The sequence below is a fragment of the Sorex araneus genome, chromosome 1, assembly GCF_027595985.1.
Source record: "Sorex araneus isolate mSorAra2 chromosome 1, mSorAra2.pri, whole genome shotgun sequence".
Classification (NCBI taxonomy): Eukaryota; Metazoa; Chordata; class Mammalia; order Eulipotyphla; family Soricidae; genus Sorex; species Sorex araneus.
The window spans coordinates 81,296,679-81,440,857 of NC_073302.1; the positions used below are offsets into that span (position 1 = coordinate 81,296,679).

Here is a 144,179-nt window from a genome sequence, read left to right on the forward strand (position 1 = left end):
GCTAAAGCGGTCTCCCTGCCTGAGGCCAAGCAGGGTTCAACACCTGGCCCGCAGGCCCCAGTTCCCTGAGCTGGGGTCAGGAGTGACCCCAGAGTGCAGAGCAGGAGTAAGCCCGAAGTAGCTCTGGGTTTGGTTTCAAAACAAAAAAAAAAATAAAACAGACTCTCAAAAATTAATGAGATATTCAGAGGTACAAAAGATTAGTGAATGAGACAGCAAGTATTCATAGAGCTATCAAAGTGTTCCCAGAAAAGGTAAAGCAGAAACACACTCCTGTCATGTGGCCTTCACCAACCTCATTCTCTTTTGACTAGGCATATTTTTATACTTAATATAATATGGTTTGGGATGTTTTAAAACTTGATAGAAATGATATGCTGCAACAATATGTAACTTGCTTTTTTGTTCATGCTTTTGATATTTTATTAAATCTAACTCTGTGATTTATTCATTTTACCTACTGTAGTATGAATGCTGATTTCTGGCTATTAGAGTTTTGTTGTTATTTATTAAAATTTATTCATGTACATGTCCTTTAATATAAAAGATTTTTCTAAGGTCTAGTCTAGTGGAACTGTAGTATTGTAAGATCAACTTTACTGCTGCTGATTATTTTTCTAATGTGACTGTACCAATATATACTCCTACTGATAAATATGAAAGTGCCCTTTATATCCTCAACAATACTTGTTATCATGATCAATTTTTGCTAATATGGGTATAAATGAATATTTTGTTTAAAGTTACATTTTACAATAAAAAGCACCCTAGAGAAAATTGTCAATTATTTTTAAATATACAATGGCATACCTTTGTTATATTACTAAATAATACATATGTATATATTCATGCTTTGGTTTTGCTATCAGTTCCTTAGCATTGCTATGATTGATTTGAATAAAGTTTGAACTACCTTCAAAATAAATAAATAAATAAAGTTACATTTTATGGGACCAGGGATGTGGTTCAGTGGTAAAATGCATACCTTGCACACATAAGACCTGGGCATGATCCCCAGGACTGCAAATAAATAAGTATCTGTATTTGTAATTTCCATGTAAACCAATGATGCTGAATATTCTTAATGGTTTCCATTTTAGTTAAATGTTTATTTTTATTGCAGATATTTTCCTGTCTCTTTAAAAATTTCCCCTTACAACTTATATAAATACTTTGGTTTGCAAAATTGTTCATGATGATTTATTACAGACATTCAATAATCTGACACCAAACCCAACACCATTACACATTCCCTCACGATTGCTCCAATTTTCCCAACCACACCTTAAGTTTGCCCCCATAGCAGCCCCTCAATAATTTGTTTTATATTGTTGTCATAAATAAGTTTGCTAACAGAATGGTCCAAAAATGTTTCCTTGGAAGAAAATTAGTGAAGGTTGTTATATCTCACCATTAAGTCCATGTATAAGAGATAGAGCCATTAAGTCCATGTATAAGGGTTAAGCCTTCTGTATTTATATTTTGTTAATTGATATTCGTTGTCTTCTACATTACATCCCATCCAATCTGGGATGCTACTCCTGATTTTTAGATATTTTTCTTATATACATTCTCAATGTATTATGGACTGGCTGGAGCGATAGTACAGTGGGTAGGGTGTTTGCCTTGCACGCGGCTGACCCGGGTTCGATTTCTCCATCCCTCTCAGAGAGTCTGGCAAGCTACCAAGAGTATCTTGCTCTCACGGCAGAGCCTGGCAAGCTACCCATGGTATATTCGATATGCCAAAAACAGTAAAAACAAGTCTCACTTGGAGACGTTACTGGTGCTTGCTCGAGCAAATCAATGAGCAACGGGATGAGTGATGTATTATGGACACTATCTGGTCATTATTTTTCCCACATTAACTTTCCTCAAATATCTTTTCACTTTCTATGGTATTTAATGAACTAAAATCAAAATGTTTTTTCAATCGTCTGAAATTTCTTGTTCTGGATAGAGCAGGCTTCAAAGTAAGGTTTCAAATCACTTCATAATGTTCCCACTAGCACTATGGGAATGCACAGGGTCACTTCAAAAATTTTAAAATGTTTAATGTAATTAACCAAATATTTTCTTTGTAAGTTGTATTGTTTATACTTTTGTGTGTGTTTTAGGGAATTCCTTCCTAGCTTCTAAAGACTGTTGCTTTGTTTTCCATATTTAGTTATCAGTTCCACACATAACCTCTATCCTTATCTTACTGAGGCCATAATAGCAATTGCTGATAAGTGCCATAAAGTAATAAACTTATGGGATTATATCCTGGTTATCTGTCACTGAAGTTGGGTTTCAATATTCCAAGAAAACTAGAATTTTATTGTGTAAACATTTTAGCATTTCCCCCTAAACTTACTTTAAGAATATTAAGAATGTCTTACATATTAAATAATGTTATAGCAAAACAATTGTACTGGGGTTGAAAACATAGTATAGCATGTAGGGCACTTGTCTTCTATGCAGCTGACCCAGGTTTGATCAACTGCACCCCATGTGGTCCCCCAAGCACAGGCCAGGAGTAATTCCTGAATGTAGAGACAGGAGTAGGCCCTGAGTACTGCAAGGTGTGGCCAAAAACAAAAACAAAATATCAATGTAGAATCAACTCTGTTCTCCAAAGAAGCATAGCTACTATAGTATAAAAATAATATTAGTGACAATGATAATTACTTATGATAAATTAATTTATAATTATGGAGTCTGAGAAGTCCCAAATTATGCCATCTGCCAGACTGAAACTCAGGAGAAAGCCTGTGACAGAGTCTGAGAACTAGAAAGACAATGGTAAAAATTCTGCTTAAGAACAGAATTTTTAATTAAATACAGCAGGGACCGTGCTTGCCTTGCTCACTGCCAACCCCGGTTGGATGCCCAGCATCCCATCTGGTCTCCCAAGCCCTATCAGGAGTGATTTCTGAACAAAGATCCAGGAGTAAATCTTGAGCACTGCTGGGTATGCCCCCCAAAAAAAACAAAAAAAATTATCTTTATGTTCTTTGCAGACCCTCAACCATCCACAACATTGGTAAGGTCACTCACTTTACCGAGTGCACAGATTCCATGTAAATCTCATTGAGTCATCTTCACAGACAAGCCCAGGAGTAATATTGAATTTGGACACTGCATGTCTCAGTCAAGCTGACAGAAAAATTTAACCATCATACCCTACAATTTGCATTTTTGTAAGCTTAGCGCTGAAATGATTGGACTTTTCTGTAACTGTAGATTTTCTCAACTAGAGGCACAGGTACTTCCCAACAAAACAAATTTTTCATCTATTAATCAAATTTATGCTAATCAACAATAATCTTTAGAGGTGTATAGGTTAGACTTAATCTGCTATTTATTTTCTATTTTTCTACAGCACACAAGTTATTCATATTTAAGTTCTGTATTACTGTCATCCCGTTGCTCATCGATTTGCTCGAGCAGGCACCAGTAACGTCTCCATTGTGAGACTTGTTACTGTTTTTGGCATATCGAATACACAACAGGTAGCTTGCCAGGCTCTGCCCTACAGCATATTTAAATTATTTAAAATAATATTTTAAAAGATTAATAGAAGTCAAACTCAGTCGTTCTGAGGTTTGAATTAGTTCCCTACACACAGGCCTGATGATTCAGTGTTGGGGACTGGCAATGCTTGGTAGCCAGCCAGGGCCACACCCTACAAAGCTTAAAGGCCCACAAGGTAGTACCCTGTAGTGCTCAGAGGGCCATTTGGAGTTGGGCATAAACTTTAGGGTCTGGGTCATGTCAGACAAGTATTCCATCCCTTTGAGCCATATCTATTGCCCCTCAAATTTGCATTTACAGTAGTTAAAAAAATGGGAAGAGATACAATACGTCATAGCACAAAATGATAAATTCAAATTTTAATGTGCAAATTTTATTGCAAAACCTAATCAATTATTTTCACAAGGTTCAGTGTTGATGTCTGTTTAGTGCTATAGTAGCCAAGTGGTTACACCAAAAATTGCAAAGCATATTAAACCTTAAATTTTTTCCTGCAGGAATTGAAGATTTTACTAGGCCTTTTATAGAAAAGGTATTGTGTTGTTTAACCTCTTTCTTGATATCTTCTCATATAGTCTTTAAGAGTAAGCATGGCTCAAATAGATATACTTCCATAAATTTTCCAAACTAGAAATTTCAGACAAATATAAATCATTGCTGCTTTCTTTTAAAATACCTTTTCATTAGTCTTTTACATTTCAGCATATTTTGTGAGTGAGGTGCCGACTACTTTTGTTGAAGTCTGTCTCTTCAACACAGATACTCGTGTAATGAACAACCTTATAAGATAAAGAAAATTCTGGAATAAAGCACAGGTGTGCCAACAGTCATGAAAAAACTATTCCTTTATAAAGGACAGACAGGTTTATTGTTTAATATAAAATGTCTGTTGTCTTTGTTCAGTGTTCCTTTCTTATAACAACCGCTATCTAAACAGATGGCACGTGGTGCTCTGCGTTTTCTTTTGAAAACTAGGTCTTGGGAAATAGGGCATGACAGTGCTGATTCTCCGCCTAGAGCTGCTGTTATAATAATGTCCTTTGTCTCGGAGGAGTCTTGTATCTTCTGTCCACATGCTTGAAATATGGAGGGCTAACTTGTTCCATCGTAAATAGGGTAAAGGTTCAGATCCTTCATTGTTCTTGTCAGTTTTGGCTACAAGTATGGGAGGCTAACAGAGGCAATTTGTTTCTGGAACAAGATAGAACAGGGTCTTGCAGACTAGCTATAGTTTATAAAAGTTCCTGGAGCCTGTTTCATATATTTATTATACATATAGTGCAGGGGGAGGGAGAGGTGCCTGTAATGAAAACCAAGGTCTCACAAATGCCAGGCATGTACTTTACCATCGAATTACACCCCCAGCCTCTTAAGGACTATATCAAACTATTAGTCACGTGATAACTGAGTCTCCCTTTCATAGCCGAGATTGTAGACCAAGTGCTGGGAAATAGGTTTGAAGACAGGTACCCAAGGAATCCTGGTGCTTGCTAATTCTTCTGTGGGTGGAGGAACTTTGTCTCTCTGGTGATGAGCCTCACATTCACCCTGTTGTAACAACTAACAGTAAGTTTTCTCCTCTTTCTGATGGTTGTGACAGATGCATTTCACGTGAAAGGAATATTAGCAACTCTTGGTAGACACCAGGTAAAATTTTAGAACCTACCGCTTGACTTGTGAGATGAGGGGGTAGGTGTATGTTTGGTGAGAAGAGCAACAGTGGTCTAGCACTTGCCTTGCATGTGTGTGACTTTGGATTTCCACCTCTGGCACCTCGAAAAACAAAACCAAACCAAGAACAATGGGGATCTCCATCCGGAATCCAAGGTTCAGTTCGTGCACAAGCCTCATAGAGAAGGCGCTGATCAGCCCTGCTGCAGTGACTTACTCCAAGCCTTGATTGGACACATTTTTACAATGTGCTATGCTTGAGCTGGTCCCTTCAACCCTGCTGAGATCCCAACAGCTGTTCTGAGCTTGAAAAATCTAGCCAATAGTGGTAAAATGGAGTTGCAGACATCTTACAGTTAAGGAAGCTTGGCTGCATGGTTTGCAGCCTCGGAGGTGTGGGTGTGGTTTTTATATCAATGAGATCATAGGAAAGCGTGACCTCATTATAACAACATTGGTTATAATGTTGAAGACCAAGCTTGAACAGCTGGTTTACTTGAGTATTCTTGGATCAAGTGTGGTCAAACTGGAATTTAAATAAAATAAAATGATGTGTCAAAAAATAAAAACCAATAACACCACCACCAACAAAAATAGTACTCTTTCAGTCTTAGGTCCATTCAGAGATAACAGTAAAAGGTCTTAGAGTTTGCTTTTTAACAGAGCATAGAAACTGTTATAGGAAATTTTTTCATCCTTTTGCATTTTCCTGAGGCAGGTTCATCCCTGTGGGAACCCATAAATGAGACAGTTAGCATATACATACCATATTGATTCACAATGCTGACTGATGAGGTAACTTACTGAAAAATGAGAAAGAGATTCAAATAAAGGGTCTGGAGATAAATGTCCAGTGGGTAGGGCCTTTGCCCTGGTACCCCAGCACTGCCAGGAATGATCCCCGAATTCAGAGCCAGGAGTAAGCCCTGAGCACCACTTGGTGTTCCCCCCCCCCACACACCCCCAACCAAAAAGAAATCAAAAAGCCTAGAAAATGTCTTATAATAATTGTCATCATGAAATCATTTTTTGGATATTACTTTGCTCATGGGGTAGTGGAAGATCAAAATAAAAGTGAATTCAATCAGCAAAAAAGGCACAGATGTCAGCCACTGCTGGAAAACAGAGGAGCAGCTGCACATTCTCTACAACTAAAACAGTACGAGCTGAACGGTGACGTTGATATGTTTAATATAGACTTTTTAAGTTTAATTAATTGATTTTTTTACAGACTTACAAACTTTCATGATTACATTTCAGTCATACAGTGTTCGAGTACCCGTCCCTTCACCAGCGCCCATGCTCCTCCACCACCAATGTCCCCAGTATCCCTCCCACCACCCCCTGCCTCTGTGGCAGGCACATTCCATCTCTCTCTCTCTCTCTCTCTCTCTCTCTCTCTCTCTCTCTCTCTCTCTCTCTCTCTCGGGTGTTATGGTTTGCAGTGCAGATACTAAGAGGCCACATGTTTGGTCCTTGGTCTACTTTCAGCACGCATCTCCCATCCTGGGTGAGCCCTGACCTCCAACCATCATTTACTTAGTGGTCCCTTATCTATCCCAACTGCCTTTTCCCCCAGCATGTGAGACTGGCGACCAGCTTCCAAGCTGTGGAGCAATTCTCTTGGCCTTTATCTCTACTATCCTTAGGTGTTAGTCTCCTATTATGTTATTTTTGTATTCCACAAACGAGTGCAGTCATTTAATGTCTGTCCTCCTCTTTCTAACTCATTTCACTTAGCCTACATTAAAAAAAAACTACATAAAGCCCTATTTAAACCCCCCAACACACACAAAAAGGCTTTTGCCTTACTCAGTGATGGTTTGGCACATTGAAACCTAATAGATGTTCTCATTGCTACCACGGCTATTCACTCTCAGTGCCCCAGGTGTGAACAGGTCTCTACACCCAGTGGGCAGAGGTCTGACTAATCTGACCTATAGACTTCTAGAAGAATCTGGTTTTACTATAGACTCTTAAATTTTTTTTTATTGAGTCACTGTGAGATAGACCTTTACAAAGCTACTCATAATTAGATTTCAGTCATACAATGTTCCAACAACCATCTCTCCACCAGTATACATTTTTCAGCACCAGTGTCCCCAGTTTCCCTCCCATCATCCCCCCCTCCTTTATGGCAGGCAATTTTCTTCTCTGTCTCTGTCCCTCTCAACTTCTCTCTTTTCTCATTTTGGGCATTGTGGTTTGCAATACAGATACTGAAAAGTTATTATGTTGTGTATCCCTTTACATACTTTATGACACTCAGTTCTTGTCCAGCATGATCATTCCCAGCTATTATTGTCATACCGGTCCCCTCTCTATCTTACCTACCCTCTGCCTCACACACCCTGGTGGTTGGTTCCAAACATTGACCAGTACTCCTAGCCCCTGTTTTCCCTGGCTATGGATATTAATCTTCTACTATTACTATAGACTCTTGGTCTGATGTTTTCAGTTTGCTCTTGGAAAACTACAGATTGTCAGAGTAAAAAAATTCCTTCTCCTTGGGGACCTAGACCATGGAAGCAAACCACAGCTGCTGAGACAACCACTTGGTTCTCTCATGCAGATGTCCATGTCAGGGACACACCAGTGGGGTCAACAGAGGTCAGATTGCTGACGAAGACTGCACTGCCCCGTGACACCATTGCTGCCATTATTTGTCACTGTACTGAATGAGCTCCACACCTGTCACAGACTTGCCACACAGTAATTCTTTTCTGATGCAAAGACTGCCACTTCATGCCATACTTGTTCTCCTGACCAAAGGTGACACATCTGTCTCAGTGAATGAGGCCAAATATCAGAGTGTGACTCCTTACATCACACTGGACTTTGGTCCCCTCTTGGTTACTTAGTGATTGCCTCACTGGTGCTGACACCCTTTCCGCTTTAGTGTTACTGGTGTAGTCCAATCAGTGGGCTCAACTGTGACCCTTGGAATGAATATGCATCATACTCTTAGCTTTCTGTGCTCTGATAATGGTGTACCTTCTATTGCAAAAGTTTTTCAACACTGAGCTAATAATGGCCAAGGTAGTTTAATGGATTTTCCACAGTATTTACAATACACAGGCATTTAGTATTGATAGTATAGGAACTGTCAGCTCAAGAATTAGTTAAAAAATATCTCTGACCTATATGTCTCATTTCCTCCTAACGCAAACACTAGTTTGAGGTATTGTAGTCGCTGAATATGGCTGTCCCCAAAAGGGCTTCAGCTATTCTGGGTCTCTTTCTAGGTAATGATAAGGACAAAAGAGAAATTCTGGCATGCACTTTGGGCTTGGTTAAGAGAGTTTTATGTATTTATAGAAAGAATAGATCATATAATGACATCAATAAACCAGGAGCACCATACAAAAGCAAGTTAGCAGATGACAGCAGAGCTCATCCTGGCTGCCCTGGATTACTTAGAGGGTGAGGAGTAGCTGGTAAATGCTAAAAGCCGAAATTGTATCTGGGTATGTGATTTCAATCCCTGCTCCCTGGCCTCCCATTACACCACAGGGTGGACTGCTTAGTACATCCCCATGGTGGCAGTCTAGCTAAATGTGGGTCTAGAGATTTGAACATTTTGGTCAGTTACTAAGATTGTCTTGTTGGACTGACATGGTTTTGGTTAATAAGGATAATAACTACACACTGTTCCCTGGGTCTCCCGACAAAGGGTTTCCATTTAGTAGAGCCAAAATGGGTGGCATAATAGGCCTCCATAAGATTTATAAAAACATCCTTAGACCTTTTTACCTTAGCCATCTGGAGTACAGGTGTGGTGTGAGTGGGTGATAACTGAGAATGGGCCAAAATGAGGCTCCCCTTGACAACTTGGAGGAGTTTCCCAGAGAGCTTGTAATTTCTATGCTGAAGGCAGTTAGTCCTCTAACAACAGCCATCTGATTTGAACTGAATATACCAGTAATTATGATAATGTAACTGGGGCTGGGGACATAGCCCACTGGTGGAGCACGTGCTTGACATCTAAGAGGTTCTGGGTTTGATCTCTGGAACTGAACAACCGCCACCACAATGGTGCTGAAATGTATTCAAGATACCTGTAACTCACCAATATCAGGGTTGTTATGATTGATGCAATTGTCCTAGATTTCTTCACTGATGGCTGTGATAAAATGTGTAATTGCTAAGACATCCTGTTGTATGTGTCTTGAGTCAAGTGGAAAAGTTAATACCTAGGAAGCAGCCAAATCTAGGCCTTGATAGTTTATAGGAGCCATCCAGTCAATTGGCCCTAGACTCCTAGGGAACATGATAATTAATGGAGAAAGTCGATCTCATCCAAATACTTGGAATCTTGTTGATAGTATTCTTATTAATGTCACTGAAGCTGATTGAATTAATTTGTTCCCAGCTTCTGCTGATCTGATTAACCAGAATGACAAGAGTTGTGTGTATACTCACAGGAAAATACCTGATGCCAAGAATGTGTGGAAACAAGGGAGTCAATTTTATTGGGAAACCATTCCTCAAGGCTGTCTTATAATTTTGCATTTCATTTGAGTAATGCACCAACTGGATGTGGTGGGCAGAAAAATGATATCCCAAAGCTGTCCATAATATATACTCAGAAACTGTGAATCTCTGACCATGCATGCAAAAGGAACTCCCCACAGATGTCTTAAAGGATCTTGAGGTGAATTTTTCTGGTTTATCTAGGTGCTTAATGCCACTATAAGGGTACTTAGAGGGAAGGATGGGAACAGGAGTGTCAAAGACTGTGAGAAAGCAGAATGTGGAGTCACTTGGTCTTATGTAGGCAATCTCTACAGCAGGAAAAGGCAAAGATTCTCCTCTAGAGCCTTCATAAAAGATATAGCCTTTTTTTTTTTGCTTTTTGGGTCACACCTGGCGATGCACAGGGGTCACTCCTGGCTCTGCACTCAGGAATTACCTCTGGCAGTGCTCAGGGGACCATATGGAATGCTGGGAATCGAACCCAGGTTGGCCGCATGCAAGGCAAACGCCCTACCTGCTGTGCTATCGCTCCAGCCCCAATAGACTTTCATTTTAACTCCTATTAATTGTGGACTTCTGATCTCAAGAATTCTAAGATAATCTGTGTTGTTTCAAGTCTAGTTTTTGGTTATATGTCAGCAGCAATAGGAAAATCTCTTAGTTCTGGACTATATTTTCAAGACTAATGGCATAGTGAACAGAGAGGATGATACATCTCTCTCCCAAGGACAGAGGGGAACTGTCCATTTCAACTCAAAGGATTCCTCTTGAACTCTATGAGAACCAAGATTACCAAGTTGAGGCTGGGTCTTTGGCACTTTTGTGGTGTTGAAAGTGTGGTAACTTTGTACACAAAAGCATAAACATTAATACTGTTATAACTATTTTCCTCAATAATACTGCTATGCATACTCAGAGGTAGAACATTTGCCTTTTATGTATTGAGTTCACCCAATACATAATTTTAAATAATTAAAATATTAAAAATATTTCTTTATAAATAAAATATGGGGTCCCCATGAATGGGGGTTCTCTCTAATAAACATGTGTTATCTGGTCCTCTTCATTCTGCAGAAGTAGTAAGAGAACTGGTGAGAAAATACATGGACTAGTGCTATTACTGTAACAAAGTCCCTTGTGTCTGATATAGTAGACTTATGTCTTCTGCTATATTCATGAAATTGTTAGCTTGAAAGCAGAGAAAAATTGCTCCTCTTGACAATTAAAAAAATTATAGAGTCACTCAGCTAAGCTTCAAAGTTTTTCTCCCTTTATCTTTGGGCTTATATAGGAACATACTATAAGAATTATTTGGATAAAATGGAAAGAGGATAAAACTATTTTAAAAAATATCTCTGAGAGAGACAGACAGAGAGGCAGAGAGAGAGAGAGCTGGGGACACTGGTGCTGGGAAATGTACACTGGTGGAGGGATACCTATGAATATCTTTAGAAGAGTCTATCTCATAATGATTCAATAAAAAAGTAAAAAAAAACACCTATTTCCTATGGAAAAAAAAAGCTAATAAGTTGCCTTCTTGAGATCTATGAAACACCCTAACATCCAGGAGGAGCCATTTTATTATCAGGAATTCCTAGATGTGCTTCATATAGTAGAGTTTGCATACTTTAACCTACTTCTCTCTATCTTCAGAAAGTATCTCAAATTTCCCCAGGTCTCATTTGCTTACATGATAGCAGACTCTTCACGTGAAGCAACCTCCTGAGGTTAAGAAACACATTTCAAATATATATGTTTTAAATAAATTTGTCCTCTGGAAAGAGATCACATTTGGCTTGGAGTTTTACATAAAATCAAGCTTGAATCAAGCTTGAATCTAGCTCTATAAATACCTATCCAGGAATTTATGTTTCTAGGAGAACCAGTCTTACCACTTTTGTAAGACATTCAATGCTAGGGACTATGTCTCAAGTCATTGCTAGAATCATACTTACAAGAGGTAAGAAAGAATAGTCTTAGATAATTTTTTTTGCATTTTCCTAAAATATGAGTAAATTGCAGACTTTGGATAATATGTGAGTAGGGGAATGAAACAACTCAGGGTAAATGCAAAGTTTATAACAGAATACTTACGAACAATGGGGAAAATCCATGTTAGCATTTCTCAGGAACGTTTCCACAGGTAACATTTATAGTGAAATATGATGTTTGATACCATTTAATAATTCTTATTTGTGAGAGAAGATGTAGGTAGTAGGGATTATTCTAGCAGTAATTAGCAATATTTGTGAAGTCAGAAATACTGAATTCCCTACAGAAAACTCCCTAAAAGGAATTATCCAGTCCAAAACGACAATAGTGGGGGCTGAGGACATAGTACAACAGGGGTTAGTTGGTTGCTCTGCAGGCAGCTGACTTAGGTTCAGTCCCTGGCATCTCCATGTGGTTTAAGCACAGCCAAGAGTGACTGTGAGCGCAGACCCAGGAGTAAGCCCTGAGAACAGTGGGGTGTGGCCCTCAAGCAAAAATCACAATAGTTAAAGGTTGAGAAACCTTGCTGCACAGGAAGGATAAAAAATGCTGATGATAGTTTTTTATCTTAACTGCAAAGTACGTGAATCTATACATGGGGTAAAATGTCACAGAATCCTATACGTATGTGCATATGCACAAATGGATGTAAGAATTTCTTAAAGAATAAGAAAACGATACAAATAACCTTTTATGGTCAAGGTTAACATGTCAATTCCCTAGTTTGATATTACACAACTATGTAATACAACTATGTACATGGGTGAACACAAGTACATTTAGTTTACCATGGGGTAAACTAAAGGGCAGAAAGGATTCTACTACTCTCATAACTTCCAGAGCCATGGAAGTATATTCCTTAGACTTGCAGTATTTCCAACTTTATTACACTGCTGACCCACTAACTACTTCTGACTTTGATGCAGTCTGTGGCCTACAGAGTCTTTTTGGCAACTCCTACTCAAAAGTTGGTGATTGCAGTAGATACATCTACCTGGTGTTCAAAAGTTTTAATTGGAAACTAATACAATCACCTCCTCAACACCTCTTTTTCAGCCCCCAAACTCAGCAACTTACTGTACATTTAACCCGGTTTCTTTGATTTTTGCAGTATTCCTATGAGCCATTCCTGAACTCTGGACCAAATAGGCTGTGCACTATTTCCCACCACAATCTCTTTTTGCATAATATTGCCTCTTTCGACATATTAAATGAGATCGTGTTTGTTTCATAGTCCTGGTTCAAATTGTTGCATTCACATAGATTCCCTGGGACTGGAGCAATGGCTCAGTTGGTTGGGGTGTATGGTTTGCATTTAGATCAATTTCTGGCACATGCAGCAACACAACTGGGAGTAGCCCCTGCGCATTGCACTGGTGGCCCTCAAAGGAAATCAACGGACAGAAAGCTTCTATGAATCTTCACTTTCTTGGCCCCAAGAAGGGAATATGTTTCCTTTCTCTGGAAATGTATTGCAAAGAAAGTAAGGTTTAAGGCATGCATGAATGTATGCATGAAATATACATACACTGCTACTATATTATAACCTTTAAGAGAGAGAAAGGAGCATAAGACACATTCCATTACTCTAAAAGAATTCTTTGTGAAAAACATGACATTCAATTCTGTCAATGACAAATGCTTCTCAGGTTATGAGATTACCTTAGGTGATCAACAGATAGAACACTACTCTGCCATTTAGAAAGATGAAATCGGGCTGGGGAAAAGCAAATGTATGACTTATTAGCCAATGTTTGACTTTATACTATACCTGGGGTAGGGGGGAGGGGCACCTCTTTATACATTTCTCAAGTGAAGAGGGCTCCCAAGTGGAAATGTTTAACTTGCCACGGTGTTACATAAAAGGAGTCTTTCTTTTCTTTTCTTTCTTTCTTTTTTTTTTTTTTTGAGGGTACCCATCAATACAGCTCACCTCGTTAATTGAACATGGAATCAAGGAGTAGTTAGGGAAGGAAGCCCGTGAGAGTCAGAACCCATACTAGACACTGGGGAGAGGCAAATTAAATTAAATCAATGAAGGGGACAGTGGGGGAGAGTCAGGGAGCCTTGCCCACCTTTCAACATCAGCGGAAGAAATGTGGGGGAAGACAAGGGATCAGAAAGGGGGAGATACAGCCGTTCTGGCCCATCCTCTCCCACAGCGGCGAGTGTGCTGCTACTGAGAAAGCAGTTCCGAGCGGAAGGGCCTCCCATCCAAGGTTCAGCTGTCACACGTTCCTGGAGAGTGGCCTTAGCCAGTAGGACTCAGGAGGGTCCGGGGGAGAAGGGTGGGTCGGCAAGGACCCCCAATACTGATTTTTCTCTGGCTGGAGGTGGGTCGGAAGCAGACACGGCTCAAAATCTTAGCAGCCAGAAAAAGAAGAAGACTGCGAGGAACAGGGAGTCCTGCCAGCTGGAGGCCGGGTGACCCTGTCGTAGATCCACACTTGTACCCCGACGGAATAGCTCATGGGTGTTGAAGACAGTGGTGAAAAAAGCAAAGGGAAAAGCACCAATACCAAATGAGAAGTGAAAGCCGCCGATATCACCAAAGGCTGGAATCCCCCTCTGCTCTCTGGAGCTGGGCGCTGGCCCTGGGGGCAGGGTGGAGTTTTCCATCTGGGATCCCGGGGCTTCTGACTCCCACGCCCATCCCAGCTTTACACACTGGGCACGCTTGCCTGTCAGGCCGTGTCTCCAACCACTGATGAAGACAGGGCCAACAGTACAAGTGGCCACACACACTGACCACCGCTTCCCGAGCAATCTCCAGACATATATTACATTCGAAGGTCGCGCCCGCCCCGCCCTGCTCGCGATTTAGCCCCTCGGGGCCTCCGTCCTCTGCCTCGGCGCTGTCATGGTAGCTCCGGTTTTGGCCCCCCTTCCCCCCTCCCCCCGTGAACCCCTCAGTCCCCCCACACATACACACAAAAGGATTATTTCTAAAACATTGCTGCAATGGGGAACTACACTGCCTATCCTTACCAACAAATTATATGACATCAAAAATTGTGGCATATACATTGTTTTCAAGAAATTAGTATAGACGGAGAGACACACAAACAAATCTCGGAACTGAGCGACTCTTGGCAGAAACATCTCTGGACTTGGCATTAGGCCACCTTCACTGGGCTACCCCAGATGGGAGCGGGTGCTGTACCTCCGCCTATTCCCTAGGGATCCCGGTGGCTGCGATCTTCCAGAATTCATTGGAAAATCCAGGTACGGCTAGCAGTGATGGCACATGCCAGGCCTCACAGGATAGGGGAAGAGCTGGTCCTTCTCCTCCCCCACCCCCAGGGGACCCTGTGTTTCTACCCACGATTGCCTCCCCTCTACTCCCCACTATTAAGCTCCTTAAGGACCATGATCCCAGAGACACACAAATGAGTCTCAGAACCCAGAGGTTCCGAGACAGAAATCTCTCCAGACCTAATTATTAAAATTTTAGAATTTCAAAGGCCACGTAACATCATATGCTATTCATAACCAGCAACAGAAAACAATTTGTCTAATGTTGCCTTTTTGGCAGGTCTGATTACTGGAAAATTCCAAATAATAATGGTGGGACTGGTGTCTAAATATTGAATATGATCAAAGTAGAGAGAGAGTAATGTGCAAAGTATCTGCCACAGAGGCAGGGGTAAGGGTGGGATGGGGGATATACTGGGGTTTTTGGTGGTGGAAAATATGCACTGGTGAAGGGATGAGTGTTTGATCCTTGCATGACTGAGACTCAAAACACAAAAGCTTTGTAACTGCTCTCACGGTGATTCAATAAACAAATTAAAAGGCCAGCTTGGGAGAAAAAAGTGGATATTAAAAGAACTAGCATCATTTAGCATCTTACAATTAATTTGGCAAAAATGGAAGCGTGGGCAAATTCAGAATGGGTGAGAAAATGATGGCAGTACTAATATTTATGCCTTTCGATAGATTAAATTAAAACAATCAACTTTGGGGGGTTGTTTTACCTTTAAAACAGTTCATAATAAAAGTAATAAAGATCTGAACCTAAAAAAATTAGTATAGACAAGTATTAAGTGTAGGATTAGAAATACATGCTTGGTTGCCCCACGGTGGAACTTCCTCCAAGTAGTGATTGCATCACTACTAGACACAACTAACTAGTCCCCCTTGAAAATAGCCCCTTGCAGCTGCAGAACACCACACGCCTGGAGCCCCGCACCCCGGGGCGGCAACGGTGCATTTGTCACTGCCAGGAACTATTCCATTCCAGAGGCTCTGCAGAAAAGTAGTCCGCACAGTAAGGCACAGAGCAGCGCGGCCTGCATTTCCCCATGTCCTACAGCTGTCAGGCTTTACAGCAGCAAAAAAGGCGAGTTACAGCGGCAGGCTGTGTGTAGTCCTGAGAGATCGATCATCTTTGACGGCAAACAATGACGCGTCAGACTGGGAGGGCGCCAGGACAACCGCGCAGCTCTGGGCTGTGGGCCTACAGCGCCAGCGGCGCGCGGGGACGGGAACCCGGCCGCCGGCCTCGCCCCTGCACCCTGGGGCGGCGTGCCCCGCAACTGCGCGGGCCTCGGGCGGCCTGGCGGCGACCGCACCCGCGGACCCGAGACTCCGGTGGCACTGCGCGGTGGCCCGGGCCACTTCCCTGTCGTTATCCAAACAGTCTTTCCTGCCGGACCCAGGGCAGGAAAATCAGGCGGTCTAGTGTCCCCGGCGGGCCCGCACTAAGTCACGGCGAGAACCAGAGTCCCCGCCGCTACGCCGCGTCAGGCCAACAATTTGCACCGCGCGTACTGAACGACGACAGCGACGAAGCAGCGGCGCACCGGGTCCGAGGAGGGCCCCAGAGGGCGGGGCCAGGCGCCCGGAACCGCGGCGCGCAGGCGCACACGCGGCCGCGGCGGCCACTGGCGAGCACCCTTTCTAGTAACTTCGCTGGCCGTGACGTCATCCCGGCGCGCCTGGACAATGCCGCCTGGAACCCGCTGTTGGCTTTCCTTTGTTTGGTTTTAGCGACCAGAAATGAACTGAAAGACCCGTTCTGGCTTTGCGCTGGGCCCTTCGGACGGGACGCGCCTGGCCCTGAAGCGATGGCGCAGGCGAGGGACGGCAGCACGGCCGGGGCTGGCTCCCGCGCCGGCCGGGCATGACTCGGCGCGGCTGCGGCGGCGTTTCCCGGCGTGCCCTGCGCGGCGCCGGCGGACGGCGCGGGGGGAGGGGCGGGAAGGAGGAAGCGGCTGCGGCTGTCGCGGCGACCCGGCGGCGTCTCGGCTCGGCGCGGTCCCGAGCGCTCGCGAGCCCCGCGGACCTCGGACGCCGCGGCGGCGCCTCGCCGGTGGCCCTTGAGGCGGCGCTGCGCCCTCCTCCCCGGCCCGGGCCGGTCGGCTCCGGCGCGACCCCTCGCCCCGTTCCCTCCTGCGCGACTGAGTCAGCGCCGCCATGGCCGAGAGCGGCGAGAGCGGCGGCCCTCCGAGCTCGCAGGACGGCGCCGCCGCGGCCGACGGGCCGCCCGCCCCCGCGGCCGCCGCCCCGGCGGAGCCCAAGATCATGAAAGTCACCGTGAAGACCCCCAAGGAGAAGGAGGAGTTCGCCGTGCCCGAGAACAGCTCGGTCCAGCAGGTGAGGCGGCCGGGGCGCGGCGCGGCGCGGCCGTGGGGGGGGGGGGGGTGGCGCCGGCCCGGGGACGGTTCGGGAGGCCTCGGCGGCGTCCTCGCTGCGGCCGCGGCCCCGCTCCGTCTCCTCGGACCCACCGACGAGCCCGCCCCCCGCCCCCAGCGGCCCCGCTCGCACAAAGGAGCCGAGCGGGCCTGGCGGCGCGGGCCGGGCCGCCCGGGGCTCTGGGCCCAGCCCGGCGGGGTCCGTCTCGGGAGCCGGGAACAAAGCGGGGCCCGGGGGCGCATTGTTTCTCCGCCCGCGGCCTCGGGCCGGTCTGGGGCCGAGGGGCAGGTGCGCGGCCGCGGAGCCTGGCGCCTGGCCGCTCCTGACGCGGGGCGTGCAGCCTGCAGTCGAGGTGGTTTGCGGCCCCAACTTGGTAGTACGGGCAGAGGGCCGGGACGCAGTGGCGACTCGCCGCCGCCCCTCCCCCGCGCAGTGCTCCTCGGCGTCCCAAGACGACAGTGCCGTCCGATTGGAGATACGTGATTCCGACGTTAGTCACTGCCATCGGATAAAAGAGAGCAGAATTTTAGTTCATGGGAAATGCCGAATAGTTGCAATCTCGTCCGGAGTTTGAATTTTGCAGTTAATTGGGAGACTCAATGAATTCAGGCTTTTTTTTTTTATATATTGTGGAGATTCGGTGAATTCAGTTTTTTTTTTTTTTATTGAGGGGAGGGCAGTATTTTTCATCGATCTCGGGAAGTGTCAGGTATTGAGAACGGGTTTTGAGGAATCAGTTCTTGAAATCTGCGTACCTCCCCCCCCAAAAATGATGGCTCAGTAATATTCAGGTATATGGTTACAGAAGAAATGTTCTGTAAAATGTTCTGCAGCATTAACTGAAACTCACCACCACCTGCTTCCTGAGTGGTTTTGTGCGCGTGTGTTAATTCTCCTTTAAAAAATCTCTAAATTTCATGTTTACCCGAAACCATATGTCCATCACATAATTTTCAGCATTTTGCTGCATTTACTGTCATAACTAAGTCATTTAACCATTTTGTGTTTTGGATCTAAATACGTGGCTTTTTTTTTTTTTTTTGGTCCAGTTGTCACGCTTGGCTTGCTCAGGGCCGCTGCAGGCCCCGCCTGAGCTTCCCCCGGCCCACAAGGCCCACACCCGTCGGCGTAGCTCCTAGGCCCAGTCCTGTTACCCACGGGGCACAGGCCGAAGCTGTGCGCGTCGTTTCCCGAGTTCGGATTTTTAAAGGCAAGATTGAAATGTGAAGCCTTATCTAACGGGCAGAACTGTGAACTTGACTGGTTCTCTGCCCTTTTTCCAGTTGGCTCAGTCATCCTCGACTCCCACAACTTCTCTGGGCATTAATAATTTTACCTGTTCTGGAACTTCACAAAGTGGGGTTTCATAGTATGTGGGTGATGTACTTCCGCCCATAAAATTTTTTTCTGAGACTTAATATATCAGTAGTTCCTTAATTATAGCAATTTTACAGAGTATAAATGTGCTATGATTTATTTTCCTGTTAGGGTGATCTCTGGGCTGTTGCTGTTTAGTGACTAATGCATATTCTTATACAGCTATTAAATTTTTGTTGAACTTTAATCTTTTTGTTGAACTTTAATCTTTCATGGTAAATACTTAAAAGTGGAATGGCTAGGTTTCATAGTGTTAGTAAATTTAGTTTCATAAGAAACGTTTTAAAAAGTGATTTCATCATTTTATAGTGACATTAATGGCCAGTGTATGAGAGCTCCTGTTTCTCTACTTTGCTACTAACATTTATTTCATAGTGTCAGTCTTTCGTTTTAGCTATTCTTTGGTCCTGTAGCCATTGTGGCTTTTGAAGATCTTGTGTCTTCCCTCCGGAATTCCGAATTCAGGTCTCCTCCATTCTGCTTTCAGCATTTTATTGTACAATGTTAGAATACATCCAGTATTTTAAATATTTGGGGGCCGAGGAATATGTCACACCTCCTGGTGCTCAGGGTTCACTCCTGGCAGTCTCACGGGGACCATATGAGGTGCTGGTATTGGCTGCCTGCAAGCACTTGTATCTTAACCCCTTGCTGTGTATCTTCTGCCAAAGCCAGTATATTATACTTAGAAATTTCACTTTGGAGATTATGGTGATATGTGTTTTTGATGCTGAATTAATATCAGCTAGTTTATTGTTTGTGCTAGTTTTAAATCTGTGAAGACTTCCTAGACTTGTGTAATCAAAGTAAAATTAGAGTAGTTACTGGCCTGACATGTGGCTCAGTGATAGCGCATCAGCACACCACACACAAGCGCACTAAATTATGGAAAAATATAAGAATCAGAAAAACAGTTTTCAGGTGATCTACCTATAAGATTTTGTTTGAAACACAAAAGATATGTCATTTTGTAACTTGAATTTGTTGCAGATTAAAATTATCAGATATTTGGTGACTTTGGTAGTCATCAAAAAAGTTAAGAAATTGAGGCCTGTACAGTGGGTAGGGTGCTTAACTTGCTCGAAACCTACGTGCATTCAATCTCTGGCATCCCATGTGGTCCCCGGAGCTTGCTAGGAGTTATTTCCGAGTACAGAGGCAGGAGTAACCCCTGAGCATTCCTTGGTGTGGCCCAAAAACAAAAATTGAGGTTAGGTTGTATAAGACCTACAGAATAATATTAAAGTTCAACTTTTATCTACAATTTAAAATTCCAAGTATTTTTGTGCAATAAATTATATGGAAATATCTATTTGAATAATAATTGGATGAAACCCACTGGGTTAGTTGGGTAAGTTCCTGGGCCAGTTGTAAAAGTTATATGGTGATCAGTTTCCTGTTTTCCCTTTGGTTACTGTTTAACTGTAAATAACCAATAAGCAATAAACAAGATACTTCAGAATGATTGGTATTATTCCAGGCCCTCAGGTTATTTTCCTCCTTGAGGCAGTCTAGATTGAAAGCTGAGCGCCCCCAGATGAGATGAGGACAAGGGAGGCTGGGGCATGGGGTGTCTTCAGGGAGCATGCCTGAATGATAAAAAACCATCTCCATTTATGCTTTCTTAACTATGGGGGGGTGGGTGAACACTGTATTGAGTAAGAGGAAGGAGGTGGAAAAGAGTAGGATGTTCAAGATTATTTTCTGAATGTCCTGAGCCTATTTTCATGCCATTCCATACAGGCAGTTTCTTTAAGGTCATTTTTTCCTAATCCCACTCTATTTCCTTTCTGACCTTAAATCGCTGTATTGCTATTTCACATATATTACCTTTTTCAGATTGACAGTAAAGGTTTCTCTTTTTAAGTTAGTGAAATTTATTTTTCGTGGAGAGCTTAGGATCAGTTGAATAATCTTAAATTCTGAGTAATCTTTAAATTTTTTATTAGAACAGAAACTTCACTGTGTTGTTTCAAGGTTTTTTTTCTTACCTCGTTAAAATAAATTTGATTTTCAGTAAATGTTTGATGTATCTATTTTATATACAATACTTGAGTGTGTAAACATTTTTTAGGTGAAGGGGGTTGCAAGTGGATAAAGAAGCCTTCTCCAGATCAGTGATTCAACACCTGCAGCAATAAATAACTTTTCCTGTAGATTGGCACCAGTACTTCGACTGCCAGATTACAGTTTAAAATTTTGAAATACAATTATTCAGGCAGTGTATGATCTAGTTTTATCACTTGAAGTGTTTGGGAAATATTTCATTGTTAAACATAATACAAGTTAACTGAATACAATGAGCCTTTCTTTGACAAGTGAAGTTGCAGTTCTTCAATGTCGTTTTCACAGACATTTAACATTATACATGATAGTATGGATCTGGAGCTGCACTGTCTGCTTCTGGCTGTTAAAACCACATCAGGCTGTTGAACACTTAATATGTGGTTGGATTGATTTGAACTGTGCTGTAAGTGCACACCAGATTTTAAAAGCTTATTACTGACTTCTTTGGTTTAGCATGTTACCTAGGTTCTTTGATGTTACAGGTTTTATTAGTATGTCTTTTGCTGAATATTATGACGTGTGCATAAGTAATACATTTTCTATACTACTTGATTGGTATTTGGGTTTCTATTTTTTAAAAATGATTCTGAGTAGAGGCTGTAAATACTGATGAGTGTGTGGACACATGTTTTTATTTTTCTTTGGTGAACTTAACTGCATCATGTAGTAGCTCTGTGTTCTAACTTCTTGAGGAATTGCAAAACTATATTCCAAAGTGGTTGTACCATTTCATATTCCTATTACCAATGCGTGAGGATTCCAGTTACTCATGTTCTCTCTGGCACTTGGATTGTCTTCAGATATAGCTATCTTCCTAGCTGTGAAGTGGTACCTCATTGTGAGTACTAGACTCTGAGTCCAGTAGTACTTACTATGATCAGAGGATCCACAGGACCTTTTTAGATGAACCATGAGATCAAAACTTTTACATCGTAATTCTAAGATGCTGTTTGTGGTTTTCACTTGTAAGTCTAAAACAATGTATGTCTTTACAAAAAGTACCTTTTCAGAACGTATCATTGTGGGATATCAAAACATGAATACCTAGTCTCCTCACTGTCTTATTCATTTCTTAAAACAGCTTCTGAAAATAATAATCAGACATTTACCTGCTGCACTAAACTGATGGTTCCCATTGTCACTGTATAACATGGCCTTATGATCATGTGTAATGTGATTTTTGCCTACTTCTCCATCTACCTTTTCTCTCCAGTCACTTGCCCCTTTTGTGTTGACTTCTCAAACTGTTTGAGCTGCCTTAGGACTGTAGTATGTTTGGTTCTTGCTTTCTGGAATGCTTCCTTCTTTTTGCTTATTTCTACTCAGCCCCTAAATTTTCTTTTTATTTTCACTCAGCCCCTAAATTTTCATGCATGGGTCAGTTTCTTAATGAAGTGTTGCTGACTGTCTAGTTCAGATTGGAATATTATTTTCTCACAATATCGTGTTATGGTCCATATTTACCACAAAATTACATTTATGTGATGATTTGATTATGGGCTCAGTAAATTCAAGACTTATAGTTGCATATTTAATAATAACTAATACAATTTTGTCTATGTCTAGTACAGTATATATATAATTTCATGGCTTCTTGCCCTCCTGAAAGCCAAACTGGTTCTTTTTTTTTTTTTTTGGTGGTTTGTTTTTGGGCCACACCTGGAGGATGCTCAGGGGTTATTCCTAGCTCTGCACTGAATCACGCCTGGAGGTGCTCAGGGGACCATATGGTATCCCAGGGATCAAGCACTCTAGCTGCTGTACTCTTTATTGCTCTTGCCCTCAAGCACATTTCTTACTACTTGAGGATTCTGTTACCTGGAGTGAAATTCTTCTAAAACAGCTTTCTGTGTGTCACTTTATTTTTTTTGTTTCTCAGCCACATCTGGCAGTCCTGTATCTGCTTTTAGTGCTCTGCTCAGTCGTCCTCTGGGCTGTATTCCAAGAACTGTGGTGCTGGGAAAGACCCAAGCGTGCTGCAAACATGTGCTCTGCCCCTTGAGCTGGTTCTCTGGACCACTGGAGACTTCCATGTGAATCAGTGCGGAAAATGATTGGGATGCATAGCCATGTTCTCAAATAAGGCTTGCTACTGATGGCTTTGAAATGTTTTGCTGGAAAGTTAATTTTTTTACTTAAGAGTCTGTGGCTGGTAAAACGTTTATCAATTAGCACTTTAGGAAAACAAGCACTTAGGTTTTCTGATTTCCATGGTAAAAGTACTATAACTGTATCATGTCTCAAGTTCCCATATTAAACTGGTTTTCAAATATTTTTGAAAATGTAAGAACAGGTATGATTTATGATGTCTTGTAGGGATCAGCAAACTGCAGTGGGTCAGATCTATTGTGTCCATTCATTGAGTATTCAGAATATCCCATATGGTCTGCAGAATTGAAAATAGTAACTGTGGGGGGGGGAGAGGAAAAAAATATGAATATGGCAGGTAAGACACTTTCACCTGACCTAGGTTTGATCCCCTACACCATATATGGTCCCCTGAAAACTGCCAGGAGTGATCCCTGAGCACAGAGACAAGAGTAACCCTTCCCTGAGCATTGCTGGGTATGGCCGAAAACCAAAAAAATTTCCAAGTGGAAAAATTATAAGAAGTTCTGCTGTAGATAGCGTTTCTCAACTTTCCACCAGGATTTTACAAGGGGGCCACAGGTGGAAACATCATGTAAATAGGGAGTCATGGCATAAGTATATGGGACAAACTGTTAGGGCAGGGAGGCCTTTGGAGGAAATCTTAGGTTAGGAGGCAAGGATTGGAAATAGGTTGAGAAATTACATTTTTTATAAAGGAAATACTTACAGCCAGTAGAAAATTTGCTGCAAGTTAGGGCACTAAGGTTTATTGTTCTAAATTTTATAATGCATTCATCAGAATCCATCTCACTAGAATTTTCTACCATGATTTAACTGAAAGTGCTGTCCAGTTGAAATATAATGGAGAGCACATGCATAAAATTTAAGTTTAGTCACTTATAAATAGTGGCTAGACTTTATTGTGGTAAAATACACATAATGTGAAATTTTATCATTTTAACCGCGTGTGTGTGTATTTTACAGGGATTTGATTTAGGGTCTCATGTGCAAGGCATATTCTTGACTATTGAGTCATGTCCATAGTCCCCATCTTAATTGTTATAAAAATTGAGCCTTTAACCTTCTTTGTTTTGGTGTTATATCCAGTGCCCCCCCCCCCCCCCCCGCTACTCTGAACCTCTGCTTCAGATGGTGCCCACTCAGGTGCAGTCCCTCAGCCTTGCCAGGAGTGATCCCTGAGCATAAAGCTGGTGTAAGTCTCTACTAACTTAATTACGATTGCAAAACCAAAGGGGAAATTTGACATTAGATTGGAATTGGGATTTTAGAGATTAGAATTAATACCTGTTGTTTGATGCAGAAAATATTAAGTTAGCATTTAACATAGGTATGACTTAAGTAAAGGTATTGTGCCTGTACTTGCTAAATATTGTCATCACCAGGTGAAATTTCGCTTATAGGTAAGTTCTGTTTTTATTTCTCTGCATGTGGGTAGGTAATGTGCAGTGTGTGTGCTAATTTAATGTTCTGTAGTTCCTAGCTTCTAATATTTTTTGGTTGTTTTTAGGCCACCCCATACCCACAGTGCTTAGGGTTTACTCCTGACTTTGTGCTCAGGAATCACTCCTGGTGGGCTCAGGGGAACAAGTGGGATGTCGGGGATGGAACCCAGGTTAGCTGAGTGCAAGGCAAGTGCCCTACTGTTGTACTATCTCTTCGGCCCCAATCTCAGTTTCTTAAACTGTGCGTTGTGACTCCATATGGCGTCATCCTGAAAGTGGATTGCATAGAAATTGGCAACAGTAAAAGGTTTCTGAATGCTCACAGACCAAACAGTAGGTGGAAATCAAATACATAATGAATCCAAGACATTTCTGTGTTGTATTTTTTCAGGTATGTAGAGTTTCCAAGCGGAAAAATCATAAATTCTGCTGTAGATAGCGCTTCTCAACTTTCCACCAGGATTTTACAAGGGGGCCACAGGTGGAAACATCATGTAAATAGGGAGCCATGGCATGAGTATATGGGCAAGGAGGCCTTCAGAGGAAATCTTAGGTTAGGAGGCAAGGATTGGAAATAGGTTGAGAAATTGTAGCTGATACAACATGCTACCCATTTTGCCAGTAGGTGCTATGCACATTTCTAGACTCAGTGCAATGGTTTTCATTCAGTTTTTTAGCCTTTAAAGCTCTTTCTTTTCATAAGTAATTTTTTATTTTTTAGTGATTGTCCCTAAATAAGAAAAGTGTTTATTTTATACTACCTACCTGTAATTTTCTTTTCCCATTTAAAAAGGTTGATTGTTACCTGTACTTTGTCTTTTTCACTTATGTCTTTTTTATTCTTTCATATTGGCACATGTAGAACTGTTACTGAAAAGTTTTTGTCTTGACTGTTTTTTTTTTTTTAATAATTTAAGAAAAGGAGAAAGTGTGTTGATGTAGTAGGTCCTAAGTATGTTAAAATGTGGCCGGTGTTTTGGAAAGAACTTTGGAATTTGAAATTTGGTTAAGCTGCTCCTTGAATGTCACTGGCAGCTTTTAAAATATGTTGATGTGGGGAGAGTCAGTTAAGGTGCTTGCCTTGTACACGGCTGACTCAGATTCGATCCCGGGCACCCTATGTGATCCCCTGAGCCCCAAGAGGAGTGATCCCATGGGCAGGTGGGTGTAGCCACCCTCCAAAAAATTGCTAAGGTTCTTTGTTCACTTGTTGTAGACTTCCATTAGAAGATATGCTTTGAAATACTTAATTTGGAACATATGCTTGTCATGTTTCCCTTCTCCTCCCCCCACCTTTTATTAGCCAGCATAAGAGATTTAAAATTTTGTAGTGGGAAGAAATTTGAGTATCCTTGCTTGTGAGTAGTGAGTCACTCAGTTTGCTTTTTGTTAGAATTTGGTTGTGGAAATCTTAAACATGTACATTTTATTGATAAAGGGTAATAATTATGACTGTCCAATTACACATTTATAGGGAAGTGCCCTTTAACCACTTAGTTGAGTAGGTACTGTAAAATTTTTATACTAAACATTTCTGTGTAAGATAAATGCAGTATATTTCATTGTTGCTATTGGATGAAACTACATCTTGTGCCAGTCAGTGAACCCAGGTCTCACATGTGCAAAATTTAACAAGAAAATTAACTTTGAGGTTATTCAAAAGTAAATTTGGAGACTGATAATTTGCATAGAATAATTTACTAAACTTGGATTTTTTATTTCTTCCCAAAGCTATTAGAAGTATTGGGTTAGAAACTGAGCTCTTGGGCTGAAATGAGTAGGATGCTCTTTCTAAGGAGAAGTAAGATAGAGGAGCATAGATTGACTGTTTTTTGATTTTTGGCTTTTGGGTCATGTAATAGTGGTCCTCTTGGTTTACTCCTGGCTCTGCTCAGGGATTACTTTTGGCAGTATTTGGGGACCATATGTAGGGCTGCATCTGGGTTGGTTGCTTGCAAGGTAAGAGCTATTCCTGCTTTACTGTCTCTGACCCTGAGATTGGCTCTTTGAAAGAAAGTTAGGATGACAGTGTTTCTTTTACCCAATTTAAAATTAGATTTAAAGAGCTTACTCTCACATAATTAGGTTAGCAATATTTAAATTTTGCATGTGTGAGTGTTGTGCCCCAGACATTTTCCTAGCTTCTCTTAAATCTTCCATTAGTCCTGTAGAGTAGAATTTATTAATGTATCTGCTTACTGGTGAGGAAACTGAGACTGAGACAGGTGATCACATCTAACATCTAGTAAGGAACAAAACTCAAAATTTGTTTTCAGGTTTGCATGTCTCAGAAACATTCTTTTTTTTCTATTTGAGCATTGATGCTCAGAGCTTACACTTGTCTCTGCTCTCAGGAGTTACTCATGGAGGTGCTTGGGGGACCAATATAGGATGCTAGGAATTTAGCATGGGCTGGAGTGATAGCACAACAGTAGGGCGTTTGCCTTGCATGTGGCTGACCCGGGTTCGATTCCTCTGCCCCTCTCGGAGAGCCTGGCATTCTGCCCACACAGCAGAGCCTGGCAAGCTACCCGTGGCATATTTGATATGCCAAAGACAGTAACAACCAGTCTCACAATGGAGACGTTGCTGGTGCCCGCTCGAGCAAATCGATGAGCAACGGGATGACAGTGACAGGAATCTAGTGTAGGTCAACTGCATGCAAGTCAAACGCCCTACCCCCTGCCAGACCCAGAAGTTTCTCCAGCCCCAGAAATACCCTTAATATAAAGGGTAGCACTCCGTTTCTCCCTTTACCTCAATTTTGTTGGTATTTTCCCCCAAAATAGTCACCAGAAGGGGATGTATTTGGAATGTGGCTCTGGATTTGATCCCTGGCTCAGCAGAAAGGTCCCTGAGCAGCTGAAGTGGATGTAATAGAAAGTGTTTAAACTTTTTCTTTCAGATTCTTGTCAGTATTCTGTTGCATCGGATTTTCTAATTCTTGATTATTTGCCTCTTTCTCCCAGATTAAAAATAAAATTAATTTAGAGAAAAGGAAGGAGACATGTCAAGGCACGAATTGACAGACTGGTAAACAGTCAGGTGCCGAACAACTTCTGTTTAAAAGGGATTCCAGTTATTAATTATTAAGCATTTAACAGAATTATGTAGTATCATTTACCAAGTTTTGAGAATGATTGTTATCGATATCAATTCTTACGTGTTTATCCACAGATAGTGCCACACTGATGACTGTTATTCTTGGGTGACCATCTTTGTATTCTTATTTGCTGTGTTGCAGCCTTCTGGTCTTTTTGGGGGATGAGGTGGGGGCACAGCTTGGTTGGGGCCACAGATAGTGGTGCTCAGGGCTTACTCCTGCTTCTGCTCAGGGATCACTGATGACTTGGGGGACCCTATGGGTTCTGGGGATCAAACCCAAGTCTGCTGCATGTAAGACAAGCGCCCTACCTGCTGTATTATCACTCTTGCCCCTGGTATACTTAACATTGAGAACATCTTCATTGCAATCTTTTTCAGATGACAATGTGTATCTTAGTTTTCTAGCTAGCTAAGTCTCTTAAAATGGAATGTGCTGGGAGAATTAACATTGTCAAAATGACAGTACTCCCCAGATTCAATGCGATCCCTATAAGGATGCCCATGACGTTCTCCAAAGAAGTTGATCAAACACTTCTGAAATTCGTATGGAACAATAAGCCCCACAAATAGCTAAAGCAATTCTTGGGGGGTGAGGAAGATGGGAAGCATCACCTTCCTCAACCTCAAATCGTATTACTAAGTGGTAATAAAACAGCATGGTATTGGAATAAAGGCAGATCCTCAGACCAGTGAAGTAGGGATCCTTGCACCCTCAAATATATGAACATCTAATCTTTGATAAGAGAGCAAGAAATATAAAGTGGAGCAAGGAAAGCCTCTTTAACAAATGGTGCTGGCAAAACTGGACAGCTACATGCAAAAAATGGGGTCAGACCTCTACCCAATACCATGCACAAAAGTCAGATCAAAATGGATTAAAGACCTCAACATTATACCGAATCCATAAGGTACATTGAAGAAAAGGTCAGCAAAACCCTTCGTGACACTGAGCTAAAGGCATCTTCAAAGATGACACTGACCAAGCAAGTGTAAACAGAGATAAACAAATGGGACTATCTTAGAAGCTAAGAAGCTTCTGCACCTCAAAGGAAATAGTGACCAGGATACAAAGATAGCCTTACAGAATGGGAAAGGATATTTACCCAGTACACTTCTCATACGGAGTTACTATCAAAGATATACAAGGCACTGGTTGAACGCGACAAGAAACAAACATCCAATCCTATCAGAAAATGGGGCAATGAAATGAACAGAAACTTTCTCAAAGAAGAAATCCGAATGGCCAAAAGGCACATGAAAAACTGCTCTTCATCACTAGTCATCAGGGAGATGCAATTCAAAACAACAGTGAGATATCATCTCACACCACAGAGACTGGCCCACATCCAAAAGAACAAAAGCAACCCGTGTTGGCATGGATGTGGGGAGAGAGGGATTCTCCTTCACTTCTGGTAAGGATGTTGACTGGTCCAGCCTATTTGGAAAACAATATAGACATTTCTCAAAAAACTAGAAATTGAGTTCCCATTTGACCCAGCAATACCAGTTCTGGGAATATACCCTGTGGCCCCAAACACAGCACAAACACCATCTGCACTCCTGTGTTCATTGCAGCACTATTTACCGTAGCCAGAATCTGGAAATAACCTGAGTGCCGAAGAATAAACAAATACATAAAGAAACTATGGCACATCTACACAATGGAATACTGTGCAGCTGTCAGGAAAATGAAGTCATGAAATTTGCCTAGAACTTGATGGAATGGATAAGTCAGAGGAAAGGGACAGATATAGAATGACTGCATTCATTTGTGGTATATAAATGTGTATGTGTGTGTGTGTGTGTGTGTATATATATATATATATATATATATATATATATATAGTAAAAGAATAATATCCTTGGCGAGGGAAAACAGGGATTAGGAGGACTGGTCAATGGTTGGAACTAATCACAAGATTGGGTGTGGGTGTGGGTGTGGGTGAGGGTAGGGAGGATAGAGAAGAGACCAGTATGACAATAATAGTTGGGAATAATCACACTGGACAAGATTGGAGGGTTAAAAGTAGGTAAGTGATTTTCTTGATAACCTTTCCGTATCAATACTGTAAGCCACAATGTCCAAAGGGAGGGGAGGAGAGACAGGCAGGCAGGCAGACAGACACTTGCCATAGTGGCAGGCAGAGGAGGGTAGGGGTTGATGGAAGGGAACCTGGGGACACTGGTGCTGGGAAATACACACTGGTGCAGGGATGGGTTTCGGAATACTATATGACTGAAATCCAGTCATGAACAGCTTTTTTTTTTTTTAAAAAAAAAATGTGCAGCGAAGTTGACCACCTCTGCTTTGATTTCTTGCTGTGTCTTATAGGACATTCACAATCAAATTTAAGTGATTGTCTTATGTATATATACATCTTTCCAGTTAGTGAAAAGGCCTCAGAACAATTTAAACTCCACATTTATCTTTCTTTGAATTTCAGTAACCTAGCTGTCACTGTCGTCCTGTTCATTGATTTGCTCGAGCAGGCACCAATAACGTCTCCATTGTGAGACTTGTTGTTACTGTTTTTGGCATATCGAATACGCCATGGGTAGCTTGCCAGGCTCTGTCGTGGGGGTAGAATACTCTCGGTAGCTTGCTGGGCTCTCCAAGAGGGATAGAGGAATCGAACCTGCCGTGTGCAAGGCAGACGCCCTACACACTGTGCCATCCCACCGACTCCAGTAACATAGCTTGTTGCTTGCAAACTTATGTATTTTAATTTGACAGTTAATTAGTTGTGCCCTTTAAGAGGTGGGGGAATGTTGAATCTGTTTCTGTATCTGTATATGAAATAGAATTAAAAACCATATATAAAGTTTATTTGCATTAAGAGAGCTGTGAGAGTGAAAAAGGAGCACATATTTACTGTGGTACATAATTTTTCGTGAACTTCTATTCGCCCCACCACCCCCTTTAAGTTGCTTGTATTGAGTGTTGTGACTTTTTGAGATGGGGTTACACACCCAGCAGTGCTCAGGGGTTACTCCTGATTCTGTGCATAAGGGACTGTATGTGGGATTAGGGATAAATAAGAGGCACATTTCTAAGGCAATGCCTTATCTAACCCTGTACACTCTCTCCTGCCCTAGTATTATAACTTGATTATGAAAATTTGATTCATACACAAAGGTAGAATTAGGAAGTTTGATGCACCTTTTTCAACATTGATATCTGACATAGTTTATTTATATTTCCCTACACCTTCCCTTCTCTGTCTCTGCAAGATTTTTAAACATCTCCAGTTATTTAACATCACTTGTGTCAACTGCAAATAGCTCTCTAGACCTTCATCTGTTGAGATATATTTCTTTAAGGCTTTGGGCCACTTTAAACATGATTCTTTTTGTTGTTTGTTTTGTTTCAATAAAAAATTATTTTAAAAAATTGTTTCAAAAGAGAGAAAATATATGGTTTTTGAGTGATACCTGGCTATACTCAGTGATTATTCCTTATTATATACTCAGGAATTACTCATGGCAGTTTGCAGGAGCTCACATGGTGTGCTGGGGATGGAACCCACTACTTGCTGTACTATCCTCTAGCCCCATAAGACATGATTCTTTCCTGATTTTGGAGTCATGATTCCCTGAGTTTATTAATATAGATAGACCAGTCTTTCCTGGGAAGTGGGTAGGGCCCTGGATAAATAGGGTTTGTAGCCTCTAATGCAACTGGTGAAGCTTTCTATTTGTTCTCATGAAGAAGGCAGGTTTCCAGGAAGGTATGGAGTGATTTTCATTTTTTTCTTACTAAAAAGGGATTAGTACACCACATAGGTTGGGAAACTTCTGATTTTGATGCAACTTTTAGTAATTTTGAAAAGTGCTTATCTGGTATAGACTAAGCTTTTCTTTATAGTAAACACTTTTAAAAAATCATTCTTTTTCTTTTAACCTTAATTTTCTAAAGATACAAATTCAGCTCACCTAGTTTAAAAAGTATGGGAGTGAAGGCTGGGGGGAGAGAAAGAGAGCCTGCCATAGAGGCAGGCTGGGGTTTGGGAAATTGGGGGTGGTAGAAGGGAACCTCGAGACTTTGGTGCTGGGAAACTAACACTGGTGGAGGGATGGCTGTTGGAATACTGTATGACTGAAATCCAGTCATGAACAGTTTTGTAACGATCTGTCTCACGGTGATTCAATACAAAATTGTTTTAAAAAGTTTGTGGGCGTACAGGGAAAGAGAAAATATATGGTGAGAGGGTCAAAAATAGAAAACCTCAGTAAGGGAGGTTTAGTGATAACCTCCCTACATATTGTACAAAGGCAGATTAGGGCACTGGATTATTCTGAACATGTCTAATCTGATGGCGGTCTTTTTCTTGTCAGCTTTTCCTTTTTAGTCTTGTTCCTGTAAATCCTTTTTCCTCCTAAATTTTAGTTTTCACTGGAAAGGCTTATTCAACAGTCACAAGTTTTGTGTGGGGGGGAGGGGAGGTGCGAGGTGGGGTTTGGTTGACTTTTTCATTGACTTTAAAGAAAAGATACTTGCTTTGTATCTTTACATCTGCCTAACATGTTGATGTTGAATGGAAGTTTTGGAGTTTTAGTATATGAAAAAAATGAAGTTACACTGCTCATTTAAAAGGGAAGATAAAAATCTAATAAATTACTATAGATGTTTAAGAGCCCTGTGTAGCATGAACTATTTATGTAAATAAATTATAAAGGAATTGTTATACCTTAGAAGATACCAGAAGATGTGCACCTATAATAAAATCTATGCATTTGAAATAAGTGACGTGGTAATACTAATTTCCTTCTAAGAACCAGAAAATGACACAGAGAAGATGCATCTTTATAATCGAATTGCTGCAAGTTTTCTGATTAGGGGGCCTCTTTGAGGCTAGATTAAGCGATGTTGTGCAAATATCCTTGGTACATAATTTATTTTTATTTTATTTAGTTCAAGGAAGAAATCTCTAAACGATTTAAGTCACACACTGACCAACTTGTGTTGATATTTGCTGGAAAAATTTTAAAAGATCAAGATACTTTAAGTCAGCATGGAATTCATGATGGACTTACTGTTCACCTTGTCATCAAAACGCAAAACAGGTATGTTTTTATTTTATAAGTTTTAGTTTCAGGGATTGAACCAGGGTTTCATATATGAAACTAGTACTCTTCTCAGTCAATAACTGTGGCTCCCAAACAAGTATATTTTTAGAAGATGTGTCAAAAGTTGTGACTAAATGCTTACATCTCTTTTTGTTTTGGGGTCACTGAGAAAGGTGTGGGGTGCCCTGGTCAGCAGTGTGCAAGTAGCCTATCAATCTGGCCCCAAAGGTATTCTCTCCTTCTTCCTCTCTCCTTCCTCTTTTCCCTCCTCACGCTTGTTTTTTTCCTTTTGGTCTTGGTCTACGCTCAGCTGTGCTCAGGAGGCTATTTCTGCTATTTTTGACTGGGTGCTTAGGGGATGGTATAGTGAGGGTTGGGATACAAACCCAGATGCATAGTATGTTCTCCATCCCTTTGAACGGTCTCCCCAGCTCTATATTTTATTTTAAAATAACTAATGTTTCGTGACTTTCTGTGTCATTAAAATGTAAAGGAATTAAATTATTTTGTTACTGCTGAGAAGTGTTTTTTTTTTTTAAAAAAAAAAACAATGTAATTCGGTAATCCTCAGGCTTTAATGTTCAGGCATTTTATCAGTATCATTATTATATTTAAACTAATTTTAATTATAGAACAAGCAAATTGATAGTTTGGGCTGTATTTTTTGTTTTAAAGAAGATATTTGGACAGAGATTGGATTGACTTTTTTTTTTAATTTATTTTTTAATTATTTAACAATTACAGGGCTTTTAGGATCGAGTCTCAGTTATACTATGCTCAAACACCCATCCCTTCACCAGTGCACATGTTCCACCACCAAAAACCCCAGCATACCTCCCTCCCACTCCCCCTCTGCCTGTGTGGCAGATGATTTTCACTTTACTCTTTCCTTACTTTGATTACATTCAATTTTTTTTTTTTTTTTTTTTGCTTTTTGGGTCACACTGAGCGATGCTCAGGGGTTACTCCTGGCTTTGCACTCAGGAATTACTCCTGGCAGTGCTTGGGGGACCATATGGGATGCCGGGGATTGAACCCGGGTCGGCCACGTGCAAGACAAATGCCCTACCCGTTGTGCTATCGCTCCGGCCCCTGATTACATTCAATTTTTGACAGGAAACTCACTATCATTATTTGGAGTTTTTCCTCCAACAGTCAGACATGTTGGATGGCATCATTAGATTGTATGTTTTCTATTGTTGGTAACAAAGAGCATAATGATGTTGCATGGTTGCGAAAGCGGCCGCCCAGTTTTGGAATTCTGGTATTAAGTCCAGAGGTATTTCTGCCAGCAGCCACTGCATTCCGAAATTGGTTTCTGAGGGCTGGGATTATGGCTGTTCATGGGCGACCGCTCGGGGTCTCACTTGGGCAGGAGGCAGGGCCGGTTCTGCCTCCCCCATCACAAGATTCCCTATGCATCCGTCCCATCACTGCAGACTCCTACCTCTTTGTCCAATTGGTTCTGAACTGTGGTGATTGCCATGCTGTCGCAGGGTGGGTAAAGGCCAAGGAACAGAAACCCTTTCCCTCCCGGGGCTGCATGGGGCCGTAGCTTAGTTCAGAGTCCAGGAGTATATCTGCCAGCAGCCACTGCGTTCTGAGATTGGTTTCTGTGCCTGTGGGATAATGGATGCTCAGAGGGGGTGGGGGGTGTGTGGAGCCATTCCTGAGCATATTTATTGTATATCAGGAAAGTGGCCGCACGGTTTGGAGATGTCCCAGTCCCACATCCCGGAGCCGTGTTAGTAGAAGCTCAGTGTCGCCGGGGCTCCATCTGGAGAAGGTGTGCTGGCTATACCTTCTCCGTCTGGCACTCTGGTGTTGTTGGCCTGGTCTGGGGTCTGGAGCATTTTCCGGCTTGTGGTGTCTGCCGGCCCGGCCCGGATTCTTCAGTGTTCGGATTGACTCATTTTGGCAAACCAAAATTAGTGAGAATGGTTCATTAAATTAATTCATCATTAATGCCTTTTTTTCTTTTTAATGTTCTCATTGTTTGTAAACTTGTGTGACTCAGGGACCAAATGTGCAGTCTTGATTGTTCAGTGCTGGAGCCGAGGATTGAACTATGAGCTTTGCATGTGTATGCTCTCCACATCTTTTTTCTTGGCCTGGCACTATCAGTTTCTTTTTTTTAATTTTATTTTTTATAGAATCACTGTGAGATACAGTTACAAAGTTTTCATATTTGATCCACCACCAAAAACCCCTGCATACCACCCCTCCCACTCCCCCTCTGACTGTGTGGCAGACAATTTCCACTTTACTCTTTCCATACTTTGATTACATTCAGTTTTCAACAGGAATCTCACTATCATTATTTGGAGGTTTTCTTCCAACAGTCAGACATGTTGGATGGCATCATTAGATGGTGTGTTTTCATTTTTCAGGAAAGGTCACGCGGCTGTGTAAGCTGCCGCGCGGTTTGGAGATGTCCTAGTCCCGCATCCCGGAGCCGTGTTAGTAGAAGCTCAGTGTTGCCGGGGCTCCATCTGGAGAAGGTGTGCTGGCTGTACCTTCTCCGTCTGGCTCCCCGGTGTTGTTGGCCCGGTCTGGGGTCCGGAGCAGTCTCTGGCTTGCGGCACCATCAGTTTTAAAGACTAAAAGAGTCCTTTAAATTTAGTTCTTTATATTTAGTCCTTTATACATAACATTTTATCTTATTGCTCTTAGGTATGAATACAAAGAAAAAATATGCATGAAATGAATTGGCTAAATTCTTCATTGTAGCCAGAGCTTTACATTGGATCTGAACCAGTCGAATCACTTAACTTGGTCATTGGTGTCTGTATTTTGTCCTATGGGAAGAGACTCTACTGTTCTGGTTTTTTTTTTCCCCCTGCCCCGATTTCCTTCCAGTCTCAAGACTAGTCATGGTCAATACTGCTTTGACACTTACATGGCACTTAAGACCTCATGATTGCCTTGGATGCTTCCTAAGCCACTGAGCTAATTCCAGGCCCTTACCCTCTGGAGACAGTAGCAGGACTTTGAGCATTGTATCATTGCTTGTGAGTGGCACCTGAGTTTGAACTGATGACTTTGCACTTTGCTTAAGTCATTGAGTCATCTTCAGGCTCTTATAAGAACACTAAAATATTGGTCTGGGAGATGGTACAGTGGGGAATGTATTTGCCTTGCATGAAGCCAACCTGGGTGTGATACCTGGCACCTCATATGATCCTCTGCGCATGGCCAGAAGTAATTCCTGAATGCAGAACCAGAGGTAACATAACCCTTTAGCATCACCGGGTGTGCCCCCCTCCCAATCCACCCTACCCCCCAAAAATAACTGCTTCAGTAATAGAAAATTATTTATTTCTATTTTTATATACACTGTGACTTCACTTTATTGCCAGGTAGTTGTGTAATCTTTCTATTACACTGGTAGTTTAATAGCATAAAGGTACAGCAGTGTACTTTGTCGTTAGTTGTAGATGTATACATAACACGTACAGGCATAGTAATGCCTGACTTTTAGCTACTATGAGATGATTACTGATTTCAGAGTTGTTAAAATAAAAAAATATATATCTAAGAATTAATGAAAGAAATAGTTTAGATTCAGAACATTTTCCTTTCTTTCATTTTGGTTAAACCCAGCAGTGTTCAGGAATTACTCCTGGCAGGCTAGGGGCCCATATGGGATGCGGGGAATTGAACCTGGGTCAGTTGTGTGCAAGGCAAACAGCTTACTGCTGTACTTTTGCTCTGGTCTGATTCAGAACTCTTGAAAGTGGTGAAGTTGTTTATGCAGTCAAACTTTCTGAATGTGATTAATAATTGTTTTTTTGTACTGTGTGATATTTCTTACATCATCAGTATAACTTAATTAAATATAGTATACTTCTGGAAGGGCAGTTGAAGCATAGTTGGATTTTGTAAGTTTTTACTTTATGTACGTTTCTTTTTCCCTCATTGTTAAACATCTAAAATTTAAAAAAAAATTGACTATAGTTTAGGTAACAGTAGTGCTGCATTGATGTTTCGTATGCTTGACTATATCCAGGTATTAATAACTTTTAGTTATCAAAATTTCAGAGATCGTTTTAAAATTAGCTCTGCTCTTCACATATGTTTTATTTTCTCCAGGCCTCAGGATCATTCAACTCAGCAAACAAATTCTAGTGGAAGCAGTGTCACATCATCAGCTTCCAATAGTAACTCTACATCAGGTTCTACCACTAGCAACCCTTTTGGTTTGGGTAAGTGTAGTCTTTCTTTAAGTATTAACGCCCCCTCTCCCCAACACACACACACACACACACACACACACACACACACACACACAATATTAAGTTTAAAAGCAGAAGAAAGCTTACATCACTGTATCACTGTAATCCCGTTGCTCATCAGTTTGCTCGAGTGGGCACCAGAAATGTCTCCAGTGTGAGACTTGTTACTGTTTCTGGCATATCGAATATGCCATGGGTATCTTGCCAGGCTCTGCCGTGGGGGCAGGATACTCTCGGTAGCTTGCCAGGCACTCCGAGAGGGGTGGAGGAATCGAACCGGGTCGTTCGCATGCAAGGTAAACGCTCTACGGCAATATTGTTCATAAGCTAACCCTTAACCTTAATTTGTCTATTTAAAAAAATGTATTTTTATTTTTATTTCTTGGGTGGCTTTGGGACTACACTAGATAGTAGTCTAGGGATTGAACCAGATCAGCTGCATGCAAGGCAAGCATTTTCACTTCTGCACTACGTATATGGTCTCTATCATTTTTCCACTTTAAAAATGAAGAAATTAGACTGCAGTAGTGATATTCTTTTTGTTTTTGTTGTTTTGTCTGTTTCTTTGGCCACACCTGGCAGTGCTCAGGGTTTACTCCTTTATCTACATTCAGGGTTCACTCCTGGCAGGTTTGCTGGACCATATGCGGTGCCAGAAATTGAACCCGAGTCGGCTGTTTGCTAGGCAGCCTATCTGCTGTATCAGGTCCCTATATTAGTGATTTTCTGTTTGTCCTGGATATACAGAAAAGTACTGGAGGCTGGGAAAGAGGCTACATTGTATAATTTTTATCCCTGTATCTTATAACAGTTATTTGATTATATTATTGTTTGCTGTGTCTATTTTCTATTTTCTGAATTGTGTTTTATCATATGTAAGCATGTGGGAAAGTATATATAGGGTTCAGTACTATCATCAGTTTTAGGCATCAACAGGCACTCTTTTGGGGGGGGTGTCATACCTGATGATGCACAGGGGTTACTCCTGGTTTTGCACTCAAGAATTAACTCTTGGCTGTGCTTGGGGAACCATAGGGGATGCTGGGAATCAAACCTGAGTCGGCTGCGTGCAAGGCAAACGCCCTATCCCATGTACTGTTGCTCCAGCCCCTCACTGGGACTCGTAGGAAATACTGCTGAGGATTGGACCATGGCATAGGGTTCTGTTTTTGTTTTTTTCCTCAAGTGTTTGCTGCTGTTTCTGAAACTAATCAGGGCCCAAATGTGTCTCTTGATTTAGGTATTTTAGGTGGTAAAAAGTACAGTCTAGATGAGGAAGCAGTTAGCATTCATATTAAGTATATTCTTAAGATATCTCCCCTTATACTTCATTTCATAGACAAAGAAATAGAAACCTAGAGGCTTTCATTTGTCTGAGGCCGTACATATCCTTAATTAATTTGCTATATGAATTTAGGATGTTTTTGTCTTTTTATTTTCTCTGTAGAATCTATTGTATAACTCACAGAATTCCACCTCCTTTCTTCCTTTCTCTGCTATCTCTGGAAATGGTGTTTCCTGACCATATTTGCCTTTCATAAGTTTTCTGTTCTCTAATTTCTACTCTCAGATATTTTTCTTCAATGAAAATTCCCTTGATGAAGTGACACCTGACCTTTTGATTTCTGAGTTGAGTGGTTGAGTGGACTCTTCATTTTAGTTAATTTTTTTTTTTCCTTTTTGGGTCACACCTGGTGATGCACTGGGGTTACTCGTGGCTCTGTACTCAGGAATCACCCCTGGCAGTGCTGGGGGACCATATGGGATGCTGGGAATTGAACCTGGGTCGGCTGCGTGCAAGGCAAACGCCCTGCCCGCTGTGCTGTCACTCCAGCCCCTCCCTTTTAGTTAAGTCTTTTAACACTGAGCAGTTTCTTTTTGATGTGCTTTTCCCTTTACTTTCTGATAATGCTCTTGCCTCACCGGTTAATTTTCACGCAGCTTAATTTCTGTGTTAATTCTTTCTATTTCTTATGTTGATACTGTTTCCCAAGTTCTGCTTTGAATTTTTCCTTTTGCTTTTCCTCAGTGACATTATCCTGGCTTTTTATTTTGTTTGCTCAAATCTGTCCTCCCTTCCTTCTCTGTTTTTACTGAGATTTCACACAACTCCTTGGTTGTGCTGCTTACACATGGACTGAGAGTTGTGTCCACACACGTCTACCAGCTACGTCATGCTCACAAGTCATGCTTGACAATCCTTTTATTTGCCATGCTGGGTGCCTGACACCTGTTTGTGGCTCAGCCAGCAATCACTTGTAGCATTTGGAATCCCAGCAGAGCAGAGCTGCCAGGTGCAGAAGGTAGAGTTGCCATTTGGCACATGTGGACAACTCTGGGTTGAACTTGCAGCCTGCTGCTTACAGAAGTAGGTATTTTGGTCACTGAAAAGCCTCCCAATCCTGGTTCCTGACTCTTACCCAAGACCAATTCTAAACTCTGCCTTATGTTCCAACAGTCTTCCATTACTGTCGCTGTCATCCCATCGCTCATCGATTTGTTCGAGCGGGCACCAGTAATGTCTGTCATTGAGAGACTTATAGTTTCTGTTTTTGGCATATCCAGTACGCACGGGTAGCTTGCCAGGCTCTGCCGCGTGGGCTCCATACTCTCGGTAGCTTGCCGGGCTCTCCGAGAGGGGCGGAGGAATCGAACTCGGGTCGGCCGCGTGAAAGGCGAACGCCCGACCACTGTGCTATTGCTCCAGCTCTACAGTCTTTCATATTACTCGGTATTCTCTTAGTACTTCAGAGAATCTCCTAAGAAAGTAAAAGAAAATAACTGGAAAATCATAATCTTACATCTCAAACCAATTTCTTTCCCTCACCAAATCTGTTTCTACTCTTCATTCTCCCGTCCCATTGCTAATTCTTTGGTGTATTCTCAACTTTTAAAACTTGTAATGCTTGGGGCCGGAGCGATAGCACAGCGGGTAGGGCGTTTGCCTTGCACGCGGCCGACCCGGGTTCGATCCCCGGCATCCCATATGGTCCCCTCAGCACTTCCAGGAGTAATTCCTGAGTGCAGAGCCAGGAGTAACCTCTGAGCACCGCCGGTGTGACCCCCCCCCGCCCCCCAAAAAATTAAATCCAAATTCAGTAATGTATTTCCATAAAGCTTAATTTCTTGCTTTGTATCTATTTTGTGATACAAAATAGATTTTGCTGGTGAATGAGCTCTCCATGTACATTGCCCTCAGGGATAGATACCTGAGCATATAGCCAGAGCCAGCAGTGAGCATAGAAATCTGCCATCTTTTAAGAAACTTTTTTTTTTTAATTGAGATTCTGTGGTTTAAAATGTTGTCAATGATGGTTCCTCATATACATAATTTCAGCACTACACCCATCACCATTGTACCCCTTCCCTTTCCCATGCACCTAAGACCCCGTCCTCCCAATTACCCTTCCCGCCAACTCAATTGTGTGATTAGTTCTTTTATTATGTTGCTTTTGGATTGATATTGTTACCCTGCTATGTATTTTTAAGTCCCACATATAAGAGACATTTTATATCCCTTCCTTTCTCACTTCACTTTGCATAATAAAATCTAATTGCATCCATGTCAAGACGAATTGCATGTTTTTTGTTTCTTAGAGCTGCATAATTATTCTGTTCTGTATATATACCACAGTTTCTTGATTGTTTTGTCTATAGTTGTGTATTTGGATTGTTTACAGTACTAACTGATGATGGACATTGGTGTGCATATATTCTTTCAAAGGAATGTTTTTGCAATAGATGCCAAGATGTGGTACTGCTGGCTCAGATGGTAGCACAGATGATAGTTCTATAGAATCCTGCCATTTTTTAGCTAGTCATACCTCTTAGAACATGACAGAGGAGACAACCAAAGAGTATCAAAGTACACCTTTTGTACTTTTACCAGAAGTGACAAATAATTTCTTGTAGTCCTTAGACCATAACTAAGCAGATGTGCTTCTTCTGCAAAAGAAATGCAATGCAAAGGTCTACATGGAATGTTCGGTTGATCCTTGCCATCTTTCATTCCAGTCATGGAATTTTTTGCAATTTTAAATATATACCATTAATCTCTGTGGTATTTACTGTGCCTAATAATCTTCCAATATTGCTTTATTTCTTTTTGCCAACTTATTTTTAAATTCCTTGAAATCTGCCATCTTTTAAAAAACATTTTTTAAAAATTGAGATTCTTTGGCTGGAGCGATAGCACAGCAGGTAGGGTGTTTGCCTTGCATGCTGCCGACCCGGTTTCGATTCCTCCGTCCCTCCCTCTTGGAGAGCCCAGCAAACTACCGAGAGTATCTCGCCTGCACATCAGAGCCTGGCAAGCTACCTGTGGCGTATTCGATATGCCAAAACCAGTAACAAGAAGTCTCACAGTGGAGACGTTATTGGTGCCTGCTCCAGCAAATCAGTGAGCAACGGGATGACAGTGGTTTACAATACTCTTAATGATGTATTCATTAAATTTCATATGTGGTAAAGCAGCCATTCCACTTAGAATACTTTATTATAATATCCTATGACTATCCGTACTAGAGCACTTATTCTGTAGTTTTCTTGGTTTCTTTCATAATAGATTGAGTTCTGAAGGCAGTTTATGTTGTCTTTGTTATTTTATTCCCAGTATGCAGCATTATCCCTGATGAGTATATTGGTTATCTTATTTTATAAAAGACATTTATAATTAGTACTTAGTTATTTCTGAATCAATTAGGTCTCCACTATGTATCTTAACTCTTGGATTGTCAGGAGCCCACTTCTATCTAGAGTTTATAGGTGAATTCTGCTTGTTAAACTTGTTAGTTTGGAAAGAGATAGAAGTATAATTAAAGGGTTTTCCTTTTGTTTTGGGTCCACACCATGTACTAAGTGCTTAAGCCATCTCTTCAGCTCCACTGCATTAAAAAAAAAAATTGTTTCTTTTTAACTGAGGTTCTTTTTTTCTAATACTGTTTTATTACCCATTTGAATTATTTAGTTGTTTATTCCTGACACTTTCTTCCTAGTATTAGTGTTTGATCTCACAAGTTGATGGCTCAGTCCTTTGAAAAACTATCTCTACTTCAAGTCCAAGTCCCAGGCCTGTCATAGTTTTTCACTGCCATGTTTTCAATTAGGAATTCCCATTCCCTGCCTCCTTAGGTTTCATGCTTTGCTAGAAAGATTCACAAAACCCAGGATACACTTCAGTTTGCCAGATGATCATAAAGGATATATAACAAAGAAATGTGAGAAAAGAATAGAATAAGATATGGTGTAGCAGAAAAGTACGGACTTCTATACCCTTTTTTGTTGTTTCGTCTAGCCACCTGCATGTGTTAACTAGTACTGAGTTCTGAGTCTCAATTGTTGGTTTTTGTTTGTTTTCTAAAACTCATAATCAATAGCCCCTTTCTCTTCCCTTCCTGAAGGTTGGTAGTTGGCTGAAAGTTCCACCATCTTAAGCACTTGTTCTTTCCTGGGGTTGTCTAGGGATCTGTATCCTAAGGAACAGATTATATGAGATACGATTTTTTTAAAAGGGGGTTGTGAGTCCAACAAAAAAATAATTCTTTCCCTAGGAAATTGCAAGAGTTTTCAGAGCTTTGTACCAGGAGATCAAATATACTTTTACACTAGACACTAGGAATATTTATTTTAGTTGGTATTATTACTTGCTTTAAGATGACTTTCTGCGGTGGGCTATTGATGTAAGTAATCCTTTGCCTCTTCGTATTGTAGTAGTCATGTTTATAATATTGCTTGTGACTTTTATTTATGTATTTTTCCCCCTTTTTATTCTTAGGTGGCCTTGGAGGACTTGCTGGTCTAAGTAGTTTGGGTTTGAATACTACTAACTTTTCTGAACTACAAAGCCAGATGCAGCGGCAACTTATGTCCAATCCTGAGATGATGGTCCAGATCATGGAAAATCCTTTTGTTCAGAGCATGCTCTCAAATCCTGATCTCATGAGGCAATTAATTATGGCCAATCCACAAATGCAGCAATTAATACAGAGAAATCCAGAAATTAGCCACATGCTGAATAATCCAGATATTATGAGACAAGTATGTGGAACTTACTTTGAGTTAACATAGCAAAAATTTACATGTTCCGTCTTATTTAATTTTTACGCTAACTATAGGGGCTGGGGAGGAGGAAGAAATCCTAATCTTACTCAGGAAAATTCAACCAAGCTTTGGTTTAAAATATTCTGTTATTACTGAGATACTGTGGCATATTTGACACAGAACATTATATTCATTGCAAGTTTGCATTCCGGTAATTTGTGTATAGATGTTGATTTTCCCCCTGTGTTTCTGCTGTTGATTTAAGTGGGAATTGCACATATATGATTGTGACATTTATACACATAGTCGTGTTGTGCTCACAGGGTTGTGCATTTGCTTCTGGTTCTTGCATATATGCTCATGAGGGTTTGCACATCTCTTGTTGCTGTGCTTGAAGGGTCCACACAGTTTAGTTTTATTGTATATATTTAGTTTTATCTAATTAATTATTTAATTTTATTTTGGGCCACAGCTGATGGTGCTGAGGACTTAGTCCTTATGTGCACAGTGGTCACTCTGGCAGTGTTAAGGTCATCATATATAGTTCCAGGGATTGAACCAGTCATTTTCTACAAAGCAAGCTAACCTTGTGCGATTTCTCTGACCCACAAGGGTCTGCATACTTCAGTTGCAGTACTTGTGCACACTTGCTTCACATGCTGGAGAACACACACTTTTCTTTCAGTGTCAGGGGTGGCAGAGATGGGAGCTTCCAGTACCAGCACTGGGCATCAAACTCATCACCTGCATGGCATACACTTCTCACCGTTGATCCATCTCCTAAGCACTTCAGGATTTTTTCTCTTGAGATAAAGTTCAGGCCTATTCTTAGAAACTTTTAAATATGTAGTTAACTATAGTCACCATAGCGTACATTGTATTCCCAGGCTTATTTATTTTTGCTTTTTGGGCCATAGGTGGTACTCAAGGGTTATTCCACACTCTGTACTTAGGGATCTCTTTTGGCGAATTTGGGGTATGGGTATCAAATCTGGGTTGGTTGCATGCAAGGCAAGCACCCCACCTGCTGTACTATCACTTTGACCCACCCAGGCTTTCATATTTACAAAATGAAAGTTTTGAACATCTTTTGAGCATCATCTCATTCCCTGTCCTCTTCCTCTGTCTCGGTCTCAACCATTGAAAGATATCAATTCTACCGTGTATGTATAAAATGATACAGGGCTTGTCTTCAGTTCATTCGTATTGTTACAAGTGGAATTCATTTCATTCTTTTAATGGTTGAATGATACTCCATTTTGCACATACATGTCACATTTTCTTTATCTGTTTATGGACACTGGCTTATTTCCATATGTTGGCTATTATAAATAATGCTGTAATGGATTTGGGGGTGCATAACACCTTTTTGAGTTAGTGTTTTTATTTTCTTCAGATCCATCTGCAGAGGTGGAGTTTTTGGATATATAGTCATTTGATTTTTCATTTCTTGAGGAAAAATTAGTATGGAGGCATGTCTATAGCACCTGCACCTACACATTCTAATTGGTAGTGGTTTTCATTGTGTTTCCTTGATGATCAGTGATGTTTAAATTCTTTTTTATTGGGTAAATGGGCCAGAGTTTCACTGTCAGGGTCTAAAGTTGTATTACTGCTTGAACCATGTGGTGCCAGGAATCACCAACTATGTTGGACCTTGGAGCCCTGAGTGCTGCACCCAGTTATGCTCAGGTGGTGCCAGGAATTAAATCTGGATTTGGATGTGTGCTGAACGAACACTCTCACCAATGTAATATCTCCTGGCTCTCATAAAATATATCTCTCATAAAATAAAAATTTTTATTTTATTGGTTTCCTTTGCTTACCAGAAACTTTTTTGTTTGATGTGGTTCCACTTGTTTACTTGGCTTTTGTAAAATTGAATGTCAGATTAAAAAATAAAAATCTTCCAAGACTTAAAATTAAGGTGCTTACTCCCTGATGCTGTCTCTTAGAAGTTTTATAGCTTTGGGTTTTAATTCATTTCAAGTTGATTTTGTATATGGCATAAGGTAGTGGTCCGGTTTCATTATTTTACACATTGCTCTTCAGTTTTCCCATCACTTACTAGATTTTTTTGCCCCATTCTTACCTCCTTTGTTGTAAGTTAAGTTGAGCGTATATGTGGATATATTTCTCAACTCTTTATTCCCTTTTCATGTTTGTGTATGCTTTTATGTCAACACCATGCAGTTTTGATTACCATGGCTTCGTAATATAGTTTGAAATCAGGGGGTAAAATGTCTGGTTCTCTTTCATGTTATAAAGGTCTGTATTTTGCTAATTTAAGAAATTTCAATTCATGTGATAGGTATTCATTAATAGCTGCATCTTATGTGAATACTAGCTTAATTTTTGAGGTGTAAAACCTAGTAGAACTAATTCTTTAAAAATTTCTAGTTCTTGGGATTAGGAAGCAGAAGTAGCATAGGTTAATTTTTAAAATACCACTGTATTTCACTGAACCCCCTCCACCCTCATTCAGCTCTTGTTTTCATGGAAATCTTTTTTAGACTTTGGAACTTGCTCGGAATCCAGCAATGATGCAGGAAATGATGAGAAACCAGGACCGTGCCTTGAGCAACCTAGAGAGCATCCCAGGGGGATACAATGCCTTACGGCGCATGTACACAGATATCCAGGAGCCCATGCTCAGTGCTGCTCAGGAGCAGGTATGGGGCTCAAGCTTCGGGGTACTACTGGTGTGACAAATATGTGTGTCACCGAGGAGTACTTTTTTAAGTGGAAATCATGATTTTTATTAGAAGAAAATATATGTCGTCTTTTAAGACAAAGCTTACTTGTAATTTTTTTTTTTTTTAATTTTAGTTTGGTGGTAATCCGTTTGCTTCTTTAGTGAGCAACACATCTTCAGGTGAAGGTAGTCAACCTTCTCGTACAGAAAACAGAGACCCGTTGCCTAATCCATGGGCCCCACAGACTTCCCAGAGTTCATCTACTTCCAGTACCACCACCAGCACAGGGGGAGGCACTGCTGGTACTGCTGCCAGTGGCACTGCTGGGCAGAGTTCTACTACGCCAAATTTGGGGCCTGGAGTAGGAGGTGAGTTCTGAACGTGCACCCTTTGTTGTCTTAGTAGAATAATGAAACATTTCTTAGCCTGTAAGCTAAGTATGTAATGATTGGTATTAATCTTGTATGCAGTGTATTGGGGAGGTTTACTGAGGTTTTGCAGGAGTCATTTTGTGATTTTACTTGTGTACTTATTAGTAGACCATAAGCTTCCTGATTTCTTATCTCGTTTTCTATTCTAAATGGGTGTTTTTCAACCAGCAGCCATAAGCACTGCTGTGAGCTTCCAGTATGTTTCAGGGGGTCAAAGATGACACAGTCTCATAAATGGGTGAGGCAGGGTCCAGGGCACAAGAGTAAGGGGCCAACTGGTAGCACAGGGATGCCACAGGAAGGAAACAGTGTTGAATAAAAAGGATCCCCTGTCAGAAAAAAAATTGAGAGATACTGCTCTAGATCAGTGGATTCTCAGTCTTGACACCAGGTCTAAGCTAACTGTATTCTGTTTACCAGGTTTGTGAATAATGCCTTAACTTACATGTCCTGGATCAGAATCTTTGGCCGTGGGGTTCAAAATTTGTATATTGTTGCTGCAAAGTCTGCAAAAAAAAAAAATAGACTCTTGGATAAATTTTCTGTAGACTAGATTGAGAAATCCTAATTTCAGCTATTCAGATACTTTATGCTAATATCTTTTTTCTTTTTTTGGGGTCACACCTGGGGATACACAGGGGTTACTCCTGGCTCTGCACTCAGGAATTACTCCTGGCGGTGCTCAGGGGACCATATGGGATGCTGGGAATTGAACCCGGGTCGGTTGCGTGCAAGGCAAATGCCCTACCCGCTGTGCTATCTCTCCAGCCCCATTTTATGCTAATATCTTAACCATGAATTAGTTCCAAAATTAGTAGCCACTTTGAATGCTAACATTTAGCATATTAAAGTGGAATAAATGAAAGTTTGTGGTCACTTTCCTTATGTGAGAGGAATTTCTGTGTTATAGAAAATGTCTCTCTGTCTTGGCATAAATAGAATGATATTATACTGGAGATGGATTTTTTTTTTTTAAACTTTACTAAGGAGCTGGGGAGATGGTTCAACAGCCAAGGTCCCATGCCTTGCAAAGGCACAGACAGAACAGAGTATGAACCCCAGCACCACGTTACCTCTCAAACACTTTTGATGTGCCACTGGTGCCCCTGGTGGCTTCCAGCACTGTTGGGCCTGCGCAAGAGGACATTGCTGAAACAACCAGCTATCTGAGCATTTCATTACTGAGAAAGGAAGTCAGAGTGGGGAGGATAATTGGTGTTCATGTTGGTATTCTTTAAAGATAACAGTGGAGGAGCTGGAGAAATAGTACAGCAGGCTCTGCCTTTATTTTGTACATGACTGACCTGGCTTCAGTCCCTGGCATGCCATATGGTCCCAGAGCCTGCCAGGCGTAAGCCCTGGTTTGGTTTCTGAACACACTGCTGGTGTGGTCCAGAAACCAAGAAATTAAAAAGAAGAATACAATGTATATTATGAGGGTTTTGTTTTTTTGGGGGGGGAAGAGGGGTATATGTCAGGCTTTATGAGATAATACCTACAAAAGGAAAAAGTATACTGTTTTGCATTTTACTTACTGCTTATTTGATTTTCTTTTACAAAAGATGTTTTAATACATTTGAAGTTCTTAAAGCAGAGAGAAAGTCAAGAACTCACAAAGTTTATTAGATTTCTTTCTGCATGAATCACCTCCACTTTATGATAGTCTTTAGCAATGCTTTTGAAGCCTCTTCTATACCTGTTCATTGACAGTTAACAACAGTGGTCTACAGTTTTTTGTCAACAGTAGAAAATCAGCTTTGCCACTTTTTATTCTGATCTCTAATTTTAGTTGCTTGAAAATTTCATGTTTATGTTTGCCTCAAAGAAAAAGAAAAAACAAGAAACAGTAAAAATGAACTTTTACTGGTCTACCTGTAAAATGAAATTCTTGTTGGTTTCTTTACACATACCCTAGAATGTGAGAAAATCTTAAGAGTGTAACATTTTCTCACATTTGCAAGTATCTCCTGTAAAAAGGCAGATAATATTTTAATTGGTTTTTATTGTGTTTGTCAGTTTGTTGCAGCTCACACTGGTAAAAGATTCTTACTTCAGATGTGTAATCAATCTAAAACTAGATTTTTAATAGTGTATTTGCCAACCAGAGAGCATGTGTATAGAATTACAGGTTTTCTTTGCATTTTTTATGTCTTTGCAGATTATTTCTGGTTGGGTTGGTAGTAACCCCCCCTTTTTTTTTCTTTTTTTTCTTTTCGGGTCACACCCAGCGATACACAGGGGTTACTCCTGGCTCTATACTCAGGAATTATCCTGGTGGTGCTGGGGGACCATATGGGATGCTGGGAATCGAACCCAGGTCGACCGCATGCAAGGCAAACGCCCTACCCGCTGTGCTGTCACTCCAGCCCCTGGGTTGGTAGTAACCCCTTAATAATGCAGTTAAAGTTTTGAATTGTGAAGGTTTTTTTTTTTTTTTATTGAATCACCATGAGAAAAGTTACAAAGCTTTCAGGTTTAAGTCTCAGTCATACAATGATCAAACACCAATCCCTTCACCAGTGCACATGTTCCACCACCAAAAACCCCAGTATACCTCCCATCTCCCCCACACCCCACCTGTGTGGCTGATGATTTTCACTTTACGCTCTGTTTACTTTGATTACATTAAGTATTTCAACAGAAAACTTACTATTGTTATTTGGAATTTCCCCCCCAACAATCAGACTTGCCAAAAAGGCATCATTTCATAATTTGTTTTCCATTGCTGAGAATTAAGAACATATGAGGTTTTGGATTTCAGGTGTTTTAGTAATTAAGTCCAGAGAAAGTTCTGCCAGAAGTCTCGCTACTGCAAGCTCATACCTCTGTTTTGTGGGCTCTAAAAGATGGTGGTTGCCACGCCGCTGCCGAAAGGAAAGGCTGAGAGAGAAAAACCTTTTCCCTCATGGGGCGGCATGGGGCCATAGCTTAGCTCACAGTTTAGAGGCCGGAGATTTTATTTTTATTTAAATGGGGGTGAAAATAAAAGCTTCCAAAACAGCCTTAGCTCAGATTATTTCTATTATTTATTTGTGGAAAAAGAGAGCTAACTTGTTTTTTACAGAACAAGACTTGATAAAGCTGCTTGGCATTGTGATTCAGACAGTTTTTAATTGTCAAAATAACTTAATCATGCTCTGCATTTTGCATGTAAATGCTATTTTGCTTTGTGATTTTTGGGTTGAGTTCATTGAGAAAATAAAGTCTCTACCAAAAGGGAATAAAAATAGCCAAACTAATTCTTTGATACTATGGTTTAATGTTTGGTACAAATGTCTGCGCTCCAACATTCTCCCTCCAAAAAAAGGGGCAATAACTTTTTACTTCTGTAGAAAAAATAAGAGCTTAAAAACTGCCTTTCGGGGGCTGGAGCAATAAATAGCACAGCAGGTAGGGCATTTGCCTTGCACGCGGCTGACCCGGGTTCGATTTTCAGCATCCCATATGGTCCCCTGAGCATCGCCAGGGGTAATTTCTAAGTGCACAGCCAGGAGTAACCCCTGTGCATTGCCAGGTGTGACCCAAAAAGATCATAAACAAACAAACAAACAAATAAATAGCACATGGTCTAAAAAAATTATGTAAGATTGAGCAAGTCATAGTATTACTAACTAACGGAATTTACTTTGGGTAAGTTAACAAAAGTGAATTGATATTCTCTGTTGATAGTTCTACTGTTGAATTCAACAGTTCAAATATTTTCTCTAGAACCTGCCAGTAGAGGTTTTTTTTTTTTTTTTTTGGGCTTTTTGGGTCACACCTGGCAATGCATAGGGGTTACTCCTGGCTCATGCACTCAGGAATTACTCTTAGCGGTGCGGTACTCGGGGGACCATATGGGATGCTGGAAATTGAACCCAGGTCAGCCACGTGCAAGGCAAAAATGCCCTACCCGCTGTGCTATCGCTCCAGCCCCAAGAGTTGTTTTTAAATACAAACTTTGTTTATTGGTTTTTAAGAAAAACTTCATGTAGTTGTTCAACTAATAATTTTAATCTTTGTGTCTTTTCCTTGTCAGATTTGCACTTTTTTTGGGGGGGGGTCACACCCAGCAATGCACAGAGGTTACTCCTGGCTCTGCACTCAGCAATCACCCCTGGCGGTGCTCAGGGGACCATATGGGATGCTGGGAATCGAACCCGGGTCGGCTGCGTGCAAGGCAAACACCCTACCCGCTGTGCCATTGCTCCAGCCCCAGATTTGCACTTCTTAACAGATTCTACTTCTGAATTCTTATTTTCTCAATTTTGAACATTTTGTCTGTACTTTATACAGAGTGTTAATGGAGACTACTTTTTAAGTCACTTCAAAGTTCGATAGTTCAAACAAAAATAGTGTTAGCAGTAACATCTAATTCTGAGCAAAAGAATACCACTCAAAATAATTTGAATTGTTTTAAAATTGAATATTGATGTTGAGCTTAATGTCTTAAGTTTTTTTTTTAATAAACTCTGCTTCCTAAAAGAGTAATCTTCTTCCCTCCTATAGCTGCAAGATTTAATTAATGATGTTTTGATTAATGTCTAGTTTACTGCTTCCTTTGCTTAGAGCAAAGTGTGTAGCCCTAGACAGTAAATGAGTGCGTTTATATTTCAACTAAGGGTTGCTTATGGACACCGAAGTTTTAATTCCATATATTTTTCATTTTTCACCCCAATTTTTTTCTTCAATCCTTTAATCTCAATCTTGTCTTGGGTTGTATTTAATCTGTGTTTGAACAGCATAAGAAAAATAAGGGGGAAAATGGTTACACAGAAACAGCAAATTATAACTTTCAAAACTATGTGGAGAAGCTGAGTTAAACTCACAAAGAGTTTGAGAATTTGAGTTTCAGTATATCTAGTAAGCAGTTGAAAATTTACACATTTGTTGAAAAAAAAAAGAGTTTTTAAGGAAAACTTAAATAAGCTTTCACTACTCAGCAGTGAGAGGGAAAAAAAAATGTGTATAGTGACCACTTCACACACTAGTTATCACAATTAGTGTTGGAGCAGATACTGTTTCCCTCACTTTACAGATGGGGAGAAGAAAGTGGGAGGAAACAAAATCACTTGCCCAAGGCTACAGTTTATTAAATTTGAACCCAGGTGGTTTGATTTATAGATACATCTTTAGTCACTGTATTGTAGGCTCTGAGATGTTACATGTGTATTATTTTGCTTATTGGACAACTGGTATTCACTGGAATAGAAACTGGTGTCTGTTTTTCATTTGTGTTAGGAATTCTCTCTGAAGTGTGAAATACTGAGTTTAATACAATGCACATTAAGTGATCCTGGAGAAAAAGTTCATTCAGACTTCTGGATTAGATTTTTCAGTAGTAATTTTAACTATACCTTGGCTTGTTTTTTTTTGACTTTAAAACCCACCTTTTTTATTGCAAACCACAACAGTTAATTAGAGAGAGAGAACAGAAGGGAATGCCCTGCCACAGTGGCAGGGCGGGGTGGGGGGAGATGGGATCGGGGAGGTTGGGAGGGATGCTGGGTTTACTGGTGGTGAAGAATGGGCACTGGTGAAGGGATGGGTTCCCGAACTTTGTATGAGGGAAGCATAAGCACAAAAGTGTATAAATCTGTAAATGTGCCCTCATGGTGATTCACGAATTAAAAATAAATAAATTAATTAAAAAAAAACCCACCTTTTTCATTCACATATTTTGTCATAAATGCAGTCAGAATGTTTAAAGTTATAAGCCATTTACCAGTATATTAAGCAGGTATTATTGAAGATCTTAGTTTTTAAAATGTGGATCATGGATAGTGTATCTCCATATAAATTGTTAAATTATGGACAGTATATATTGTATCTAAAGATTGACTCTTAAGGGTATCTTTTCCTTGATACAGTCTTTCTTTTTAAAACAAACTTTCAGCTAGTATGTTCAACACACCAGGAATGCAGAGCCTGTTGCAACAAATAACTGAAAATCCACAGCTTATGCAAAACATGCTGTCTGCCCCCTACATGAGAAGCATGATGCAGTCTCTGAGCCAGAACCCTGATCTTGCTGCTCAGGTTAGTAGGAATTGTATGAAGAAAGACTGCAATGTGAATGAAGAGTCTAATAAAATAATTGAGATTTTCTGCACATTCTTGTTGTGTCATCTTAACACAGTTGGGAAAAAAATTAACTGCATTTCTTCGCAATAAATAAGACTTAATAAATATTTAAGTGGCTGTTCACTAGCTAGAAAGAAGTGCAGCTTTATGTTCAGAAGGTAAATATAAAAGTTTTGAATTGTTGGCTTTCCTTGTGTAATATGTAAAATTGGAAGTTTTCAAAACTGATTGGGGTAACAATTTAAATTGTTAAGTTCTGTGTTAAGTTCTGTGGCTTTGAGGTATAGCTCTCCTTTTAAGATATATTTAGTGTAATGTAAATTTTGATTGTGATTTTGCTGATTAAATCACAGATTTGTGATAATAGGTTCAAAATAGGTATTAAGAAATTTTCAAAGTAGGGTGGGAGGATTTATAAAAACTATTTTCTTTCTAGTGTAGATTTCCTTTATTTCCCATTATTTTACTGGCCGGCAGTTAATTTTCTAGCTAAATAAATCTTTTTTTTTTTTTAACCATGCCTATGAAATATAGGGTTATCATCCCTAAATCCACATTTAAATTGGTTTTGGAATTACACATATAGTATACTTTGGGAGTTCTAAAATAGAAATATTTTGACACCCTTAAGGGGTTTTTGATAAAATTGCATTTTAAAGAACTGGGTGATTTGGATATACCCTTAGATTGAGAACCATTATACTTGTAAAGTCTTAAGAATGTGAAATAACACTTAATTTTGTCTGTAATTTATATTTGCATTGGGTGTAAAGAGAAGTGCAAGGAGGGTGGCACACATCTGGCTGTGTTCAGGGATCTGTCAGTGCTCAGGGCTCCAGATGCAACTTGAACCTGGGTTGGCTGTGTAGAAGGCACCCACTTAATCCACTTTGTATTTCTCTGACCCTTGCTATGTATATATATTTCTGTGTTTTTTTTTTTTTTTTTTTGGCCCATTGTGCTGAGGGCTTTTACCCGGCTCTGTGATCTGAGATAACTCCTGCCGTTCAGTGATGGGGACCATATGAGGTACCAGGGATCAAATTCATGTCAGCCCACATGCAAAGCAAGCACCCTACCTCTTGTATTATCTCACTGCCTTCCTCTTTTTAAAAGGAATTCTATAGTGATAAGAATTTGAGATTGTTTTCTTCATAGTTTATTCCCAACTCTAAAATTTGTTTTGAATAGTAATTTTCTTCATCAAATGAAATAGTTTTTATTTTCTGTGTGCACCATATTGATATATATATATGTATACATATATATATATGGTAGATGTTTCTGAGTTGTAATTCTCAGCAATAGCTTCTGCCTCTTTTAAGTTAATGGAATTTTAATTAAAGTTTAAAGGAAATTTTTTATATACTAATTATTTTGCATTTTGTCATATCTTGTGAAGAATTGTTTTAATAAAAATTCATGAGCCTGAGTAGTCAGTAATATCACACTTAACTGGCATGCTTAAAGTAATGAAAAATATGTAGAATGATAGTATGTTTTTGCTTTTTAGTATATTTGACAAATTTGTGTGTAGAAAATAACACTAATTTGCATTTCTTTTAAATTTCCATATTAGCAAACACATTTTCAGTCACTGAACATCAAGTACACTTTAAATCATTTAACAGTTTTTCATTTATAAAGTGTATTACACTAAAACAAAATGTAATAAAGAAGGCGTGATGTGGTTATATTTTATTATAGATAATTAAAAATAATTACAATGTTAATGGCAGGTTAAAGTCTGCCATTTTTCTATCCTAATTTCAGTTTTTAGATCAAAAGAATGAGTGAAAATAAATTGTTATATTGACAGGTAAGTTAGGAGAAAAACTACTAATCAAATAAGATAACAATGTCCTAAGAATGAGTAAGTTTAAGCTAACATGCTTTTCAGGTGATACGAAGTTTGAAAGATACTGCGATAACTTCATTAATGTGTTCCTGATTGATGATAATGAGATAGAGCCGGAAAGAAGCAGGCTTGTTGCTCTGCAGTTGTTAACTACTTTAAAGTGAAGTCTGGTCACTTGGAATGAATTCTGTGACCCATAACATTTCTGACTTAATGCTGTAGTTACTGTGTTCACTAAATGTCTTGTAATTTGTAAGTTAAGAGGGTGTTTTCTCTTTTTTTGTATTTGCGTATAATTAATCTCAAATATGGTTAACTCCTCGAGGGCAAAGATCATTTTCGACCCTAGACTTTGAACAGGTAAATAGTTACAGTAAACCATTGCTCATTGACTTTCTACTCCAACTGGGCAAACTAATAAAAAAAATTGTTTATTTTGAAGCTATGAGAGTTTATTCATTTCTGGTTTTGTTTTGCTTCTGATTCTCTTAATTTTTGCATATCTAACATGAGGTTAATGGTGACCCTGATTTTTAAATTCCTAATACCTGTTTGAGGGTTAAGAGACATGCTACTGTTTTCATCTCTGATGGTAGTGAGGTTAAATCTAGATTCTAATCTTGGTGTTCTCAAGTGGATTTTACATCTTTCAGGTCTAAAAGCATTTTACTGTTTCCCCCAGACGTCTGTTGGTAGCAGTTCTGGGCTTATTTTCACCTAGCAGCTCCATTTCTCTGACAAGTTGGTTGATTTTGTGCTGTTATTTTTCTGGACCTAATACTTGCTGTTTTGTAGGAGATAAGTAGAATAGTTCCAGATCTGGATTTGTCTTTGCTTGGCACTTGGGTGTTGAGGTGTTTAAGCATATTATGTATAGTTTCATGAAGTGTTGCTTCTTAAGTTTATGCTGTCAGTGTAGCAGAAAATGTTTCCTCAGGAATGCCAGCTACTCTTTTTAAGGCAAACATCTGCCTTTGCTCAAGGAAAAGCCTAAGAAAATGCCTCTCTCCTCTCTCTTTCTCTCTCTCTTTTTTAAGGGATATTGCATGCCATTATCATAATCATCATTCTCATTGAGAGAGAAGATGCACCCTTTATTTTTAGTTTAGTTTTGTTCTGGAGATTTCCTCTTGTGGACAGTAATTTCCCTTTTCCTTTTGCTCATTCTACCTTCCTTGCTTTTCAGCGCCAGGTTAGGCGCTCGAGGGAAGATAGACTATTAAACAAGGTACATTACTTGTTTCAAATATTTCCAGTTAAAATTGTTTGAACACTTGCCCCATAGATGATGCTGAATAACCCCCTATTTGCTGGAAATCCTCAGCTTCAAGAACAAATGAGACAACAGCTCCCAACTTTCCTCCAACAAGTGAGTAAGATAAGATGCTAGCTCTCTTTGGTAATGATTTGCTTGGAAAAAAAAAAAACAAACAACCTTAATCAATTTTCTTGCTCTTTGGCTGATAGCAAAACAGAATTGAGTTTGATATTGTCTATTTATGGAGAACTCAGCTTGATCTTAAACTAAGCCCCATTTCACTGCTGACCATTCGCTTGTATTTTTTGCACACAAATTCTGAGGAAAGGAACCTTTTTTTGGCTCTTGTGGATTTAGATTTTGAATGCTTTGTTAATACCATAAACCATTTTCTTTCACTTTACTAACTTTGAAGGGATTCATTGTGTCATGTTACACTTCATGGTTTTACTTATCTCAAGCGACAGGAGAGAGTTACCCTGTCCTGTTTTTCAGATTTGGTTTCTTTATAATGCTTTGATTCCTTCAAATTAATAAATATCTGTTTTCCACAGTGTAGATATCATTTCCCGAAACTCGGAATTACCTGGATTAGAATTGTCAGTGTTGTCATGTAAGGAAAGTTTTAATATAATTTGAGATTGCCATGGTATTTATTATTTTAAAAAGATAAAAGAGAGGGCACTCTTGGTGTTTTGAAACTGGTAGTTCAAGGGCTTTTAAGTATTAGGTAATTAGTCTCAGGCCTGTAAACTTATTCAGGGTTAGCTGGTGTCCTTCATGTATTATAATCTCAGCATAGTTCTTTTTGTCAGGTGGTGCGTAATTATTTCGTTATAACTCAGAACACATGTTTTAACTTCAAATTTGGAACTGTTGTTTTAGAGTGTGTGTTACTGGTAATATTGTTTTATCAGCAATAGGTAACACTTGGTCAGAAAGAGTATGTGGTGTTCAACAAACATATTGCCATGATATAAATAGTCCATTTGGAGGTTGTCGCTTCAAAATAATTTATTTCTCTACTGTTGGAGAAAGGTAATAGTTGTGGCTTCCAGAAGAGCTGATTATCTTTCATTTCAAAAAATGCTTTCAATGGTGGACTCGGAAGGTCAAATACTGATTTGCACACTAGGTTTCTGGTGAAAGAGGTGATTGTGTTTACTTTGAGAAAGAAACTCTCTAGAGTTTTAGGGTTTTCTCCAAAAACACAGCGAAAAGAAAAACATTTAAATTTAACTGTGACTGATTATTGTTTCCTCATTAACTACTTTTGTTTTTACTTCTTTCTTAGATGCAGAACCCTGATACATTATCAGCAATGTCAAACCCTAGAGCAATGCAGGCCTTGTTGCAGATCCAGCAGGGTTTACAGACTCTAGCAACAGAAGCTCCTGGCCTTATCCCAGGGTAAGCTGATTTCCTTATGAGAATTAGACATAGTATTCTTCTGGTTTTCCCTTGATCTTTTTTTTTTCTTAAAGATGTTTTCAAAGTTAAAAACACAATTGTTTAAAAAATTTCACTTTTACTGTATTAAAAATGTAACTTGTACCAGCCTCTTTTTTTTTTTTTTTTTTTTTTTAAGGGAAGGTTTGTCAGTGATTTGTGCTTTCTCCTAGGTTTACTCCTACTCTGGGGACATTAGGAAATACTGGAGGTTCTTCAGGAACTAGTGCACCCAGCTCTGCACCCAGTGAAAACACAAGCCCCACAGCAGGAACCACTGAACCTGGACACCAGCAGTTTATCCAACAAATGCTGCAGGCTCTTGCTGGAGTAAACCCTCAAGTAATGATGTGTTTTTATTCACGTCTTGCATTTATTAATGTGCAACATCTCATACAAGAAAGGAAAAGGGACAGTACCTTTTTTGTGTATTTTTGTTTATAATAAAAGGCACAGTAGTACTATAGTGATTATAAAACAGGTTTTACCAAAAAATACTACGTGTGGTACTAGAGGACACTTTAGTGTGGACACTAAAGGAAATGTTAAAGTTTTCATAAAGAAATGCTATACTATTCATTGCTTAATTTTTAGAACTGACTTGTGAAATTCCTTTTTTCTTATTCTCTCTTAAGAAACAAGTTTTTTGGGAAAATTACTTAAGAAGTACGTCAGAGAAAATAGAGATTTGGTTATCATTAATACCTTCAGGACACAATCTATATAGGTTTTTTGCTTTTGATTCAGGCCACCAAACCATGGTGGTCCTCAGGGACTACCCCTGGCTCGCCTGGCTGGGTGTGGGTCACTTCTGGTGGTACTGGGAACCACCTGTCAGATTGAAAACTGCATGCAAAGCATGTGCACAGCCTGTTAGCTTTCTGCCCCAGTATCCTATCTAGTTTTGTATTTTGACATACGAAGTCCTATTTCCATCCCACTGCTACCACCACCTGTGATAATGTTATATATTTCTACCTCACAAATAAAGCTAAAAATATGGACTTATTATAATGCTCCAACATCTGGAAATAATTTCATTGGCTTTACTAAAAATGAGCCTTTATACAAATAATGATTGCCCACGGGTTGTCTCCCTTCATGGCAAAAAACGTAGCATACTTTCTGATTTTAAACATTATTTAAGCCCATAATGGGTAGTATGCAAACATTTGTATTTCTGATCTCTAGTATAGTTTGTGACTCAGTAAATCATGAAGTTAATTTATTTTTATTTTTTTTTTTTTTGCTTTTTTGGGTCACACCCGGCGATATACAGGGGTTACTTTTGGCTCTTTACTCAGGAATTACTCCTGGTGGTGCTCGGGGGATGCTGGGAATCAAACCCAGGTCAGCTGCGTGCAAGGCAAACACCCTAACCGCTGTGCTATCGCTCCAGCCCCCATGAAGTTAATTTTTAAAAATTAGTTACTGAACAGAATTACTATATAGGCTCCTATACCAGAATTGCCAAGATTGAGTGATTGCTTTCATAGTTTGTCTTTATTTCTGAAGGAGAATTTGATCCTTAATTTTCAGGAGAATGAGGTATATTGTCTGTGGGCCTGAAATTGAAACTTTTTTTAAGGAAGACTTGGCTAATCACAGGTTGGTCAATTCAAGAGTTACAGATACAATATCTAGTTAAAATCTAACTCCAGAGGTGCTGGAGTGGTAGTACAGCAGGTACAGAGCTTGCCTTCCACATGACCAACCCTGGTTTGATCCCTGGCATCCAATGTGGTCCCCTGGACACAGCTAGGAGTAATTCCTGAATGCAGAGCCAGGGGTAAACCCAGAGTATTTATGGGTGTGTGCTCTCCCCCCCAGTATATTGGCATATAAATATTGCTACATTTTTGTATGTGTTCTTGAGCTTAGCTGTGTCTAATATGTGAGTATCAGGTATGTGGGTGGGTTCCTTGCCCAGGCATATGGCTTGGGGCAGGGGTGATGGGTTGGGGGAGAGTGTGAGCCTGCGTGCATGCATGTGCAGTACCAGAGTTGAACCTGGGTCTCCTGCATAGAAAGCATATACTCAGGATTATTGAGCTATCATTTCAACTCCTATACATTTTTTGTTTTTTGTTTTAATATGTTATTTGTTTTGGGGCCACACCCAGCTTACTCCTGGCTCTGCACTTAGGGATTACACCTGGTGGTAAGCTTTGGGGCCCTGTGGGGTGCCAGGATTGAACGCAGATCCGATGCTCTAAGGAATATGTCCTACATGGTGTACTGGCTCTGAGCTGCTAAACTTTTTAGAGCTGAGGTATATTAATGTTTTCGATACTGATTAGGTCTAAATTTAGGTCATTTGAAATGAGGAAATGAAGGTGCATATGAACATAAATAGGTTGAATAGTTCAGGAGAATTTTGTACCTTAGTAAGCCAGCATTACATTTAAACGCAGTTAAGTCATTTCAAATGTTAAATTTTAGTTTGGTATTATTTGTGTTATTTATATTGAATTTCCTTAGGATTTTTTTCTTTTTTCTTTTTCCCTTTCATAGCTTCAGAATCCAGAAGTCAGATTTCAGCAACAACTGGAACAGCTCAGTGCAATGGGATTTTTGAACCGTGAAGCAAACTTACAAGCGCTAATAGCAACAGGAGGTGATATCAATGCAGCTATTGAAAGGTTACTGGGCTCCCAGCCATCATAGCAGCATTTCTGTATCTTGAAAAAATGTAATTTATTTTTGATAACGGCTCTTAAATCTTTAAAATACCCACTTTATTTCATCTTGACTCTTGACATTTTGTGTGTTTAGAAACAAGCCCAATATGATTTTAAGGTGGAGTGCAGTAAGATGTGTGGAGTTGTTTGTTTTTGTTTTAGAACAGTGGGAATCAATGCTTTTTCATTTAAGGCTACTGCATGCATCAAACACTTCTGCATTTATGTAATTTTTAAAGAAAACATCACCTTTTGTAGTTGGGTGAACAAATTTTTGTCTTGCATCTGTCCAGTTTATTTGCTTTTTAAACATTAGCCTACGATAGTAATTTATGTAGAATAAAAGCATTTAAAAGAAGCAAATCACTTGCGCTCTATAATTTGGGGTAAAATACTGCTTATTGTGACTTTGGCATGTATTTTTGCAGACAAAATGCTGTAAGATTTATACTACTGACAGTTTTTGCTTTCTTTGTATACAGTATAGTTCTGCACTTTGGGACTGCATTTCTAGGAATACACTGCAATAGATTATCTGGACAAAACACCTATAACCAAAAAGTACAGATCAGGAAATTCTTTAAAGCTGTTTCCTAATTGTATAGAATCTTACAGCATCTTTGATAAACATCTCAGCAAAAGTGCCAGTTAGTAAGATTTGTTGAAAATATAGGAGAAGAACGGATTCTTAGAGGACATTTACTTGTACAGATGACATGATGTAATGTTTCAGCATTCATAGATTGACTGTAAATTACCTTAATCTTTGTGCTGACTGAGGGAACACTGTAGAATAACTCAGAAGTGCATTTGCATAGGACTTTTCAGCTTCTCCCATAGGTCATTTAACAAGCATTACAATTTGTAATTGAAATGTTGCTTTCACTGAAAGTGTCTTGATGTGTCAGTTATTTCTAATCGCCATATGAAAATTGAACAAACTTGCTGGGTATATCAGTTTTCTCATACCAGGGAGTACATGAATTTAAATGATTTGTGAGCTACTTGTTTCTGAAGTGTGTTGGTAGTTCTATTAAGAAATAGTTAAATATTGTGCTTTTCAGAGCCTCAGAGGGGGTATGGGGGTGGGGGGTATAATCTACCCTGTATTGGGCCAGCCTAAATAATAATACTGGCGGCAAGATTCTGTTTAGGGTTTCTGTGCATATAGCGTAGTAAAGAAGTATTCGAGGGTGAAAAAGAGCCGTTTAAACATTGAATACATTTGGCTGTTCTAACAGCTTTTTTCTTCCCTCCCCAAAGTTCTGTTTGTCTATCTCTCAAACTGTTGGGGTGGTACATTCCTTTAGGACCAATTAAACATGACTTTGGGGTCAGTAATATATTTGTCTGACTCTGGTTCAGTATTCTCTTAGGTGATTATATTCTCTGATGTACAGTTTCAGGAAATTAAAATGTTAAAGTAATGTAAAATGAGTTCAGACCAATAAAATCAAGGGAAACACAGTTGGATTCCATTACTCAATAAGTTGCTTGCTATTGAAACAGGTCAAGAGGTCAGGTTGGCCACCAGCCCGCGCAGTTTTGATACTTTCCCCATGAGGAAACATTTGAGAGTCAAGGTAGAGGCATGACTAGAGAAAGTCTGTATGGATGGTTTTTCATGTGTCTGTGCTCTCTCTGCCTTATGCCTCTGTCTGGTTTAAAGAACTTTTGTACTGGCTAATGGTGGTATACTGTGTGGGGTAGTGTCGTAACCAGTTTGACAATTTATTAATCACAAAATAACAATAAATCTCTAGCTTTTACACTTGGTTTGTCTTGCTTCTTTTATAGAAAAACAAAAGATGTGAGACTCTTGGAGTTGACTTATCCAAAATTTTTATCACACATTATTCTTTATTTTTAAGCTTTCACAGTTAAAATGTGCAAATACATTCTTTTGTATTTAAAAATAATAGCCACTGGGTAGTCAGATTAGTGACCCGTGCTCTGTGGAGTTTTTTCTTTTAGGATTTCCCCGTCTCCCGTAATTTGACTTTACGAAGTAAAGACATGATTTCTTTGTGAAAGTGATGGTAAGATTTATGCAGCATATTGGGCTGGTTCTTTGTACTTTTGAACAACTGCTGCAGTTTATTTTGGTGTGGTGTTTTTTTTTTTTTAATTCTGGTATGTTTATCTTAGAACTGAGTAGCTTTTAAACAGTTCAGATTACTTAGAGCTTTCAAAGTCATTTAAAGAACACTAAGTATCTTATGGATATAACTTTTCTTATTGGGGTATTTATTACAAATTGAATACAGAGGAGCAGTTTGAAAATAAAATTTCAGGTCTTTACACAAAAGAAGGAATATTTGCGATTTAACGAAGAGTAGTAAATACTGATCAGTCAGGCACATGTCGACTAGCGTCTGTTAAGTGTGCAGACGTGGCTTAAATATACCAGTGAAAACTTTGGTGTGAGGAGACATTACTTTGTTATTTAGTAGATCACAGCTACATAGGACAGTGGATAAAATATTAACAATAGTAATAATAGGGAAGGGTGGGCTGTCATGTCTATTCTGCAGGGATACATTGTACTGTACATTTACTTTCTTACAGATTAACATTAAATTAGACATGTTAAAAATTATAAGATGGGGGCCTAGAGCAATAGTATAACAGATAGGACATTTGCCTTGCATGCAGCTGACCTGGGTTCGATCCCTGGCATCCCATATGGTCCCCCAAGCACCACCACGAGTAATTCCCGAGTGCAGAGCCAGGAGTGACCCTGAGCATCATCAGTGTTACCCAAAAAGCAAAAAAAAAAAAAACAAAGTGGCAAGATGGCCTATTAAAAATTTAACCCTACATGTACCTCACATCTGGATGTCTGCAAGTATCACCAATGGCTCACTTTGATGTCACATGAGACAGACTATGCCATCAGATACGTACAAATTGGTTTGGTAGATAGAAAACTGCCATGTAATTGAAAATTCCTTATTGATCATTTAAAATTTTAATTTGTGCTTATTGAAAGGATTTATTTAATGAAGACACCAGATCCAAGTAATCCTAATTGCAGCGCCAGTGTGAACATATTAAGAGTCTAGAAATTTGTTTTACTTACCAGGTAGATTGCTGAAACTCATGGAGCACATGCCTAGAATGTGCAGAGCCCAGACCTAGATCCCTAGCACTTCTTGACTGCTAGGGCGGTATTCCTTTTTCCTTTACTTCTTTGAGGTTATACCATTTTCTGTGAACGTGCTTCTAGAGAACCTATTCTTAGTAAATTTTCACTTTTCCAGTAGGTGTAACAGAAATATTGCACCTAGTATTCCTTTCTAGATTTTCGTCCATCTTCTTTGACTTATACAACCTGCTGTCTCTTGTAGGCTCGGTTCTGAATTCTTCTTAAAGTTTCTTCAGTGGTCTTATCTTCAACTGTTAATACTGTCAGCTATTACGTTCTTTCTCATGTGCATCTTAGTTTGGGGGGGTCAGCTTTGAAATTTTCTTAGCATTTACTTAGGTAGCATTGTTTTCCTCTTCAGCCTTTTTTGTATCTTTAATCACCAATAGGTAGCCATTGCTTAACCAAGTCAGTATTTATTGAATACCTGTTAAATGCCAGACTCTGTGTTGAGTATAGCAGTAAATTAGTAAAATTCTTTTTCATAAGGAGTTTTTACATAGTAGAATGTGGGGAGACTATATAAAATACATGCTTGTAGGACTTAACGCTTGGTGGTGAAATAAAGAGTAAGATGGCTGATTCAAGAAGAATCTTTTTACATGGTAGTCATGTGTCAGTAGGGATTTTTAGGATATGTGAGTAAAATCTTTGTAGAGCAACTAATAAAAGGCACTAATATGATAGTATTTTTGAGTGTGTTTTCAGAACATAGGTTGTTCCATGTGGACAGGATAGCCAGGAAGAAAGTTTTCTAGAAGATGTAATCAGTGAGAAGGGGATAGTGAGTGGTTTGGGTATTTAAGATAGAAGACTTTATACTGTAATTTTTGTTTTCAATTTAAAAATGCAGGGTTGATTTTAGAGTTGGAGAAAAATTGTATTTCTAATAAGATTTCATGTGAGACTAACTAGGGAGACTAGGGTGGACAAGCAGAGTGTTGCATGAGGTAGCAATCTGGTGAGAGAATTCAGGTTGGTAGGAGCAGGGAGTCAAGAGTTGGGTATATTTGGAAGACAGAGGCAGTAGGTTTTACAGCCGGATAAATCAAGTTTATAATCTCCATGTGATAAAGCATTGACATAGAGATATGCAAGAAGAGATTCAAGATATAAACACGATACATAACTTTTATGTGTATAAAGATGGTTTACTTTAAAGCCAAGGACCCTATATCACTGGTTATCAGCCAAAATGATGTGTTCCCAAGGACGCTTTTGGCATTGTCTGGAGCTTTGACATCATGATTGGGGCTATTGATGGCTTCTTGTTGAGTAGAGGCCAAAGATGTGAAAGACTCTCTGAGGCACCTGACCGCTCTCCATAGCACAAGACTTATCTGGTCCCAAAGAGAAATAGTGCCAAGATTGAAAATCCTGAAGAGATCAATTTCAGAGAGTGGATGTTATTAAGCACATTTGGAAAAATGAAGCCTTGATTTATCTAATTCAGTCAAGGAGATGAGAGGAAACCAGCTAAGGAAATGCAAAAAGCATGAGAAAAAAGATGAGAACCTAGAGATTCTTGAAAGGTAAGACACTTTTGCAGGGAAAGTAAATGAGCTGTTACATGCTATTGCTTCAAATATTCATCGTGGACTGAAGTTTGACCTGTGAATTTTGTAATGTGAAGGATTGCCCTGATTAGAGAATTGAGGGTAAAATTCTGATTAAAGTGGATTAAGGTGAAGTATTGGGAGATGGAATTCCTATAGCATCTTTGTATTCTAATTTGTATGTGTAGGTGGAGAGTACAGGGTTATTTTCTAGTAAGATACGAAGGGGAAGGAATTACTGCTAAAACTTAATTGCCAGGGTAGTACAATGGGTGGAGTGCTTGCCTTGCACATGGTCCAAGTTCTATCTCTGGCACCTCATATGGCCCCAAACCATCCAGGAGTAGCCCTGAGCACTTGCTGAGTGACCAAAACAAAAATTAATTGCCAGAGGAAGTTAATTTTAAAGCATCCGTTTGACCTTTGTGAGTCGTGAGATGAAGGGTTGCATAGTCCTTCTGGCTATCATTTCCCTTGGTTGGAGCTGCCATCACTTGTCAGGAGTGGGTGTTCTCAACATGCTTACCTGAACTGCTCTTGTGTGGCCAACCCTTCTAGAAATTTGCTTCATTCTAACAGCTTTGCTTCAGAAACATTTAGTAGAATAGGTTGAGCTTGCCAAATAAGTGACAACAGTGAAGCACATCCTCAGGTTGTAGTTTCGATTATGCATGCTAATGATTCTTTTTCTGACTCTTTAATTATAACTTACCTTGCTCTGGTTCTACAATCCAGTCTTCCTTGCTTGACATTATAGAGCTTGGCATACATAGGGGGTCTCTTTATATTTTTGATCAAAAGTCCAAAGCTGTATAAAGGCCCTAGATACCTTTTGGTTTGTTTTTTGGACCATACCCAGAAATGGCTCAGGGGTTACTCCTGGCTCTGCATTCAGGAATTATTCCTGGCGGTGCTCAGGAAACCGCATAGGATGCCAGAGATTGAACCTGGGTTGGCCACGTGCAGGACCCGTATAGGGCAAGCCTACCTGCTTTACTGTCGCTGTGGCTCCACCCTATTTAATAGAATACATAGTTAATAAAAGTCTAGCACTGTACCATTGTTGTCCTGTTCATCGATTTACTCGAGTGGGCACCAGTAATGTCTCCATTGTGAGACTTGTTACTGTTTTTAGCATATCGAATACAGCATGGATAGCTAGTCAGGCTCTGCTGTGTGGGCGGGATACTCTAGGTAGCTTGCTGGGCTCTCCAAAAGGGAGAGAGGAATCAAACCCGGGTTGGCCGCATGCAAGGCAAACGGTCTACCTGCTGTGCTATTGCTCCAGTCCAATAAAAGTATATTCAAGGTAAATATTTTTAAATAGAATTCACAGCCAGGAAGATGACTCAAAGGGCTGTAGCTTTTGCTTTGCATGGAAGAGCCTCAGATTCCCATAACCATGTTCTCCTAAATACTGCTGGGAACATCTTCATTCAACTAACTACTGACCTACTCTAGTGCTGGAGGGTATAGGCTATGCAGAGTTCAAGTGGGGGGCTCTGTGGCTATTCTGGATGCACTTTTTACTGGGGGAGAGGGGTCTTCCCAAGTTGTGTTCAGGACGCCCCACTCCCTCATCTCTACAGCCAACCAGGCCAACTGTTCGGGTCCTGCCCTGCTGGGGATGACCCTGGAGCCTCACCTGCTGATCCTCAGGAGGCCACCAGCTTTGATGCAAATAAATGGGAGTAGGGCATTAGTGGCTATTGGGAGCAGTAGGTAACTTGAAAATTGCCTTGGAGAACCAAAGATCTTTGGCTGGCGAAGGAGAGATGATTGAATAAAATGGGACATATACTTTGACAACAAAATAAGGGTTACAGAAGGGGAATAGTGGTCGAGATAGGAGTGGGATTACCTGGGTGACCCTGATGGTGACTCAGGAGCCTCCAGGACCACAGCTGTTGATTGTTAGCAAAGAGTAATTATGCATTTGATGGTGGGTATGGTGTGGCATATACAATCAAAGTGTACCTCAATTTGAAATACCAAGTTTAAAAAGTATATTCTCTATAGATACTGGAGCTGGAAAATGCAAAAAAAATAAGTATTGATAAAGCAGGAGTGAAACTTAAAAATATACCTAATTCGGTCAGTCATTTCATTTACATGAAAAATCCAAGATGTGTGTACATCCACAGAAAAAGTTTAAAAGGTTGTATTGCAAGGATAAAATGGTGAGGATAATGGCTAATGGGGTTCCCTTCTGAATGGCTTGAAAAGTACTGGGTGACTTTTCCAGTACCTAATTCATTGTACAATATTTAGTAAGTAGTCGTCACTATTTCTCCCCCGTAAAAGCAGGGACTTGGCAGAAGAAAACTCTACTTCAGCAACACGTCCCCCTTTCCAGGATTAAGTTTGTGGTAAATTTAAGATGGAAGAATGCTCTCATTAAGCAGTGAGATTTGTGATGCTTACCCTGAATTTGGGTAAGAATTGCTGGGCCTTTAAAAAATGGGAGAAGTAATAAGGCTTTAAACTTACAGCTTTCATTTTTTAAAAAATACTTGAAACTTACCAGGTCATAACAAAGCACAAGCAGCCTTGTTAGAAAAGTCTTTGTGTGGAGACAAACTGATATGCCCAACTGCAGTCTCAAAAAAAAAAAACCAGCAACTGAACAGCCATGTGTGCTGGAAAGTAAACTTAAATTCCAGCTGCGCTAGCTATGTTCCCCATGCACAAACCAAATAGCAGAATTTATTTAAAACATGAAGCTTTGGGGTTATAACACAGTGGATATTTCTCCTATCTCTGGCTTGCAGTGTTAGTAACATATGCCTGAATAGCCTTTCCGTTTTTTTGGGGGGGGGGAGAGAGGAGAGGGGGAGGAAGGGGAAGGGGGGAGAGAGAGGGAGGAGTGTGCACGCGCACATACATTGTGAGTATTCATACAGACATGGGTATCTATGGATATGTACTAATATATTCTAATTAGTGTATACATACATTGTGCACATACATTGTGAGTATATATTCATACAGACACAAGTATATACTAATAGTGTTTCTGCTTTTGTTGGCTGGATTTTACATGTTAAGAATTTACCATTTTGAAGTATTTCAGTTATGCTTAGTAATTTTATTGTTATCACAGTCATCACTATTAATTCTAGAACATTTCCATTATTCCCCCTTTCCCCCAAAGAAATGCTGCCCAGCTCCTGTCTTCCCTACTTCCTTGAAAAACCACTGATTGCTTTCTGTGAATTTTCCTGTCTTACAAATAGAATCAACTAATATGTTGTCTATTGTCCTGGCTTTTATCACTAAACATAATGCCTTATTGCATTCATCCATGTTGTAGCATGTAACAGGCCTTCATTCTTTTTTATGGCTGAGTAATAATACTTTATTATTGTGTGAGTAAACGGGATTGCTGGTAAACTTAATGACTTTAAAGACAAATGTCTCTACACTCATTCCATATATGTATTTACTTACTGAGAAGAATTTGAAAACCTTTATTTCCCCCTGCTAAGAGAACCATGCAAGGGAAGACCAGCTAGGCTTTATGAAATACTGTATCTGTGGTTTACTCTACCTCGGATCATATAACTCAAGAGTATCCTTAGTAGAGAAAGGGAATTGTTTCCCTACCCCCTCAGTTTCTTCTACCTGTTACACCAAGTTAAATCAGCCACTAATCCCCACTCACCTGCCCAGAGCTTCATTTAGGCTGATAGATAACCGTGACCTTTTAAAGTTTTTCAGTGCATCTGTCCCAGATTAGGCCTCTGTCCATCCCTGAACTTCATTATTGAAAAGCCTCTCTTCTGGTTGTGGCATTGTGGTATCAGCACAGTTTGGAGAGCTAGGCATAGTCCTGTTGTCAGAGGTTACCCTGCAGTTCTCAAGCCAGGCTGCTCATCAGTGTTGCTGTGAATATTTCTGTTCCAGAGACCTCAGCCCCTCCTAATCAGTGTTGGCTGGATAGGTTTTGGGGAGGAAGAAGATATCTGAGTAAGTTCCTCAGGTAAGTGTATCATGCAGCTGAGGCTGAGAGCTACTGTATTTCTTTTATTTTCTGTCCTTGTCCCTGATGTGGGGGTGGGGGAGCTGGACAAGCTGAGACCTAGAATGATTGCACGGCTGTGGAGGAGCCATGGCAGTCTGGTTCAAGTCTTGCATTAAAGGAAGTACTTTGGCATTTAGTCTGGGATGGGAACGGGGGCACAGACTTCTATCCTCCTTTATCTATTTTCAAGGCCCCGCTCACATCCTTCCTGTGCATCCTTTACTCAGATAATCTGGTATCTTCTCACCCTACCTTCCCACCCAGCCACTAGAGATCCTGGGCTTTGGAGTCTCAGGCCCTCCCTGGTGACCATCACAGCATCCAGTATGGCACTAAGAACAATGTACCGATCTTTCCTCTAATTGTGGAGCTCACTCGCCCAGCAAGGATGTACTGACTGGACAGCTTCATGACCTCAACCTTAAATATATAAACCAGAGATTGGCAAATGGTGCCCTAAATAGCATGGCAGAGAGAATACAGGTGCTGCATTTTGACCAGCCACCAGAAGGGCCCTTTCATTCCACTTGTTCCATCAACACCTCACACATTACATATGCAGTTCTTGAGCGACTGCCTTTGTGAAAGAAAAGAGTATCTGTCTGCCCAGGACCAACCAGTGGGCAAGCAGAGTGGCTGGGTGCTGGGGCACTGGCTTGGACAGAGAACACTGAACCTTATTCCTAAAGCCCATGGCAAAAAGCTTCAACTAGACTATGACAGTCAGATTCTGCTTCCCTATGTGGTGTTTAGTTGATGCCAGGAATGAATCTTCAACATCCCCTATCATTTCACACTGCCCAGCAACTGTCTGCTCATCACTGCCCATTGGTATGACTAAAGCAGCTTAGTGCTATTCGCCAGCGTTTGCCTAGAAGGGCGAGTGGTGTCTTTCATGGCAGAATAGGCATATTGACACCTGCCTGGTTATTGTTCACTCCAGTTCTGCCTTTACAATTTATTATATAATTGTGAACTTTATAAGTGCATTGTCTGTTTTGAAATAACTCAAGAAAAGGCTATAAAATAACTTGGCGATTGTTTTGTACTAAGACCAGTTTTCAGGAGTTGCCAGGATAGTCAAATTTAATTTATTTGAATACAGAAATGATCAGAATGTTTAAGATTATGGTTTACAGTATTAATGATCAATATTACTCTAATCATTTGATTGAGTCACATGAATTCTTGAAGCTTTTACTTTCAAAGTTACTTCTCATCTACCAATGTACAGTGGCATCACAGATTCCTAAAAGTACACCCAAACAAGCGCTTACTGGTTACCTTAATTTAGAATACAGTACTGAACATGATCTGGCACGGGGTTGAGATTTTTGCTTAATTCTGTTTAGAACTACTGACTAGAAAAGATTCTTGGTTTTATTTTTTCCATAATTGTAGTGATTATCTCTGAAAGAGTTTTGTCCACACTGATTTGGATGAAATTTTCTGGAGCTGAAGGTGGCTCTAGAGTATCAAACTGGGACTGCAATAAATTAGGGGACATGAAATGGCCTTTTCTTTTGCATAAACGTTCAGCAATAACCTCTGATGACCCACTGAGATACACCACCAGGAGCTTCACCTCCGCTGACTCTTCCTCCTTCCCAGACTCAGCAGACTTCTGAGAGTTACTGTCCTTTCCTCCGATTAAGATGTCTCGGTACATTTTCTTAAGAGCCGAGCATGCTAGAACCACAGGTTGTCCTGAAGTTGTATCTCTGTTTAAAAAGTCAGAGAAAGGAATGAAAGCATTTAAAGTACAGTTCAGCCATGAGCAACATGGGTCTACTTATATTTGGGTTTTCTTATAAACAGGAATATTCTTATAAAATTACACAATACAGTGAGTTCATTTCCCATGTGATTTTCTTAACATCTTTGTTATAAGAGTACAGCATAAAATGTAGGATCAAAATGTTATTCGTTAGGCTTCGTGTCAGCAGGCAATGGTAATAAGATTTGAGGGAGTTAAAGTTCTGATTGGATTTTTTACTCTGCTAATGAAAGTTTATCATGGTAGCTCATATGTAAGTGCTCTCCAGGTATTTTGCTCCTGTGTACTTGTGCAGTATCAGCTCAGTCCTAGTGTGTGGATCAGCTGCCAGGAGGCTGTGCAACACACATAGCTATTTCAGGTTCTCCATGGGTGTTCAGGGATATGAATTTCACAGCTGGTTTCTCCCAGTTCTTAATACTACAGTATGCTGGGCAAAAATCTGGAGAAGCTCTCTGTATACCGCTGTAAGAAGTACAAAAGAGGGTCCCTGCTCTTTGTGGTCATGCACAAAAAAGTTCAACACAGAGGCAAATGACAAGGCACCAAGAAGGGAAAATCAGTGTGTGGTCAAAGACAGCAGGAGACTGAGTCATGGCTTCTACCCAGAACCATGTTGCACCCATCCCTGAAATCTTGGGGGCTTGGGAAGGGACTCCAGTATAGAGGGGAAGGTTAACTGCTAGCGTGGAAACTTAAGACCAGGTTCACATTCTAGCTGTGCATTCTTAGGGGGCCCTTGGTAGTAATGACCAACAGTCTGCGGACCATGTAGATGGAACTATAAACGTGTGTCTGGATCTTCTGGCACTTTGCAGGGGGCAGGTGTGGACGCATGTTTATTCTGAGTCTGGCTCTGCTCCAGCTTCTCTGAAAATCATTTTTGCTTCCATCTCAGGTCAGCACATTGGGACTGATTGAGAGTTCTTAAATCCTGGAGCTCTAGACGTCAAAACCGTAGACTGATGCAAAGATGAGGCTGACACCTCCGCCAAGTGTAGTGTGAGATTAGCTTGGATGATACTAGGCTCCTAAAAAGGAGTTTATCTTACAAAGCAAAATTTATAACACACACCTTGCCTTTTCTCTTTACTCCATGTCCTAACCAGAATCTCCTGGTATCAGGCAGATGGGTGGAGGAGGTATGCTACAGAGCCGGACAATTTGGAGACTCCAATTCTGGTGGCCAACTGCTGACCACAAATGATCTTAGGTTCTCTGGGCTCAGAGGGGGAAGAAAAGGTACTGAGATACAGCTGAAACAATGCTACAATTCATTGGTTATTGTTTGGGCATTTACTTTATGTCTTAACATACTGTTAGAGGTGCTAATCATGCTGCATCTTGTCAATAACTCAAAATAGTTAGGGATATTTATCCCCATTTTCAGATGTAGAAACAGACTATGAATGCCATGTATCTGACCAAGATTCCCAGGTAATAGTTGTGGAGCTGTTCAGGATTGTCTCCAGAATCCAGCTAAACTACATGTTTATGCCTGAATAAAATCATCAGGTGTACTGGGGGGAGAGGGGACGCAGAGAGAGTACAGTGGGTAGAGTACTTGCTTGCCCATGACTGTACTGGCATTGAGCTGGAGAGTAGTGATTGCTGTGTGTAGAGATAGGAATAAGCCCTGAGCACCTCTGGGTGTGGCCCAGAAATAACAAAATCATTAATTACTTGGTAGAAGTGTATTTTATTCTGATCTCTGTCATCTATCTGTTGCCATTTCAAGAACCTGCTTTTGCACTTTCTGCTAGGCTTTCCATACTTAGTGCTTAGGCCAAGGCTCACCCTCTCTTACCTTAGTAATATGTCGTGTAATTTGCAGAGCCATGGAATTCTGTCCTGAAATTAAAGCAAAGTGACTTTTCAGGTATCATTTTTTTTCTGAAACATAGTTAATTATGTTCACCTATATTAAGATCCAGAGAGCTCTTGGTAAGTGATCATGTACAAAACTGAGATCCAGGCCACTGGACAGTAGAAGCACAGTTCCCTTCTTCAGGCACCAGGGCCTCTATACACCAATAGAAATGGCAGTATGCCTCTTCGTTTCTCTCCCCCCATTGCCTTGTGAAGTGCTTACAAGTCTTGTATTACACAGCTCTTTAGGGACCTCTGCTTTTTGAGTGCAGAGAGCTACTGACAAAATCCTTAGGTCAGCTGACTGGTTTCCTTCAAACCTCCACAAACAAAACTCTCCTCAGATGAAAGCATCATTAGAAATTTCTACTTAGCCAAATACCGTTTAGCTACATGCATTAAAAACATCCCTGTTTAATTGGTTTTTATTATTTTTTTGCTTTCTGGGTCACACCCAGCAATGCACAGGGGTTACTCCTGGCTCCCTCATGCATTCACGAATTACTCCTGGCGGTGCTTGGGGGACCATATGGGATGCTGGGAATCTAACCCGGGTCGGCCGCGTGCAAGGCAAACGCCTTAACCGCTGTGCTATCACTCAAGCCCCTTAAATGGTTTTTAAAATGTGGCCATATTCAAAAGTAGACAGTTTTGTACGTATATGGAAGTCATAGTGTGATGGTATTTGGAGGTGTTGTGTTTTGTTTTCTTTTCCTTTTCCTTTTGGGTCACCTGGCGATGCACAGGGGTTACTCCTGGCTCATGCACTCAGGAATTACTCCTGGTGCTGCTCGGGGGACCATATGGGATGCTGGGGGGTCGAACCCAGATCGGCTGCGTGCAAGGCAAATGCCCTACCCGCTGTGCTTCACTCCAGCCCTCATGTTTGGTTTTAAATATAGCCATGCAGTTCTCAGGAAATTAGAGGCCAGGAGGCTAATGCATATGCTTCGCTGAGGCACCTGACTCGCAACCCCACAAGGACTCAGTAGGCTGCGCTCTGCAAACTGCAAAGAGGGCCCCCATGAGGCATCAGACTGCTGGCATCCTCCTCTTCAAGCCTCAAGAGATGTGAGAAGGGGCTGTAGCAATATGCAGCAGTAGGGAGCTTGCCTTGCGTACAGCTGGCCCCGATTCCATCCACGGTACCCACTGTGGCTCCCCAAGCCCTACCAGGAGTAATTTCTCAATGCAGAGCCAGAAGTAAGTCCTACCTATCAGGTGTGGCACAAAAAAGTGAGAAATGAGTAAATTACCCAGTTTTAGGACAGATAGCTCTAGCACCGAAACTCAAAAACCTGGAAACATCCCAATATGACTGGTATTTTTCTTTAACTGGAGAGACATGTCTCAGTGCATTTCTGGAAGGGGACCCTGCGGTCAGGCCCTGGTGCCAGAGCGCAAACAAGGGGCACTCCTTCCTGGGACCCTCAATGGGAAGGTGGGTTCATCTGGAAAATGGGGAAGCCCTTTTCCCCTGGAACCACAGTGGCTTCCAGGTGAGCTTTGAAAGCACTAAGCAATGGGCTGCCCTGGACCTAGAGTGTAGGGTGTAGGGACAGGGGTGGCTCAAGCAGAAGTTGAGGTCTAGCTTGGTGGGTGTAGATGGCAAGGGTCAGAGTGGCTATTCAAAAGAGCATCTTTAAGCATGGCCCCAGGCTTGGTCTAAGGGGTGGGAGAAATTCCTTGCCACGGCAGCTCTCCACCCTGCATGTGGATGGCCAAGTGCCCCCGAGTCCCTCAGTGCAGGTACCTGTCACACACTGCTAGGAGCTGGTCTACACCAGGGCTCACCTTCTACCTAGAGTGTTGGAGAACACTCTAGTATGGGGGTCAAGGGATTGAGGCCTCCAGTCAGTTTAATAACCCCCAATTCCACCCCCATCACATACGAGTGTACACAGGTATTTGGCATCTTGCTGGTGCCAAGATTTGTGCGTGAACATTCATGCTGAGACCTGTGCCCTGAGAGCCTTGTCCCCTCTTACCAGGCTAGCAATTCTTGGGGATGGGAGAGGCCAAAATGCCAGGGCCCGGGACCTTTTCTGGCAGTAGCTATTTGGTCTGAAGTTCCTTGGCACAGGAGTGGGTGTGTTTGGGGTGTGCTGTGCTCAGGGGCTACTCCCAACTCTGCTTGAGGACACTCCCTTTAATGCTCGGGAGCCTGTGCAGTGCCAGGAGTTGAATCCAGGACCTAGCACATATGAGGTAATCTGAGTGCTGGATTATATTAATATTTTTTATTCTTGATTCATTTTGGTAACTGCAACACCCTAGTTAGCAGATGAGATTACTTAAGATGTCTGGATGCTGGTTCTCGCGGTATTAGCAAGTGCATTCACACAGTCTGACATCATATCTTCCAGTATTTGTTTCCTACTTGGGCACCAAGTTCAACCTTTTTACTTTTCTAAACTGCAGTCAGGGGCCAGCCAGAGCAATAGTACTGTTAAGGCACTTGCCTTGAACGTGACCAAGCTGGGTTCAGTCCTCGGCACCCCCAAATCAGTTCCACCAGGACTGATTTCTGAGCGTTGACCAGGAATAGCCCTGAGCATGGCTGAGTGTGACCCAAAAAGCGACAACAAAAAACTATTGCATTCATTCATACATGATATCCTTATTCTCTCCATCTCAAGTAATGTTTCAGGGGAGTCGGCCTGACTCAGTAGTACAGAACTTACACTATGGGTTTGATTCCTGACACCACCAAAAATTACTATTACATTTGGTGAATTTTTGATGCATTTTGCTATGTATGTTGCATTGTGATAAAAGTGTCTTATGCTTTTTCTTAGAATTTGTAAACTGAACCATGAAGCACTAGCACCATATGGTTTAGTACATGGTCACTTTCTTGAAATCAACCATATGTATTGAGAAGAACGTTTATTCTTCATTTTTATGTTACATTTGCTGTTTACATATTCTTACTAATTTCCTTTGTCTAATATTCTTCATTTTTAAGAGATACTTCAAATTCTTCCATTAGAATCGACAATTTCCCCTCTGATTTCTGAATGTCAGTAAATGTCTTTTGTCTTTCTTAAGGAATAGTATGGCTGGTTGACAACTGTTGGTAGACAATTATTTTCCCTCAACAGTTATATAAGGATCTGGTAGTTTTAGTAGTAATAAAATTTTAAGATTTTTATTTCCATGAACCCACCACTCATTATTATTTTTTTCCTTTTTGGGTCACACACAGCAATGCTCAGGGGTTACTCCTGGCTCTGCACTCGGGAAATTACTCCTAGCGGTGCACAGGGGATCATATGGGACACCAGGGATTGCACCCAGCTCAACTGCATGCAAGGCAGACGCCTTACCCACTAGTATTGCTCTGGCCCCTGCACTCACCATTCAACCGGAGACCATTTAGGAGTTTAAGTGGGACAGCTAAAGTACTAACACAAATGACAATCACCAAATTATAACAGCTATATAATTCACATAAATTACTACTGCAATGTTATGTAGGTGTGTTCTGAGGAATAAATGTAGTTATTACATATAGATAACGAGCTACATATCTGCAGTTAAATTTGCAAAATATATGAGGAGACTGGAAGAATATTTTTAAATGTTTATTATTGATAAATGTTTTGAGACATCAAATCAGGAGAAGTCTGTAAGAATAAAAACGTTTGGGGCTGTATTTACAAATTCAAACTACCCCTACAATATCGTATTTTCTGGACTGTCTGGATATAGGAAAGAACCTCTATAGTATTTTTTTTTTTTTTTTTTTTTTTTGCTTTTTGGGTCACACCTGGCGATGCACAGGGGTTACTCCTGGCTTTGCACTCAGGAATTACCCCTGGCCGTGCTCAGGGGACCATATGGGATGCTGGGATTTGAACCCGGGTCGGCTGCGTGCAAGGCAAACGCCTTACCTGCTGTGCTATCTCTCCAGCCCCTCTATAGTATTTTTGTTTTAGTGTTTGGCCACTTCAACAGTGCCATGTGATACTGGCCATTGAACCTGGGGCTCGTGCATGCAAAACATCTCCCCATCCCATGAGAAAAAAAGATGCTGGTTCTAGCACGAATTTGCATCTTCACCTTCATCCATGTACAAGGGCTAATTGTGTATGTAAGGGAAACCGACTCAATATTCTGTATACTTTGAACACAGTGTTCTGACCAGTGTTCTCAGCTGGGAGCCATGTTCCACCCCTTATGGGTCCCCAGGATATTTCAAGAAGATTACAGATAAAAAATCGGGCAAGGGAGTGGGCTGCTGGCAGTTGCCAGGAAGCCAACAAATAGTACCAAGGTCGGAAGGGACCCATGGTCAGATAGAGGTGGCCAGGCATTGCTAGCAGTAAACATGGTGGATCTGAGTTTAACAGAAAAGAATTTTAAGTTCCCAGGCCAGAGTGAAAGAAGTATAGCAGGTAGAAGCTGCCTTGCACAAAGCTGACCCAAGTTCAGTCTCCGGCATCCCATACGGTACCCCAAGCACTAGCAGGAGTGATCCCTGAGTGCAGAGCTAGGAAGGAGTGAGCCTTGAACACACTGGTATATCCCCAGAGCAAAAATTTTAAGTTCCTTTAAACCTCTAATTTCTGTCTTCTATCTGTTTCCTTGGACTGGAGTGATAGCACAGTGGGTAGGGCTTGCACACGGCCAACCCGGGTTCGATTCCTCCATCCCTCTCAGCCTGGCAAGCTACCGAGAGTATCTCACCCGCACAGCAGAGCCTGGCAAGCTCCCTGTGGCATATTCGATATGCCAAAAACAGTAACAACAAGTCTCAATGGAAATGTTACTGGTGCCCACTATTCCCCGTGATAGACAAGCTTCTGTTCCTGGACTAACGGGTGACTGAGAAAAAACAAACACACATTTATAAGATGACCCTTTTTGAAAACAGCATTCCTGGCCATATTTCCCAAAAGAAGTCTTTAGTAGAAGGTTGAAAGAGAGCTGGACATTTGGGATACTCATTTCAGAGCGGGTTTTACATTTAAGTGGGTATGCCTGGCTTCAGGCCACGGGCAGATACCATTTTAGAAAGCTAATGCTTAGAGGGAGGAATCTTAAAATGGGGCTGCATGGAAATGCCTTCCTGGGTACTTGGGAAAGGGAATAAGCTTGTTCTTTAAGAATTCAACTTAAAGATCAACATTTAAGAAAGAGGACAGAGCTAGACAAAGTCAACCAACCAGAGGAGAAAGACTGAGCTTCAGGACAGCAAGACCTCACTGTGAAACCAACTGAGTATTTTTCTATCTGTAAAGGAAGCACGTGTATCTAAGGGAGGCTTGGTGGTTCTGCAAGAACAGCAGTAGGAGGGACAGTGAAGCACGATTGACACTGGAGATTGGACAGACTGACTGTCATGGTCTCATTAGCAGACCTCTTCTTATTAGGGGTCACACCACATGCTCTCTCATACCATCTTTAGAAACTTTGGTCCTAACCACTTTTGTAAAAAGTACTCTTTAAAAGTTGATCATCCTGGAGAAAACTCAGGTCTCTTTCCTAAGTCTGATCCTATATCTGGACCAGACTATGTATTCAGCTCAGTGGCACATAATTCTACTTTTTAAATTGCATGTCTACTAAGGAAGTTTCTGATTTTACATTGGTCTCAAGTTGAGCCATGTATTATGGGCCATGTGACAGTTATATTTCTTATACACTTCCATTCTTCATAACTAGCTTATGATTTTATTTAGGAAACTTGTAAATATGAGACCCCCTCCCGGCCCCAAGGGAATCAGCCCTGGCAGCCAACCTCCACAACCCAACCGAGGACACACTTGGGCCAAGCCTCACGCATGAGGGAAGTCCCACTGAACCCAGGTAATGCAGAATTTTGTGACCAAGACTCTGGGACTTGGAAGCAGAGATCTGCCTGCTTCCCCCAGTCTCCGGCAACCCAGGGGTCACACCCATAAGCCATCTCCTGCCGTGCCAGATACTCTCCTCATAGGCCACTGTCCAGAACTCACGGCTGCTTCTCCCGGAAGGGAGCATAAAATGAGGCCTCCATACCATGCCACCGGACTTCACACCAGGCTGTTTTCACTTGGGGTGCCCTAGAAGGGGGCAGGTGAAAGCCCTCCCTACCCCAAGTGACCCAGCCCTGGCAGCCGACCCCTACAACCCAACTGCCACCAAGCTCCAGGCCACTTTCCACATGCTCAGGCCAAGTCTCAAATATGAGTGAACATATTCCTGGACACATCGTAAGACACTCCCTACTCATTTTCCATGATTACCACAACATATGTGATGGGGTTCAGACACTAGGCAATAAATCATAGAGGGAAAAATATATATATGTATATATATATATATATTTCTGACTGGGAACACCTATAAAGGCTGCCCCAAACAAAAGCCTCCACCCCTCTCGAGAGCCTGGCAAGCTACCAAGAGTATCCTACTCACAAGGCAGAGCCTGGCAAGGTACCCGTGGCATACTCGATACAAAAACAGTAATAATGATGGTTCTCATTCCCCTGGCCCTGAAAGAGCCCCCAGTACACCACTGAGCTACACTAGCACGCGACAGGGACTAATGAAGACGTTACTGGCGCCCGCTCGAGCAAATCGATCAACAATGGGATGACAATGATGCAGTGATACAGTAAATATGGTTAGGGGGAGGCCTCACCTAGAGGGCAACCATGTTCCGTATGCTAACACTGTGGAAAGGCTGCACAGGTAGGGGGCAAAGGCAGCACTGCCATTTCTCACGTTCATTCTGCCTTCTTCAGTCAAATCCCTTGTCACTATGTAAGTCTCGGTGAAAGTTAACATTTCAACACTGTTAACATTTCCTCTCTCCATCATAAAGAACGTCTGATTTAGAAGAGAGAGTTTGCAACGAGAGAGGGCTCAATGCTAATTCACATTTTAACTTTAAAATAATTCAAAGAGCAATTATAAGAATGAGTCGAAACTCATTCAGAGATGGAAACACAATAAAAACTGTGTTGTTCAGCATGGTCCACAGTGGATTTTGGATGAACTAAGCCAGAAGGATAATTTGTTTACTCCTTCATCTTAGATACCACTTCTTCCCATTAGCATGGGGGAAATTTTATGCTTTATCATCTAACTCAGATTTCATATTTCCTCCAGCCCACTCATGCAAGTCTGTATACTTTATCAGTAGAGGTCAAATTCTATATGGCATTGGCACTGTTATTTTACTTGGTATTGACATTATTCACCATTCTTTCTCCATGACTGAAATATTTTATAATATGAATGAGACATTTAAAAGAAAAAGAAGCCATGTTTTGGTATGAACTTTTTATCCTTTATACAAATAAATCAACCCTTTCTTTGAATTCAGCCTTTTTACGGTTTCAAATTTTAATTACATTTAGTAGAAAAATAGTGGTTTCATTTAGTTGATAAAATTTTTAAGAAATTCTACGATGAAAATGATAATAGAAAATTATAAAATTATATTCCCACCCGCAAACAAAAAAAAAGCTTTTCAGACATTTATTTACACAGTAAGATATTACACTGAACTGCTCTCTTAGGGCCCAGGTCCCCAGCTCACAAAAACAGTAAAGAGAAGGTTAGTTGGCTAATTGAGGAGCACTCTGACCTTTACTCATGACGTTTCTAAGTCCTGAGCTGCGGAGGATCCTTTGGTGGATCACACGAGACCAAAGAAAGGCTTTCCCAAAGGAGCTCCAGAGCTATCTATCTCTTCTCCTTTTGTTTTTTGTTTCTGGGAGGCCACATCTGGTGGTGCTAAGGGCTTACTCTTGGCTGTGGTCAGGGATCACTCTTGGTGTTGCTTGGGAAACCATATGGGATGATGGGGACCAAATCCAGACCAGCTGTGTGCAAAACAAATGCACTCCCCTCTGTAATATTGCTCCAGCCCATCCAGAGGTACCTGGCTTTCACTCCTGTGCAGAAACCAGAATCTTCACACCTGGACCACATGAAGCCATGCCACACTGTTCCCTCATCAGATGTCCTTTAACAACTTCTTCGAAAAATGGGGAGAAGAAGTGAACAGAAATGCCCACAAAAAAGATACATAAGGCCAAAAATCACATGAAAAAATGCTCTACATTGCTAATAAGAGATGGAAATCCAACCAACAATGATATATCACCTCACACCACAGAGACTGGCACATATCAAAAAGAACAAGAGCAGCCAGTGCTGGCGTGGATGCTAGGAGAAAGGGACTCTCCTTCATTGTTGGTGGGAATACCGACTGGTCCAGCCTTTTTAGAAAACAGTATTAGCATTCCTAAAAAAAAAAAAAAAATAGAAATTGAGCTTCCATCTAACCCAACAATAACACTTCTAGGAATATACCCCTGGGGTGCAAAAACACAGCATGACATCTGCACTTGTATGTTCATTGCACACTTCACAATAGCTAGAATCTTAAAGCAACCCAAGTGCCTGAGAAACTCTGGTACATCTATACAATGCAGGTGTTAAAAAAAAAAATGAAGTCATGAAACTCACTTATAAACTGATGGACATGGAGAGTATCATGCTGAGAGAAATGAGTCGGAAGGAGTCAGAAGGACAGAGATAGAATGGCTGCACTCATTTGAGGGATATAAAAAACAGTATGAGACTGAGACCCAGATACAGTTAGAAGCAAGGGTCATGATTGGTCCATGGTTGGGAACCTGCCTCAAGGGCTAGGGGAGAGGGCCGTTGGAATACAGAAGGGACTACTATGACAACAATTGGAAGGGATCATTCTGGATGGAAGATGTGTGCTTAAAGTGGGTAAAGGACCAAATATAATGGCCTCATAGTATCTGTATTGCAAAACATAGTGCCCAAAAGGAGAGGGTGAGAGAGGGGGGAAGGAGAGAGAGAGGGAAAGAGGGGGAGTGGGGACACTGGCGCAGTGGTGGTGGGAAATGCACACTGGTGGAGGGACAGGTGTTTGAACATTTTATGATGAAACTGGATCATGAAAACTTTCTGTGTATCTCACAATAATTCATTTTTTTAAAAAAAGCTGGTTGTTAGAAAAAATGAGGTCATGACGTTTGCATATAAGTGGATCAGCCTGGAAAGTATCATGCTAAGTGAAATGAGTCAGAAAGAGAGAGACAGAGATAAAAAGATTGCACTCATCTGTGGAATATAGAATAATAGACTAGGAGACTAACACCCAAGAATAGTATAAATAAGTACCAGGAGGTTGACTCCATGGCTTGGAGGCTGATCTCTCATTCTGGGCAACTCAGAGAAGAGAACACCAAGTAAAATGTGGTCAGAGGTCATGCGGGGGAAGGGTGATGCGTGCTGAATGTAGACTAGAGACTGAACGCAATGGCCACACAACACCTTTATTGCAAACCACAACACCTAATCAGAGAGTGAGAACAAAAGGGAATACCCTGCCATAGTGGCAGTGTGGGGTGGGGGGAGACAGGACTGGGGAGGATGGGAGGGATGCTGGGTTTACTGGTGGTAGAGAATGGGCACTGGTGAAGGGATGGGTTCTCGAACTTTGTATGGGGAAAACATAAGCACAAAAATGTATAAATCTGTAACTGTACCCTCACGGTGATTCACTAATTAAAAATAAATAAATTATAAAAAAAAGGTGGAATCCCAAAAACAATTCAAATGATCAATGAAACCAAGAGCTGGTTCTCTGAAAAAATTAACTAGATCATAAACCACTAACAAGACTCAGAAAGAAAGAGAGAGAACCCTAATGAACCAATTCAGAAATGAAAGAGGTGACATCACAACAGAAATTACAGAAATCCAAATCAGAGATTACTTTGAGAATATGCCATGAAACAAGAGAACCTTAAAGAAATGAGTAAATTCCTGGACTTCTATAATCTCCCAAGGCTGAACCAAGATTTGGAAGAGGGAGGGAGTGAGAGAAACAGACAGGATGGATCGCATATAGAGAGCTATAATAACTCTTTCCCATTTTCATCCTTTCTCTTCATTTAACCAATCTTGGTTGACTTCTCAGGATTTTTTTTTTTCTTTTTAGAATTGTGAGGGCTTTTTAGTTAGAAAAAGAAGATCTTCTAAGCCAGAGATTACCCTCACTCTGGAACTTTTTGCAAGCTACTTGCTGTTTTGCACTTCTATAAAATGGAGGATAATGTAGAATTCATTGAGCTGCTTTGGAATAAAAATTTTTAAAAATGAGTAAGTTCCATTTTAAACAATACTATTTACTAATAATTTAAACTTTGAATTTATTAAAAACAAACCTTAATTCACAAATATGATGTACACTGAGCTTTAACTCCAGTAACCATGAATACTAAATACGTTCAAAGTACCATATCAGAGACAGCTCAATGGGACTGCACACATGCTTTATATGTAGAAGACTTTGGGCTGGCCCCGGGCACCATAAGATCCCTCAAGCATCCCCAGAGCAACTCCAAGCACAGAGCCTGGAGTAGCCAGCCCCTGCATACTACCACACAAGCAAAAAGCACCGTATCAAGTACTGGGTAGATCATAATTGATGGCGACATCCCTGTCTTCCAAGGGTTTACAACCTAATGGAAGATATATGCTCAGTTAAATTACTCAAGGGCAGAGATGAGGGCCATAAAAGAACTATGACAAAGTGGTGAAGAGGTCATTCTGATCAAACCCTCCGTAGACTAAATGCTGAGGATTTAGTCTGGAAGGATTTCAATTTAAGGTCTGCCAAAGAGAAAAAAGGCAAATTCCAAGATCAGAGTATTCCTGTTACCAAGACGCTTGAGTAAGTGGATCAGGGAAATACTGAGCAACAGTGAATCAGACGTGAGAGTGCAGGTCAGGAGGAAACTAAGACTAAGGAGTAACCCCTAAGGAGTGTGGACTTATTTGTAAGGATGTTATGAAGGACCTGGGTCTGTGAACTCCAGATACATTCACAGTGCTTGTGAAGGGAGGGAGTAATTGACATCCCCTCTTGAGAGGCAGACACTGGGGCAAGAAAGAGGACCTATCAGAATACTGTTAGTGCTGTGAGGGATGGCACAATTTCAATGTCAAAACACCAGTATAAGGAAAAGAGAGGAAGACTAAGTCAAACATGCATCTCTGTCTGCTAGATCAATGCAAGTCAAACAAACACCTCAGCCCTACACTTAAGAATGGGGAGGGGGGCTGGAGCGACAGCACAGAGGGTAGGGAAAAACTTTGCCTTGCACGTGGGCGATCCAGGTTCAATTCCCAGCATCCCATATGGTCCCCTGAGCACCGCCAGGAATAATTCCTGAATGCAGAGCCAGGAGCAGGAGTAACCCCTGTGCATTGCCAGGTGTGACCCAAAAAGCAAAAAAAAAAAAAAAAAAAAAAAGAATGGGGAGGATACTGGGGACATTGGGAAATGTGCACTGGTGGAGGGGATGGGTGTTCAATCATTGTATAACTGAAGCTCAATCATGAAAGCTTTGTAATTGTATCTCATGGTGATTCAATGAAAAACAAAAACAATGATAAATATTTTTGCATACTTCAAGGAACTTAGAAAAAGAACAAATTAAAGCCAAAGCCAGTAGATGAAAGGAAATAATAAAAGTTACAGTGGAAATAAGGAAAACAGAAATTTATAAAGATATTGTAGAGGCTGGAGCAATAGCACAGCAGGTAGGGCGTTTGCCTTGCATGCGGCCGACCAGTGTTCGATTCCCAGCATCCCATATGGTCCCCCTGAGCGCTGCCCAGGGGTAATTCCTGAGTGCAGAGCCAGGAGTAACCCCTGTGCATCGCCGGGTGTGACCCAAAAAGCAAAAAAAAAAAAAAAAAAAAAAAAAAAAAAAAAAAAAAAGATACTGTAAAAGCTCAGTGAAATCACTATTCACAATGGCCCAAATCTGGAAAACAACCCAAATGCTCAAGAACAGACAAATAATTTAGTTATGGAGTATAATACACTGTGGCATGTTATGCAGATGTTAGAAAAAATAAAGTCACGAAATTTTCTCATAGATGGATGACATGGAGAATATCATGCTGAGTAAAATGAGTCAGAGGGAGAGGGACAGACAGAATAATCATATTCATCTGTGATATAAGAGAATAATAGAATCTCATGTACGGCCATCAAACATCAAAATATTTGATCCAAACAATTTGGATCAAAAATTCAGCCACTTATTCATAATGATCCAAAGACTCACTGTCCTTCTCTCGAAAGAGCATAAAACAACACTGCCATAGCCATGCTGCCAGACCCAGCACCAGGCTTTTCATTTGGGGCACCCCGGAGGGTGAGTGAGGCCCCTCTCTACCTCAAGGGACCCAGTCCTGGCAACCTGAAAGCTCCAGAACTCAATCATCGCCATACGGCTGCTCTCCACACGCTTGGGCGGAGCCTCACCCACAAGTGAACTTTGCCCTTGGACATGTCATACATCATACCTCTAATATTTTAAGAGTAGCACACCATATTTGGTAAGGTTTAAAGTAGGAGGCAACTAATCTTGGAGGGAAATATACTTTTTTACAGATATACCTATGTATACACACATATACACACGCATACATATAAATACATGTAAAAGCATTTATAAGCACACAAGGTGCAATTTTCAACACGTTAGTAATCTCTTATAGAAGGGCTTAATGGCCCCTGGGTGAAATACAACCATCTTCACATGCATTCCTCTAAGGAAATGTTTTTGGATCACTTTCAGCCACTTATTCATAACAAACAATACAAAATGAATTATTTTGGTTCTGCCTTGGGGCTGGGGTTTGGGTTGGAAACATCCCAAATATGGTGGTGGGAAAGTGTTATGGTGGTGGGATTGGTATTCGAATACTAAATATAATAAAATATTGTGAACTACTTTATAAAAATAAAATAAAATAGATTAAAAAGAGAGAAGAATAGTCAGAGACAATAGGAGTGAAGTCCAGGGGGACTGGTCCTTAGTAGGAAGTGTGCTGTGAGGAGAGAGTCAGAGACCACTGTGACAATGACAGTAGGAAGTGATCACTCTGGACAAGAACTGGGTGCTGAAAAGACATAAAGTGATATATATTCTATCCTTTCAGTTACAGTATTGCAAACCACAGTGCCTAAAACGGGCTGGGGGGAATGTCTGTCATAGAGAAAGGAAAGAAAAGGGACATACAATGGTGCAGGGATGGGTGCCTGAATGTTATACAACTGAAAATTGTAAATTACTCGATTAAATTTTTTTTTGAAAGATAAATGAAAGCAAGAGCTGATTCTTTTGAGAGGATAAACAAGATTGACAAACCATTTCTTAGCAATACTTATGAAGAAAAAAGGATTCCAAGAATCAAAAATGTGCTATGAATGACTTCATGCTACCAAGGTGAAGAACACAGTGGAAACATAAATTTTCAGTATCACACAATTTCCCTAAGCTGAATCCAGGGAAAACAGAGAAGTTTAAAAAGGTCAATTACACAAGGAAACTGATTAAGCAGCAATCAACCTTCCCTCAAAACAAAAGCTAAAGTACTCAAATCTAACAAAATCAATGACCTGGTACTATTCTCAAGTTCTTAAAAAAAAACTGAAGAAAAGGGAACTTTTATGAAGCCAACATTACCCTGATAGTAAAAGCAGACAGACTTTTTGAAAAAAAAAAAAAAAAAAAAACAGGGGCGGGAAGAAAATTACAGATCCCTTACAAACAGAGACAGAAAAACCCTCAGGGAGCTGTGGGAAGCGCGGAAGCAGGCGCTCTGGGCTCGCGCGGCCGCTGCAATCCCGAGCCACCATCCTGCCTGGGCGCTTACTGGAAGGTTTCGGCTGCGCAGTCACCAGTCGATTCGACCCAGTTATTTGACGACGAATCGGACCCCTTCAAGGTGTTGAAGGCAGCGGAGAACAAGAAAAATGAAGCCGGCGGGGGCAGCGTTGGGCCCCGGGTCCAAGAGCGCCGCTCAGGCCGCCGCGCTGACCAACTCCAAGGCGGCGGGCGAGCAGCTGCGGAAGGAGTCGCAGAAGGGCCGCAAGGGGACAAGAGGAGCCGCAGCCGCCCCCGCGCTCGAGAGAAGGAATAAGACGTGTTGGAAGAAGACCTGATCAACAATTTCAGAGTGAAGGGAAAATGACTGATAGGAGACCAGAAGAGCGACCACCTCGCGAACGACGCTTGAAAAACTACTTGAAGAAAAGGGTGAAGGCGGAGAATTCTCAGTTGATAGCCCGATTACTGACCGGCCCATCCGAGGCCGTGGCCGTCTTGGAAGAGGTAGAGGAGGCCGTGGGCGTGGAATGGGACGAGGAGATGGACTTGACTCTCGTGGCAAGCGTGAATTCGATAGGCACAGTGGAAGTGATAGATCTTCTTTCTCACATTACAGTGGCCTGAAACATGAGGACAGCGTGGTGGTAGCGGATCTCACAACTGGGGGACTGCCAAAGATGAATTAACTGACTTGGATCAATCAAATGTGACTGAGGAAACACCTGAAGGTGAAGAACATCCAGTTGAGACACTGAAAATACGGAGAACGAAGTTGAAGAAGTAAAGGAATAGGGTCCAAAAGAGATGACTTTGAATGAATGGAAGGCAACTCAGAATAAGGACCGTGCAAAAGTAGAACTTAATATTCGAAAACCAAATGAAGGTGCTGATGGACGGTGGAAGAAGGAATTTGTTCTTCATAAGTCAAAGAGTGAAGAGGCTCATGCTGAAGATTCGGTTATGGACCACCATTTCCAGAAGCCAGCAAATGATATAACATCTCAGCTGGAGATCAATTTTGGAGACCTTGGCTGCCCAGGATGTGGTGGCAGGGGAGGAAGAGGAGGCTGTGGGCATGGTGGGCATGCAAGTCGTGGTAGCAGAACTGACCAAATACTTCTGCTCCTAATGTAGATGACCCAGAGTCATTCCCAGCTCTGGCTTAATTGGATTGCTATAAAGACAATCCTGGTTCCTTTGTGGACCCTCTTGTCTGAGGTTTTGCATGCTTAAGGATCCCAACTGACTAAGAAATTAAAAAAAAAAAAGACTCATTCATACCATTCACACCTAAAGACTAAATTTTATCTGTTTTGAAAATGAACTTCTCTCACTACACAGAAGTAACAATATGGTAGTCAGTTTTATATTTAGAAATGTATTGGTAGCAAGGATGTTTTCATAATTTTCAGAGATTATGCATTCTTCATGAATACTTTTGTATTGCTGCTTGCAAATATGCATTTCCAAATTTGAAATATAGGTGTGAACAGTGTGTACCAGTTTAAAAAAAAATCCTCAATGAAATCTTACAGAAATAAATAAAATGCACTGACACAATATACATCATGACCAAGTGGTAAATGATTCATGAACTGTACACATATAAACTGACGAAATTCACTACTAACATCAAACTCAGTGGTAAGCAGACAACTAAAAGTTTTTCCTTTTTTTTTTTGCTTTTTGGGCCACACCTGGTGATGCACAGGGGTTACTCCTGGCTCTACACTCAGGAATCACCCCTGGTGGCGCTCAGGGGACCATATGGGATGCTGGGAATCGAACCCAGGTCGGCCGCATGCAAGGCAAACGCCCTACCCACTGTGCTATCGCTCCAGCCCCTAAAAGTTTTTCCTTTAAGATCAGACAAAAGTCAAGGAAGTCCTCTTTCTCCACCATAATTCAAGACAGTATTGGAAGTCTTAGCCACATTAATTGGGCAAGAAAAAGAAAGCAATCCAAATTGGAAAATAAGTGAAACTATCATTATTTGAGTCAGTCAGGAGCAAACTCTCACCACAACCAGGTGTGGCCCAAAAACAAAACAACACAACAAAATCATTATTTGCATATGGAATGATAACGTACATAAGAAAATTCAAAAACCAACCAAATATATTAGAAACAAGTAAAGTGTCAGTCTACAAAATTAGTACACAAAAATCTGCTACCTTCTATATGCTACAATAATCTAAAAGAAATCAAGAAACAATCCACTTACAACTATAATAATTTATTGCCTAGATATTGACTTACAAAGGAGGTTAGAAGACTTTTATGTTGAAAACTATTCCTGTGTTGAAATAAAATACACAGACACAATCCATGCTGATGGATTAGGAGAACTATCACTGTTAAAAAGGACCATCCTGTCATACTGATTCAACGCAGTCACCATCAACATTCCAAGGAATTCTTCAAGAAAACAGAAAAACATTCCTAAAATTTGTGTGGAATCACCAAAGTCCCTAAATAGTCAAGGCAATCCTGAGAAATATGAAAATAGGAAGGACCACATACTCCAAAATTAAGATATGCTATGAAACTATAGTAATATAAACAGTAACTGGAATTAAAGCAGACATTCAGACCAATGGAATAAAATTGAGACCTCAGAAATAAACCCTCAGATATATGGACAGTCAGTTATGGCAAAGGAACCACAAACATAAAATGGAGAAAGAAAATCCTTTTCATTGATTAGTACTGGAAAAACTGGATAACTGATGCAAAGAAATGAAACCGGACTACTGTCTCACTCCATGAAAAAAATTAACCAAAAAATGGATTAAAGATTGGGAAAGAGAGGCACTTGGTGGGTAGGACCTTGCCTTACACACTGCTGACCTAGGTTTGGTCCCTGGCACCCCAGATGTTCCCCCCAAGCACTCCTGGAATAATTCCTAGCAGCAGAGCCAGGAGTAACCCCTGAGCATCACTGGGGGTAGCCCCCCACAAACAAAAATGGATTACAAACATTGATGTTAGATCTGAAACCATAAAATACACAGAAGAAAACATGCAAGACACAAAAAAAGGTGGGCTTCAATGCCATTTTGGTGATCTGACTCCATCAACAAGGCAAATAAAGCAAAAATAAGCAAATAATATTACATCAAACTAAAATTTTCTAACAGTGTTCTGCACTGTGAAAAAAAGTGTAAAAACAAAATAATACCCTACTGAAAATATTTCTATAAGATACATTTTACAGGATAATAAACTACATACTCAACAATGAAAAAAATCAACCCCATTTTAAAAATGAGAAAAGCTAACCACTTTCCCCAAAAACATATACAGATGGCCACAGGCCTATTTAAAAACAAAAACGAGCTCCTTAATAGTCATCATCAGGGATCAACAAACAGCTGTGAGAGTGACCTGCATTGAAAAGACCAGGAATCAGTGCTGGTTTAGGGAAGTGTAAAGTGATTCAACTTGTCTAGAGAACAGTCTGGAGATTTCTAAACCCACTGAGGAGAGATGACAGATGGGCGGCGGCTTTGCATGTGCAAGGCCCGGGTTCCATCCCAGTGCCAAATCGAGAAGGATCTCTGAGACCAAGACTGAGCACTGCCGGGTGGCCTGTCGTCCCCTGCCCCCAAACCCACATCTAAAACAGCAATGAATAGCAGCCACACATCTAGGCATATAAAGAAGACAAACTCCATGTCCACTGCAGGGTTGTTTACATCAGCCAAATGGAAACAACCCAAGTGTCCAACAATGGGTAAGTGAATAAAAAAGTTCTGATAAAATTACACAATGAAATTTTACTCAGCTACAGGAAAAAATGAAATATTGTCTTTTTGCTAAACTTTGGCTAGAACTGGAGGGGCTGATGGTAAACACATGAGGCAGAAGAGGAAGACAAATACAGGATGATCTCACTTATTAATGGCATTCAGAGAAATATACCACAGGAAGAGAGAATGTCAAAGACAAACCATAGACTCTAATACCAAATTGAGTATACCAAGAGGCAGGGTAGGGTTGAAAAGTCAAATGGACTATGGCTAAGGGTAAGATACTGTCACTTTGGTGGACACAGAGTGGTGACATTACACCCCTAAAACATTTTAAAATGGAGGGCTTGAAGCATAATACAGTGGCTAGGGTGCTTGCCTTGGAGGTATATGGTCAAATGAGCTCAAATTCCATGTTGCCACGTGTGCCAGGCATGTTCTTGGCACCCAAGCCACTGTCACATCACAGCCAGATGTGTGCAAACACCACTGGTAGATATTGTGACTAATAACCAAGAATCCAAGCACCAGTCAGAAAGTGTGAGCCCTAGTAACCCCAAACAGAGTACCACAGTGACCCCTCACCCTGTGAGCACCGCAGCTAGAGCCTGTGTGCCTCAGCCAGGAGTGCATGTCAGCAAGCAGAGATGCATGCCCCACAGCCAAAGGAGCACAAACCCATGAGCCCTGTACCCTAATATTCGACCTGCTATGAGCACCACAGCAGAGTGAGTGAGTGATTTTTCCTGACATATGATGCCCCATCAGCACCACAGCAGACTAGGTGGGCCCCGTATCCCACCAGCAACCCCTGCCAGCATCACATTGAAAACTGTGAGTACCATAATAAGGCTGTATGTGGACCCCACATGGCAGCATCAACAGCAACGAGGGGGAAAGTCTGGGGAGGGAATAAAATTGTGTTTATAGAACTTAAGTGCCCAAGAACAGATGACTGAATAAAGAAACTCTGGTACATCTATTCAATGGAATACTGTGCAGCTGTTAGGAAAATTGAAGCATGAAATTTCCTTGTAAATGGATGGACATGGAGAGTATCATGCTGTGTGAAATGAGTCAGAAGGAGAGGAACTGACATAGAATGACTACATTCATTTGTGGGATGTTTCAAAAAACATAACATGAGACTAACACCTGAGATCAATAGATACAAGGGCCAGGACATGGCTGCAAGCTGGCTTCAAGTGCTGGGGGAGAAAGCAGTTTGGATAAAGAAGGGGCCATTATGACAAAGATAGTTGGGAGTAATCACTCTGAACAAGAACTGCTGAAAGTAAGTAAAGGGACAAGCACGATGACCTCTCAGTATCTGTACTGCAAACCATAATGCCCAAAAGGAGAGAAAGAAGGAAAGTGCCTGCCATAGAGACAGGCTGGGGGTGGCAGGAGGCAAAATGGGGACATTAGTGGTAGGAAATGTACACTGGTGAAGGAATGGGTGTTGGAATACTGTATGACTGAAATCCAGTCACCAACAATTTTATAACTGTGAATCTCATGGTGATTCAATTAAAATAGTGTTTCTCTCTCTCTCTCTCTCTCTCCTTCTCTCTCTCTCTCTCTCTCTCTCTCTCTCTCTCTCTCTCTCACACACACACACACACACACACACACACACACACACGTTTGAGGCCACACCCAGAGGTGCTCCAGGCTTACTCCTGCTCTATCTCAGGGGTCACTCCTGGTTTGCACAGGGGAACATACGGAGTGTCAGGGATCAAACCCAGGTAGGCCACTTGCAAGACAGGCACCATACCTGCTGCACTATGTCTCCTGTCTTCTCTAAAACAAAGAGAAGGGGGCTGAAGCGAGCTCGATGGCGTAAGTGCATGCCGTGCATGAGCGGCCCAGCTGCAGTTGCCAAAGCGCCATGGCTCCTAAGCAACACCACTAGCAATTCCAGAGTACAGGGCCTGTGGGAACTGAGTAGCTCTAGGTGTGGGACAAAACGAGAGGGAGAAAGAGGGAGAAAAAGTGTGGGAGAAAGAGGAAGAGAGAGAAGAGAGAGGTGAGGGTAAGAGAGAGAGAGAGAGAGAGAGAGAGAGAGAGAGAGAGAGAGAGAGAGAGAGAGAGAGAGAGAGAGAGAGAGAGAGAGAGAGAGAGAGAGAGAGAGAGAGAGAGATGTGAGAGGAGATGGAGAGACAGAGGAGAGACAGAGCGCAGTGTACCCAAACTGCTCTGGAACCAGAACTACTATTAATGATTTAGTGACAAGTCGCCTGAGGCAGGTCAATGGGCCATGGGAGCACAGGCCGGTCACTGATGTGCAGACACCAGTGCTGACCTCTGCCCAGTCACGTTCTGCCCACACCTCTGGACACTTGTGCATCTGAATGCAGGCCCACACTAAGCTGCTAAGGAGACATCTGGCCACTGGCAGGAGCAACAGAAAATCTGACTGAGAGTGAGGGTGGGTGGAGAGAGAGCACTTGAGGGTCTGGCGCTTTGGAAATTTCCCACTGGTATCGGGGTCAAGACCAAACTCAACCTCACAGTGGCACTCAGGCTTCCCATGGCCACTCCTGTCTCTGGCCACGCTCTGTGCTCTGCGTATCCGCCATACCCACTGTCCCTCTCACTCCCCTTACATCCACACTTTTATTCCACAGGGCTATTTTTGTTTGGTTTGGGGCCACACCTGGTGATGCTCAGAGGTTACTCCTGGTTCTGCCATCAGGAATCACTCCTGGCGGTGTTCAGGAGCCCATAAGGGATGCTGGGGATTGAATCCAGACCAGCTGCATATAAGGCTTTATCGCGCCAGGGGTACTATTTTTTTGGAAGGGGTACACATCTGCCTGTGCTCAGGGCTTTCTCCTGGTTCTGCACGCAGGAATCACTCCTGATGGGACTTGCGAACTATATGGCGTACAAGAAAGATTCAAAGATCTTTCTTGTTTTGCTGTTCTTCATGTTTTTGCTTTAGGCTACACCTAGCTGTGCTCTGGCTCTGTCCTCAGGGCTCACACCTGGTGGACTCAGGGGACCAGATGGGGTGCTGGGGATCAAACCTGGGTTGGCCGTATGCAAGGCAAGTGCCTTCTCCACTGTACTGCCTCTCCAGCCCCTCAGATCTCTTCTGGCTTCGGGGTGGATGCCACAGTGTGGTGATGGTGGTAGGAGAAAACAAGCCTGCTCACACACAAGGCCCGGGAGCTTCTGCGGCCCTCTTGGAGGTTATGTTCTACAGATTAATGTCCCGCAACCAAAGACGCGCCCGCGCTGCTCCATGACGCTGAGTGATGCTTTTGGACAAAAGTCGATGGCCACTGCCAACTAATTTGGAGGAGTTACTGGGCAACTGAGCTGGCTTTGGGAGCACCTGCCTCCGAATCATCTCGGGACCCAGGAACTCTGTCCACGAGGTGTGCAAGGGTGTCTGGTGAGGGCAGGGCACCAGCTGGAAACAGCCAGCAGCCATTACCTGGTCATCCAGGGGGATCCCGCTGCTCATCTTCACTCGATTTCCCTCCGGGTGATAGTCATCTGCATCGTAGAATTTCCACCCGAGCTTGGAAACAGAACGAAAGGAGCCTGTAGTGGGCAGGGCGACTCATATGACTGCCGCCACGAGGTCCCCAACAGCAGCTCCGCTCTTCCCCTGCCTCCCCCTACCAGGACAGAAGAGCGGTTTGATTCAGCATCGTGCTTGGGGCTCACCCGTCACTATCTGTAATCACCCCAATGAGAAACCAAACTGCAGCATGAGTCGAGCTCTGTACCTGTTCGCACTTACACGCCAGCCTGGCCTTAGGGCTGGGGGAAGGGAGAGAACAGGAGCCGCAGCAGGGCGTGCCCCTGGGAGACAGAAGGGCGGGTTACCTCGGATGCCAGCAGGGCGCCCACGCTCGATCTGTGGAGAGGATGCAGATGTCAAACGACCACGCCCTCCCAACCAGCCCATCCCCAGTGTCCCCCAGAACTCAGATGCAAAGGACACTGATGACAATCTGGAAGTGGTTGCAATGCCTTGTTGGTTTTGTTTTGGGGTGATGCCCGGAGGCGCTCTAAGGTCACTCCTGGCTCTGTGCTCAGGGACTGCTCCCAGTGGGTGCTTGGGAAACCACAGGGTTCAGGATTCTGACCCTGGGTTTCTGGCACGCAAGGTATGTACTTCAGCCCAATGCACTATTTCTCCTGCCCTGACAGTGATGCTCTTGACCATGGAATCTAGAACATGGTGTTAGTTTCTCCAGGAATTTAAAGAAAGAGATCATGATCCACGTGCCGCTAATCCCTGCCCCCAAACATGCCATAAATCTCATTAAACTCCTTAAGTGTTTTGGTCCCTGTTTTACAGATTTCTCCCAAGTGGTGCTCGGGAGACCTGAGAGCCCTTCTGGTGGTTCTTGGCCCACGTGGCCAGAGGTCTTGTGCAAAAGCCTGAGAATGTGAGACTGCTCAGCCCTGCAGTGATCGGGCTCACCCAGGCCACCCGAGGTGCTCAGAAACTCCCAGGGCTGCCCCAGGTGATGCATAAGAGACCAGGAGGCACTGCGGGCACAGAGTGCTGGGCATGCACCCTGACTACTGTCCTAGCTCCAGCCCCTAGACGTTTATTTTCTAAGAAAAAAAATACTGACTTCATAAAGTGCTCGAAACTCTCCTGAGGACGCTAGGCGGGATGTGATGGGGATTAGCCTCCTCCAGCTCCTACTAGGTGCAAAGCACAGCAGTGCCTGAGGCCTAAGGGAGACACATTTGAGTAGAGAGAGTACAAACGGGGAGGCCTTGCAGGTCCGATCCCCAGCAACCCATTTGGTTCCTGCCAGGAGTGATCCCTAAGCACAGAGCCAGGAGTAAGCTCTGGGCACAGCTGGGTGGGGCTCCCAAAACAAAAATGAAGAAATCAATAGATGAGACACACTCTTAACAGACACAAGAGACAGGCCAGCCCTTAGGACCCAGGGCTCTTGGCTCAGAGTATCTGATAAAGATCTGCTGACTTTAATTAAAAGGCAGTACAGGTAGTGGAAAGGCCTTGGGGCTCTGAATCTGAATCTCGGCAGGTTCTCTATTCTGTCATTAAATGACTAGGCTCCGGTGTAAGGTGAAAGTATTTTCTCACCTGTAAAATGAGAACGGAGCTATATTACTCATACACCATGTATTCATGGCATTTAGCCAGCACTGAGTGAGCTACTCGCTGGCCGCCAGAGGCTTGGTCTGTGCCACGGAAGAGGGGCAGAGAAGGCAGAAAGAAATTAATTTCTTTCTGGCTTTCAATTTCTAAAGTGTTGCACAAACACCATTTATCACCATCAGAATTTATATAACCGCTTGCTATTTATCAGACCTGGTCTCCCAAATTTTATATACCAACTCCACAATTTAAAAAAACTGTGTTTAAGATAACATGGTTACAATTATAGTTTGGTGCATAGTTATTGCACGGCCAGTAGCAAAAGCTCCCCACCACTGTCCTTATGTTGCTTCTAGTCTGTCTCTTTTTTCCTCATTTTTAACCCCTCCCCCTTCTACTTGGTGACCTCAACTTTGTAATCAAAGTCCAAGGGTTTGTAATTGGTAAACATTTATCAACTGCACAGTGTTTACTTGTTTCTCAGGGGCCACACCTGACAGTGCTCAGGACTTACTCCTGGCTCTACACTCAGGGATTACTTCTGGTGGGGCTCAGGGGACCAAATGGGGTGCCAGGAATGGAACCCACGTTAGGCACGTGCAAGCCAAACACCCTGACCCACTGTGCTACTGCTCTAGCCCCTCTACCTATGTATAGTATTCATATTTTTATATAATTGCTTCACTTTCTGAAATTAAATCTATTTAAAAAAACTTTGGGGGGGGTCGCAGAGGTAGTATCTCTCCAAACTTACTTGGAAAATCAATCCCCTATTTGATAAATCTACTTGAAATGTCTCAGTCCCACTCTGAGCTCCAGATACTTTCCTTCCAAATCTGTCTTCTGTTCTCATGTCAGCCTGTAAGAGAGGTTCCCAAAGTACCTTGTCCTGCGATTACCTATTCAGAAAACATATTGCTCCAGGCTGGAGAGGTAGTCCCGAGGTGTGCCTTTTACATGCCTGATCCCAGCTGAATTCCTGACACTAATACGGTCCCTAGAACACCACCCAAAGATGCTCTCAAGTAGTGCTTGGTATGACCCCAAACTAAACATAACTTTACTCAACAATCCCTAAATTCAGCAGAGGCTGCTTCTCCCAGAAATCCTGGAGTGGCACCTTCTTTGGGAAACACTGGTTTATTTCTCCCTTCTCCTAGCTGCCCAGGTGCAATTCTTAGAACCCTCTTGACTTCTTTTTCATATTCCATGCACAACTCTCTTATTTATATTCCATAACGAATCTAACATTAAGCCACCCCCTTGCCCTGCTGGGATTCCCTGATAACCCAGGAAGCAATCAGGCCCCAGGGCCTTGACACGTTCTAGACCCTCTGCCACAATGCTTTCCCACTGTTCTCCATGCTTATTCTCTTCTTCCTCCTCTCACATTCCTCAGAGGGGCATCCCTTGGCCCTCCTGCCTGGCGCTCAGCTCCACTCACTCCCCAGCCTCTCCCCAGAGGTGCCCACCACCAGCACTTTTGGTTGATGTAGATGTATTCGCTACATCCCCATAGTGGCATACAAACTCCCTGAAGGTGGGGATTTTTGTCCCACTACAGCGACAATCACGAATGACTGAATCCAATAATTTTTTTCTGAATGCATGAAAATAACCATCTTAATCGTACAGGCCATACTCCCCCTCGCCTGATGCAAACGTGACTCAACTGCCCAAGCTGGCTCAGCAGGCGAGGGTGGAAGCAAGTCCCGCCATTCCAAAGTCCCTCATGCCAAGCACAGGAGCAGTTTTACACCATACCACTTTTAAAGCAGACAGCTAGGAAACTGCAGGTGCTGAGTCTTAATTTCATCCCAGTTACCTGTCTTGGAGGGTAAACATGTCCCCCCACCCCCCCCAAATGCTCCTAGAGATAAATCTATCTACCTGAAGCAAGCTTTGTAAATGGGTACAACCCACACGGGTGGTTTCTGACTAAGGAGCGTCTAGAGGCTTTTGCAGGTCAAGACAGCTTAGTTTAGCACAGTGGGCAGGATGCTGGCCTTGCACCCAGTGGGTCGGGTGCGCGACCTCCAGCGCCCAGTACGTCGCCGAGCAGCACCCAGAGCGATGCCTGAGCACCCCCCGGGGAGTTTAGTTCTGGATTCTTTTCCTTTTTTCTTTTTGCTTCAGTAACTGTTTTACCGGAAAGTCCCAGCAACTGGGCACAGTTAAGAGTTGGCTGGTATCAGGGAACAAAGGTCTCTGTGCACAACCGAGACTGTGCGAAGCTTTACGCCGCCCGTCAGCCCCTTGCCTCGCAGCTGACAAAAAATACAGCCCAAGTGGACGGCAAGCACTGCCGGGCACGCTGGGACACTGTCACTTAAGAACGGGAAAGACCACGGACGGTCCAGTTCACTTTTCAAAACCGGAAGGTGCAGGAGCTCGCTGGGAGGCTGACGTCGGGGCAGGGGACAGGGGCGGCCCGCAGGGCCCGAGGCGGCCGGGACCCCCGAGCCGCTGCTGCCCGCGGCGGGACTCGGCCCGCGCCGCCCGCCCCGGGACCGCGGGCCGCAGGGACCGCTCCCGCCTTCCTCCCCGCGAAGGGGAAGGGCACTCCCCGGGGCTCCCGCGTCCCCGCGGGCCCGTCCTCCCGCCCCTCGCGCGCCCCGCCGCCCGCCTCCCGGACATACTTCCCGGAGCCGCTCACGCCCATCACCAGTAGCGCGCTCGGGGCCGCCATGTCTCCCGGCTCGCTCTGCCGCCGGCTTCCGGCCCGCCTCCCGCTCGCCCCGCCTCTGCTCGCCCCGCCTCCCGCTCGCCCCGCCTCCGCTCGCCCCGCCTCCCGCTCGCGCCCGCCTCCCGCTTGCCCCGCCTCCCGCTCGCCCCGCCTCCCACGCCACGCCACGCCCTCGCTGCCCCGCCTCTTGCTCGCCATGCCCTCGCTGCCCCGCCTTCTGCTGCCCCACCTCCAGCTTGCCCTGCCCCCTATCGCTAGGCTTCCTGCCCCCTTATAGCTGACCCTGAATTTTTTTTTTTTTATTAATGAATCACTGTGGGGGTACAGATACAGGTTTACATATTCTCCTGCTTGTGTTTCAGTCATATACAGCTTGAGTATCCCTCCACCAGTGCCGTCCTCCGCTGATGACCCCATCATCCTTCCCAACCACTCCCACCCCATGCCCCTCTCAACCCCGCCTCTTTAGCAGGGCATATCCCTCTGTTCCCTCTCTCCCTTTGGGCATTGTGGTTGCCAATGGAGGTCTTGGGTGGCCAATGTGTTCTGTCTATAGTCTGCTCTGAGCACGCCTCTCCCATCCCGAGCGGATCCTCCCACCACATTTTTGCTTCTCTATCTGAGCTATCCTTTCCCCTGCATGTGAGGCTGGTCTCCAAGCCATGGAGCAAATCTGGTACTTATTTCTGATATTCTTGACGGTTAGTCCTCCATTCTGTTGTTTTATATTCTGCAGATGAGTGCATTTCTTCTATGTCTGTCTCTCTCTTCCTGACTCACTTCGCTTAGCATGATACTTTCCATGTTGATTCACTTGTATGCAAAGTTCATGACTTCGTCTTTTCTGACAGCTGCATAGTATTCCATTGTGTAGATGTACCAAAGTTTCTTTAACCAGTCATCTGTTCTTGGGCATTTGGGTTTTTTCCAGATTTTGGCTATCGTAAACAGTGCTGCAATGAACATACATGTGCAGATGTCATTTCAACTATATCTTTTTGCCTCTCTGGGATATATTCCCAGAAGTGGTATTGCTGGGTCAAATGGGAGCTCAATTTCTAATTTTTTGAGGAGCGACCATATTGTTTTCCAGAAGGGTTGAACCAGTCGGCATTCCCACCAGCAGTGTGGGAGGGTCCCTTTCTCCCCACATCCACGCCAATAGTGGTTGCTTCTGTTCTTTTGGATGTGTGCCAGTCTCAGTGGTGTAAGGTGGTATCTCATAGTTGTTTTGATCTGCATCTCCCTGATGATTAGTGATGATGAACATTTTTTCATGTGCCTTTTGACCATTCTTATCTCTTCCTTGAGAAAGTTTCTGTTCAATTCTTTGCCCCATTTTCCGATGGGGTTGGATGTTTTCTTCTTGTAGAGTTCAACCAGTGCCTTATATACTCTTGATATCAACCCCTTATCAAATGGGTATTGGGTGAATATCCTTTCCCATTCTGTAGATTGCCTTTGTATTCGGGTCACTGTTTCTTTTGTGGTGAAGAAGATTCTTAGTTTAATATAGTCCTATTTGTTTATTTCTGTTTCTACTTGATTGCTTAGTTCCCTATCATCTTTGAAGATACCTTTGGCTTCAATATCGTGGAGGGTTTTGCCAACCTTGTCTTCAATGTACCTTCGGGATTGTGGTCTGATGTTGAGGTCTTTAATCCATTTTGATCTGACTTTTGTGCATGGTGTCAGGTCGAGGTTTAAGCCCATTCTTTTGCATGTGGTTGACCAGTTATGCCAGCACCATTTGTTGAAGAGACTTTCCTTGCTCCACTTCACATTTCTTGCTCCCTTATCAAAGATTAGGTGTTCATACAATTAGGGTGTTGCGTAGGGATATTCCACCCTGTTCCATTGGTCTGTGGCTCTGCCTTTGTTCCAGTACCATGCTGTTTTAATTGTTACTGCTTTGTAGTAGAGTTTAAAGTTGGGGAGGGTGATGCCTCCCATCGTCTTTTTCCCAAGAATTGCTTTAGCTATTCGTGGGTGTTTGTTGTTCCATATGAATTTCAGGATTGCTTGGTCTATTTCTTTGAAGAATTTCATGAGTATCCTTATGGGGATCGCATTGAATCTGTATAGTGCTTTAGGGAGTATTGCCATTTTGACAATGCTAAGTCTTCCTATCCATGAGCAGAAAATATTTTTCCATTTCCTCGTGTCTTCTTTTACTTCATGGAGTAGAGTTTTGTAGTTTTCTTTGTAGAGATCCTTAACCTCTTTAGTTAGTTTAGTTTAGTTAGGCTGATTCCGAGGTACTTGCTTTTCTTGGGCACAATTGTGAATGGCATTGTTTTTTTTTTTATGTCATTTTCCTCTATCTCACTGTTTGCATATAGGAAGGCCATGGATTTTTGAATTTTTTTTGTTTGTTTTTGGGTCACACCGGTGATGCACAGGGGTTACTCCTGGCTCTGCACTCAGGAATCACCCCCGGCGTTGCTCAGGGGACCATATGGGATGCTGGGATTTGAACCCAGGTCGGCCGCGTGCAAGGCAAACGCCCTACCCGCTATGCTATCACTCCAGCCCTGACCATGGATTTTTGGGTCTTGATTTTATAGACTGCGACTTTACTGTATAAGTCTATTGTTTCTAGGAGTTTCTGAATGGAGGTTTTAGGATTCTCTAGGTATAGAATCATGTCATCTGCGAATAGTGAGAGCTTGATTTGTTCTTTTCCTATCTGGATGCCCTTAATGTCTTTTTCCTGCCTAATTGCTATCGCAAGTACTTCCAGTACTATGTTGAACAGAAGTGGTGAGAGTGGGCATCCTTGTCTTGTCCCTGATTTTAGAGGAAAGGCCCTTAGTTTTTCTCCATTGAGGATAATGCTTGCCACGGGTTTGTGATAGACGGCTTTTACTATCTTGAGGAAAGTTCCTCCAAAACCCATTTTGGTGAGAGTTCTCATCATAAATTGATGTTGGATCTTGTCAGATGCTTTCTCTGCGTCTATTGAAATGATCATATGGTTTTTATTTTTACTTTTGTTGATGTGATGGATTATGTTGATTGATTTCCGTATGTTAAACCATCCTTGCATCCCAGGGATGAATCCGACTTGGTCAGGATGTATAATCTTTTTGATGAGTTGTTGGATTCTATTTGCTAGTATTTTGTTAAGGATCCTCGCATCTGTGTTCATCAGAGATATTGGCCTGAAGTTTTCCTTGTTAGCAGTGCCTTTATTTGCTTTTGGCATTAGGGATATATGTGCTTCATAGAAACTGTTTGGGAGAGTTCCTGTTTTTTCAATTTCCTGGAAAAGCTTGAGGAGAACTGGCAACAGGTCTTCTTTAAATGTTTGGAAGAATTTGCTGGTGAAACCATCTGGGCTTGGGCTTTTGTTTTGGGGGAGACTTTTGATTATAGTTTCAATTTCCCTGATATTAATGGGTCTGTTCAGGTATTCCAAGTCTTCTTGGTTCAGTCTTGGGAGATTGTAGGAATCCAGGAATTTATCCATTTCTTCCAGGTTTTCTTGTTTTTTGGCATACAGACTTTCAAAGTAGTCTCTGATGATCTTTTGAATTTCATTAGTTTCTGTTGTGATGTCCCCCTTATTATTTATGATTCGGTTTATTAGGGTTCTCTCTCTCTCTTTCTTTGTGAGTCTTGCTAGTGATTTATCTATCTTATACATTTTCGCGAAGAACCAGCTCTTTGTTTCATTGATCTTTCGGATTGTTTTTTGGGTTTCCAAGTCGTTAATTTCTATTCTAAGTTTTATTATTTCTTTCCTTCACTCCGGTTTGGGTTCCTTCTGCTGGTCCTTTTCTAAGATCTTGAGCTGTGAAGTCAAGCCACCTATGTAGGCCCTTCCTTCCCTCCTGAGAAATGCTTGTAGGGCTATAAATTTTCCCCTTAACACAGCTTTAGCTGCATCCCATAAGTTCTGGTAGCTTGTGTCTTCATTCTCATTTCTTTCGAGGTATCTTTTGATTTCTTCCTTGATTTCCTTTGTGACCCACTCATTGTTCAACATTGAGTTGTTTAACTTCCAGGTGTTTGATTTGGTTCTTCACGTCTGTGTGTGATTAACTTCTATCTTCAGCGCATCATGGTCTGAAAAGATAGTTGATACAATTTCTATCTTCCTGATTCTATTGAGGTATGATTTGTGACCCAGAACGTGGTCTATTTTGGAGAATGACCCATATGCACTGGAAAAAAAAGTTTATTCTTTCTTTTTGGGGTGTAAAGCTCTGTATAGGTCTATTAGCCCTCTCTCCTTCATTTCTTCCTTCAGAGCCTTTGTTTCCTTGCTGAGTTTTGTTCTTGTTGATCTATCCAGAGGTGATAAGGCAGTGTTAAAGTCTCCAACTACTATCATGGTGCTAGTGATGTCTCCATTAAATTCTGCTAGGAGTTGTTTTAAGTATTTAGCTGGTCGCTCATTAGATGCATATACATTTAGGAGTGTGATTTCTTCCTGTTGTACGTATCCCTTGATGAGTAGAAAATGACCTTTGCTGTCTCTTCTAACCTTTTTTAGTCTGAAATCTATGTTGTCGGATACTAATATGGCCACCCCAGCTTTTTTGAGGGAGTTGTTTGCTTGCAGGATTGTTTATAAAGCGTGCTCATGCTATCGTGTTTTTTTATGTAACCAAGCATTTTGTCTTAAGGTGGGAATCAGTTGATATCCAGCATGTATTGTGAGAAAAATCCCACTTGTCTAAAATGCATAGATTTAGAGCCTCAAAGACAGAAGAAAGGGAGGCTTTAATAGCAACTATCGATTTTTTCTATTTATTTTTATTTTATTTTATTTTTTAAAAGTTGTTCACAATAGTTCTCTACAGTCACAATCATCCAGTTGCTCATTGATTTGCTCGAGTGGGCACCAGTAACGTTTCATTGTGAGACTTATTGTTACTGATTTGGGCATATTGAATACTCCAGGAGTAGCTTGTCAGGCTCTGCCGTGCGGGTGCAATACTCTCAGTAGCTTGCCGGGCTCTCCAAGAGGGGCAGAAGAATCGAACATGGGTCGGCTGTGTGCAAGGCAAACACCCTACCGCTGTGTTATAGCTATATGTGCTATCGCTCCAGCACATATATATATATACATATATACACACACATATATATATATACACACACACATATATATATTGTTCTCTATGTTTTATTGCCTACTGTCTGAACTCCATCAAATATGGTGTGGTAATTATGGAAAATGGGTAGGAAGTGTCTCATAATGTGACTTCATTCACCCATTAGGTTCGGCCGGAGCATCCAGAAAGCCTGTAGCATGATGGCGGTTGGGTAGTGGAGGTTGACTGCCGGGGCTGTGTCCCTTGGGGCAGGGAGGGTACCCACCCGCCCCCCTCTGGGACGCCCTGAGTGAAAACAGTCTGATGCAGAGTCCAGTGGCATGGCTATGGGAGCCTCATTTTATACTCTTGTCTGGGAGGAGCAGCCATTGAGATCTGGAGGGTGGTCAATGAGGAGGCTGGGTGTGGCTGGGTGTGGCTTATGGGCGTGATCCCTGGTTCACTGGAGGTTGGGGGATAGCAGGCAGAGGACTCTGCTTCCAGGTCCAATAATACATAGTTTTGTTTTTGTTTAGTTTGGGATCTCATCAGGGGATACTCAGGCTTCCTCCTGACTGTGTACTCAGGAATCACCTCTGGTGGTACTGAGGGACCACATGGGAAGCCAGGGGTAGGACCCATGTCCACTGCTTGCAAGTCAGTCACTGGTGCATGCCCAGAACTGCAAACAGAGCAGTGTATGAATGCGGGATTGTGTGACAAAGCAGGCAAGGCTCTCCAGGGGAAAAAGGACAAAATAGGGGAAATACATGTCCTGAGACTCAAGTTACTGTATCTGCCAGGGCGCAAATGGAGCCAGCACACCCATGGTACCTGTGATGCGCATCAGGTGTGAATCCAGAGCAAGGAAGAAATACGAATGGCTAAAAGGCACATGAAAAAATGCTCTTCATCACTAATCATCAGGGAGATGCAGATCAAAACAACCATGAGATACCACCTCACACCACAGAGACTGGCTCACATCCAAAAGAACAAAAACAACCGCTGTTGGTGTGGATGTGGGGAGAAAGGAACCCTCCTACACTGCTAGTGGGAATGCCGACTGGTTCAGCCCTTTTGGAAAACAATATGGACGATCCTCAAAAAACTAGAGGTTGAGCTCCTATTTGACCCAGCAATACCACTTCTGGGAATATATCCCAGAGAGGCAAAAAAGTATAGTTGAAATGACATCTGCACTTGAATGTTTGTTGCAGCGACTGATCTTGATCAATATAGATACATATGTATATGTATATATACACACATATATGCGCACAAAATGCTCAACCTGTAACAACATGCTAGTAATTTCTTATACAAGGCTTACCAGCTCCAAGGTGAGATACAACAATCTTCATACATTTTCTTCTAAAAAACCCTCTTTGGATCAGTTTTAGTGAATTGCTCTTAACAAGCAATTTACTTACTCTTACTTACTTTTTTATTATTACTTACTTACTCTTAACTAACAAAATAAATTATTTAGGATCTGCCTTTGGGGCAGGCTTGGGTGGTGGTAGTGAAATTGAAAATAATGGTGGTGATAAGGTGTAATGGTGGTGGGTTTGGTGTTAGAATATTGTATGTAATAAATTATTGTTAACAACCTTATAAAAATTAAAAATAAGAAAAACAGTTGTAGAGGGGCAGGAGTGATAATATAGTGGGTAGGGAATTTGCCTTGCATGTGATTGACCCAGGTTCGATCCCTACACCCCATATGGTCCCCCAAGAACCACCAGGAGTGATTCCTGAGTGAAAAGCCAAGAGTAAACCCGAAGCACCACTGGGTGTGACCTCAAAACTAAAATAAATAAATGAAAGAGTTGTAGAGCTCAAATTCAGATAGACTCTGAAAGAGAAAGATGAGGCAATAAATAATATGCTGATCAGGTGAAAGCATCAACATGGTCAGGAGGTAAAAGTAGATTAAAGTTCACGTTTTATCAGTCCTTTCAAACAGGATATTCTTGTTCTTGTTGCTTCTTGGACTGTTGGTGGCCAGAGCCTTACCCAGTTTAAGGAAGACAGACTGTAGAGACAGTATATCTGCAGTGGCTTCCTGCAGCTCTGTCTTATTTCATTTCATTTCATTTCATTTCATTTCATTTCTTTTGGGTTTTGGGTCATAAGGCAGGGCTCAAGAGCTACTCCCAGGGGTCTATGTGCCATGATCAATCAGAGTCTCATGCATGTAAAGCAGAAGAATGAGAACCAGCCCTTTGATCCATCTCCACTCTCCTGTAGCCCTCTTTTATGGGTAAGGGGGTGTTCTATAAAGTGGTACTCAAGAGACCCTCGTGGCCCTCTTGGCAATTCTCCACCAACCATGCAGGCATCTGATGCAAGGGCCTGTGGATGTGGTGCTTGCTGCTGGCTGTGGTGTGGAATGACCTAGGCCCCTGCACTTATACTTGGGCCCTCCAGAGTCCTACCTGGAGAGTCTCAGGGCCAAGTGGTGCCAGGGATCAAGCTGGGATCAACCATCAAAACCCTATACTAGATCTTTGGCTTCTGCAGCCCTGTTTAAAGTAATTTCAGTTCTATTACTCATCACACTTTCCAGGTACTACAGAAAGGTAGGGGGATAGCGTAGAAGCAAAGGAAATCCCTTCATTAGCCCTAAACAAAGCCAAACACAAGTTCTCCTTTCTTTTGTGTTTCTTTCTTTGGTTTTGGAGCTCTTCCTGGGTCTGTGCTCAGAGGTTACTCCTGGTGGTTCTGGGGATCAAACTGGGGTCAGCCCCTTGCGAGGAAAGAGTCTTACTACCTTCTCTGGCTAGCTGATGTTTCTTTTAATGTTCGTATTATATACACACATATGTATACATATGGTCACTTCCTGAACTGTCTGGTACCCAGGGAAATAATAATTTTTATTCCTAGATTTCATGGTAGTTTCTCCTCTCTCCAATATCCTCTTTTCCACAGTCGACTGACTGGAATGATTGAGGAGAATGAGATGAACCTTAGAGCCAAGAATAAACCCTGAGCACTTCAGGTGAGAAAGAGAAAGCAGAGAAAAAGAGAGAGAATGTTAACTGAAGAATAGAGAGAGGAGAGAAGAAAGAGGTATGAGGGAGAGAGGAATAGAGAGGGAGAGAAAGGAGAGATGATGGGGGAGAGAGTGAGAAAGAGGGGGAGAGAGAGGGAGAGAGAGTGAGAGAGAGAAGTATAAAAGGTTAACTCAAGATGAAAGTGCTTCCATCTCTCTGCTCAACCACCTTGGACACCAGCACTCAGGGAAATGTCTGGTCTAAATCAGGTCAGTCCCATTATGAGCATGGAAGTTCTGGGTCCATAACTTTTTTCTCACAGAAAAGAATTTCAGAAGGAAGTTAAATGGTGAAGCAAAATAGTTTTTATTGAAACTTATCTAGAAAATTGTGGGGGGAAAGAAAGAGAGAAGTACTTGCTCTAAAGAAAACAGGCTTCTCCAGAGTGGAAATAAGCAAAGAGACTGCTTAGTGAGGTATGTGCTCTAGGGCTTGAAGAATAAGCTCCTGTTGACTTTTAAAAGACTAAGTATAAGTTTGTTCCCTTAAATGCCATCATTAGTGTCTTCCCATCTCCTAAGCACTCCCATATTGTTTGCACATTATTTATAGTAGACAAAATAAGAAAACAACTGTGTTTACAACAGAGGAATGACTTTTGAATCATTTAGATAAAGATCTACAGCCTCATGTGAGGTAAAATAAGCCAGATAGAGACAAATACTGTTTGATGCCACTTACAGATGGAATCATAAACAGCCAATCTCATAGAAATGGAATCTAGAATGGTGGTTTCTAGGGCCTTGAAAATTGAGAAGACATTTTTAGGGGTACAAACTTGCAACTGGTAGCTAAGTTTGTTCTAGAGATCTAGTGCATAGCTTAGTGATTAAAGACAATATTGTTTTATAAATCTCAAAGTTATTGAAGGATTATTCTCAACACAAAAATTATACTTATGTAGAGGGATAGAGCTATGTTGGCAGTCATATTACTAATATTTCAATGTATTAAACCAGCGTGTTGTGTTGTAAATCTAAATGTACACAGTCTTACTTGTCAAGCACGTTAAATTTTGTTTGTTTTTGGGCTACACCAGACTTGTGATCAGGGGTCACTCCTGGTGAGATCAGGGAACCCTATGTGTTGCTGGAGATCAAACTCGGTTTGGCTGTCTGCAAGATAAGTACCCTGCCCACTCTACAATTTCTCTAGCTCCACAATTTTTGTAAAGTTAATTTTAATAAAAACACAATGATTTGCAAGGTTCCTCATTATACCAGTTCCTGTTCCTTTGTCACTGCTGGTGGCAGTGTCTTTCTTGGACCTTAAGCACTTGATAAAGAAACAAGGAGAACCGAGGAGGGAAATCAGAGCCCATGGTGTTCCTTTTCTAGAAGCTGGTTGGGGGCATCCCCAGGACAGGGGTGGTGTTTTTGCTGTGCTCTGCATGGAAGGTGAGCTGGAGGCAGGTACAGAGGGCAGGCAGTACACTGTGCCTCAGAAGAGCAGTCACTCAACTGTCTTCAGGTGCAGAGTGAGGATGTGCCATGTGATGTGGGGTAAAAGTGAAGAGGAATATGACAGTGGCCCATGTCACTGATGTGACACAAACTGGCAACTTGAGCTTAACCTGTGTTGATAAAGACATGCTGATCGAAAGTCAAAACCTAACTCTAGTGCATTTGCAAACAAGGCAAATGAGAGCCATGAAATAAAGTGATCTTTCCTTCTCTCTTCACCAACCTCAGGTTACAAGGAGCCACAGGAAGGATCATGACAGCAGAAACTAGTTCCTTTTGTTGTAGGCAGATTGGTAAGAGACCCTGAGAATGTACTTTGGGGGAATAATAAATTTCCAGAAGAAGAGATTATCTAGCCCTGAAGTAACCCAAGGACAGGAAAACCCCTTTGAAATACAAATCCTGAGCTCTTTGAGGAGAGAAACTGAGGCATCACCCAAATGGAGAAGGGTGGAGCCCTCAGAAAAGGAGCAGCTGCAGAAGAGATCTATGAGATTAAGAAGAGACTGTCAGCAGTTCAAAGGCCAAGATTCCCAGGTGATCAGCAGCCCAAGACTTCTCTGTGACAACACTGGGCTTGGCCACCTGCAAGATAAGCACCCTGCCCATTGTACCATTGCTCTAGCTCCACAATTAAAAAAAATTAATTTTTATTAAAAGCACCGTGATCTACAAAGTTGTTCATCATACAGTTGTTTCAAATATTTAGTGCTCCAACACCACCAGTGTGACCTTCCTCCAGAAATATCCCCAGTTTCTCTCCCAATCCCAAATTCTCCCTTAGGCACATAACAAAGTTACATTATGTTGCTTATTCCAAATTAAAAAATTTAATAAATGGCAAATAAAATGATCATAAAATAACACAGTAAGAGCTAATTTGTGATTACTGTATGAATTTGACCTATGTAAATATGAAAATTAAAACCATTTAATGCAATATAATAAAATGCCTATTCTCATTTCCATGTATCTGTTTTCAACTATGGAATTTACAGTATATTACATTAAGTTTTACTTTATACATGGATTTCACTATGGTAATAATGTATCTCACCTGTCATTAATTAAACCTTTAATGTAATTGTGTTAATATATTCTGGAGTTCACATGGAATATGTAAGGCCTACATATGCAAGTTTTCCCCTATACTTTATATAAACATTATACTTTACAAAGTTGTTCATGATGGTTTGTTACAGGCATTGAACATTCCAACACAATGCCATTACACCATTACACCTTCCCTCCACCATTGTCTCCAATTTTCCCAACCACCCCTTAAGGCTATCCCATAGCAGGCCTCAATAATTTATTTTCTATTGCTTGTTATCAATAATTTGCTAACAATGATAAAAAATATTTCTTTAGCAGAAAATTAGTATAAATTGTTGTATCTCACCAAGGAGACATTAAGCCCTTGTATGAGAGATTATTAAGATGTTGTTTCAGGGGCTGGAGCAATAGCACAGCGGGTAGGGCGTTTGCCTTGCACGCGGCCGACCCGGGTTCGATTCCCAGCATCCCGTATGGTCCCGAGCACCGCCAGGGGTAATTCCTGAGTGCAGAGCCAGGAGTGACTCCTGTGCATGCCAGGTGTGACCCAAAAAGAAAAAAAAAGATGTTGTTTCAGCTTAAGTCTTTTATGTTTATGTTTTATTAATTGAGGTTGGTTGTCTTCTATGTTACATCCCACCCAATCTGGTGTGCTACTACTGGTTTATCTGTGTTGTGGAGTTTGATTTCATTAGCATTCACAGTTGTTCACTCCAGGAAGTCCAGCATTTTTGATAGGGTTTTTGATAGGGTTTTTGATAGCATTTTTGATAGGTTTGAAAAACCCGCATACCTAAGTTTTTCAGCAGACTAATTTCTGTTTGAGGCTGAGCCCCAAGACAGTGGAGTTCAATAGGGAGCATGGTGGCTATTTTGAAGTGTGGGAGCAAGTGGGGGTCAGGGTTCTGTTGGGGGGGGGGACAGCCCAAGGTACCATGGACGGCTCAGTCATGTGTGAGTGTCTTGGAAAAAAATCTTTTGCTTTTTGTTGATCTCGAGATTTATTTATGAATCTCTGGAGTATGGCCTTATATGAGCTTACATCTTGTTTCACCTAGTTGTTTTACCTACTTGTTTTAGTTTTACCATTTACATTTAAATTTGTCACATAGGTAAGCTATGATTATTGTTTGAATTTATTCCTTTCAAAATATGCATGGAATCTCCATAATAAATTTTAATGTTACTGAGCATTAATTGAACATACTCGTGTGATTTTCATTATATAAAGCTGAGTTGCATAACTTAAAAATGCTGTGTGGTCCACATATCCTTTGTTAAAAAGTCTATGAAATTATACAGCTTATTAGGGGTTGAAAGATACTTGAGAGCAGAAATGTTATCTCTCAGTTTCTTAGGTTTCTGACCAGTTCTTTTATTTTATATATTTTTTATTGAATCATTTTGAGCTGCAGTTACAAAGCTTTCATGTCTGAGTTTCAGTCATATAATGATCGAACACCCATTCCTCCACCAGTGCACATCTTCCACCACCAAGGTCCCAGTATTCCCCCCAACTTCCACCCCCCGCCCACCCATCCCCCCACCTCTATGGCAGGCGAGTTCTTCTTTCTCCGCTCTGTTTTTGGGAATTGTGGTTTGCTTGAACTTCCCCACCACCATTAATGCCTGCCTGCCAGGGGCAGACGCTAGATAATTTATTGCTTATTATGAATATATTCTATTGCTTATTATGAATATCATGAGAGGCTGCATGGCCACAAAAGCAATAGCACGCTTCTGGAATTCTAAAATTGTAAATGGTGGTGTCCAGAGACATCTCTGTGGGGAACTAATCCATTTTGAGATTCATTTGGGTGTCTCTGGATCAAGGCTGCACTGAGATGGTGCCCAGAGCAGATCATGGGCATGACAGCCAGGACCCCAAGCAGGAGAAGAGATGGGTAGGGATGGCCCATCTCTGCTGCTGCCATGTGGCCTGGAGTCTTAGTCCTTGAACCTGAATACCTGGGTTTTGCTTCTGGAAACTTCTGGCCAAAGGGGTTTCATCCAGAGCGGGTGGAGAGGGCACACCCACTCCACCCAACGGGCTCCGGTGGAATTGGCACAGTACAAGGTCCGGAGAGATCTCCGGAGAGCTGCTGCCTGACCAGTTCTTTCTGTAGTCTGAGAGACCATGTCATGTAAAGGAGTAGGGTTTGTAAAGGCTGTAGCACTGTATCGCTGTCATCCAGTTGCTCATCAATTTGTTCTAGCGAGCACCAGTAACGTCTCCATTGTGAGACTTGTTACTGTCTCCCCCAAAAACAAAAGCCCTGGCCCAGATAGATTCACTAGTGAATTCTTTCAAACCTTTACAGAGGACCTACTATCAAGCCTTTTCAAGGTTTTCCAGGAAATTGAAGAAATAGAAACAATCCCGAACAGTTTCTATAAGACAAATATTACCTTTGCTTAAAACAGACAGAGACACCACCAGAAAAGAAAATTATAGGACACACAAACGAATCTCAGAACCAAGTGGCTCTCGGCAGAAATGCCTCCAGAGTTTGCATTAGGCCTTCTTCACCAGGCAACCCCAGATGGGAGAGGGTGCTGTCCCTCCGCCTGTTCCCTGGGGATCACAGTGGCCAGAGTCTTCCAAAATTCATTGGAAAATCCAGGTAAGGGCCAAAAGTGATGACAAATGCCAGGACTCACAGGATAGGGGAGGAGCCGGTTCTTCTCTTCCCCCACCCCGACCAGACCCTGAGATGCTGCCCACGAACACCCGCCTACCCGGCCACTTAAGCTCCTTAATGGCCATGATCCCAGACACACACAAACGAATCTTGGAACAGAGTGGCTCTTGGCAGAAATCCTCTCAGACCTAATTATTAAAATTTTAGAATTCCAAAGGCCACATGACATCATATGCTATTCATAACTAGCAATAGAAAACAATTTGTCTAATGTTGCCTTTTCAGCAGATCTGAGTGTTGGGGGAAAATTCCAAATAATAATGGTGGGACTAGTGTTGAAATACAGAATGTGATCAAAGTAGAGAGAGAGTAATGTGGAAATTATCTGCCACAGAGGAGGGATAAGGGTGGGATGGGGGGGTATACTGGGGTTTTTGGTGGTGGAAAATGTGCACTGGTGTTTGATCATTGTACAACTGAGACTCAAACACAAAAGCTTTGTAACTGTTCTCACAGTGATTCAATAAATAAATTTTTTAAAAAAGAAAATTATAGACCGGTGGTCCTGATGAACACAGATGAAAAGATATTCTACAAAATACAAGCAAATAAAATCCAATAACTTATCAAAAAATCATACACCATGACCAATGTCTGGGTTATTGGTAGCTGGGTAAAACTACCCATGTAGCAAAAACTGGGTAGCTACATGATTCATCCCAGGGATGCAAGAATGGTTTAATATTTGAAAGTCAATCAACATAATAAACCAATCTTATTAATAAAAGGATGAAAACCATACAATCATATATAAAAATACAAAAAAAGCATCTGACAAGGTGCAGCACCCGTTCATGATAAAAACTCTGAGTGGAAGTTGAAGGGACTTTTCTCAATATAGTCAAAGCCATCTACCACAAGCCCACAGCAAGTATTATCCACAATGGGGAAAAACTAAAGGCCTTTCCTCTAAGATCAAGCATAAGACAAGGTTGCCCACTCTCACCACTTCTATTGAATTTAGTACTGGAGTACTTGCCATAACAATTAGGCAAAAAGAAGAAATAAAAGGCATTCAGATAGGAAAGGAAGACATCAAGCTCTCCCTATTCTCAGATGACATGATACTATACTTAGAGAATCCTAAAGACTCCACTAAAAGCTCCTAGAACAATAGATTTGTATTGTAGAGTAGCAGATTACAAAATCAATATCCATAAGTCCATGGCTTTTATATATACAAGTAGTGAAAGGGAAAAGAGAGATATTAGAAAAACACCACCATTCACAATCGTGACTCATAATTTTAAGTACCTCATAATTAGTTTTTAACTAAAGAGGTGAAGAAAACTTTATACAAAGTTTTTTTTTTCGCTTTTTTTTGAATCACACCCGATGATGCACAGGGGTCACTCCTGGCTCTGCACTCAGGAATTACCCCTGGCGGTGTTCAGGGGACCATATGGGATGCTGGGAGTCAAACCCGGGTCAGCCGTGTGCAAGGCAAATGCCCTACCCGCTGTGCTATCGCTACAGTCCCACAAAGTTTCTTTATATAAAGGAAACTACAAAACACTACTCTAAGAAATAAAAGAGGACAGGAGAAAATGGAAACACATCCCCTGCTCATGGATTGGGAGGATTACATTGTCAAAATGAGAATACTCCCCAAAGCACTATACAGATCCAATGCAATCCCTATAAGGATTCCCATAAAATTTTTCAAAGAAATATATCAAACATTCTTGAAATTCACATGGAACATCAACCCCCCCTCCCCATGAATAGCTAAAGCAATCCTTTGGAAAAAGAAGACGGGAGGCATCACCTTCCCCAACCTCACACTGTACTACGAAGCAGTAGTAATTAAAACTGGTGTTGGAATAAAGACAGACCTGCAATGGAACAGTCGAATATTCTGAAAACAATTCTCAAATATATGGCCACCTGATCTTTGATAAAGGAGCAAGAAATATGAAGTGGATCAAGGAAAACTGGGTAGCTACATGCAAAAAAAAATGAACTCAGATCTCTTTCTAACACCAGACAAAAAAGTCAGCCCAAAATGGATTAAAGACCTCAATATCAGGCCTGAGTCAATAAGATTCATGAAGGAAAGTGTGGGCCCTCCATGACACTGCAGCTAAAAGCATCTTCAATAATGAAACACCACTTACCAAGCAAGTGGAAGGAAGCAAAGATAAATAAATGGGACATTAAACTCAGAAGCTTCTGCACCTCAAAAACAAAAACAAAAACAATGACCAAGATACAAAAACCCACAGAATGGGAAAAAATATTTACACAATACCCATCTTATAAGAAGTTAATATCCTTACTTTTGGTCTCATTTTTGGGATATAAAAATACATTGTATGAGAATATCCAAAAACAGAGGAAATAAGGGCCAGGAGGAATGATCCATGGTTGGAAGCTTTCCACAAGCGGTGTTGGGGGAAGGGCAGTTAGAATAGAGAAGGGACAATGCAAAGGTAGTAAAAAATGATCACACTGGACAAGAACTAAGTGTTGAAAGTAGGTAAAGGGAGTAGGTAAAGGGAACTAAGCGTTGAAAGTAGGTAAAGGGAGTAGGTAAAGGGAACTAAGCGTTGAAAGTAGGTAAAGGGAGTAGGTAAAGGGAACTAAGTGTTGAAAGTAGGTAAATTCTGTATTGCAAACCAGAATGCCCTGAAGAAAAGAGAGAGAGAGAGAGAGAGAGAGAGAGAGAGAGAGAGAGAGAGAGAGAGAGAGAGAGAGAGAGAGAATAAAAGTACCTCAATATAAGTAGGCTGGTAAGTGTGGTTGGAAGGAAACTGGGACATTGGTGGTGGGAAATGTAAAGTGGTGATGTGGTGGGTGTTGGAACATAGTACAACTATTGAATGAATGAAACCCAATCATGAACAATTTTGTAACCATGTATCTCTCGGTGATTCAATTACACACACACACATGCATGCACACACACATATAAGTATATAAATATAGGAAGAAATGTATTAGGTATTTGCCACAGAATAACCTCAGTTTTTCACGGGGTTGAAGATGTACTTGAGGATCATTGGGTCTAGTTCCCCTGGCCCCGAGAAGCTTGGACTAGTGAAGAGGAAATCAGAATACTGAGGCGTGAGAGATATGGCGATTAGCTTTATCTTTTATTCCAGCAATTTACCCCAGTCTGCTCAGCCATGCATGGGTCCAAGATTAACTGTGGCTTTTGATCTCTTTTGAGATTTATTTATGGGTCTCTGAAATAAGGCCAATAGATGAGCTTGTATAGCTGAGCCGGAGGTAGTTTGTTGGCATGGCTCCCACATACCTTTCGACTGTTCTTGGTAAACTTGGCTCCAAGTTGTTGGGGTCCAGCCAATTTGGGGGTATCAGGAAACCTGAAGGCACCATCAGGCTGCTGATGCACTTGCCCCACAGGTTTAGGTTGACCTGCTGGGGGCACCATACCCCCATAGGCATATTAAATGATTTAAATTTATTAACGCAGGTTAAAATACTTTAGCAATCAGTTATCACAAACTGACTTTCATTGATTTACATTTTGGTGATTTCATGTTCCATTTCCTTTAGTTTTGTTATAGCTGAGAGAGTGTGAGGCAAACCGGGAATGTTGGTGGAAGGAAGGTCACACAGAGATGGAGCTGCTGTTGGAACATTCTGTGCCTGAAAAGACTGTATTATGAATAGATTTATAAATTATGGTTTTAATAAAAATATATATTAGGACTAGAACAATCGTACAATGAGAAGGACAATTTCCATAAACGTAGCTGACATGGGTCTACAGGATCCTATCTGGTCCTTGAAACATCACCAGGAGTGATCCCTGAGTGCTGAGCCAGGAGTAAGCCCTAAGCACAGCTATGTGGGGTTGCCAACCAAAAGTACAAAATGAATTGAATATAAAAAAAAATTGTCAGTAGAATACTATTTAGTTTTATTAAAAAAGAGTAAATTTACTTGGACTTAAAATAATTTTAATAATAATTCATGGGATTTTTGATGAATTTAAAATTCATTTAAAATGTGATACTTATTTAAGCAGATTATATTTTCAATAAAACAAGATGCTGCTGTATGGTGAAGCTTTTTAAATTTTAAGTTGTTTTAAAGATATACGTTTATGATAACTGCTCAGCACCTATATTGCAAGCAGGCCAGGGTGGGGGGGGAGAGGGAAAGTGCCTTCCACAGACACAGGGCAGGGTGGGGGAGGGCTGGGGCACATGGAAATGGGGCAGGAGAGAAACTGGGAACACTGGTGATGGGAAAAGTACCCCGGTGAAGGGCTAGAACCGGCTCTGCTGCATGCAAGGCAAACGCCCTACCTGCTGTGCTATCACTCCAGCCCCAGTATCACAGCGATTTAAATTTAAAAATTAATAAAGATACTTATTTAGTTTTACCACTGATATTTAAGCAAACCCAACTCATCAACATCTCAAAAACCTACAATCTCATTAGTGCCTCCTGCTGTTTATAGAAACCTGACAAAGAAAGCAGTCTACACTTAAGAAGATAAGAGACCAAGCACATTTTTATCTATACATGTGGACTCAACCTGGCTTACACTCTAGAGTGAGCCTAGAGTCTCATATGTCTCATCCATTCAACTGCAGAGCTCTAACAGGCCCGGGGGCGGGAGCAGCAGGGGGCTGGGGAGGGGAGAAAGGTTGCTGGGAGCTGCCAGAGCTGCATCTTACAGAAGATCCGGCAGGTGGGTTTTGAGTGTTTTATCCCTGAGAGAGGGTGTGAGTACAATGACACAAAACCAGGGGTGTCAGGAAACCCTTCAAAGGCGGGGAGTAGGATGGATGTTTGCTCCAGGCAAGTCAGACTGAGCCAAGTGAGTCTGATAAAAACTTGAATTTGGACCTAGATTTTACCAGTCTTCTGACTGAAATCTTCTTCATAGATTGTCCAAATGCATGATCCTCAGCACAGGATTTGGCTAATGACACCCCAGGTAGTTTAACCAGTGCAGTACTTGCCTCCTGTCCTTGCTCTTCAGTCCTCATTCCAAAACAATTCTTACTCTTTTTATTGCAAAATATGTTCCTTACATGCTTGTGCAGTGAGCAGAGGGAGTCAGACATGCCTGTGGTTTTGTTGGAGCAATTTTTTATAATTGATAAAAAAGCAATTTTTTATAATTGATAAAAAAACATGAGGCCTAGCAGCATACATGGGGATCCTTCCTTTTAAGACTATGATTTTACTGTCTGCCATAGAGGCAGGGGGAGGGTGGGAAATGGGGGATATACTGGGGACATTGGCGGTAGGGAATGTGCACTGGTGGAGGGATGGATGTTAGATCATTGTATGATTGTAACTCAAACATGAAAGATTTTTGGTAATTGAGCCCAAAGACCCAAGATATTTTCTATAATTTGGGTTTTGAAATTTCCCATAGTGAGTAGATGGGACATCAGCTTGCAAGAGCAGCTGAGAGTGTTTGCAATCCTTGACCCCTACATTTTCTTTTTTTTTTTTTTATAATTTATTTATTTTTAATTAGAGAATCACCGTGAGGGTACAGTTACAGATTTATACACTTTTGTGCTTATAATTCCCTCATACAAAGTTCGGGAACCCATCCCTTCACCAGTGCCCATTCTCCACCACCAGTAAACCCAGCATCCCTCCCACCCTCCCCGATCCCATCTCCCCCCACCCCGCCCTGCCACTGTGGCAGGGCATTCCCTTCTGTTCTCTCTCTCTAATTAGCTGTTGTGGTTTGCAATAAAGGTGTTGAGTGGCCGCTGTGCTCAGTCTCTAGCCCTCATTCAGCCCGCAACTCCCTTCCCCCACATGGCCTTCAACTACAATGTAGTTGGTGATCGCTTCTCTGAGTTGCCCTTTCCCCGGAACGTGAGGCCAGCCACGAAGCCATGGACCCCTACATTTTCAAGGAGACCAGCTCCACAGTTCCTAAACTCTGCACACCCTTCAGGTACAGTCTCCCAGCTGACAACATCAAGGCCAGTTTGTGTGGCAGCTACAGAAGCTGGTAATACATACCAAAGAGGAATTCACCTCAGAAATCATTGTATTATTCACCACCATTGGGTCCCTCTGGGAATTCTACAGCGCTGGTTGCACTACATGACGCCTGAGCTCCGGTAGTTCAGCATCAGGACCCTCTGGTTAGTGCCCATGTACCACTTAGATAACTGGGTATCTCTGAAATATTCTAACATCACCATCTGGAATGTCATGATGCCTTTGTCATTCCAAGCTCATGAGATTCCTGGCCAATGAACTGAGGAGCCGATACCCAGACCAGGAAGCCATCTGGAAAGAAAGAGCAGCACAGGCCCCTGCTGCCCTGCTGCTGCTGCCCACCGTGGCCCGATGCAGATGTGTGCACACATTCAGGGAGACGAGGGAGTGGATCTCATCTCCTGCTGTTCTGAGGCCCACTGGCCATGCTGCAGTCCACAGTGGTCAGACTCACCACCGCTATCTTTGGTGCATGGGTGAGCTGTGCTCCATGTCTACTCAGCTTGGTAGTCATCAACAATGTTTAAGTTCTTTGCCATTTTCTTTACCAATTACTGAAAGAGGAGCTGAGTCCCACACTTCAAAATGAATGCAATTTATTTATAAAATATTATTTTAAAAATGAAAGAAGAGTTACCAGAAGCTTCATGAGCTATTTCTTAATTGTTTCTTGATATTTTAAGTTAAGATGAATTTAGTTTCTGATACATCATCAGCTTTGTATCTGACATGTACTCTTTCTGAAATGCATCTTTTTTTTTTTTTTTTGCTTTTTGGGTCACATCTGGTGATGCACAGGGGTTACTCCTGGCTTTGCACTCAGGAATTACTCCTGGTGGTGCTCAGGGGACCATGTGAGATCTGAAAATTGAACCTGGGTCGGTCGCATGCAAGACAAATGCCCTACCTGCTGTGCTATCACTCCAGCCCCCTGAGATGCATCTTCAAGAAGAAAATATTCAGCAGAAAACTTGAAATGTCTCAAATTCTCATGTGAATATCCTGTCAGGAAAATAAAACAATTTTAGACATAAAGCTAGTCACTTCAATATCTCTTATATTTCACAAAATTCCTGACATTCAAAGAATTATTATAAAACCCAAGAAAATTGGAGCCAAAAAAAGCAACCAAAAACACCAGATTTGATTATAACACGTGTCAGAAATTTTAGCCACTGAATTCCAAATAACTACTATTGATATGTTTCCTACAAGAAAACCAATTTAAGTACAAAGAGAGATGAAAAGTTAAAGAAGAAAAAAAGGACTGAAGAATTTATACCATGCAAACACTAATCAAATAAATCTGGATTGGCTAGACAGCTACCAGAATGAATTTCAGAATAAAATCAAAATAGAAATCATTACATAGTCACAAAGCATAGAACACTAAAGTCATTAAAATATTACATATTAAAACAAAATTCAATATATAATCTCAAAGAGATTAAGTAAAATTTGAGGAAATAGAAAAATTCATAGATAAATCAAAGCTTGAACAACCCTAGTTATCACCAGAACCAGTAAATAAAACCTGTGTTTTTAGCTAGCCTTTCTCACTCTTTCCCTGAATACAGCCCCATTCAGACCTTTCTTCCTACGCCCCCCAATCCTACCATTCTTGTACCAAGCCCACCCATACTGGACAATTTTCAGCTGTAGTCCTCTCGGAATATCCTGGTAACCCAGTAGGTCACTTGGCCCTTAGCTGAGAAAAGCTGACCTACACAATTCTATCAAGCAATCTACTAGATCTTGTTAACATTTGTGGAACATTCAACTTTGCAACAGTCTAAAATAAACACTGATTTTCAGGGGCTGGAGTGAAACAACAGAAGGCAGGGCACTGGGGGCTGGAGATATAGCACAGCGGGTAGGGCGTTTGCCTTGCAGACAGCCGACCCAGGTTCAATTCCCAGCATCCCATATGGTCCCCTGAGCACCACCAGGGGTGATTCCTGAGTGCAGAGCCAGGAGTGATCCCTGTGCATCACCAGGTGTGACCCAAAAATCAAAAAAAAAAAAGAAGGCAGGGCACTGGCCCTGTATCTCGCCAACCTAGATTGGATCCTTGGACTCCATATTGCCCTCTGAAGTCCTTCAGGAGTGATCCCTGAGGACACAGCCAAAGCATGGGAGTATGCCTTAAACACCTGCAGCTGTGGTTTAAGATCCCAAAACATACACCCCCCACTGATTTAATTGATGAAAGCTAATCATATATGCTGAGTAATAAAATTCAAGAAGATTGAAAGAAAGTTCTCTGACCACACTGGCTTTCATCTGGATATTAGAAAAAGACAGACGTTAGCAAACCAAAATGTTAGCAAAAAGTACTTCCAAGTTAAACAGTGAACTTCTAAATAAGCTCAGGTGTGAGGAAGTCACAAGTGAAATCAGAATGTATTTTAAATTGTATAAACATGTGAAAACCTTCAGTGTGGTTAAAGGAGTGCCTGCAGGAAAAATGATAAAAGCAAATGCTTCTATTTGAAAACAGAGGGTCACAGAGATAGCACAGGGGTTAAGAGATTTGACTCCATGACCACACCCTAGTTCCTTCCCTAGCACCACATATGCCTCCCAGAAATGCCAGAAACAGCACCCCCATACAAAGCTAGGAGTGATCCTTAAGTACCACAAGGGACCTGTGGACTGTCATCATCCAAAGAACAAGTTTCTAAATAAATTACCAAAGTTTCTAACTTCTAATACTAGAAAAGATCTAGGAGTAAGATCCATAAGTGGGTGACACACCTCAAATGGCCAGGCCCCCGTTTAAGCCTTAAAACTACACGCTGCCCAGCACCACCCCAGTGTCCCTGAGCACTGCCAGGAGTGGTCCTTGAGCACTTCTGGGGAGAAACCCACCAAAAGTAAGAAATTAAGTCAATAAGAACTACTAAATCTAAAGAGAGATAAAGGAAGAAAATAAACATGAGAACAAATGAAAACAATTCAATTGACACAGAAGTTAATTTTTTTTTTTTTTTTTTGCTTTTTGGGTCACACCGGGCAATGCACAGGGGTTACTCCTGGCTCTGCACTCAGGAATTACTCCTGGCGGTGCTCAGGGGACCATACGGGATGCTGGGAATCAAACTGGGGTCAGCCGCTGTGCAAGGCAAACACCCTACCTGCTGTACTATCGCTCCAGCCCCAGAAGTTCATTCTTCGAAAGATAAATGAACTTGAGAAATCTCAAGTCAGATTTACCAAGAAAAAGTAAGTGAAACATTTATATTTCATACGTTAAACATCAGACTCAGTTACAAATTGAAAATCTTATGTAAAGAATCCTTTGGTTCAACTGTAACTGTCCAGTTCTATAGTAATTAGAGAATGTTATAAGTCTACATCCAGTAACGAAATAGCCAATTAACAAACTATTTTTCAACCACTAGTCATTCATTTAAAAACTTATAATGATTTGTATCCATGTGAATAAATTCCTTCTTAAAGGATCTCATTTATGCAATCTGATTTCAGATCTTGTTGACCAAACTGAAAAAATGCAGTGTAATGTTCATAGGTGTGGCCCCAAAACAACATCAGAAAAAAAAGGAACACTAAACAAAAGAGAGTGAGTGAAAGGATTCTGTGGAATCAGGGTGTCATAGGAACTTGCCATTGTATGCAGCTGATATTTGCAAGCACTGGTCTAACAGTCTCAGTAAAATATATCTGCGCATGCACCCCCTCCTCCCTTCAGGCATTGGCTGCTCGACACTTAGCTGGGGCACAATACTCTTAGCATGTGGGATGCCATAATCGTTTACAGGACGACCCTAAGGAAGAGCAGATTAGTCAAAAGAGAAATTACACAGCCCAAGTCAGACAGTGACAGGCACAGGAGACGAGAACCAGGGAAACACCAAACTTCCAAGGCATTCGACTCTCTGTGTCTGCAAACCGGGCACCCAGGGCCGTTGCACCTGACTGGTAGGGTGGCCTGGTGTGAGCATCCAGGAAGTGAGAAGTAAGGGGTGGGGCGGGACCACCAGCCAGCAGAGCGGCTGCTCCTCATATACGACATTCATGAAAAGAGATTCATACCCTTATGTTCATGGCTCTTCTATAAGAATCCAAAACAATAATACACCTCAGCTTTGCAGTAATTTCCGTTACTGATGGCTTCATGACTACTCAGAGTGCGGTCCTAGGAGAATGAAAGGATGATTGAATGCCTTGTCTCTCATTAAACAGTGCTCAGTTTGTCTGATACTTTATTACCTTCAATCTTAATTACAGAAATGTTATGCTTATCCTCAACAATACTATGTAAACTTGATAATTCTGATAAAATCTGCAAGATGACAACATTTTCATTCTTAAGTAGCTTCAAAGCTGTCCCAAAAAGATAATTTTTCACTTTGTAAAAAGTAAGGGAAAACTTTGGGTGGTATCTCACTAAACTTACAAAGTAATTGATGTAGCACAGCAAATAATACTTCTAGAGGAAAAATGTGATTTTCTATTCATGAACAGCAAGAAATTCTCTAATGAATAATGAATCTAAAAATATATAAACTCTCAATCTTCCACTGTTTAATAATTACTGTGAAAAGCACCTTTACAGATTCTGCTAGTGTTATTTTTTATAACCTAAGATACTGTCTAATCTATGACTTTTATTGCAAACCAAATACTTCTATGGTATAGTCTCCAACTGAAAAGATTGATATGATAGCCAGAAGACTGTTCAAAGGTCTAGACCACAAGTTTGCATGCAGTTGGCCGAGGTGCATTCCTTCCCAGCTCCACCATTCCCAATGTGCCCTAAGTCATGAGCCAGATGCAGGCCTTAAGCAATGTCAGGGATGGGTCTCCAAATCAAATTAAACTGAATAATTAAAGAAATGAATAATATAATAAAAATCTTATTTTCTTTATCAGGGTTACCTCTTTTACTATTAGTTTCAAATTTAACTAATGATATATGATATCATTATATGATGTCATATATGATAAGGCTTTCTAAATATTAATCTGGGTTGCAAAATTCTGAATTCAATTGTATACATTAATAGCAAGACCAGACCCAAAATGTATTAATTCACTGATAAATATTCTAATGTTGTAATTTAGGAAAACACATAATTTTTTATGATGTCTCTGTCTTTAGTCTCCACAAATACAGTGAAGCTGTTCTTTCCTTCAATTGTATAAAAACATTGTTAATAAAAGTCATTATTAAAAATAAATAAATAAATAAATAAATAAAAAGTCATTATTGTACTCGTGAGTGCTCAGCATGTACATGAATATCCAAAGAGGAAAAATTTACCTAAGGAAAGAAGCAGATTTTTAGTAATGAGTCTATAAGTACATGTTTATCTGCTCCCTACAGATCAGTACACATTGTGGTATAAAGATACAATTTATAATACCTCATTTATTCTATAGGATTTACATTTCTAGTTAGAATTCATATTTACATTACATTTTTTAGATATTTATTTGTACCTTAATAAGTTGAATGGCAGTTTTAGAGGTACTTTTCAGGCAAGGTATATTTTTGTCAATCTATTAACAAAAAGAAACATCAATTTGATTATTTATAAAGAAATGTGTCTATGTGGTTTCACAATGATTCTACCTGCTATACATGTGTATATATATATTTTTTCTTTTTTTGGGGGGTCACACCTGGCAATGCACAGGGGTACTCCTATTCTGCACTCAGGAATTGCCCCTGGCAGTGTTCAGGGAACCATATGGGATGCTGGGAATCAAACCTGGGTTGGCCGCGTGCAAGGTAAACGCCCTACCCGTTGTGTTATCACTCCAGATCCACATGTATATTTTTTCGAGCTATTCATATACACACAATTATCTACACAAATATTTCACCAAAGAATGTGCAGAACTATAGTGCCCATATGAAGTTTTCAATAAATGATATGTAGTATTGTTCTTATGAAAATTATGAAAGTGGAAATTTAACTGTGGATATTTCGTGTGGATAATGTTTAGTGAATATCTCTAAATAATACTTCTGAATAATTGTTACCACATGAAAACAAAATGCTCACACATTTGTTACATTCACCAAATATCCAAACACACTGTATGCTATCTTTAGTTCTAGAAAGATTTGTGACCTGAAATTTATTCAATGCATGCACAATATAAAACTAAAATATCAGGACAAGGAGGTGGCTCAGTGCTAGAGCCCATGTCTTATGTGACTGAGGTCCAAGCAAAAATAATATATAAATTAACAATTTGAGATAATAAATAAACAATAATAAATTCCCAGATCACAAATAATAAATTAAAAGTTTGAAAATATTAAAATAACAATCTGCCTGTTGTCCATCACTTACAAATTGTTCACTCGAGTCATCCTGAATAGGATTGGCAGAACACTAGACGAAGGACAACCATGCGAGCAAGCCGGGTTCCGAAAAGGACTCAGCACTATCGACCATATCCACATGATGACCAAACTCATTGAGGTTTCACGAGAGTTCAAGATGCCGTTCTGTCTAACGTTCATCGATTTAAAGAAGATCTTTGATTCTGTTGAGACTGAAGCAGTCATCGAAGCCCTTGCCAAACAGGGCGTTCAAACTCAGTACATCAGGATAAGGGACGCTGCCTTGTTTGCCAAGTGTCGAAAATTGCATGGGCCAAGCACATAACACGATTTGGAGATGACCACTGGACTAGAGCTGTTACTGACTGGATTCCACGGGACATCAAAAGAATGCCTGGCTGCCCCTACGAGATGGTTGGAGTTCTTTGTCAAGACCCTGAGTGAACAGTTTGAGGCTCTTCGTGTTCCTGGAGCGAGCAGACGCCATTGGGCTACCCTAGCACGCGACACAGACAAATGGAGACGTTACTGGCACCTGCTTGAGCAAATCGATGAGCAACAGGATAGGTGATACAGGTGAATAACAGTAAAAATTGTCTTTGAGCAAATGCTCTTTCAGCATTCCAGTTAAGTAACTTTTAAGTGATGTGGCAATGGCATAAAATTAGTTAATTAAAACATGGAATGAATACCCAATGTGTATAAAAATTAATGAATGATAAAAGCGATATCTAAGTCAACAGGAAATAAATAAAGCAATTTACCCAGTAGACACCACTAAGTGACGTCAGTCACTAGTAGGAGATCAAAGAAAAAATCTCACTTTGCATCACACACCACATAAATTCCAACAAGATTAAAACTTTGGTACTGCGTTTGACAGTACCTAAATTTTAATTCACACTATGCTACTTTTGTGAGCCCAATGGACATGTGACTTCCTCTTCTTTTTTCCTATTTACATAATTTATTTATTTACCTATTTTTAGTATTGATTACTGTTTTTAAGGTTTTTAAAATTGAGTTACAGCGAGATAGGCCCTTACAAAGCTGTTCATGATTAGGTTTCAGTCACAGTGTTCCAACACCCATTCCCCCTCCATCAGTGTACATTTCCCAGAGCCAGTGTTTCCCTCCCATCACCCTTACCCTCCTCAACCTTCCTCTATGGTAGGCACTTTCTCTCTCTCTCTCTCTCTTTCTCTCTCTCTCTCTCTCTCTCTCTCTCTCTCTCTTTCTCAAGAACCTTCTGTGTTTTGATAATACATACTAGATCTAAAAAAAATTTAAATCAACACAATAAACAATTTAAACAAATTATTCAAGAATATATTAATTGGGGGCTGGAGCGATAGTACAGCGGGTAGGGCGTTTGCCTTGCACGTGGCCAACCCGGGTTCGATTCTCAGCATCCCATATGGTCCCCTGAGCACCGCCAGGGGTAATTCCTAAGCACAGAGCCAGGAGTAACCCCTGGACATCGCCAGATGTGACCCAAAAAGCCAAAACAGAATATATTAATTGGTATCACAATTTGTGATCTGAAACTAGATTTGGTTTTAAAAAAGTTTGAACAAAAAAAAACTTTGAACAAATTATTTTTAATATAAATTAAACATTTATTAGTCAATGCATCTATTTCTACTTCATGAGTTCAAAAGTTGGAATAATTCCTCAAGTAAATGTTTTAACCATATTAGAATTTATGTTTCTTTTCAGTTTTTGAGTTTCATAAACAGCTACCATACTCAAACTGATATTGCTGAGAAAGCAGAAACTCCTTTATTCAGTCATCTCCAATAAAACCTTGTATAAATAAAAAAAAACCCCGACAATTCAGAGTTCCTCATTAGTTCAGTATTGTAATCCTTTGTTTTTTCTTCTAGATAAGTTTATTGATTCACTTTTGATTAGCATACCAAATTTACCTATATTATTATGTTTCTAACATCAGTTTAAAAATCTATTTGAAGTGTCAACATTAATTATAAAATTATTATTTCTCATGATGGTATCTTTTTCTTTAAATGTTTTAGTTTGGGGACAGGGTTTGCTATTTTGTTTGATGTTGGTTAGCTGACTGGGTTGGGAGCCACATCCCCCTGTGCTCACGGCTTACTTGTCTCTATGCTCAGGAATCACTTTTTTTTTCTTTTTTTAAATTTATTTTTAAAGTTTTAAAATTGAATCATTGTGAGATATAGTTACAAAGCTTTTATGTTTGAGTTTCAGTCATACAATGATAGAATACTCATCCTTCTGCCAGTGTACATTTTTTATCACCAATGTCCCCAGTATCCCTCCATCCCATCCCTCCCCCTGCCTCTATGACAGACAATTTACCTCATACTTTCTCTCTACTTTTGGGCATTATAATTTGCAATAAAGTTACTGAGAAGCTATCATGTTTGTTCCTTTATCTCCTTTCAGCACACTTCTCCCATCCCAAGTGATCCCTCCAATGATCATTGACTTAGTGATCCCTTCTCTCTTCTAGCTGCCTTCTCCCCCAGCTCATAAGGCAGGCTACCAACCATGGAGGAATCTTCCTGGCCCTTGTCTCTGCTGTCCTTTGGTGTTAATCTCATATTATGTTACTTTATATTCCACAAATGAGTGTAGTCGTTCTATGTTTGTCCCTCTCTCTCTCTCTCTGACTGATTTCACTTAGCATGATGCTCTCCATGACCATCCACTTATAAACAAATCATGACTTCATATTTCCTAACACTTGCACAGTATTCCATTGTGTAGAAGTACCAAAAAGTTTCTTTAACCAGTTATTTGTTCTTGGGCACTCTCTTTCTTAGCTTCTTAGACTAGCACAAATGAGGACTTTGCATGAGAGAAAATAGTATTCTGTCTCGGCACCACATGGAACCACAAGTATTGCCAGTAGTAATTCCCAAATATTGAGTCTCAGCATGACTTTCCTCTCAGCACCAGAAATAAACACACAAGAAAATCGAAAGACCAAGTCTTTATAACCCAAATTCAAATAATATAGAAAGAAACTTATGAAATATGCAGTGTTTAGATGACTTAAGAGGAAATTTATTAAGTTTGGAGGAAGTTGGAACAAATTACTGACATATATACACAAATATAAACAAAAATTAAACTAAGGAAATAAATCAATATTTTCAAGTTAAGAAAATATTCTGTGGGCTGGAGCGACAACACAGCGGGTAGGGCCTTTGCCTTTCATGCAGCTGACCCGGGTTCTATTCCCAGCATACCATATGGTCCCCTGGACACCGCCAGGAGTAATTCCTGAGTGCAGAGCCAGGAGTAACCCCTGTGCATTGCCGGGTGTGACCCAAAAAACAAAACAAAACAAAAAAAGAAAATATTCTGTGAAAAGAAAATATAATCATCATATTTCATTAACATGAAATGTAAAGATATTTATCTGGTTACAACTATGTAGACAATTCTTTAATTAACCAAAATTATGATATATTAAGAAGATGAGAAGAAGGAAATTATGCTTGTGCTGGAAGCGTGTTGTAAGAATTCAAAAACTGTAAAAAACTTGAAAAAAATCAAAAAATAACATTTTTTACATTATTTAAAGTATGAAGTTAGCCATAGAAGAAATTGTTACAAAAATTGAAAAGTTGTTACTGGAAATAGAATTGATATATATATATATATTTTCTTTTAATTGAATCACCATGAGATGCAGTTACAAAGCTTAAATGTTTGAGTTTCAGCCATACAATGATTGAGCACCAATCCCTCACCAGTGAACATTTTCCACCACCAATGTTCCCAGTATTCCCCTTACTCCATCCCAGTCCCCACCCTGCCTCTATGGCAGACAATTTTCCCAACACTCTCTACTTTTGAGCTTTATGTTTTGCTCGAATTTTCCCACCATCATTTAAGCCTGCCTGCCAGGGGCAGACGCTAGATAACTTATTTTCTATTGCTCACTTTGAATATCATGAGAGGTTGCACAGGCACAAAACCTATTGTGCACTTCTGAAATTTGAAGATTATAAACAGTTGGGATCCAGAGACATCTCTGTAGGGTGCTAATCCATTTTGGGATTCAATTGGGAGTCTCTGGACCAGGGCTGTAGGTGTGCTGAGATCAGGAATCACTTTTGGTGATGCTTAAGGTACCTTATGGAGTGCTGGGAATTTTAAAAAAATTGACAATTCTTAGGATAGCAATATTGAAAAATTTTAGTAATGTGATTTATTTAATGGGCATAACCTTATATGACACATTGAACTGAACATTTTGTTCAAATATGTATAGTTCAAGAAAATCATGACCAGGTTCTGCAAATTCACAAGTAGGAAGCTGTGCTTGAAACTTGTGCCACTTCCCTGGGTGAGTCAAGAGAATTGTGCCTGCTGTCTGTCGGCAATCTGAAAGACCGCATGTCCCCAGCCCTAGGGCCTGAATGGGCCACTAGACTGCTAGGGATAGAGCACCAGACTGGCTCTGATCAGTCATTTATATTAAAACAGGAAATATCCTGGAACCACACCTAGGATAAATTTTACTCAATCACTCCAAATGATTTAAGGGCATAAATAAATCCAATACTTTCTGACATGCATCACTCATAAATTGAGTCCTATAAATAGAAGTACAATTGTTTTGAATTTTTTGTATACACTCATATAGTAAAAATATTCACACAGCATTTCACACACATAGAAATCAATAAATCTGTATGTCTTAAAATTTATTAAAATTGCATTGAAAACTTTCAATCTCCACATCAAAATAAAAGATACTCCATCTCACTGTTCAAATTTAAAGAGAGAATAACTTTTAAAATAAGATTTCACAGCAGCTGAAGAGACAGTACAAGAGTCAATGCCCCTGCCTTGTATGTAAATGACCCCTCTTCAATCCTGACAACTGGTCTCCAAGCACCACTAGGAGTGACCCCTGAGCACAGAGCCCAGAGCAGCCCCTAAAGACCACCCAGTGTGGATCTGTACTAACACGGACAAGAACGGGTCTGTGGGGATTATGCTAAAGGAATAAAGTCAGAAAGAGAAAGACAATTGCCTATGGCATCACTTCTGCTGGATCTAATCAAAATAAATGAACAAGAAGAAACCTTGAGATTCTCACCCAAAAGATGGTTGTTACTATCAGGGATGGGAGGTGAGGAAGAGACACAGGGAGAAATTGGTGATTACTAACTTCTTTGTCCAGCTGAGAAACTAAACCCTGAAAGTTTACACCTTGAAAAGTTTCAGGGTGATCACTGTGACAGAATAGTCCCAATACCAAAGCCTTCTCCATGGAGATAAGCCCAGAGAAGGTTTCATTCTAACAAGTGTGCTGTGAGATCTTACCTGTAGAGTCGCATTTGATTCACTTTATTGTGCCCGTACCAATAGGCATGTTACTCTGCCTCACTGTTATCATAGACAAAACATTTCTCATTATAATCAGTCCAAAACAAGCCGCAGAAACATTTTCTGACACTGAGACTGTGGGATGAGCACGACAGAGCTTGGGGGCTGCTGTCCAATGACAGCTGAGTGCTCCTCTGTGCCAGCTCCTGGACGCCAGTCAGTCCTGCAGCCCCGACGCTCCCTCAGACAAAGCTCGGTTAGCTGCTTGACAATTGTCTACGAAAGTCTAAAAAGTGATGCAATTACATTCTAAGGTTATTTGTTAATAAGGCTTGTTATGTGCATATTGGTAGTTATTTTTAACTTTATAAGGAAAAATGTTTCTAGCATAACCAACCATTATCTTTGAGTCCTGAATTTTCTGGACTTGATATTGAGAAACACTAAGACACAGAAACAGAGTAGAAAATTATAAAGCAAGTCCTTGGAACAAGGGAACACAGGCCCTGGCAATGTTTTACTGAAATCTATTAACCATGACCAAGTGGGATTTGTTTCTCTCCATTTACTATCTCTGCTTCTGGTATCAGGGTGATATATTTCTCATAGGATGATTTAACATATTCAAGTCAATAAATGTAATGTACTATATCACTACAAGGAAAAATGAGATCATATGATCACATTAGTAGAATCAAAGGAAGCATTAGACAAGAGGATGAAGAGGAAAGAGGAAAAATAGCTTGTAGGAAAGACAATGGCTCAGAAGGTCCCCAGTCCCTGAAAGGAAGTTTCAGAAGAGAGAGAATGCAAAATATCAAAGAAGCAACACCTAGATTATTCTGGATTATAGACTTGAGAAGGACGGGGAAAGAAAAGAACCTGAGAAAGACAGGGTGGAAAGGAAGAAGAGGCAGACGGGTGGTGACATGGGCAAAGGAGCTCAGACACAGTGGTAGTGTAATTATTTACATATCTGGTTTAAGATATAAAAAAATAAAAAGAATGTCAAGATTAGAATGAGAAATTCAGAGGCATTAATCACTAAGAATTTAATTATTTAGTTAAAAAATATTCAAAGCTCTTTTTAACTGCTTACTTCCCAAAGAGTTGAGAATTTCAGCAGATGGCTTCTTCTAGCTTTTTTCTGTAGAACCTTTTGTATTTTCTAAATATGCAAATTTTATGCAAATAGTTCAATCTTGACTTCTTTCTTTTATATCTGGATACCCTTGATATCTTTTTCTTGCCTAATTGCTATGGGAAGTACTTCCAGTACTATATCGAATAGCAGTGGTGAGAGGGCAAACTTGTCTTGTAACTAATCTTATAGGGAAGCTTTTTTAGTTTTTCGCCATCGATAATAATACTTATATTACAATAATAGTTGCTATGGGCTTATGTGAGATGACTGAATACATTGAGGAAATTTCTTTCAACTCCCATTTTTATTGAGGGTTTTTATCATGAATGGGTACCGGATCTTGTCAAATGCTTTCTCTGCGTCGATTGATGTGATTATATGATTGACATCTTTTTTTTTTATGGTGTATTATGTTGATTGAATTGTAAATGTTATACCAGTTTTGCATCCCTGGGATAAGTCCTATACTTGGTCATGGTGTATGATCTTTTTGATGAACTCCTAGATTTGATTTGTTAGTATTTTGTTAAGAATCTTTGCATTTATTGGCCTCACGTTCCGGGGAAAGGTCAACTCAGAGAAGCGATCACCAACTACATTGTAGTCGAAGGCCATGTGGGGGAAGGGAGTTGCGGGCTGAATGAGGGCTAGAGACTGAGCACAGCGGCCACTCAACACCTTTATTGCAAACCACAACAGCTAATTAGAGAGAGAAAACAGAAGGGAATGCCTTGCCACAGTGGCAGGGTGGGGTGGGGGGGAGATGGGATTGGGGAGGGTGGGAGGGACACTGGGTTTACGGGTGGTGGAGAATGGGCACTGGTGAAGGGATGGGTTCCCAAACCTTGTATGAGGGAAGTATAAGCACAAAAGTGTATAAATCTGTAACTGTACCCTCACGGTGATTCTCTAATTAAAAATAAATAAATTTAAAAAAAAAAAGAATCTTTGCATTTATGCTCATCAGGAATATCAGAATATAATTCTCTGTTTTTTTTTTTACTATCTCTGCTTTTGTTATCAGGGTGATATTTTTCTCATAGAAACTGTTTGGGAGTATTTCTATTTCTTTAATTTCCTGGAAGAATTTTGAAAGGACTGACAGTAGGTCCTCTTTAAAAGTTTGAAAGATGGGGCTGGAGCAATAGCACAGCGGGTAGGGCGCTTGCCTTGCACGCGGCCGACCCAGGCTGACCCAGGTTCGAATCCCAGCATCCCATATGGTCCCCTGAGCACCGCCAGGGGTAATTCCTGAGTGTAGAACCAGGAGTAACCCCTGTGCATTGCTGGGTGTGACCCAAAAAGCAAAAAAAAAAAAAAAAAAAAAAAAAAATAAAAGTTTGAAAGAATTCACCAGTGAATACATCTTGTCCTGGGCTCTTGTTTTTGGGAAGACTTTGATTACAATTTCAATTTCTTCAATAGTAATAGGTCTGTTCAGGTATTCCAAATTTGGTTCAGCTTGGGAGTTTATAGTAATATAGGAATTTATGTGGTTCTTCAAGTTTCTCTTGTTTTGTTGCATGAAGATTCTCAAAATAATCTCTGATGGTCCTTTGAAATTCTGTGGTTTCTGTTGTGATATCTCCCCTTCATTTCTGATTCAGCTTATTGGGGTTCTCTCTCTCTCTCTCTCTCTTTGTAAGTCTTGGTAGTGGTTTATTTTCTTTTTTTTTTTTCAAAGAACAAGCTCTTGGATTCATTAATCTTTTGGAATGTGGCGATTCTAGCTCGTTAATTTCTATTCTCTTTTATTATTTCCTTTTTGCCACCTGGTTTAGGATCTTTTTGATGGTCATTTATCAAGATCTTAAAGTGAGAAGTTAAGTTGAATATGTGAACCTTCATTCCTGATGAATGCTTACAGAATGCTTACTAAACATTCCTCTTATAACTGCTTTAGCTGTGTCCCACAATTTCTGGTAACTTGATTCTTTATTCTCTTGTTTCCAGGAATCTGTTGATTTTCATTCTAAACCATTGGTTCTTCAGTAGCATGTTGTTTAGTTTCCAGGTGTTTGATTTGAGTCCCATTTCTGTTTGGGATTCACTTTTTTGTGGTCTGAAAAGATAGTTGATACAATTTCTATCTTCTTAATTTTGTGAAGGTATATATTGTGGCCCAGCATGTGGAGAATGTCCCATGTGCACTGGGTAAGAATGTGTATTCAGCTTTTTTTCCTAGTTGATTCACCAAGAGCTTCAGTCTAGTTTTAGTCTAGTTGATGCATTAAGAGAAGACAGAGGTACTGAAATATCTAACTACTACTTATTGCTGTCAACATTTTTTTTTCAAGCTGATTAGCAGTTTTAAGTATGCTAATTTGGTGCATATACATTTAGGAATGTGACTTCTTCCTGTGTACAGATTTCTTTTTCATTAAGAAATGACCTTCACTGTCTTTTATGACTTCTTCAGCCTGATGTCTATGACTTCTGAGACTAGTATGGCCATGCGGCCATTTTCAGCAGGCTATATGCTTAACAATTGTTTTCTAGCCTTTGACTTTGAGTCTATGTTTGCTCTGTTTAAATGTGTTTCTTGCAGACAACAGAGTGTTGGGTTCAATTTTTTAATCCATCCTGCCATCCTATTTGTCTTCATTGGTACATTTAGCCCATTGACTTTGAGAGAGATTACTGCTAGGGGGGTTTGTGCCATCTTTTTGTAAGAGTTTGATGTGTATGTGGGGGTTTATCTTATCTTTAAGTGACCCATTTAAATGACTTTAAGTCTATGAAGTTGTTGTTTATCTGTGAAGCTGCGTTTTGTTCCCTCAAAATCTGAACGAGAGTCTGGTGGGTAAAGTATTCTTGGTGAAGCATTCATTTCTTTGCATTTTATTCACTATATTTCACCACTGTCTTCAAGTATGGAGGATTTAAAAATGATAAGTTGCCTATACATATTAAGGATGCTCCTTTGTAAGTGATGTCCTTTTGTGATATGTTTTCTTTCAGTATTCTATCTCTATTATTTTCAGCATTCTGATTAAGATGCATCTCATGGTATTTTCATTTGTATTTCTTTTAGCTGGTACCCGTTGGGCCGCCTGGATCTGGGTGCATGTGCTCTTCAGCTATGGGAACTCCTCAGAAATGATGGCCTTGACAGTTGCTTCTACATAGGGTTTTTTCCCCTGCCCCTCTGGGAACTCAGTGATTCTTAGGCTGTTGAATTCAACCCAAAGTTCTCTTGTCATCTATTGATTTGTTTTGGGGCTATTTTCTGTCTTCTGGTGTCTTCTGGAGATTTCCTGCACTTCATCTTGGAGCTCACTGATTCTGTGTTCAGTAGCTGTTACTCTGCTAATGAGGCCTCCCAGTGAGTTTTTCATTTCATCTATAGGTTTTAGATCTGGCATTTCTTCTTGTATTTTCACTTGAATTTTCCTTATTTCTGCTCTCATACTCTCTTGTGATTCATTAATGGTGCACTCCGTTGTTTCTTTGAATTCCCTATGTATCCTCAACAATCTCATTCTAAATTCCTTATTAGAAAGGTTATGTAGCTCACTGTTAATTGTTGGGTCATCTGGGCTCGCATCTGCACTACATCTGGTGGGTTTCTGCATTGCTTTACCATTGTGACCGTTGTAATTTGGAGTTGTTTCTTTTGTGCTGTTGTACAGTTAGGAATCTAAGATAGGATGTGTCTGTATGTCTATGATTAATTATGGAGAGGTGAAGAACTACATGGCTGCTCCTCTTCATTCCACAATCTTGCTCTATATAGGTGGGGTTCAATCCTGACCTGGGGAGCAAAACGCTGCCCTAGAATTCAACCCAGAGTCCCAGATATCTGCCTTATCTGCCTGGTCTTCATTTTAGTTTTCAGGGACTAACAATTAGGCAGGGCAGATGGCTTCTTTACTGTTCATTTATTATTTTTTTATCACAGTTGTTTTTATTGCTTCAGTTTTAGACTATGTCTTCCAGTATGCTTCTATGACTACATCTGTAACTTGGAGAGCAAAATTTACTTCAAGAATTCCACCACCAGCATAATTTCCCTATTCAAATAATAAAATCAAAACCCATAAATTTAATATGCTCAAACCAATAGCATTAAATATTGTTTATATTACTTTTTCTCTAAAAATACAATACAAACTGAACATTACCTATACATTTACTTATGTCCAACTATTCTTAAATTAATACATTAATTTTATCATTCTCCTTGGAAAATAAGTGAAGGAGTGAGTTTTATTAGAATAAACATGACATAGCTCTATCAAATCATTGGAATATTTTTGGGTAATACCAAATAGTAATTTAAATTCTATTAGTAATTTAAATCCTAAATAGTAGTTTAAATAAGTCAACTGTCAGTTCTAGAAATAAGAATATAATTTATTGGACTAACTATAGGCTTGGATTTTATAAAGGGATTGCAATTTATAGACTGTGTTACATTTTTCAGGTTTTCAAAAACAAGTTTGATAATACAGGTTTAATGTGTCTGATATATTATTTTATATTGATAGTACTATATAACAAAATGTGATACAGAATTGAGTAATTAAAAAGATATAAGTAATCAATACTTCAGCAATACTAAATGTAAATTAGAATTAATTTACTACTAGTCAATATTTTTTTGGTGTTTTCTTCTTTTGTTTTGGGGCCACAGCTGGCTGTGCTCAGGGCTTCTTCTTGGTTCTGTGCTCAGGGATCACTGCTGAGGGTTCAGAGGACCGTAGATGGAGCCAGGTCAGAAGCCTGCAAGTATGGAGAATTAAAAATGATTTAAAGAGAGTTCCTGCTGGACTCTCTCTGACTCTGTCAGTTTAAAATATTTAAGAGAAAAGTCACTTTATTTCAAGCTACAAATCAAACTATGAAAGTTTTAGATTAGAAATCAAAATAACCTGCTAGAAAAATAACAGAATTGATTAAATAGAGAATAAAGAACATGCCAGACTAATAGTTAAGCTATCACTGTATCATTGTTATCCCATTGCTCATCAATTTGCTTGAGTGGGCACCAGTAACATCTCCATGGTGAGAAATTCAAAAAGCATCTTTAAATGCCAATAAATTGATTTGTATTCCTAAAATTTAAAAATAAAAATAAAACTTAGGGAAGCTTACTATTTTCTTGTGCTGTTGTAAAGAGGTCATCAGGTTTGAATTTGTGGTCTTGCAGATTTTGTTTCATAATTATCAACTGATTCAAGAAAATCCATAGCACTGAAATACTATAAAAAATAAAGTTCCTAAATATTTCATGTTTTTGCTTGTTCACTCTTAAATGTTATTATATAGCTGAATTTCTTAAAATACATTTAAACTGGGCTGGGGACGGGGAGGGAGGGGCTGCAGCTGAACAATGAGGAATCTGCTCGTCATGGACAGGAGCCTGGGCTCTACCACCAGCACAGCAGCAACACCACCAATACAAAAAAACTCTTGGAAATCTCTCGAGATTTCAACATCTTTGAGAAGTCTTTTCTCAAACTCATAATTTAAATTTTTATTTAAAAAATCACCTGATTTTTCTTAAATTCAATTACTGTGCCATATAACTCAATTTTCAGGTTCATTTTAGGGGCAGAAAAATCAGAATCAAGTTTGGCATCAGCAGATGTAGTGGAAAAAATTCCATTTTTTAAACTGCATAATATTTTAAATGATTCACAGTACAAAGGGGATCAAGTGTAAAAGATTGTTTTATTCACTCTTTCAATAATTCCTAGGTTCTCAAAGATTTGCTCAAGTGAGAATACTATTTACCTTTGTTCTACCTAAAATTAATATGTTCTAAGTACAAAAAGGGCCAAATGAACTCCTTTCAAAACTCAAATAATATAACTCTTGTAAGTGGAAGCACACTTCAAATAGCCTAATAAAATAATTCTAATAGAAGCATAGCTTTAGGAATGAATGCAGGTAAGAAATGTTGAAGGGAAAACGCATACCATAGTGTATTCTGATTTTGGAGAAAGCAGCAGCATTTTCTCAAATGAAGGCTGCTGTTCAGTTGTCTGGTGATGAAGACTGAGTGTGTGCATCATCTATTTCACCAGCAGGGTGAGCTCAGTCCCTTATACAAATGTTTCTATAGAAATCACATGTAAGCTAAAAGAAATCATTTTCTATATTTACAAGCAAGTATGGATAATACATGCGTATAAGCAAACTATTAAATATGATTGTATAAAAACTTTAATATTAATATTTATAATTAAATAGGATGGTATAAAGTTAATATAGCAACACTATTACAATAACTTTAAAAAGTAATTACTATATTAAGATTCTACCACATTTGTCATGTAATCACAGTGGCTCCAAAGTAGAATCACAGGGGCTGGAGATATAGCACAGCGGGTAGGGCGTTTGCCTTGCATGCGGCTGACCTGGGTTCAAATCCCAGCATCCCATATGGTCCCCTGAGCACGGCCAGGGGTAATTCCTGAGTGCAGAGCCAGGAGTAACCCCTGTGCATCGCCAGGTGTGACCCAAAAAGCAAAAAAAAAAAAAAAAAACAAAACCAAAGTAGAATCATATTTTACTGTGGTATTTAAATCTTTCCTATCTTTCTTATTACTAATCTTCATTGTTTTCTTATTTGCATTTGCTAATTTTTCTTTTGCTTTTTCTATTCTTTTTAATTCCACGTGCTTGGTTTTCTGTCTTTTTCTGTCTTTTATAGGATTGTGGTTTAGCTCTATACTAAACATTAAAAGAAAGTGAATCATTTTCAATGTAAATGTATAGTCTATAAAGCATATTGAAAATATTTCAAATTTTGAGCGTACAATAATTTTAAGCAAACATCATTTCCAAATACACATTTTACATATAATATTTCAGAAAATTTAACCAGAATTCTGAATAAACTGCCATATATAGAGGATTATTTCATCAACATTAAGAAGAAAGTGCTTAATATCTGACTTAGTAGCAGAAGGCACTATGACCAAATGTCTTCCAATGCAGCTTAAATGGTTGAGTATAATAGTTTATCCATAGGATTATAAGATAAAAAACAATATATGCTTTAAAAAGAACAGTGCTGCAATGAACATTCAAGTGCAGATGTCATTTCGACTATAACTTTTTGCCTCTCTGGGATATATTTCCAGGAGTGGTATTGCTGAGTCAAATGGGAGCTCAATTTCTAATTTTTTGAGAAGCGTCCATACTGTTTTCCAAAAGGGCTGAACCAGTCGGCATTCCCACCAGCAGTGTAGGAAGGTCCCTTTCTCCCCACATCCACACCAACAGCAGTGGCTTTTTTTCTTTTGAATATGTGCCAGTCTCTGTGGTGTGAGGTGGCATCTCAACGTTGTTTTGATCTGCATCTTTCTGATGATTATTGATGAAGAGCAGTTTTTCATGTGCCTTTTGGCCACTCGTATTTCTTCCTTGAGAAAGTGGGGTGGGCGTGGGAGGATTACTGGGATCATTGGTGGTGGAGAATGGGCACTGGTGGAGGGATGGGTACTCGAGCATTGTATGACTGAAACACAAGCACGAAAAGTTGTAAGTCTGTAACTGTACCTCATGAGATTCAATAATAAAATTTTTTAAAAAATTTTTTAAAAAGAACGTTTAAGTCAATAAAGTTCAACATCACCTTAAAATCAAACACATTAGTTTATAATACAAAACTTCCTCAGTATTTTCATGATATTATAAAATAAGTAAAACTGCATCTTTAATAACAAATTACAATCTTTCAATTAGATTCATTACGTGGATAGATGATGGAATTCTTCACAGAAAACTTTTAGAAAACAAGAAAGAGTACACGCTTTCTGAAGACCCAGAAAATATGAGAAGGTATAAAAAGCAGAATGGTGCCTTGTTTGGACTCTTCAAATCCTACTTCTTTACATCACATGACAAAGAACTGGTCAGAAACCTAAGAAACTGAGATTCTACATTTTAGCTTTCAAGTAACTTTTTTAAAAAAAATTTTTATTGAATCATCGTGAGAACAGTTACAAAGCTTTAAGGATTAAGTTTCTGTCATACAATGATCCAACACCCATCCCTTCACCAGTGCACATGTTCCACCACCAGGAACCCCAGTATACCACCCTCCCACTCCCCACCCTGCCTGTATGGCAGATGATTTTTACTTTATTCTCTTATTACTTTGATTACATTCAATTTTCGACAGAAAACCCACTATTATTATTTGGAATTTTCCCTCCAACAATCAGATCTGCCAAAAAGGCATCATTAGATCATTTGTTTTCTATTGCTGATAATGAAGAGCATATGATGTTGCACAGCCACAAAAGGAGTTGCGTGGTTTTGGAATTCTGGTATTTTAGTAATTAAGTCCAGAGGTATTTCTTCCAGCAGCTGCTGTGTTCTGAGATTGGTTTCTGTGCCTCTGGGATCATGGCTGCTCAGGGGTGGAGGAGACACTCCTGAGTGGTTTTTTGTATATCAGGGAAGGATATACAAAATGTGGCCAAGTAAGAGGCTGCATGGTTTAGAAAAATAGTCCGGGTACCCACATACCGGAGCCATGTTAGTAGAAGCTCAGTGTCCCCAGGATTTCATCTGGAGAAGGCGGGGACTCTGCACCTTTTCCATCTGGGGCACCTCTCTGTTGTTGGCCCAGTCTGGAGTCCGGAGCATTCTCTGGCTTGTGGTGCCCACCGACCAGGATTCTTCACTGCTCAGTGCTGCCTCAAGTAACTTTTTATACCTAATAATATGTATAATTTCATAGACTTTTAAACAAAGAATACATGAACCAACAACATTTTTAAATTATACAACTCAGATTTATGTAAAGGAAATCACACAATTGTTTCCAATTAATGCTCAATATAACATTAAAAGTATATTACAGAGATAGCAGGTATATTATTCTGGCCATACACTTTGAAGGAAAGAAATTCTGAGAATAAACATAACTTTCAACATTAATAAACATATGACCAACTTTAATTTTAAATAGTAAATCTGCTGACTAAAAAACATGCAAAACATTTAAAACACATACACTTCAGCAAAATAAATGGATACTTTTTTCTATAAAACTATTTAAAGGGTTTAAATTAACTTTATCTTTGTCTTTAGTGAATTTAAACTTTATGTGATAATAATATATTACCATTTTATAATTAGAACCCATAAAAATTAAATCTACAAAATTCAAGAAAATTAATCTTTTCAAAATAAGTAAGGAAAAAGGCCTATAGAAATACTGACTACCTAGTCATGTAGGATGTCCAGTATTTGATTGAACCAAAGCACTAAGTATAACAAAATATTCTTGACATACACATGTCAGTAATTTCTTGGAATTATAAAAAAGAAAATCTATCAAAATAAAAAATAGATTAATTTCTTATATTTCATATATTTATAATATTTCTCTAAGAAAACATCTTTAAATAAACTAGTCACTGTCACTGTCATCCCATTGTTCATCGATTTGCTCGAGCAGACACCAGTAACATCTCCATGTGAGACTTGTTACTGTTTTTGGCATATCGAATACGCCACGAGTAGCTTGCCAAGCTCTGCCTTGTGGGCGAGATACTCTCAGTAGCTTGATGGGCTCTCCAAGAGGGGCAAAAGAATCGAACCTGGGTCAGCTGCGTACAAGGTATATGCCTTACTCGCTGTGCTCCAGCCCAAATAAACTAGTAACTTCATAAAATAGGACTGAGTTTGAAATTCACTAGAACAAATTAATAGCAGGCACAAAATAAGCAAATTATCAACAATTGATTAATTTCTCATATTTCATGTTTCTCATTTCTCTAAGAGTTTCTTTAAATAAACTACTTCATACAAAAGAATTGAGCTTAAAAATTCACTAGGACAAATGAATACTAGGCACTAATAGGCAAAATGTCAGGTAGTGCAGCAGGCAGAGAGCTCTCATTGAGCATGTGGCCAGCCCAGACTTATCCTCAGCACCCTGAGCATCATCTGGAACGAGCCCTGAGCACAGAGATAGGAGTAAGTCCTGAGCACACCCAGGTGTGGCTTAAACAAAACCCACAAATGTTTTCCCTCAATTCCCAGTTCTATCACAATCATATCTCAGAGTTCATCCTCACTGGTGACTGTCGAATACACTTACTTTGCTTCTTCATATTCTACGTGAAGAAGACCATCTGGCGTTTGTCTTTTTCTTCTCAGCTCACGTATCATAACAGCTTCCGTTTCCATTCACGTTTCAGCCAAGCGAAGCTTTCACCTGTTCTCGCAGTTGAGTGGTATCTCACCGTGCATTTGTACAAGTTCTTTATCCACTCATCTGTTGTGGGCATTGTTTCCAGATTCTGGCTGCAGTCAACAATGCTGTTATGAGTACAGGAGTGGAGATGCCCTTCAGGCTGGGCCAAACCACAGTCCCAGTAAGGAAGAATGAGGTTCCTATTCTATTTCTACTATTCTTGGGTGTCAGTCTCCTATTCTGTTGTTTTATATTCCACAGATGAGTGTAATCTTTCTATGTCTGTCTCTCTTTCTGACTCATTTCACTTAGCATGGTACTTTCCATATTGACGCACTTATATGCAAAGGTCCATGACTTCATCTTTTCTAACAGTAGCATAGTATTCCATTGTGTAGATGTACCAAAGATTTTTTTTCAATTAATCTTTTTTTTTCAATTTATTTATTTTAATTAGTGAATCACCATGAGGGTATAGTTACAGATTTATACATTTTTGTGCTCATGTTTCCCCCCATACAAAGTTTGAGAACCCATCCCTTCATCAGTGCCCATTGTCCACCACCAGTACACCCAACATCCCTCCTACCCTCCCAAATCCCATCTCCCCCCACCCCACCCTGCCACTATGGCAGGGCATTTCCTTTTGTTCTCTCTCTCATTAGGTGTTGTGGTTCGCAATAGAGGTGTTGAGTGGCCACTGTGTTTAGTCTCTAGACCACATTTAGCCCGCAACACCCTTCCCCCGCATGGCCTCCAACCGCATTATACTTGGTGATCCCTTCTCTGAGTTGCCCTCTCCCCAGAATGTGAGGCCAGCTTCCAAGCCATGGAGTCAACCTCCTGGTACTTATTTCTACTATTCTTCTATTCTTGGGTGTTAGTCTCCTACTCTGTTATTCTATATTCCACAGATGAGTGCAATCTTTCTATGTCTGTCTCTCTCTTTCTGACTCATTTCACTTAGCATGATACTTTCCATGCCGATCCACTTATACACAAATTTCATGACCTCCTTTTTTCTAACAGCTGCATAGTATTCCATTGTATAGATGTACCAAAGTTTCTTCAACCAGTCATCTGTTCTAGGGCACTCGGGTTTTTTCCAGATTCTGGTTATTGTAAACAGTGCTGCAATGAACATATAAGTGCAGATGTCATTTTGACTGTACTTTTTAGCTTCTCTGGGATATATTCCCAGCAGTGGTATTGCTGGGTTGAATGGGAGCTCAATGTCTAATTTTTTGAGAATCGTCCATATTGTTTTCCCAAAGGGCTGAACCAGTCGGCATTCCCACCAGCAGTGTAGAAGGGTCCCTTTCTCCCCACATCCTCTCCAACAGTGGTTGCTTTTGTTCTTTTGGATGTGTGCCAGTCTCTGTGGTGTGAGGTTGTACCAAACATTTTTTAACCAGTCATCTGTTCTCAGGCACTCGGGTTTTTTTCCCAGATTCTGGCTATTGTAAACAGTGCTGCAACAAACATTCAAGTGCAGATGTCATTTCAACTATACTTTTTTGCCTCTCTGGGATATGTTTCCAGAAGTGGTATTGCTGGGTCAAATGGGAGCTCAATTTCTAATTTTTTGAGAAGCGTCCATACTGTTTTCCGAAAGGGCTGAACCAGTCGGCATTCCCACAAGCAGTGTAGGTCCCTTTCTCTCCACATCCATGCCACCAGTGGTTGCTTTTGTTCTTTTGTATGTGGGCCAGTCTCTGTGGTATGAGGTGGTATCTTGTAATTCTTTTGACCTGCATCTTTCTGATGATTATTGATGAAGAGCATTTTTTCATGTGCCTTTTTGCTATTTGTATTTCTTCCTAACCAGTGCCTTGTATATCCTTAATATCAATCTCTTATCTGATGGGTATTGAGTGAATATTCTTTCCCATTCCATAGATTGTCTTTGCATTTTGGTCACTGTATCTTTTGTGGTGCAGAAGCTTCTTAGTTTAATATAGTCCCATTTGTTTATCTCTGTTTCCACTTGGTTGGTCAGTGGCATGTCATCTTTGAATATACCATTAGCTTCAATGTTGTGGAGGAATTTGCCAACCTTGTCTTCAATGTGCCTATGGATTCTGGTCTGATGTTGAGGTCTTTAATCCATTTTGATCTGATTTTTGTGCATGGTGTTAGGTTGAGGTCTAAACCCATTTTTTTTGCATGTGGTTGTTCAGTTATGCCAGCACCAATGTTAAAGAAGCTCTTTGCTCCACTTCACATTTCTTGCTCCCTTATCAAAGATAAGATGTTCATACATTTTGGAGTTTTGTGTAGGGATATTCCACCCTGTTCCACTGGTCTACGCCTCTGCCTTTGTTCCAGTACCATGCTGTTTTGATTACTACTGCTCTGTAGTAGAGTTTGAGGTTGGGGATGGTGGTGCCTCCCATTGTCTTTTCCCCAAGACTTGCTTTAGCTATTCGTGGGCATTTATTGTTCCATATGAATTTCAGGAGTGTTTGCTCCATTTCTTTGAAGATTTTCATGGGTATCCTTCAAGGGATCGCATTGAATCTGTATAGTGCTTTGGGGAGTATTGCAATTTTGGCAATGTTAATTTTTCCTATCCATGAGCAGGGAATACGTTTCCCTTTCCTTGTGTGATCTTTTATTTCATGGAGTAGCATTTTGTAGTTTTCTTTGTAGAGATCCTTGGCCTCCTTCGTTAGGCTGATTCTGAGGTACTTGATTTTCTAGGGCACGATTGTGAATGGGATTTTTTTATGTCACTTTTCTCTGTCTTGTTATTTGCATATAGGAAGGCCATGGACTTTTGGGTATTGATTTTATAGCCTGCGAATTTACTGTACAAATCTATTGTTTCTAGGAGTTTCTTGGTAGAGGTTTTAGGTTTCTCTATGTATAGTATCATATCATCTGCGAATAGTGAGAGCTTGATTTCTTCCTTCCCTATCTGTATGCCCTTAATGTCTTTTTCTTGCCTAATTGCCATTGCAAGTACTTCCAGTACTATGTTAAAAAGAAGTGATGAGAGTGGGCATCCTTTCCTTGTCCCTGATCTTAGAGGGAAGATTTTTTTTTATCTTCCCTCTTAATTTTTCTTCATTGAGGATAATGCTTGCCATGGGTTTGTGGTAGATGGCTTTGACTAACTTGAGGAAAGTTCCTTCTAAACCCATTTTGGCCAGAGTTTTCATCATAAATGGGTGCTGGATCTTGTAAAATGCTTTCTCTGCATCTATTGAAATTATCATATGGTTTTTATCTTAGCTTTTGTTGATATGATGGATAATGTTGATTGATTTCCGAATGTCAAACCATCCTTGCATCCCCGGGATGAATCCCACTTGATCGTGGTGTATGATCTTTGTGATGAGTTGTTGGATTCTATTTGCTAATATTTTCTTGAGGATCTTTGCATCCGTGTTCATCAGGGATATTGGCCTGTAGTTTTCCTTGTTAGTGGTGTCTTTATTTGCTTTTGGTATTAGGGAGATATGTACCTCATAGAAACTGTTTGGGAGATTTCCTGTTTCTTCAATTTCCTGGAAAAGCTTGAGGAGAACTGGTAGCAGGTCCTCTTTAAATGTTTGGAAGAATTCGCTAGTGAATCCATCTGGCTTGGGCTTTTGTTTTGGGGGAGACTTTTGATTACAGTTTCAATTTCCTTGATATTGAGGGGTCTATTCAGGTATTACAAGTCTTCTTGGTTCAGTCTTGGGAGATTGTAGGAATCCAGGAATTTATCTATTTCTTCTAGGTTCTCTTGTTTCGTGGCTACAGACTCTCAAAGAAGTCTCTGATGATGCTTTGAATTTCATTAGTTTGTGTTGTGATGTCTTCTTTTCCATTTCTGATTCAGTTTATTAGGGTTCTCTCTCTTTGTGAATCTTGCTAGTGGTTTATCAATCTTGTATATTTTTTCAAAAAACCAGCTCTTGTTTTCAGTGATCTTTGAATTGTTTTTTGGGTTTCCATGTCGTTAATTTCTATTCTAAGTTTTATTGTTTCTTTCTTTTGGCCAGGTTGGGGTTCCCTTTGTTGGTATTTTTCTAAAGTTTTGAGCTGAGAAGTCAAGTTATCTTGGTCCTTTTCTAAAATCTTAAGCTGTGAAGTCAAGTTATTTATCTGGCCCTTTCTTTCTTCCTGAGGAATGCTTGCAAAGCTATAAATTTTCCTCTTAACACAGCTTTAGCTGCGTCCCATAGGTTTTGGTAGCTCTTGTCTTCATACTCATTCGTTTCCTGGTATCTTTTGATTTCTTCCTTTACTTCCTTCCTGACTCACTCATTGTTCAGCATTGAATTGTTTACTTTCCAGGTATTTGATTTGGTTCTCTGAGTCTGTGTGTGATTAGATTCTATCTTCAGTGCATCGTGGTTTGAAAACATAGTTGATACAATTTCTATCTTCTTGATTCTATTGAGGTATGTTTTGTGACCCAGCACATGGTCTATTTTAGAAAATGTTCCGTGTGCACTGGAAAAGAATGTGTATTCTTTCTTTTTGGGGTGTAAGGCCCTGTATCGGTCTGTTAGCCCTTTCTCTTCTATTTCTTCCTTCAGAGCCAGTGTTTCCTTGCTGAGTTTTGTTCTTGTTGATCTATCCAGAGCTGACAAGGCAGTGTTGAAGTCTCCAACTACTATTGTATTGCTGGCGATGTCCTTCTTAAAATCTGTTAGCAGTTATTTTAAGTATTTAGCTGGTCCCTCATTAGATGCATATATATTTAAGAGTGTGATTTCTTCCTGTTGTAAATAACCCTTGATATATAGAAAATGACCTTCACTGACCTTTCTGATCTTTTTCAACCTGAAATCTATCATGTCGGATACTAGTATACTCCCTCCCCATTTTTTGAGGGAGTTGTTTGCTTTCAAGATTGTTTTCCATCCTTTAACTTTGAGTCTGTGTTTGTTCTGATTGTTCAAATGTGTTTCTTGTAGGCAGCAGATTCTTGTAGGCAGCAGAATGTTGGTTTCAGTTTCTGGATCCATTTTGCTGTTCTATGTCTTTTGATAGGGGCATTTAGATCATTGACATTGAAAGATTATTGTCATGGGATTTTGTGCCATCTTTCTATAGGGGTCTGTTGCGCTTGTGGGTATTTTCTTTCTTGCCTTACAGGAGCCCTTTTAGTCCTTCATTTAAGTTTGGTTTTGAGTCTGTGAAGTTCCTGAGCTGTTGTTTATCTATAAGA

General features: G+C 40.8%; 2 protein-coding genes and 2 pseudogenes across 9 annotated transcripts; 2 read left to right on the plus strand and 2 right to left on the minus strand.

The window, feature by feature from the left end:
• Positions 1–14,010: 14,010 nt before the first annotated feature.
• On the minus strand, positions 14,011–14,581 carry LOC101553115 (E3 ubiquitin-protein ligase RNF5-like; annotated as a pseudogene).
• A 2,273-nt stretch (positions 14,582–16,854) lies between these two features.
• UBQLN1 (ubiquilin 1) lies at positions 16,855–60,941 on the plus strand. Of its 2 annotated transcripts, XM_055135502.1 has the most exons (11): positions 16,855–17,253; positions 32,308–32,459; positions 36,555–36,667; positions 42,471–42,733; positions 45,250–45,408; positions 45,566–45,800; positions 51,739–51,881; positions 55,070–55,153; positions 56,337–56,452; positions 56,665–56,833; positions 59,006–60,941. In XM_055135502.1, the coding sequence occupies exons 1-11, from the start codon at positions 17,074–17,076 to the stop codon at positions 59,156–59,158; spliced, it is 1,767 nt and encodes a 588-aa protein (XP_054991477.1). In that variant the 5' UTR covers positions 16,855–17,073; the 3' UTR covers positions 59,159–60,941. The 2 variants fall into 2 exon arrangements, with proteins under 2 accessions (XP_054991477.1, XP_054991483.1); XM_055135508.1 differs by lacking the exon at positions 55,070–55,153 and having other exon boundaries at positions 16,857–17,253.
• Positions 60,942–66,741: 5,800 nt separating this feature from the next.
• IDNK (IDNK gluconokinase) lies at positions 66,742–96,831 on the minus strand. 7 transcript variants are annotated; one of them, XM_055120822.1, is made up of 5 exons: positions 96,718–96,831; positions 92,718–92,848; positions 92,420–92,506; positions 71,485–71,528; positions 66,742–69,621 (listed from the first exon to the last, which is right to left on the minus strand). In XM_055120822.1, exons 3-5 carry the CDS (start codon positions 92,447–92,449, stop codon positions 69,255–69,257), a joined length of 441 nt encoding a protein of 146 aa, XP_054976797.1. In that variant the 5' UTR covers positions 92,450–92,506; positions 92,718–92,848; positions 96,718–96,831; the 3' UTR covers positions 66,742–69,254. The 7 variants fall into 7 exon arrangements, with proteins under 7 accessions (XP_054976797.1, XP_054976814.1, XP_054976804.1 ...); XM_055120839.1 differs by having other exon boundaries at positions 92,420–92,529; XM_055120829.1 differs by having other exon boundaries at positions 92,420–92,606.
• LOC101552851 (plasminogen activator inhibitor 1 RNA-binding protein-like) lies at positions 71,588–86,385 on the plus strand (annotated as a pseudogene).
• Positions 96,832–144,179: the final 47,348 nt, after the last annotated feature.

Coding starts and splice junctions, on each gene's coding strand:
- UBQLN1 (XM_055135502.1), top strand. CDS start 17,074: ATGGCCGAGAGCGGCGAGAGCGGCGGCCCTCCGAGCTCGCAGGACGGC. Junction 17,254..32,307: donor AGAACAGCTCGGTCCAGCAG/GTGAGGCGGCCG, acceptor TATTTTATTTAG/TTCAAGGAAGAAATCTCTAA. Junction 51,882..55,069: donor ACCCTGATCTTGCTGCTCAG/GTTAGTAGGAAT, acceptor CTTGCCCCATAG/ATGATGCTGAATAACCCCCT.
- IDNK (XM_055120814.1), bottom strand. CDS start 96,767: ATGGCGGCCCCGAGCGCGCTACTGGTGATGGGCGTGAGCGGCTCCGGG. Junction 92,849..96,717: donor GGCGTGAGCGGCTCCGGGAA/GTATGTCCGGGA, acceptor TCCTCTCCACAG/ATCGAGCGTGGGCGCCCTGC. Junction 69,622..71,484: donor TTACACGACATATTACTAAG/GTAAGAGAGGGT, acceptor CTTTTTAAACAG/AGATACAACTTCAGGACAAC.